This window comes from Coturnix japonica, chromosome 1 (assembly GCF_001577835.2).
Source record: "Coturnix japonica isolate 7356 chromosome 1, Coturnix japonica 2.1, whole genome shotgun sequence".
NCBI classification, from domain to species: domain Eukaryota; kingdom Metazoa; phylum Chordata; class Aves; order Galliformes; family Phasianidae; genus Coturnix; species Coturnix japonica.
In genome coordinates this window covers 138455995-138599460 of record NC_029516.1, presented here as the reverse complement: position 1 = coordinate 138599460, position 143466 = coordinate 138455995, and the positions used below count along the sequence as shown (strand labels likewise).

Here is a 143466-nt window from a genome sequence, read left to right as displayed (position 1 = left end):
TTGCATGAAACTGCAACTGCAGACTACTGTGATGTGGAGTTTGGAAGCTGTGGAAAAATTCAGTCATGAAACAAATGAAAAGCATAATTATGAAATAACAGCATAAACAGTGAATACTCATCCTTTGTCAGAATGAGTGCAAGTTAAATGTGAATGTGTTTACTTCCAAAGCAAAAAAAACAAAAAAGAAAAAACAAACCACATATAAAGCATGACAAAACATTTCCAAGTCTCATCAGCTCTGGTTCTTTAGCTGATGGTAAACATATGGAGGAAACTAAACTTCAAGGCAAATGAAATCTGAATTTTGAAAAGTTATGAAGTATAATATGTGTTTAAATAAAAATATTTCTAAAACCATAATTTTAGAGAAACTCAGGGGGTATTTCCAGCAATGGATTTTGAAGTGCTCACATTTCTGAAGGTATCCTGGCAATGGTCCCAGCTGGGCCACACACCGCTGTGCATGCCACAAGGTACTCACTGCAAGCCAGACAACTCTTACTTCCATCACTATACTCAGGGCTGCGCTGCTACAACATACACATCCAATTAACCCACTATTGTAAGAGATTATTCTTTTATACGATTGACTCAAAGCTTGCTGAAGGACACAGATCAACAAGTCCAAGCAAGACCTGGTCAAGGGTTGTGAAATCCTTTGTCTGAGGGATACAGATGGACAAGGCCAGGGGCAAGGAGAGAGAGAGAGAAGCTGCAGCTTAATGGTCAGGAAGCAGTCTTTCATGTGGGCTTATCTTGAGGAAGATGGCCATCTCAGGGTGCTGCACATGACTCTTACCCAAGCACCCAGGAATGTTACTTAGGCAGGAAAAAGGAGGATAAAAGAGCGATCGGCAACCATGAAGACAAGGTTTTTTGACATCACATTCCTCACGACCTGACACCTGCATGCTGAAGAAGATGCCTGAATGCTGAAGAACAAGTAAGGTTTCTGACATCAGATTCCTCACGAACAAGAAAGGTTTTCTAACATTAGATTCCTCACAACATGGTGCTTGTGTGCCTTTTTTCCATGCCATGAGCTGGGTGACAAGACATATTTCACCAGGACTCAGCAAGGACCAAGATCCTTGTAAGATTCTTATACATGCTTCACAAAAAGCAGAGAAATAGGTTCCCAGAACTCTTATATACAAAACAGTATCATCTTGGTATTCATTTCTTGTATTTGTACCTCAACTGGAAGCCATAGAAGAATCTTAACATTTTCCAAGGGAACTGGAAAATTCACTATCTTGTCTTCTGGGCCTGAGACAAGGCTGGAGGTATCTCTCATTCTAGAGAATTCTAGATTGGGAATCTCTCATTCTAGATAAGCAGCCATAATGGCTTGGGAGGTACATCACATTGGTCATCAAGAGCCCTTCCAAGTGCCAACACAGATGGGAAGAAGTGATACATTGCTCTTATTTCACAGCTAGACAAATGTCATTTCTTTTAATTGCTGCAATCTGGTAGGCTGCAGTTCTCTCCTAAGATTATTTCAGGCTCTTTAAACCAGAAATAACACACACAAAATAAGAATGAAATACGCAGTGGCATATGATGGGCCCCCAGGGCTGTGTGTTTTACACTGTGGATGCGGTTGTGTTACTGGAGTGCAGGGTAGCCCTAACCACATCACACGCGGCCTATGGACTCAGACTCACTGTCTGGAGCGATTACATTTCTCAGCATGGATGTAGCCCTGCAGTAGACAGGTTAATTCTCCATTTCTCTATTTTCTATTTTTCTATTAATGAATAGAACAGTGTTTTACAGAATCACAGGATCACAGAATATTTTGGGCTGGAAGGGACTCATGAGGATGATTGAGTCTAACATCTGAATCCAAACAGGGCAACATAGGACTTAAATCAGATATCTAAGAGAATTGTCTAAATGCTTCTTAAACACCAACAAGACTGAGGCTATGACCACTGTGCTTTTTTTTCTTAATATCCAGTTTGAACCTCCTCCAGTGAAGTTTTAAGCCATTTCCTCATGTCCTATTACAAAGAGATCAGCAACTCCTGTTGCACTCCCTCTATGATGAAGGCATTTTTCAGTACCACCATATCTACCACCATAATCTTCTTGATAATTTTACAAGGCACAAGTGTGATTACAGATTCATAGAATCCTTAGAGATGGAAGGGACCTCTGAAGGCCATTTGGTCCAGCTCCTCTGCAATGAACAGAGACATCCATAGCTAGATCAGGTTACCCAGGGTCTTATCCAGCCTGAAAGTCTCCAGGGCAAGTATCAACCACATCACTAGGCAACCTGTTCCAGTGCCTCACCACCCTCACTATAAAGGATTTTTTCCTTGTGTCTAAACCAACTTTACCATCTTTGAGCTTGAAGCCATTTCCCCCTGTGCTATAGCCACAGACTCTGCTAAAGAGTCTGTCCCCTTCTTTCTCTTTAGATACTTAAAGGCCATGATAAAATCACCTCAGAGCCTTCTCTTCTACAGGCTGAACAGCCCCAGCTCTCTCAGCCTGTTCTCGTAAATTGATTGACAGATCTATAGCTGAAAGGACCCTCTTGATTGCTCTTCATAAAAATTTGAATACTATTGTCAAGCTTCCAGTCAACTGAGACCTCTTCAGGTCAAACTGTTGATAAACAGCTGAAAGAGGTCTTACAATAACATTGGCCAACACTTTCAGTACCCTGGGAGGAATCTCACTGGGCCCAGTATCGCAGAATCACAGAACTGTAGGGGTTGGAGAGGATCTCTAGAAATCATTGAGTCCGATCTCCTGCTAAAGCAGGTTCCCTGCAGCAGATTGCACAGGTGGGTGTCCAGATGAGTTTAGAATATCCCCAGAGAAGGAGACTCCACAACCTCTCTGAGCAGCCTTTTCCAGTGCTCCACACTGACACTGAAGAAATTCTTCCTAGTTTTAGTCTGGAACTTTCTGTATTCCATTTTCTGCCCACTGCTCCTTGACGTATTGTTGCACACCTCTGAAAGAGTCTACCCCTGTTGATTTGACTCCTATCCTTTAGATATTAATGAACAGTTACGATATCCCCTCTTAGCCTTCTCCAGGCTGCAGATCCAGGTCATAGAATCACAGAATCGTAGGGGTTGGAAGGGACCTCCAGAGATCATCGAGTCCAAGCTCCCTGCCAAAGTAGGTTCCCTACACCAGGTCACACAGGTAGGTGTCCAGGCAGGTGTCTTGAATATCTCTAGAGGAGATGCCACAACCCCCCTGGGCAGCCTGTTCCAGTGCTTCATCACCCTCACCATAAAGAAGTTCTTGCCCACATTCACACGGAACTTCCTATAGGCCTAGTTTCTGGCTGTTTCCCCTTGTCCTGTCTTCACACACTGTTGAAAAGAGCCTGGCTTCACCACTTTGCTTATAGACCTGGATCGGGTCCCCTCTCAGTCTTCTTTTCTCAAGGCTAAACAGACCCAGTTCACTTAGCCTTTCTTCATAGGGAAGATGCTCCAGGCCCTTCACCATCTTTGTGGCCAAGACCAGGCATGCTGGCAACTGATAGGAGTAGCTTCTCCCACCAGAGGAAAGCGGTCTTAAGACAGGAGTTGGGAAGGTTCATTCATAGAGCTTTAAATGAGATGCGAAGGGGGTGGGGGTGTAACTGGGGTCACTGGAATGGAGCCTGTATGTAACATCCCAGTGCTTGTAGGAAAGTGATGTGCTAGTAAGATCCCAAAGTCTTGTGTCTTGGTGAAGGAGGAGGACGACTCACCTTTTTGTAGGAAGAACACAAGGGTTGGTGTGAGGTTGGTGGCTGTGGAAACACCTGAGTATGGTCATGAGGGTATTAGGGCTACTGCCACTCAAAAGGAGGCCCAGCTCAGGTGCTTTTACACTAATGCATGCAGCATGGGTAATAAACAGGAGGAGCTGGAGGCCATTGTGCAGTCAGAAAGCTATCATATAGTCACAGTCAGAAAGCTATCATATAGTCACCACCACAGAAATATGGTAGAATGACTCAAACAGATGGAGTGGTAGCTTCCTTACCACGTTCTCCATAGCTGCTCAGTTGAAGATTATTGCAGCCATCTATGAAGTCACTGACCTAAAGGTAGATTCAATCAAATCTAAAGAATCTTTATTGTTTTAGACTGTGGTACCCATAAAAAAATAACTCCATTGCTGTCAGAAAGAATACAGTTTTTCTTAAGGGTGAGACTAGAAGCCCAACATTTGTAATACTACTCCATTTTTTAATCCTTCAGAATAAAGTTTTAAATACATTATGAACCTCACAAGACAAACTGATTTATTAATACTGTAATATCAATTAACCAGGATAGCGTTCACTATTCTAAAACATGCAAAAGAATATTTAAAAAAAAAAAAAAAGCTAAGTTTTACCAAAACACAAACACCTCTAACCAGCTGTGTTTCTACAGTACGACTGTTTTTAATTGGATTTTATGCATTTTGTTTGCCTGTGTTTCAGGCATCACTGGGTTATGGCTATTGAATAGAAAATTAAGCACCCTTCTCTAAGACTGCTTCCACAGATGAATTATTTGAAAGGAGTGGAATATGCACTGAATTTAAAATAATGTAGAAATGACTGCATTCCTGAGGGGGTATCCACTTCACAGGATCTATAGATCTACACTGAGACAAGTACTTGAACAGCTGATTATATTCTAAATCTTCACTTTTCTAATCATGGCCATATGAAGAATTCCTGTTAACAACATATCATTTTAAGAGGCTCCTCACAAATTATGACAGTCAAGATAAAAACTGAGCTTTCTACATCTTTACTTTTTTCCTTACTTCATCTAATCTTATTTCACTTTTATGTTGAAAGTTAGTGGTGAAAGAGCTTTACTTTATCTACAGCTGCATTCTCACAGTTGAAGTTTTTGTTTTTGTTTCTTTCTGTTATGAGCACCTTTGACATTATAGTAGAGGTATTCAGAACCAAGGGTCTCCTCTTAAAAACCTGCTAATCAGTTTTCTAAAGGCTTGGATATTTTTCTTTCCTGTGAAAGAATTCTTATTTGAATGCTGCTAAATCATCTGAACTGAAAATAACTTACAAATTAGTTTTGCAGAGCAAAGTCTTTGCCTTTAGAGGAGACTGGATTGCTGCAGGTTACAAATATCTTTAGGAGAGCATTCAAATTATATCAATTGACATACTGTAAATATAGGGAACACTTCAGGTAGCACATGTATATTTTTTAGTAAAGAACTGTCTAACACAAGTTTGGGGCCATCCTGGTTATAATCATAAAGCAATTTTCTTAAGCAAGAAAGTGAAAACTTAAAAATTACTGTTTGTGATACATGTGATCTCTGTCTTGTTTTCACACAAATGAGTGCCAAAAGAACTCATACCTCTTTTGCACTGGTATTATCTTAAACAGAATAGTACATGACTTCTTTTTTTATGTTTTGTTAATGTTCTACTAACATGTTTCAAAGTTACTTATGATCCCATTTTAATATCTCCTAGAGGCAGACTGGCAGCTCAGTTCTCATATCATAATCATATAAGCTATTTGAATTGACTTCTAATATTAAACACCTCAGAGCTAGAAGGGACTACAGGTAGTTATTAGGCCATGCCTGGCCTTACACATAGATCAAGCATATCTAAGTTTTCTTGACATACATTGGTCTTAATTACTGAGCAAGCCATCAGCTTTAGGGATACAACTTCAACAGCATTCCACCAACTGTTCTCAAGTGCTGCTACTTAACTATATATTTTCTTTCTCATCTGCACCTAGTTGATTACTCCCGTACATAAATAATACACTACACTTGTTGCTATTCAGTTTCATCTTACTGTCTTCAAGATACTTACTCATTTTTTCGAATCTTGAATTCTATGGTCTTGTCATGCCTCCCATCTCTGTATCTAAAAATTGAGCAGGCTTACTCTTCAAACTGTTAAGAACAGAACTGAACACAAGAAGACAAAAGAAACATCTCTGTGAACCATGAGACACATTTGCCTTTTTGGCACAAGTCATTCATTTATGACTTGTAAAACATATTCCACCCTTCTGTACTCAGATTGTCAGTGCTTTATGTAGAGCATACATACCCAATTTTTTACATGAGAGAGCATTAAAAAAAAAACTACCAAAAAACTACCAAAGTGGAAATAAATGACATTTATGTCCCCAATCTTGCCTTCCTGTAAAAGGAAATCACATGGATTTAATAATTTTGTATTGGCTGCTACTGTCTTCCAGGTGCTATGAAATAACTTGTTTTGTCAGTCCTTCAGAAGAAATTAAGCTTGTGACTGAACTTCCTTGGCTGCAATAAAAAAGGAGTGGCCAGCAGGAAGATGGAGGTGATTGTCCTCCTCTTCTTGGCTCTTGTGAGGCCCCATCTGGAGTACTGCATCCAGGCCTGAAGCCCCCAGTACAGGAAGGACATGAGCTCTTGGAGCAGGTCCAGAGGAGGGCCGCTAAGATGATGGAGCACCTCTCCTATGAGAAAAGGTTGAGGGAACTGGGCTTGTTTAGATTGAAGGAGAATCTGGGAGATTTCTTTGCTCATTGAGGCCTTCCAATACTTGAATAGAGCATACAAACAGGAGGGGAAATGGCTTTTTACAAGTGTGGATAGTGGTAGAACAAGGGGGAATGTTTTAAAACTGAAACAGGGGAGGTTTAGGTTAGATATTAGGAGGGAGCTTTCACTCAGAGGGTGGTCATGTACTAAAACAGGTTGCCCAAGTAGGTTGTAGCTGCCCCATCCCTTGAAGCATTCAAGGTCTGGCTGAATGTCTAGTCTGGTCTAGTGGTTGGTGACCCTGCACATAGCAGGGGGGTTGAAACTAAATGATCGTTATGGTTCTTTTCAACACAGGACATTCTATGAAATTTTATGATTGTATGAAAAACTCAGTATTCCTCCCTCCTGGATTTGCCTTCATGAGCCTTTTAAGACATTTCCTGCCCATTTTTTCTCCTAAGTACAACATTTATACTTAATATTTCATCATGCAGTTCTTTAATTCCCCTATTAGGAAATTTATAAGCAGTTGCTCACCTGCAAAACTCTAATAACTAAATGGTTCCTCTTCCATTCAAAATTGAGGTTTTTCTTTTTGTCGCTGGTATTAACTGTAATACTCCATAATTGCAAGGACTAGGGCAAAAAAGTAACTGCAAAATTTGACCTTTTAAGTATCATCCAGCAACAGATTTTTCTCTCCACTGAACAGCAGACCAACTCACCCTTTCCTTCACCTTCCTTCTGTTAGAATTGTATTTCTAAATTGACTGATATATCTTGGCAGATGCATCTTGTTTGGAGCTTTGGCTTTTTAAAATTTTGTTCCTGCATGTTCATGTTATATTTATCACTTGCCCTCAGTAGCCTGACCTAATTCCAGCTTGATTTTTTCCCTTGTTTACAGTTCATACACAGTTCATGCTTTACTCCAGGTGATCTCTTACTGCTTTTTCTCTCTTTTCTCCACAGTATATACTTGTGGCTAGATATTATGTCATTATAATTCTTATTAAGGAACTAACTCTTTAGTAGCATTATTCTTTACATTAGATTACTGATTTGGTGAGTTTATTGAAATCTACCTTTTATTACTCAGTTGTTATTCCTCTTCCATGATTTTTTTTCCTTGCCCATTGTTAAGTTGACTTTGTGGTCTTAAGTTTTCACTCATTCCTTTCAACTGCCAAAGAATACATTATAATACATATGAAGAATAATCTCCCTGTTATTTGCTTTTCTTACTTCTTGAATCAGAAACACCTGCCCTGAAGAAATCCAAATCTGATAAATCTGCTGCACTTCTCTCCCAGCAGATATTCCTCATTATCTCATGTTCTCTTATACTGAATATAAAAAGTCTTGTAAAGCATCATATACCTGACAGTTCTTTTCTGTTTAAGACATGAACACTAGAAATAAGATGCAGCTTAAAACTACACAGAATCATTTCTTTCTTACAGAGCCCAATTTTGGGGGGGGGGGGGAAATTGATTATACCTAGCTGATATTTCAATAGGCACCAAAATTGACTTCAAGACAGCTTCAGTCACTGACAACACAACACAGAGCATATGATATCCTGTGAGTAAGAGCATTTTATGTACTGCTAATAGGGTATACTGCACTAAGAAATGAATATGTCAGTGAGCAAGACAGAACAGTCTATTTGCTAGCCCAGTCAGTCTGGGATTTGCCTGCAAGGTCTTAATGCTGGAAATTCAGTGAATCTGGAAATAAGCCAGGCTGCTGGCTGCTCATATATGTCCTGCTTAAGATCATGATAATGTGAATCAGTCATAAAGGGGAACACTAGAGAGACTGCTCAAGTAAAAGCAAGCTTTTCTGAACTCAGCTGGAACTTCCTCAGGAAGCAAAGAACATTTCTTAATGACAAAATCCCAAAATATATGGCTGAGTTATTATGCTGGCTTGAGTGTTGTAAGCAGAAAGAACATGAGGAGAAAAAAAAGAAAAAAGAAAAACAATATAAAAATAGAGTCATTCTAAAACTATAATCTTCTTTTTGATTTAAACAAGTTTTGTTTTATAGTGCATAAAAATATGTCATAGGAATAAAATAGTAATCTCCTAAGATTGTACCTGTCATGTACCAGCATCAGGCAAAATGTCTACAGCAGGATTAGATGCGGAAGTTCTCAATTCATTTCAAATAAACACTCTGCAAACATAATACAAATGGTAAAATGTAAAGCTTGCAAGCTGAAGATGGATTCTTAGCAGACTCCTTGCATGAAATGACATAAACATGATGTTGCATTGTATTTTCATAGGGTGTAAGAGTTTTAACAGCACAAATTTTAAATGATCGTATTGTAGGCTACCAAAAAGCCACAGACAAAGTGCCAATGCACAAAGTATTTCAAGGGAAGGCAGTAATACTTCTCAAGTAGAACAAAACAATGGACAGTAGATCTTGTAACAAACCTAAGAATAAACCATCAGATGATACCTAGGGCTCATGACAGTATTTTTGAATATCATCTTTCATTCTGAAGCGTTTGGGCATGCTGATATAAAAATGCTTTAAAATTTAACTTGTACATAAACATTATTTTGAATTCTGAGAGCATCTGCAAAGATCTGAAATTAATAGATATAAAAAGAACAAGCTGACCCATGTATCATAATCATGTTTTCCTTCCAAGAATTTAGATATGTTATATGAAGAATATTTTTAAATCATAACTACATTTAGGGGCTTAAGAGACAGCAATTACCCACACCAGGAAACACAAAAGCCTCAACTATATTCTTCAGAATAAATAAACCTGGGGTAGGAAAGAGAACAATGGTAAAAATGCAGTAGTTGAGCTAGTATTTTCCAGAAGTTACAAAAGCAGCTTAATGCTAACTAACAGGCATACACACCTGCCTTAGTTATGATGTATTAGCTTAGTGCTAAAATAATAGAAATCTCCAGACTAAAATGGCTCCATTCAGTAATGACCATCAAGAAATCTCTCCTTGGAGAAGCCACAAGGAATTTATAAGAATTTTAGTTGTTAGCCTATAACTAACTAAATTACCTAAAGATGTTTTCCTTCAGTATGGCTCTCCTTCTCTTAACTGCACTCATTCCTTACACGGTGCATTATTATTCAGTCACATCTTGCACTGTGGTGTTGGGACTGCAAATTCTGAAGTGTTAGGGTTGTAGGCACTTGGTATCTGACGTGAATTTCTGGTACTCTGAAGTTCTCTCTGCACAAGATTAGGGCTTATCAGAATGGTTTCTGGGGGATGGAATATTTATAAAGACTATTTTTACTGCATGTGTGAGAGGAGAAGAATGCAACAGGAGTGACTTACCTGGTCATATGTTACTGGAGTGAGGAAGGCTTTCTTGTCCTTTCAGAGTACCCACTTGTGCTACTATCAGAGGAATAAATGGTTGTAAAATTGTTGTCCTTACCTTAAATGGTTAAGAAGTCCTTCATTCTTGTTTATGAGCCCCCTCTTTTCTTTTTGTGACACAGAATAGCTACTGGTTAGACCTTTTAGTCTCTCTCTTGGAAGCAATTTTAATCATGAGCACAGAGTACTCCTTTATTTTGCGCTGTTATTAAAGGGCTACAAAAGTGATGAAAAGTGGTGTTATCAGCACAGTTTATGATTTGAGAAACCTGTAGCTTATCCAGTTCCTTGCTGTTTCTGTAAAGCTGTCCGAATTTCACCCTAGTTCTCAAGATTAGATTCTCTCATCTGCTGTAGTTTTCCAGCACTGATAAGAAAATATCGTATCTCCACCATGAGTCCTAAGCACATCATTAAACTTTCTTTTTGGACTTGTTAACACAATTAAATATGTTTGTTTTAAAGCAAGAGTAGGCAGATAAGAGCAACATATGGCCACCTACCTAGATAAGTAGCAAGCAGCTCTGGCTGGAAAGATGAAAGCAATACACAATAATCCACAGGGACACCAGCTAATCACAAGAAACAAAGAATACAAGTGGCCACATGAAACACAGTGGTAATCTGTCCCTTGAACAGATATGCCAAGAAACAAAGAACTGATTGAGACTTCTATATGCAGAACTAATGTATGTTACAAGTAAAAGGTTTAAAAGTTGTTTGATAAGCAAGAAACCAAATGAAACCCTGGGCAATTACAGATAGACAGTCTTCTCCCCAGCCTCTCCCACATAAGAACCCAAATAAATACCTTCCAGTGTTGAAGACTGATAAATGAGGTCTCTGTTGAAGACAGTGTCATTTACACATTCTTTATGTGAAGGTTGCAAACTTTCTCATCCCCTTCTCCATCTCCATGTAAAAAAGCTCCCTAAGATTTCCTTACAAGTTTCCAACATTTTCACTTAGTGTTGCACACAAAAAGAAAGTTTTCTATCACGTGGTAGTGCTAATGCACACAACCAAAGGAAGAACTGACAAACAACCACTGTTCCTTGAAGCAATTTCTCTAATAGAAAATAAATGCTTGATCTAAAATGAGCAATGTAGAAGTAATGCCAAAAATGAAGTAACTTTTGGCTCCAGACCTGCTGAGACTAACCAGAAAACTTCCATGAGCTTTGGCTTATATTCTAATTTATTTTCCAGTGATTCTGTAGAAAGTAAATCGCTGAACTGACATTTAGGAAATGGATTTGGTTTCCTGTTCATTACACAAATTACCTATAAGACACAGGATCAGTTCACAAAGCAATACTGTAAAATATAAAATGATTCATTTGAGTACATACATAGCAATAATGGAATACAACCATGGAGGATAGCAGTGGAATTGCTTTTAAGGGTTGACAGTGGAAAGGTGATTACTGGAAGACGGACATTTGTGATACAAAAAGGATGTGCATGAATTAGTGACAGTTACAGGCTGTCCAGAGAGGCTGTGGAGTCTCCTGTGGAGATATTTAAGACCCATCTGGACACCTACCTTTGCGACCTACTGTAGGGTACCTGCTTTAGCACGGAGGTTGGTCTCACTGATCTCTCGAAGTCCCTTCCAACCCTGAAATTCTGTGATTCTGTGTCAGCTGAGTTGTGAAAATAATTTAAAAAATGTTTTCCATACCATAAAAATTCCTTGAAGCTCTTGAACAGTCTATGAGATCAAGAAAAAAAGAAAAAGAAAAAGAAATAAAGAAAAAAAAAAGAAAAAATAAATAAAAAAAAAAATTAAAAAAAAAGAACAAACCCAACTTGTTTCTGTTTGAAAGTACCTACCAAGTAGAAGATAAAACAAAATAAAACAGAGTGTCTGGCCAAATTTAGACCTAAGGGGATGGGATGGTATATATCTTTTAGCTATCCTATCTTTAAATGGTTATTCAATGGAAAAACTTATCTAGTTGTTCTATGAGAGTTTAAAATATTTATTCTACACCTTCGAATTAGGGATTTAATGCAGGAATTATCTAATATACAGTACATTGGACCAGTTAATAAATGTTTCTTCTAGACTTGAAGCTGTGTGGATTTGTTTCTGTTGTATCTTATCCAACTTCAAAAGTCTGTGAAACAGGCAACATAATGTCATTTTTAGAAGTTATTGCTGGGCTGTTTGTTTTATAAATGAATGGATGGAAATTACATTCTCAGCATAAGGGATAACCCTTATGTGGACAGTACTTGCTTTAAATTTCTTCCTTCCTATGTTCTCTTTAGAGACTGCACATTCACACATCAAGGGAATGCTACATCCATGGCACAAGTCCTGTGTGTAATAAAGAAGTTAAATCCTATGATTATAACCCTTTTCCCAGACATGGTTAGAGGTGAATTAATGCAGCTGCCTACAGGTGTAGCTATGCAACAGGAAGGGGTTGCTAGAGTGCAAGCACAAACTGTGAACGCTTTGTCACCCACATTGCTTAACCCATTATCCTGGCTCTTCTTGGGACTACTCCAACTCTTTGACAAACCAGCCAGAGAGGGGGCTGGTGCCACAATGGGTATGTGCACCTCAATCTACACCTGGCACATTTTTAATTAGCTGTATATAATTATTGCCTTAGAAACTTATTTTGAGTGGGCTGAGCCTGTAGTTGAGATGAATCCCACACTATAAGCACACTCACAAATACAGACACAAATTTATTGAAACATGTGGACACAAACTGGAACAAATGAAATTCTATCTGAACAAAAGAACTCCACATTTTCCTGTGAAGACTGTTGAACACTGCAGAAGGTTTCCCTGAAAAGCAAGTGTCTGTCCTTGCAAGTATTCAGAACGCAACTGGACATGGTCCTGAGCAGCCTGCTCTACGTAGCCCTTCTTGAGAAGGTGTTTGGACAGAAGGTTTCCAGAGGTCCCTGTTGACCTCAACTATTCTGAGAAAATCAGTTTCTGGAGGTAATAAGGAAAAGAGAGGAAACGTCTAAAGCTATAGAGACATTGTTAACACAAAAGCCATTGGTGGTATTGAGAGTAAAATGCTTGTTCTTCCTTGGATCTCACAGTTATAAAGACTGAAACATCTAGATTTGCTGTGAGTAAAGGCAATAATGATCTCTGAGAGTACATTTAAAGGGTCTTTATGTAGGGTGGAAATTTTCTATCCAGGCTTTTAGTCCATCTAAGTAAAAACTGGCTGGGGGGCAAAATGCAAGCACACATGGGGATGCTCACATGCTTTTTGGCTGAGTCTAGACTTGAAGGTTACACAAAGGGGGCTCTTCTGGTGTTACAAACTGTAAAATCCTGTAAACTTCTCATAATCCTGTTTGCTGTTCATTACACTTCCTACATCTCATGTCCTTCCTTTTTTTACAGAAACAAACTTAACTCTTCTTTTGAAATCTCATTACCACAAGATGACTCCTTCCTGTGACAGCCAGGCCTTACTGGTTGATAAAAGAAAGAAGACAAGTTCTAAGGAAAAGCGGGGCTATTAAGCTTGAAGTTGCTTCTACGCAGACTAAATGTTCATTTAGCACGTGAACGTCAAGCTTCTCAGCTACTGCTCTGCCATCGGCTCTGTATGTGCCGATTGCTTGGATTTTTTGGCAGATACAAGATACAGTCTTGTAGGTGATGAAATGTATTGTGAACAAGAAGAAGCTGTGGGCTAGTACAGATAAAGCTGTAGCAAGCAAAAAAAGCTTTTAACAAATGCACTGGGCTGTGAAGAAAGGTTCATTTCAGCAGAAAGCTATTCTGGTTAATTCATGCAGTCATTTTGCTATTACTTTTTCATTCCAACTTGTAATAACAGAAAGGCTCAAGGTGTTTTTACTTTTTCAACTCTGACAAAAGATACTGAAAATAAACGCAACAAAAAATGGACTCCTTAAGAAGGGATCGTGGTAGCTGATGTTCTAAGAATTCCCTTTTATTAGCTCAAGTAAAGATATCTGCTGTAGAGAAGGAATTTATCTGAGATGTATTATGTGAGACATATGTGTGATCTGGAAAGGAAACAGAGGTTTACTCAAGCTGAAATGTTTTCTCAGGAAGGGACTGTCATGCGTAACAGCTAGTGTGTTTTTTCATCTAGCTTAAACCTTAGGTTGATGTCTTCCCTGTATACTGGGAATGAAATGTAAGGCTGGTAAAGGGATCGTGAAATCAAACAATACAAAACAATTTGGATTCTCAAAAGAATTATGTAGGAAATATAACACTTGATTCCTTCCAGCGTGACACAATTTATTGTTTATGAAGCTAAAAGCTGGTTCCAGGAGGAATAAGTGATGAATATACTTTCAACAGGCTAAGGATTATGCTCAGACTGTCTGAAACCCATAAAAAGTCAGAGGTCTTGAACTGTGCAAGGCAGTTTCTCAGAAAAGCTGTTAGAAAGAGAGAGTTGGCTGTACTGGGGAGATTTCACAGGGAGTAAAATGCCTACAGAATTTCTTATATATAGAAAATAAACTGTTTTCTACCAAGTGCCAGAGAAGTTAGGCCTATTAGCATACCAAAAAAAGCGAACTCTAAAACTAATACCAAAAACATCCTTTGTGTTACTTACATTCAAATTCATTATTATATAGACATCCAATTAACTCCACAAATAGCTGTTTCTCAGAGAATGAGAATGTTCTGCCTACAGTGTCCACAGATCGTATACACTGTCTTTGTTAATCAAAAATCAATAGGACCCTTGCATGCATGATTAAGCTCTCATGGCTTTACAACTTCAGTGGAGTGGCTGACAACCAATTTATGGTTCAGCGTTATGATGATGTGTACTGTGAAAAACTGAGAGATCTCATCTGTGGGCTTCAGGGCTTGACTTTTAGAAAATCCTTGCGTCAGGAAAAGATAGTGTTCAAAATACGATAACATCTAATTAGATATGTGTAGCGGAAATAAATTTCATATGCATAGAGATACTGAGGCAGTACATCTATTGGGTAGCAGTGAAGACATATAACGCTATCACTCTGTATCCATTAAAACCTTAGAGAGTAACATACTTCAGAATCTAACTGAAAGATTAATCTCTGCAATAAATCATCCTGAAGTTAATTATTTCTAAGTGACTTAAAAGATTTGTGCTGAAGTAGCAGTTTATAATTGCATTTCAAGAGATTCATTCTTTTATACAGTCTTTAAATATATATATGATCAGTTTTGTAGATCCACTAAAATGTTGTTCAGCGAAGGTTTGTAGATGTAATTAAAGGCTTGTAGGAATGGATGTGTGTCAGTTTGTCCACAGCACTCATATCCCCAAAAACAAGATTCCAGTCCATTTTTAACAGAGTAATCAGTTCAAGATTTGTTACAGTTCCTGTATTTTCCAGTACTGTGTATTTATTTGTTCCTGCAGAACGAATCTGGGGCAGGATAGCTTCCCATTTCAAAGAAGGTGGGTTTTGGCTTTTACTTTTCCAGGAAGTAACTCTTTAGGGTGAATACAAAAGTTTATTCTTGTTTTCTGGTTATTTCTGGTTATTCAGGGCTTGTTTGCTTTTCAGTACTTTTTATTGGGCAATTGTTGAGAGAGGTGAGGCAATCTCTCTTGAAAGAGAAATCTTCTCCTATTTTTAAGCATCCCAAGAAATAAAACATTCAATCAGCAGGACGGAGAGCCATCTTTTCAATTCATTGCAGGAGTTCAATATAGAACAAAGCTGAGATGGAGGATGCTCTTTGGAGAAGTCTTAGACTTGTGTCATTTAAATCAGGAGATAAAACCAGCTTGCAGTGCATGAATCTGAGGCTGAAAGTGCAAAACTTGAGGAACAGCCTACTTTTCTGTGCTCCTCCAGACATGTGCTAATGGACGTTCTGAGTCAGGATAGTAAATATACTTTCGATCTGATCCAATTCAGCTTCCCACTCCCAAGCTCCAGGTAACAGGGCAATATATAAAGGGCTCAGTGTAACTACACTGTGAGTTCTACAAGGAGAACACAAGGAACCAGGCTGGAGATGAAAATAGCAGAAGTCTAACTAGAGGCAGGGAATGACAGGGAATGACCAACTAGACAAGGGCTCTTTATCCTGGGAAAGCAGTGACTAAGGGAACAGTTTGACAAGGACAAAAAAGATCACAGAAGTGAGAAAATGAATGATAAATGGTTATGCTTCTCCTATACAGGAACTAGGATTATTCAAACAAAATCCTGTCACAGGCTAGACGAGAGGAAAAAAAAAAAAAAAAAGAGGTGAAGAACCTCTTCATTCTTGATTCTAGATGTTGGAAGTGTCAAAAGCTCGCAGCTGTTCAGAAAGTAATTACATGAAGTCATGGACTAGAAATCCACCAGGTGTTATTACATACGAAGACACTACTGGGAAAAAAAGTCAATCTTGGCTTAGATGAATCCTTCAACTGACCTGGGATGCCTGTTCTTTTCTAGAAGTCCCTCACTCCTCTGACTTTTCACTGCTTTTCCTCTGAACTGCATACATAATAGAACAGTTCACATCTAAAATTTCAGGGGGTAAAAAGGGCAGTAGGCCTTTCCCTGTCACAAAGCATTTAGAAGTTTCCTCTCAACTAGCAGGTTTCAGATATTTAAAAAAAAAAAAAAAAAAAAACACGAAAAAGTAGAGTCAGATGAAAAATTCAAAGGTTTCAGTGGCTGCTTTAGTGATTCAATAAAGCAAATCCGAGCACAATCCTCAACAACTTTGACCAGAGGCTAGGCACGGTCACGGTCCCTCTTGGTCCCATGACTCCTAATTAGGTCACTGCCAGCTCTGCTTATTCCTGCCTCAGACTGTGCTCAGCCTCTGTTGGGATCATACCTCACTTTGCTAAGCCCTCCAGAATGAGTGGGTAAAAGTTGCTCTGGGGTACAGTGCTATAACCTGCATTATTCAGCAGCAGGAAGGCCCAAGGGAGTTTGCTGAAGATGCTAGCCTCACTAATGCTGTCAAGAGTGAAGAGGAAAGCAATTAGGCTAACCCTAATCCTCCCCCAAAATCACTAGGTAGTAGATCCCTACAACAACAATTAAAGGAGAGGAAGCAGGACTGTGAGAGTGAAAATATCCCAGAAAGTCAAATTCTTTTCCAACACATACAGCAGCAATGTTCTGCTGAGATAAAGAGAAGTTCTCATTTCACTTTTCCGCTAGATGGTTATACTCTACAGAGGTTTACTAAGAAATCATCATGTTAGTATTCTTCCTGGTTATGCACCTGCATCTTATAATGAAAAAATGGATGATAATGTTTTTGCTGTACTATATTGTTCTATAACTGAGAACTAGGTTGTCTTTCATTTTAAGTATTTTCAAAAGATACAGATAATTACAGCTTTTACTAACAGCACTGAGGCAAATGTGAATTCTCTGTTGGGCTGTTAAGCCTCCTCTGAGCATGTTTAGTGTAGGAGCAAACATCAGAAGTACTCTAGTATTTTTTGTCAGTGCTTTCCTGCATAAGTTCTATTAAAATCATACATTATTTTGGTCTTTTGTGCACTAAGCGTAGTAAGAATAATTGTAATATTATGACTTACTGACTTATGACTCACTGATATTTCAAAGATCTAAATCAGAAATATCCACTAGCTTTTTATTCCTCATTTGCTTCTACTTGCACTTGGCCATAGCAATCTGCAGAGAATATACCTACAGGTGACTTAAAGTAAGTCACTCCTACTATTTTCATTCTTGTCTTACGGCACAATGTGACACAGCTTTTATGATAACTCCAAAAACCAAAGCTGGGACAGCAGCCAGATTGGTACAATAAAGAAAATATGGCAACTTTGATTAATAACTAAATGAAAATTGCATGCATTATGGAAATAAAAACACTGGGTCGTGTGTGATTTAAAAATTCATTTTCAGCTACTACACAAAGATGTTCTATGAAAAGTAACAAGAATAGATTCTAAGATTGTGGAACATTTTGAACTGGAAAAAAGGCAGCTGAAACAGAAAAGGGAGAACGGAAATCTTCAGCAACATATTGTCTCTAAAAGGAGATTTTTTTCTTTCCACATAAACACTTGAATAATTACTCTGCAGTTCTTCAATCTGGAAACTTGAAAGAAGCTCTTTAGCGTGGCTTTTGGAAGCATAGACAGCAAAAGCTCTTCAGGGTTTCAATTACATCTTTGAAACAGCTTTACAAATATAAACGTGCAGATTGTTCTAATATATGAAAACACCTCCATTTACCAGCTATTTGTCATACAAGGAATAAACTAGCAATGACAGCCCCCAGAATGTTTGAGACCAGAAAACAAAAAGAAAACAATCCTCGAAAGTGGGAAAAAAATGTGCTATCAGCAAGCTGCAGCTTTGCTGTGTGAGCTAATTATTCATGTAAAGACATTTTCTGAATGTGTCACTTCAGACACTAATGGTTTCTAATTCTACAAAGCCATTTGCCTGGAGAAGCAGCTGCTATCACTCTAACTTAGCAACAAACCCTGTACGTTCTCCATGGCTGCAGCTCACAAAGATATTTGGCTCTCACGTTCCACTCTTACAACTTTCAGGCTAATACTGTTACATTTCTTTCCTTTGAAAAATTCCCACCTGCTTCCAGCAAACATAAGGAATGTGACACACCATATCCATTTCCCATTGCTCCCTTCCTCAAAAGCAAATATAACCAATGACTCCTTGCTAGCAGAGCACCCAGCTCAACTTTCTTTGGGTAGGTAGGGCTGAGCTATTGAGTCTGCATTTCCCAATGAAGTGTCAATGTAAACATAAACACAGAAAGGAATATACCAATTCAGATTCTCTAGTAGGACAACAGAAAGGATATGCAAAACTTCTTTTCCAGTTGCCTCTCTCACAGAAACAGTGATCAGCCCCTTGGAAAACAGAGGCTGGACTGGTTGTGGGTATGCCTGTGGCTATACAAGCTCAGCACTTAGCTTTGAGAAGTACCACTCCCTCATATTCTTAATACATTTGAGGCTTCTTAGTCCTTCTGCACATCTTTACTGTCATAGCAAACATCAGTCACCAGTCATGACAGCAGTCAGGCATATTTTTCATTTGCTTCACATGTAGAGCATTTAACTATTACATTATAACCATATTAGGTTAATATCAGTTTGTTCTCCACATTCTGGTAGAACATTTTTAACAGCAACAGGCAGAACTTACAGCTGATATAAAAACTTATCTGACATTCAGGTCAGTTCAGTCCATGCTAAGCTTTGCAGCACCAGCACACCTCAGTGGTATCCATTTTTACAGTCTTGAGTACTTTAATTCTTCATAAGCGTATGGAGCTCAAGGAAATCATTGACAACTTCTGTTGTCACCCTTATTTAAACTCATCCTTACCTTCAAATCTATGCTTCAAAGTAAGTATGTATTCATATTTCCAAAACAGAGATTAAGCTGTCCTGAACCAGAATTCTGTATTTGAAAACTGTACACACATAGGGATACTTAATCCACTGCATTCTACCACTCCATTATTAAATTTATTTTTGTATAAGATATAACAAATATTCTTCAAAATAAACAGACTCCTAAAGTACTTTGTAAAGATCTGATATATTTGTGTTTACTCCTAAGGAAATTATTTGTTTTTAATGTAACTGAGAAGCATTATTATCACGGATAGCCAACATCAGGAACAACTGAGTTATTTGTTTGTTCTTTTAATTTGTAAGATGGAAACATACTTAGAATCAGTCACCTATTTTTTTCCAGTTAATAAGCATCTAATGTACCTCAGCTTAATCAAATTAGTATAACATCTTGCATCCAGGAATTTGCATATTTTAATAGTCTGGAATTTCTGACATGGAAGAAAGTGAGGAAGTTAGTACACTAATTGCTTGAGACACATGATATAATAAATGAGATATCAGTGGCATACAAGCTCTGCTGCAGTTTGTCGTGGGAATTCAGTCACCTATTACTCAAATGACTCCAGCCCAAACCAATGCACCTATATCTGATAGTACTGTAGATTTCACACCACCATACAGCTTTCCACAGGCAGAAATGCCTGGAAAGAATGAAATGGACTTAAGGAACAAGAGATAACTAGTTCTACAAAATAAACTTTCAATGATGAAAACCAGAGTATTGTGCTATCTTTTGGACTTTCAGCAAACGGTGCAAGCTATTTCTAAGTCTAGCTAAAAAGCAAATAGCTATTTAATATCCCAGTTCTTATTTTCATCTAGGTATCTTCTCATGCAACAGCCCAGATATTTGTTTCTTGCAAGGCAGCTTATGTTCTTTTTTTTTTTTTTTTTTTTTTTAGATGATGTATAATTAATATCTTTCCTAGTTAGAAAATGTTCATTTCTAGTTCATTTGTTTAAGAGAATATGGAAAACCAGCTTGACAGAAAACACAGAAAACTGTTTTAATTCATCCTAACTAGGCAAACAGTGTCAGTAAACAATGTCAGCATGTCACTGGGAAAAAAATAGTGTTCATGCAGCAAGAATAATACTTACACCTCAAGAAGCTACATTTGGAAATGAACAATATTTTGAGTGATTCAGGATCTTCTGCACTGTCAGATTTAATGTTGCTTCATATGCATATATATGACTTAGGCTTTAGAAGATCAGAGTCCCATTACTATTGATGTCTAATGTATGAGGAAATGTAAATTCTGTTGATGTGTAGAACAATATCACTGTATAGAACAATATCACTGCTAATTACTACTAGTTACTAAATGATTACATTTTAGTAATTAAAAATACACTCTGTTAGTATGAACTCTAGTGGATGCGAAACCAATGCAAGTCTTAGTGGGAGGTGAGTGAGGCTTCTCAGAATGAAAGGAAATGGTTGGAAGATAAAAATCATAGAATCACCAAGGTTGGAAAAGACCTAAAAGATCATCCAGTCCAACCATTCACCTATTACCAATAGCTCCCACTAAATCATGTCCCTCAACACAACATCCAATCACTCCCTGAACACTCCCAGGTTCCATGACTCCACCACCTCCCTGGGTAGTCCATTCCAGTGCCTGACGACCCCTTCTGAGAATTAATACTTCCTAATGTCCAGCCTAAATCCTCTGCTGCAGCTTGAAACCATTCCCTCTAGCCCTATCACTAATGACACAAGAGAAAAGGCCAATCCCCAGCTCTTCCTTCAGGAAGTTATAGAGAGCAATAAGGTCTCCCCTGAGCTAGCTCCATCATCTCCCTGTGGACCAGATTCCTCACAGCTCCATCCAGCCTGGCCTTGAATGCTTCCAAGGAAGAGGCATCCACATCTTCTCTGGTCAACCTGTTACATTGTCTTACCACTCTCACAGTAAAGAATCTCTTCCTGATATCTAGTCTAAAGCCACCCTTTTAAAGTTCATAGCCATTTCCCCTTGTCCTGTAGCAACATGCCCATGCTGTGGATCTCCCTCCACAGCAATCACATTGGTCTGTCATTCACTTGTCACCTAGCATCTACCATAAATGAAAATGCTGTTTAATTCCACTATTTCAAAGATGACTTATTTTTTTTTCATTTCTTTGGGAACAGCAGTGTTGATTGAATTGCAGGAAATTGCTCAAAATATAAGCTGTTACCTATTCTTTTTTCGTGAAGAAAGCAAACTGGCGAACCAAAAATATGTGAACAAATGAGACAGCAAAATGATGATTTTTTTCAGGAAAGGATGAGACTCTTCTGTTCGTTGTTTTGATCTTTGAAAATTAATAGATTTTATTTAGCCAGTGGGCTTTTAGTGTTTTGTTTTTGTGGGTTTTTTTGTTTTTTTTTTCTGCTATTTCCTCCAAATACCGTGGTATATGTATATTTGAAGCATATTTAATTTAACATTATTCTGAAGACTAACAAGAAACATATGCAACTTAGTTAAGTAGATTTACATCATAAGAATATGATGGCCTAAGTCCTACTTTGCATTCAAATTCCCTGATTTAGACAAATAGCCCTATTTTCTGCTGCAAACAAACTGCTAGCACTATTAACAAAATTCCTTGTTAAACTTTGTAGCTACACAGCTTCGTGAAAACAACCCTAAACTAAATTAATATTGAATGTTTATTATCTTCTGGCTATTATTAAATATGATATTTTGAAATATAATGTATAATTATTACAATACATTACAATGCTTTCTTTGTGTACCTTGTCCAATCTATCCCTATAGGCTACCTCATATAATGCAGTTTCATACAAATGTGTTTCACACTGTAATTATTTCACATTAAGGCAGAGAAATGGCACAGAATTTGACAGTGTGGGAAAAAGAAGCAAAACATCTATAATTGCATCAAGGATACTTTCAGTGTCTTTCCTACAGCATGATGGGAAACCACCCATGGATTAATCTAAAGAAAAAAAAAATAGAGCCCTAAATATGGTACAGCCATTTGAAAATTGAGACATAAAATCTTTTTTCATGCTGTGCTACAAGTAGGAGTTGTATCTAGATGTGAATGTAATATTATCTGAATTATACTACGCATGGCCCTGTAGTTCATCTGTGAGGGATGTAATGGACATTTATGATAAACATCATGTCCCATACCACAGAACCCTTCAGGTTAAGTCAAAGAGTGCTAAGACATAGTACAGCTTAAAATGCACCTACATAGGATTGTTACAATGATGATATAAAAATGCTCTAAGATTTTCCAGGCTCTAGGCCCTGAACTGGATCAGAAGTTGAAGTGCTCAAGCAGTTTCAAAGCAGTAATCCATGGGGTGAAACACCATTACCATATGAAGAGCTGATTGTTAGAAAAATGCTTAGAAGACCTCCTTATTGTAATTTGCCTTCAGATGCACCAGAATTACTTTGGATGATACCCACTGATAGTCAATACCTGAATATTTTAAGTCCTGTTCAGAAGTTAAATTTGCTCACATATTTGCTGGTTTGGATTTTTTTATCTGTGCTTACAGAATAATAGAATCACAAGGTTGGAAAGGACCTACAAGATCATCTAGTCCAACTGTCCTCCCTTTACCATACCTACAGAAAAAAAACCACTGTATCTCCTAGCTCCCTATCCACATGCCTCTTGAACACTGCCAGGGATGGCGACTCCACCACCTCCCTGGGCAAGCCATTTCATCTGTAGATTTAGATTTTCGTCATTTGTTGAATAGTAACTAAACAAACAGCCTACCTCAAAGTTTTCACTCACCAGTTAATAAAATTCTGGAAAGATCATAAATAACCCAATGTGGCCATTCTGTAGGACAGATGAGAGACTGCTAACACCACAGAACAGTGCACCTACATTCCACAGCCTTTCCAGTGACCAGTAAGCCAGTCTTATAACAAAAAAACATGCATTTTTAGACCCAAAGAGGTAGATGAGTTTGCATTTCCCTGATATTCAGAGTCATAGAACTGTTTAAGTTGGAGGGTACCCTTAAAGGTCATCCAGTCCTACTCCCTTGCAATGAACAGAATCACAGAATCACAGAATTGTAGGGGTTGGAAGGGACCTCTAGAGATCATCGAGTCCAACCCCCCTGCCAAAGCAGGCTCCCTACACCATGTCACACAGGTAGGCATCCAGATGGGTCTTGAATATCTCCAGAGAATGAGACTCCACAACTCCCCTGGGCAGCCTGTTCCAGTGCTCCATCACCCTCACTGTGAAGAAGTTCTTCCGCACATTCGTGCAGAACTTCCTATGCTGTACTTTCATCCCATTACCCCTAGTCCTATCCCCACGCACTACTGAAAAGAGACCAGCCTCGCCACTATGGCTGCCACACCTCAGGTATTTATAAACCTGGATCAAGTCCCCTCTCAGCCTTCTTTTCTCAAGGCTAAACAGACCCAGTTCCCTAAGTCTCTCCTCATAGGGGAGATGCTCCAGGCCCTTCACCATCTTTGTAGCCCTCCGCTGGACTCTTTCCAAGAGATCCCTGTCGTTTTTGTACTTGGGAGCCCAGAACTGGACACAATATTCCAGATGAGGCTTCACTTGGGCATAGTAGAGGGGGAGGATCACCTCCTTCGACCTGCTGGACACGCTCTTTTTAATACACCCCAGTATGCCATTGTCTTTTTTGGCTACAAGGGCACACTGCTGGCTCATGGTCAATCTGTCGTCCACCAGGAGAAGAACAAGAGTGAGGAGAGAGACACCTACAGCTCCGTCAGGTTGCTCAGACCTCAGTCCAGTCTGATCCTGAGTATCTCTAGGGACGGGGCATGCACCACTCTCTGTTCAACCTGTTCCAGAGTTCTTATTGTAAAAAACTTCTTACTTATCTCATGTCTAAAGACTCCACACCTTTTGTTAAGTGCATACCCTTGGATTCTGTAGTATTCCCAGAGTCTCGTATTACTGCTTTTAAAGGACAAACCTTCAGATATGCTTTATATTTTTTTCTGATGTATTTTAAAGTATAACCTGCAAACATAGTGTCTGAGCTCCTTTCCTCCCCCTTCAGCCAATTAGACACAGCGCTGGGGGTTCTGGCCTAGTGGTTTTGCAATTTACAAAGCAGTCATTTCATATTCCCTGAGCACACACTTACAGTAATTTCATTTTATTCCACAGGAGTTGTATTAGAGGGACTTTTCAGCTGTGTTATTAAAAAGGGGGAGAAAAGATGACAAAAAATTGTATCCTACCAGCTTGCTTGCTTCAGTGTGAAAAATAGAAAAGAAGGTATACTGAGTCCATGGCTCAGAAAAGAAATGGCAGATAATTATGAATGCAGAAGAAGAATGCTAGTTTGTCACACATCTTATTTGACACCTCCGTGTGGGAGTCAAGAAGGTGGGTAACACCAGCTGCACTGCCTTCTTTGTACAGGAACAAAACAGCACACCTTTAAAAAATTTCAAACAAACTTTAGAAAAGCACTGTCCTTCTGTTGGGGTTCAGCTACATATCTTATGTGCCTGCTAAGATCAGGAAGTAAGATCATTTCTGAAAGAAAACACAGATGGGCAGCAGACAGGATTGAATTACTCCGCTGCATGTTTATTTGCAAATGCTCATTCTTTGCAGCCAGATGCTGCTCCTACTTGCTTAGGACAAGAATACAGCTATAAGAGGAGCTTGGAAACCTGATTTTCCAAAAGATCCAATACTTAAATAGCCTCTGTCATTTTGATGCTTGAGACCGGAATGATGTCTAATGGGGTCAAGCTCCTTTCAGTAATAAAAATACAAGTGTCAGCTACAACTGGGGAAAGGCACCACACAGCTGATCTTGCAGTGACTGTAGAAGTCAGTAGAACATGGACATATAGGGGGAACTGCCTAGCTGGCATCTGAAATGTTGCAGGGGCAAGGCTGTCTTTTTGTCAGGCACACAGGCTCATGTCTTAAACCAAGTATTCAATGATGTAAGTTACTTGAATCTTCAGCTGCTTTGAGCTCTGCACTGTTGTTTTTTTTTAAAAAAAAAAAAAAATCAAGGATGCTGAGCACACTCACATCACTCAGCCTTGCAGACATGACAGTCAGTATTGCTATTGTGCACACAGCTGTCTTTATGCAGGCGTATAGTCTTTACTAAAATATTTGAATACAAAGTTGTGCCCGTTCCCCTTTTCCATAGCTCTGTTGCCCTAATATATACTGCAAGAAAAGCTCTTAATAAATAAAGGATTATTTAAATACCCTTAGGAAAAGGCTGCAGGCATCCCAGCTGTCTGCAAACAAACAGTGCTTTCTCTAACCTGAGCAACTACTGACAGTGATTTGTTTGTGATAGGACTGAATGACAGATACGAGCCTATTCTCCTTGCCTTTGGTGAAATACATTTAATGGATCATCTGCTGTTCTTAGTATTTCTTAAGATGCCTTTCTTTCTAAACTTTCTTTACAGAAATAAAGTGACAAAGGTGTATCTGGCTAGTGTCAGCATTTGAATGAATAAAAACTTATCGTAATCATCATCATATTAAAAAGATGCAAGACAGTCCAGGCTACCATCACTGTGTCTTAACAATAACAGGACTTCCCATCAGAGGAAGTGAGTTCTTCTGAAGGGATATAGTGGCAGATTTGTGGGAGTCTGATTTTTGTTGGACGAGGACTTTGAGCTCTGTAATCTTGTTCCTCCCCTGCTCCTGCATCTCAGCTCATACCTCTTATCTTCTTCCCTTATCCTTTTCCTACCCCTTCTCCTTCCTCATTCCCTCTCCTTTGTCTTCTCTTTTAGTTCCTCTCTCCATCTCTGAGTTTCACTTCCCTCTCTGGTACTTAGCTTCTGAGAAGACAAAAATATCATTCCAAGTTAAACTTCCAGAACTTACTTTATCTTTCTCCCAGGAACTCTGATTTTTTTCCCTAAGAAACCTGAGTAACCACCTGCATCCAATAAAAGACCTTGACAAGTGAAGAACAGACGTATGTTACTGCTTCTTCTGATCTAGGAATCTTTTTTGGCCCTATCAAAGAAGGCCCCTTTTGAGGTTGGACTCGATGATCCACGATGCATTCCTCCCAGCATGGCATATTCTACAGTTCTAGGACTCTGTTCATATAGCCCTGGTACTGTGGTAGGTTTCTCCATGCATGTAAGCCAAACAAACATTCAGAATACATTTCTACTAGTTCTTTTCCATAAGGAAAGATAAACCAGCAAAGTATAATAACTTGACATAGTGCACTTACAGCCTGGAAGGCCAGCATCAAAAGAGGAATGCACCCAGGGGGGTGACCAGCAGAAAGAGGGAGGTGATTGTACCCCTCTGCTCTGTGTGGCCCCATCTGGAGTACTGCATCCAGGCCTGAGGCCTATAGCACAAGAAAGACATAGAGATGTTAAAAGTGGGTGCAAAGGAGGGCTACTAAGATGATCAGAGGGCTGGAGCATCCCTCCCATAAAGACAGGCTGAGGGAGTTGAGCTTGTTTAGGTTGGAGGACAGAAAACTCCAGGGAGTTTTCTCATTGTGGCCTTCCAGTGCTTAAACGGAGCAAACAAAAGGGTAGCCAACTTCTTACATAAGCAGATATAAGAAAAAGGGAAACAGTTTTCAACTAAAAGAGGGAAAATTTAATGTCAGGTGGAAGTTTTTCAGAGTTACATGGGAACATGGTAACTTTTGGAAATGCTGGGGGGAATGGAGGAAGGACTGTCCTGCATTCTGCCTACTTCTGCTTGTGCAAAATCTTCATGATAGATATTCCACCTTGGGAAAAGCCTTTGGTGTTAGACAAGCACAAAAGGCAGCATGCAAATATTGCTGTTACTGATATTACTTTCACTGCTTGAAGGATTTAGTAAATGTGGGCAACCAAAGAAATAAGAGAGTCACTCTGACCTCGGGAAGACTTTCTTGCTTAATTTAAATGAAGTTATCCAGAACTTGATATTCTGTTGTAAAAAGAATGACTTTCTGATTTCAGTCAGGGACTCTTTTATTCCCATCTGCTGCTATAGAAATTAAGGTTAAAAGTAATCTCACATTCTCTAAGGATGTTAATTTAAAGCAGCATTCCTTCCTTTCATTTTCTCTAATCTAATCTTGCAATCGAAAATGTGAGAGGAAAAAATCAAAGCATTTAGGAAAGTACCAGGGGAAAAATGGTGAGGACAAATCTACTGCTTAAACTGAGGAAATTACAACCAAAACTTTAAAAAAAGACAACAGAGCCTTCCCTTAATCATAGAATGGCTCAGCTTAGAAAAGACCTTAAAAATCATCAAGTCCAACTATAACCTAACCATACTACCTTAACAACCCTCTTCTAAGGCACCCTTGGCATCATGCTTTTACCAGCAAATAACTCCTACACTGATTCCAGTTTCCACTCTAGTTCATGGAGTGGAAGCCCTGGTAAGAGCCAAGGAATGAGCCACATGTCTCATATTAGCACCCAAGCAATTTTTACAGGCGACTCTAAATAGAACATACAGGAAAATACATAAACAACAGATTTAGACATGTCAAAACACTGCTAGCAAAGACCTGAGAAAATACCCCTCTGGCATAGCCCACAGAATTCCTTGGACATGCAAAACAATATACAAGTTCAGATCAAATAGTCAGAACACAAAGTAACATTATGGTACTGAGTCCTGAACTTGTATAGTATTCCTATGGTGACAGCTTTCCTATTAGTACATTTTGTAAGCCTTCAAAAAAAATTAACTAACTTAAGTTTTAAAGGCAGCAACAGCAACACCAGTATTTATGTGGGCCTTCTGCCAGTCCGTATCCTTGCATTATGGAAGGATTAAAAAGGCTTTGGCTATGAAAATAATTAAGAAAATTATCTTGTATATACATGTAACAACATTATAACCAGATATTTTACATCTTTAGGGAAATTTTATAAAAGGATGGTGTGTTGGCATGTGATAAAAACACCCAGCAAGAAACAGATTCAAGAAAGGCTAAGCGCAGAGCTTTCTGATATGTGAGATGAGGACCAGGACAAAAGACTGCTGCCATAGAGTCCCCACCCCACATAACTTCAGTTAAGAAAATGTAATGCTGACTCAAAAAATAGAAAACAAGTTTTCTCTGTGTTATTAAGTCCAGTGAAACTTAAAATACAACCTCAAGGACAACTCTTCATAGAATGTCACAGAATTGCCTGGGTTGAAAAAGACGACAAATATCATCCATTTTCAACCCCCATGCTATGTGCAGGGTCACCAACCACCAGACCAGGCTGACCAGAGCCACATCCAACCTGGCCTTGAATGCCTCCAAGGATGGGGCATCCACAACCTCCTTGGGCAACCTGTTCCAGTGTGTCACCACCCTCCATGTGAAAAGCTTCCTCCTAATATCTAGCCCAAACCTCCCCTGTCTCAGTTTAAAACCATTCCTACTTGTTCTTTCACTACCCACTTTTGAAAATAGCCATGGGAGGAAAGTTTCCCTTTTTCCAGTCACCAAGAGCTTCACCAGGCAGCTGGGATTTTTCAAATATGATAAGAGAGTGGCTCAGGAATCACATCAGCCATCTCTTTCAGAACTCTAAGACAGATATCATCCAGCCCTATGGACTAGTACACACTCAATTTCATGAGAAGGACTCATTAACTCCACCATTACAGTGGGACAGAAACCATTCCCCACACCCTCACCTAGATGCTTAGGGTCCTGGCAGACACGGAAAGCCTGACCACTGATAAAGACTGACACAAAACACTCACTGAGTATGAGGAAGCCAGCTCCCCATTACCTTTCATCAGAAGGGCAACACTCTCCTTGGACTGTCTCCTCCCGCTTATGTACCTGGAGAACCCCTTCTTGTTATTGTTCACATACCTCACCAAGTTCAGGATTGGGAAAGCCAAGGCACAGATGGAGCTATCTCTACACACACTAACAACAGCCCTGTATTCCTCCCAGGCTACACAACCCTGTTTCCACTTTCTGTACATTTCCTTTTTTTCTCTCCGTTTAAACTGCAGGTCCTTGCGCAGCCATGATGCTCACCTGCGTTCCCTGCTCAAAAACTTCGGCTGGGGGATGGAGAGTCGCTGTGTTCTCAGAAGGGCGTCCTTAAGGAGCTGCTATCTCTGTTCTGTACCCATGCCCTTAAGGACTGTTTCCCAGGGGATCCCACCCAGCAGCTCCTTGAGCAGCCAGAACTTTGCTCTCCTAAAGCACAGGCCTAGCTCTTGCCAGGCCTGCATTCTTCAAGACCACAAACTCCACCAAGGCATGGTCACTACAGCCCAGACTGCCTGATCTTACTCTCAACAACATCCACATCCCCCAGTCCCTCCAGCTCCAGAGCCTCATACCTGTTATGTAAGGGCACCTGGGAAGGTGGGACAGCTGAGGGGCAGTCTGCTTGTTGCCCCATACAGGGACATGTTTCCATCCCTTGCTGTCTCTGAGGTCACCCTTTCCCACCTGACTGTGAGAGAGCAGATGATCCCCCGCTGCTTGAGGAGCATCTCCACCACACCCTTCCTGTAGGGATGGCAGAGTGCAACTCCACCAGTCAATCCCCTTCCCACAATCCCGGATGCTCCTCAGCCTTTCTTACTTCCTCCTTCAGCTCTACCACCAGGCCAAGCAGATCACCCATCTGCTCACACCGCACACAAGGTTTTAAGTTTGCCATCCCTTTCTGGTCCCTAAACTTTCTTCAAGATTACTTGAATAAAATATTATGAATACTAAGAAGCAATAAGAATCTTAGTGGAAGGTCTACAACTTGGCTTGTCAGCCAAATTTTCTTCCTTTAGGAAAATGAAAGAGTGTCAAATGCTTTCTCCCTAGTTATATAATTATGTAGAGACAGCTTACTAATCATTATTTTGCATACTAGTGGATGAGTGATAAATTTCCACTAACAGCGTAACAATAAATCTTTTAAAATAGTGCACATTTGTGTTTCTAAATTTCAAGTTACATCAAATGAATGTAAATGTAAAGTCCTAAATGTAAAACAGAGAAAATGCTTTTGCCAGATTTTCAAGTACATCCCAAAAAGACAGAGCCTTTTATTGGGATAAAAGGAGTTACAGATATCCAGAGCATCCCAGGATAGGATCCAGACAGCTGCTATTAAACTGCCATAAATATAAGCTGTCATGGAGAAGGAGAAAGCTGTCCCAGTCTGTATAAATCAAAAGCTATAAATTCCAAATGCTATGCTAATTGTATTGAGTAAATTCAATTAGAGAAGAAAAAAAGAACAAGAAGAAAGTAGTGGTCAGCATACGCAAGAACAAAATTATATAAGTTTATTAAGAACAATGAAAAATCATACTGGTTCGTTACTAGACAGAAATTAGATGGTTCTTAGTTCAAGAAAAATATAAATATTTTGTTCTGCATGTCTGTGGAAAAAAAATGAACAACTTCCCTTCCAAGACTAATCAAAGAAGATGAGCAACAACTAGTTTTTTTAATCAGGTCTTGTAATTTATAGCTGATGTTGCAATGAGCTTGACGCAGACCTCTCAGAAAGTCTCAGAGCCCTCAGAAATTTCCAAAGGACTGGAAAAACCCATCATCTCTTTGTAATTGAAGAGAGGCAAATCAGGTAATTTGGGAAGAGATATTAAATGTCTAAAGGACTAAAACCCAATTTTTCTATTGACAGACAGAAGAAGCACATTCTGTTTGGCCATTGGATCAGTTCTTCTGGCTCTAGCAGTTTACTACACTGCAACCCAGATCACAGAGCTGCCCTTATTGAAAAATTAATGAACCCTTTTCTGTTTGCTTGTTTAAGGTTTTCAGCTGTACCAGGTCCCAAAGGAGATTCACCACATGGTCACATTAAAACTGCTTACGGGGACATTTGCCTGTGAATCAAAGGGAAAGACAGGACAGAAAAAACCCATACTTAGATCACAGAAAGTTGCTGTAGAACTGTTTCCATATATACCCACCTACAGCATAAAATATCTCCAGTCTCTTTGCATCAGCAGAGGAGATATGATAGACCCTTTTATCAAGGCTAGTGACATTATTGGTCATAGCCATGCCAAAAGGAACTTGAAGGCTCTGGTGGATGGTAGTCTGGACATGCGTCAGCAATCATAGAATGGCCTGGCTTGAAAAGGACCACAGTGATCATCTAGTTTCAAACCTCCTGCCATGGGCAAGGTCACCAAACACTAAACAAGGCTGACCAGAGCCACATCCAGCCTGGCCTTGAATGCCTCCAGGGATGGGGCATCCACAACCTCCCTGGGCACCCGTTCCAGTGCGTCACCACCCTCTGAGTGAATGTACTTTTACAGCAAAGAAAGCCAAATGTACATCGGGCTGCACCCAAAGCAGCACAGTCAGCAGGTCAAGGGAAGTGATCCTGTCCCTCTGCTCTGTGCTGGTGAGTACTGTGTTCATATGCAGAGTTCTCAGTCTTCTGTGCCTCAGGAGAGACACAGAACTACTGAAGTGCATCCAGAGGAGGGCTACAAAAATGATCCCAGGGATGGAACACCTGCTATGAGGACAGGCTGAGAGAGCTGGGGCACTTCAGCCCCAAAGAGAAGAGAAGGCTCCAGGGAGACCTGAGAGAAGCCTTTCAGTATCTAAGGGAGTCTACAAGAAAGAAGGGGACAGACTCTTCAGCAGGGTCTGTGGTGACAGGACAAGGGTAAATGGTTTCAAACTAATAGAGGGGAGATCAAGACTGGATATAATGAAGATATTTTTTACAGTAAGGGTACTGGAACAAGTTGCCCAGAGAGGTGTTTGGATGTGCCCCATCCCTGAAGACGTTCAAGGCCAGGATGGACAGGGATCTGAGCAACCTGATGTAGCTGTAGATGTCCCTGTTCATTGTAGGGGAGTTGGACTAGATGACCTTTAAAAGTCCCTTCCAACTCAAAAGATTCTGTGACTCTACAGTATATAGAGTGGAACAATTTCTCAAGGACTGTGGTCTCTTTTTCCACTAGCACTATCTTGCATGAGATCAGATGGTTGTCTCAGCAGTGTCACTGATTTAAAGACTCTAGACTCTCTTTAGGGAAGTTCTGCATTGTGTGCTATGTCAAAAAGCAGACAAGGTGATCTGAAGGTTTCCTTCTTCCCTCAAACCCTAGGAGATAACAGGTTGAAATTCCTCCAATTTTTATTCTGGAAACAACCTGTAAAATTTCCCTTTACAAACAAAATATTAGTGTATTTGTATACTTACACTCTCCCTCTACCATTTCTAAGGAAATGTGGCTGTTTGGTCCAGATATCTGAGTGTTTACCCGCGTTTGGCATGGTAGAAAACAGCCCAAAGGGATAAACACACCAGTGGTTCCAGCAAAGCAGTTTTCCTAATAAAGCTATTTTTCTTACCTACAAAAGAAAAGGAGCATTCATGCAGTCTTATTATAGTTAATACAGCACATTTCATGGGTTATTCAGACTGCAAAATTTTAAGCAACTGTAAAGCTATTTTTAACTGTGTGTCTTTATCATCCATTTATCACCACAGCAGATAAGCTCTTAGGAAGCCTATTCCAAACTGCTAAATCTTTCCCATATTCCAAACAGATGATAATGTACTGACATTGATAGCAAACCCCAGAAATATGTGGTGCAGAAGTTTAACGGAGGAGAAGTGCCAAGTTGTGGCTGCTGGTCTGCACGGAGCTTACCAGAATACAAATGTGCCCTTTAACCAGCCTAGGTGCCAAACAGCAAGGCCATGTTGGCACAGGGACCATAAAGCCAACGCCGTCTGTGCAGCTTTCTGAAAGGGTGACTTCTCAAGCTCCCAGCCCTAGGAAGACGTTGGAATTTTACAAGGTGACAGAAATTAGGAATGCTTGTAAAAGGCTACAGATTTTGGAGGGGTTGAAACAATTCCGTAATTGAGATCCCTTTCTAAAATAAAGAAAGGGGAAAAAAAAAAAAAAAAAAAAGAAATTATAAAAAGAAAAAAAAAAGTCTTATTCCTGGAAGAGTTTCTGCCCTTTTAAAGGAAAAACCACTATGCTTGTAATATTCATAAACATCGTTGTATTATGAGGAGAGACCGTCACCCTGCTATTTGGAAAATCTGAGTCAAAAACAAACTACATCCAAGTCTAGGACAGTCAACGTAGTTATGCTGATATGCTCTGCCAAAGGACTGATTATTAAACGCTACTATGACCCTGAATTTCAACCACTAACTGAAAAATAGTCACAGCAGCAGCATGGTGGGTTACTGCAGTCAGCTCTGAAACTCAAAGGAGAGGTGACTCTCAACACAGCAGCACTGCATTCCTACTCCCTCCAAAACAAGAACAGGGAGAGGACTGGAGCAAGGGGCTTTTCCTTTGGTTTTTCACAGAATCACAGAATTATCAAGGCTGGAAAGGACCTAGAAGATCATCCAGTCCAACCATCACCAATACTTCCCAGCTACATCATATCCTTCAACACAACATCCAAATGTTTCTTGAACACTCCCATGGTCAGCAACTCCACCACCTCTCTGGGCAGTGCATTCCAGTACCTCACCACCCTTTCCAAGAAGTAATACTTCCTAATGTCCAGCCTGAATCTGCCCTGCTGCAACTTGAAACCATTGCCTCTAGTTCTATGACTGTCTACACGAGAGAAGAGGCCAACCCCCAGCTCACTACAACCTCCTTTCAGGAAGTTACAGAGAGCAATAAGGTCTTCCCTGAGCCTCCTCTTCTCCAGGCTGAACAATCCCAGCTCCTTCAGCCGCTCCTCATAAGGCCTGTGCTCCAGATCAGACCTGTGCTTTCAGATCAAGTCTCAGCCTACTTCTCAACAAACTAACCATTTAGTGGCTTCACTTCAAAATTACCAAGGAAAATAATGGATCAAATGCTCTTTATCAACATAAACATATCGTTTGGACTAGATAATAATGTCTTGAGCTCTTTGTGATATCAAGAAACTTCTTGAAAATGTCATGAGGCTGCAAGCACTTTGTGCAAGGATATTTCCTAACTCTTATTCCTGGCAAAGACAGATCTGTGTTAGAAACCTGACTCACAGTTGCTAGCAGCTTTGATGGAGGTACCGAATATTCCATACTATGTGCTAAATAATTCTTGGGAGCAAGAAATGTTTAACAGAGCTTAATTTTATTCCAGTTTCAACACAGCAGAGAGTGGAACCAGGAAGAAATGTGTTAATTTGACTGATTGTGATTTGGACTGTCTCAGTAGTCAGGCTGCGTATTTCTGACAGACTGCTGCAATGGTGGCATTAGTACTTCAGCAATCATAAACAAGAGTTTTGTTTACCAGCAGAGCCTTACATCAAACACAGTTAACTGCAAAGGGAAAAGCACGTGCAGCTCAGTTTTATGAAAAACAAAATTAGCAGTCAGGTTCATGAAGCTAAATGCCAGTGCTTTCTAAGTAAATAAAGCATTTCTTATATATATATATATATACTTCATTAAAAATTACACTGAAGATTTCCCAGAATAAAAGAGCTGAGTCAAAATCCAGCCTTTGCAAAACATTTCCCTGCACACTGCGATCCTTCGCTGCCCACTAAAGGGCAGCAGGAGCTCTAAGAGCTCTGTGTTTGTAACAAATTGTCTCCAGTGAAGGTACCAACAGATGGGTTCTGGACAGTCAGCCAGGAACGTCTGTTCTAACAGGACTCACAGCTGTCAGAGCCACACTCGAAAGCTCTGCAGTAATCTAGAGGCTGGATAAAGTTCTGAGCCATTCTAATGCACCCCTTTATTTAGTTGACTGGTCAGTGTCAGAAAAGTAAGCATGGACATTCACCTCCTCAATCTGCACTTGGACTACTGTGTCCCCCTTTGACAAAAGATTTTACATAGGCAGTGCCAAGCATTAATTATAGTAATTTGTTGTTAGCCTATTTTCCCAAGGGATAAAGGCTCATGCATTGTCTGTTTGGTTGAACATCAGCCCTCCTTAATAACTTCTGAGCTTATGGGTAATTTTAAATAAAATTGAAAGAACTAAGAAACTTCACAGATGTTGCATTCTTAGAAAATCCATAAATACTGAATAAAGGAAAGGAAAAAATGCATTTATTCACTGAGGGGAAAAAGATAGAATTCAACCCTCAGTATAGCAGATGCCAAAGAAGACGTCATCTTTTACCTATAAAAGTAAAACAAAAGGAGCGTGGCTAAATATCTGAAGTGGTGATACAAATGAAATGAGAACTAACTCTGTAGAAAGACAGGCACCAAGCTCTGTTCCATAACGAAACAACCTCCTTTCTTGTACTATTATGTGACAACAATGCTCTCAAACTCTATCAAGTCATCAGATGACTCGATCAAACTTCCTTCTTAGAATCATAGGATGGCCTGGGTTTTAACCCCCCTGCTATGTGCAGGGTCACCAACCACCAGACCAGGCTGCCCAGAGCCACATCCAGCCTGGCTTTGAATGCCAGGGATGGGACATTCACAACCTCTTTGGGCAACCTGTTCCAGTGTATCACCACCCTTTGTGTGAAAAAAATCCTCCTAATATCTAATGAATATAATATTTGTTTAAAACCATTCCCCTTTGTCATATCACTGTCCACTCTCATAAGCTATCATTCCCCCTCCTGTTCATAAGCTCCTTTAAAGCACTGGATGGCCACAATGGCCATCCTGGAGCCTTCTCTTCTCCAAGCTAAACAAGCCCAGTTCCCTCAATCTTTCCTAATAGGAGAGGTGCTCCAGCCCTCTGATCATCTTAGTGGCCCTCCTCTGGACCTGTTCCAAGTGTTGTGTGTCTTTCTTGTGTTGGGGGCCTTCTGTAAGTTCCTTTGTATTGTAACCATTCTACCCCAAAAAAGCTCTATTAAATATAGATGCTTCACACAAGTGGATCTGACTGGCAATTCATTACTCATCTGCAATGAATCTGATCACAGCACACTCCTCTGGGTTTGTAACAGTTTAGCGCAGTAGGACAGTGTAGTCAACACCATCACCCTTCTGTTCCATAGCAGTTTCTAAATGTGTTTCTCTCAGATCTTTCCTCAAGTATTAAAGATTCTTTAATTAAAGGATTATTATACCCAAATTAATTATTCTCTCGTTTCTTAAAAGGCATGGGCATTTTACATTAACATTTTGTGCTTTTCAAACTAAGCTATTTATTCAGCATGGTTCCCTGAGGATGGATTTATACTGACTGGTACCACAAGAATTCTCTGCAACACTTATAATGCTCTGTCTGAGCATTATACATTTCCATTTATTGTGCTATGGATGTTACTAGAAATCCCCATTCTTGGTTTGACGTTTGTTTTATTTATTAGCTACAAGCATTTGTTGAGTGGTTATGACGCTGTGAACAGAGTGCAAAGCCAACATCTTTACCAGAGTAAAAAGGACATCATGAATCACACAACCAAGTTAATATTTAAAGAACAACAATTTAATTTGGTATGTAACGTTTTCCTAGGAGGATCTTTATTTTCAATGCTATACATGTGAAAGTAAGAATGAGCAAGTGGTTTGCTATCTACATGTATAAAAATATAAACATCCTATCAAACATCCGCAGTCACCCTTCATGATACGCATCACTGAAAACCTTAAATTCTAATTAAAAGAACGACTGAGTTTAACAGCTCTTGTATTTATCTCCAAATACATCTATAATGAACAGCTGCAAACCACGTACGGGGCTCTAGCAGTGTGCCTTTAGATGTTGTCCTTCTGTAGAATAACGGGTTAAAGGAGCCATCGCATCCATCCATTCTCTGAGTGCTCACCAGAGGAGAGCATCCAAACTCAGGGACTTGGCCTGGGGCATTTTACCTTTGGAAAATGTAACTGAAATTAACCTTTAAGAAATAGAGTCTTCTGCAGCAAGTCATCAAATGACTATTGAATATGTGACACCGTCATTTCAAACCAAGATTTTAATGAGATATCTGTAAATGAACAGCCTCACTCTCTAATACTAATCACACTTAAAAGAGTTTTTAGCACAAACACAAAGATTATTTGTTTTAAATGATCCATTTATATTTTTACTATATCAACTTTTACTTAAATTTCTGAGAGTTCCTGGATCATCTGCCATCAAATGGGTCAGCACTCACTGATCAAACTACAGGCAATCTTTGTTAGAGATGCATTCAACCACCTGGAAGTTAAGGTATGATTCACATTCAAGCAAATATGTAATCGATTTCAGTTCTACACTAATGCTGATATTCATACTCTGTTTTCTTCCATAGAAACAGGTATAAGAAACCAATAGAACATCGCCATATTATGTACACAGCGTAATATGTAAATGCTCAGCTAGATATGAAGGTCTGTAGCACTAAAGTGATTAAAAAACTAAATGATTCGTGTAAAATGTTTACATACTGTATATATATATACATACTAAATCACCAGTTCAATTCTAAACCGTCCCTATCCATAGCTTCTATGATGGATTTTGTAAGCTACCAGATTCTTAAAAAAAGAAAGCTACCTAGAGAGAATCCAAACACTTTACTGGAATCTTATACAAAATCTTAAAAAACATACTTCAGAGTTACTGAACGGAAACTAGAAAAAGACAGTCAATATTCTTGAGAATGACATTGTAAAGACTAGTAGCTGTGATCAAGCTCCTTTCACTTGCGGTATAAATGTTATGCACAAAGAAATTGTCTCAGAGTAAGGCATAGGACAAACAGGTTTCATTCTGTCTTCAGGTGTATTGGCCTCTCACTCTATCTTATTGCTCATCTAACAAGACATGGACATTGCTCTCCACTTAAAAATACTCTGTTATACATCTATCTACAGCTGGACAATATCCAGAGCTTTCGCATGCGCATCATCACTTTAGTCACACTGATAAACAATCTTGCCAATTAACAAACTCATGGCTGTGCAAGTTATTTTCAGTTTTACGCAACTGCAGATGTACTCAGTGAATGACCAAGTGATGCGCATGGAGACCGAGTGCTGGAACTCAGTAAGTGGCTATAGCTCTTTTCAAAGGAACTAAAGCTTTAAAAAATAAAACCCTACTATGAAATTCTTTGGTTAGACATAAGTGCTAGCAGTATTTCTAAATTTGGGGTTAGAAAGATCAACTTGATTCAGTAGTTTCAAAACATGCAACTTCAGGCTTTACATGTTGAATTCTTCCAACAATTAGGATACATTTACGGTATTTTTCCATCACCATCTGAACAGACAACACAGGTTTCAAAATCAGGTTTTAAAGTGCTTTTGTACTCAAACCTTCAGGAATTTATTGGAAAGAACTGCTTGACCTTCCCAATTGTACAAGCCACTCTCAGACTGTAGGCTGCAAAGCAAGCTATGGCCATCTTATCCAAGAGACAAACAGACAGCATGAACACAACACAGCTTTACTTCCTGATGGGGTAATTTCCCCTGAAATACACTGGCATCGCCCAAGCTTTCATAAGGATGGGGCTTAATCCTTTCTAAGAATGAGCTGTGTTGCAGGAGAGGTTTTTGACTCTCAGCAGTCACTTCCCAGGTAATACTGACATGAAAAACAAGAGACTGTTTCTTAAAAATGTTGCTTCAGCATCAGTTCTGTTGGCTTCAAAATTTTACACCACTAAAATGACCAAACTCAAAGTAATAAGCAAGGTACTCTTGATTACACTTAAAAAAAAAAAAAAAAAAAAATCCATCTGCTTCCATTCAACATACATACACAATTTCACCCTGACAGGAAGCAGGCCCCACCTTCACTATGGCAGCCCCGCTGTTATCCCACCCCTGCCATTTGGAGGACGCTAAGGAAATATGCACTAATATTCTATGCATATTGTAGACTTCAAAAGAATCATAAGGACTTCATGCCACCCATGAAAGTTACAATGTACACAGCATTTTAAGCTTCCAAAGGACTGTCCCTTGATTCCACAGACACCACAGTTCAGTGGTTGGTTATCCCAAGAACGGCGCTCCACTGCAGCCTCACGCTCCTGCTGCTCAGGCCTCGGCCCAGCTCCACAGCCTGGGAAGTTCAGAGGCTGAGAGAGGGGTATGGGCATGGATGGATCTGGTCACAAAGACGCCCACTTCCTGCAAAATTATTCATCTCTAAAAGTTAAGTACCGAGCTGCAATGCCAGCGCCACAGGCAGCCATCACTGCCACACGGTTGTCCTTCAAAGGCTGGCATCGCCTTCAAGGGAGGGGCCACAAAACGGACTGCCAGAACCTGCCCAAAGAGGTAAAGCCTCAGTCTTAGTATGGGGACGGGAAAGAACACCTACTAGTTCAACATAAATCAACCAGAAAAAGAGTTCTTTGTCCCCTACGCCCCAACCTGACGGCACTGTGCGGAGAAGCAGGAGCTGGGCAAGCGACACCTTCCTAGCTCGGGTATTTATCCACACCCGTGACCTGTTCCCTCCCCGCTCCCAACACAGCTACCGGGGGGCCTGACGGGGGACGGGGCAGCCGGGCCGCGCCACGGCAGCCAAAACGGGCTGCGGCACGACGGCTCCCGCCCCCGGGGCCCTCCGGGGCTGCGCGCTGCGGTGAGGTGAGGCGGTGGGCGGCAGGGGAGCCCCGCGGGTGCGAGGGCCACGCAGCCCCTCGCTGCCGGGCGGGGCTCAGTCCCGGCAGAAGACGTACTCGGTGTAGCTGGTCCAGATCTTGTCGTCGGCGGGGCCGCCCTGCTCGGGGCCGAAGGCGCAGGTGCCGGTGGAGTTGCAAGCCACCATGTGGAAGCCAGCCTCGGAGAGCCGATCGAAGGCTTGCTCTAGATAGGTGAACTTGAGGTAGTAGCGGGAGGTGTACCTCTCCGGGGGCCTGTCCGGGTCCCTGCTCTCATTCAGGGTATCTCCGAAAACCTCCTTGGCCAGCGCGGTCTTGCCGCACACCATGATCCGTGCCACCCGGCGGAACTTGGCATCGGCCTGCGCCTCCCGCCCGATAGTGTAGGAGCCGCGGTAGCCGATGGTGATATAGCCCGAGCGCCGCCCGCCCGCCCCGTCCAGCGACTGCGAGGGCGTCAGCAGCGGTCCGCCCGAGGGGCTGCGGCTGGCGGTGGGCGACGGTGCGGACGCCGCCGCGGCGCCTCCTTCCGCGGGCTCTGCCTCCAGGCAGCCGAGCAGCGGCGGTTCGTCGGCGCACAGCGAGCCGTCGCGGTGCAGCACGGCGGGGCGGGCAGCTGTGGTGGTGGCCCGAGCCTGCGCCAGGCGGCGCGCCAGGTCGGGCAGCTGGAAGTACTCGGCCTCGCGCTGCAGACGGCTGCGCTCGGGGAAGTGCTCGGGCAGCACCAGCTGCTGGTCCCGCAGGTAATCCAGGATGTAGCGGAAGAGGAAGCCGTCACGGTCGATGAAGAAGCGGCCCTTGCTGTCCCGGGGCAGTTCGCTGGGCTGCTGCTGCGAGAACATGCGCCAGAGCAGCGAGTCCCGCACCGAGACCACGGTGCAGCGCCGCGTCACGTACACCTGCCCGCCCACGTTCAGCTCCACGATCTCGGGGAAGGCCGACCAACCGCCCGCCGCCGCCGCCGCCCCGCTCCCCGCCGCTGGCGACACTCCGCCGCCGTTGGGCAGCCCGCGGGCGCTGTCCGCCAGGGCCATGCCGAGGGATCCCGCCGCGGGCGGGGAGCCGCCGCCTCCCTCCCTCCTCCTCTTGCTGCTGCCGCCGGCAGGTGCCGCGGGGCCGCTGCCCGCCGGAGCCCCCGCCCCGTCGGTGCGTGGAGCCGGACGGCCGCGCTACGGACCGACCGTCTCCGTCGGGCTGCGAGCGGAGCGCCCCGGCGGCGGCGGGGCCGTGTTTATGTACGCGGCCGCAGCCGGCGGGAGGCGGGGGAGGCCGGCGGGAGGCAGAGCCGAGCGCGCGGGGAGGGGACGGCGGCGGCTCGGCACTGACGCAGGGTCCCCGGCCCCCGCCCCGTCCTGCCCTGCCCTGCCTCTCCCTGAGGCCGGGGCCGTGCGCTGCGGAGACGGCGAGAGGGACGTTCCGCTCCTTCTGCCCTCCGCCGCTGTTCGCGAGGAGCGTAGCGCCGAGAGCGGCAGTACGGGGACCCCGCAGTGGCACCCGTGTGTGTGTCGGGGGTACGGGTGTCACCGGGTGCCCTTACGGCTGAGGTTTGATTTGGAGTTGTTGGGTACGTTAGGAAATACGAGCATCTATTTAAAATGTAGCGGCACAGAGCGTTTAAATTATGTTTCAGGGTTGTGCTTGAATTTCATCTGTCTCTTTACGAGCGACAGCACCGAGCTGCCCCTGTGGTGTACTGGGTTTTTCTCCTTGACGCGTCCACGAGTGCCCACATGCCCGAGAGCAGCTGGAAGGACAGGAGGGAGAGCTTGCCAAGGAGCCTTATCTGGTCTGTTCTGCTACAAGCACCAAATCCGCTGAACAAGAAATCAGATGGTGCAGAGCCAGGGGTTAAAAGTACTTCGAGAATGGAGAAATGGAGGAGGAAGGAAAGGCAAGCTAGTTCTCAAAAAGCAAGGTAAGTTTGCTACAGAGAAGAGGAAGAAGATAGGGAGTTGAGAAATAAAGAGTTTTGCAGAGGGAACAGATGACAAGAACAGGGAGGTGAGGCAAGGGATGGGGTGAGCTTGAGTCACTCAGAAGCCACAAGAGTTCAGTTGGAAAGGACTAAGGATAAAGCAACAGAGAACACTGCATTTTCCAAATGGAAAAAACAGGCTGCCAGCACTCAGACCACCGTGTGGTCACTGCGTGTTTTCATTTGTGGGAGCAAAATGGCACAGTAGGTTAATCTGATATTTTGCTGACGTGCTGAAACTAATGACTTGGTTCATTCTTCCTTTTAAATGTCTTTGAGAGAGGAGTAGGATTGGGGCTAAAACTGTAGTCTAGGAAGATCTGAAGAAGTACAAGAAGCTCGAAAGAGTTTGGTTTCATATCCATTTGAATACACAAGTTTATCACTGTAGACAAAAACGAAAATAATGCCATTTATCTACTAGCACAGAGGGAATCTTTGTTTAATCTTATGCTATTTCAGAGTCAACTCACCAAACTAAAACACATGAAAATATCACATTGTGGTTTGCTGGTAGCAGCTTCATGGGGTTACTTGTGCCTCAGTTCCATAATGGGGTGTTTCCCCCCAGCATCACCCTGCTCCTGGCCATCCTTAGCAGGAAGCTGCTTTGGGAGCCTCCCACAGATGCATATTTTAAACTCAGCTTCCCTCGTGTGGGCTCTACTGAGAGCACTGTGATCAGCCTGTGCACCCAGGAGATGAGATCATGTAATGCTCGTGAGAGTAATTATTCACTGCACAATTTGCAGTGGAAGATTCAGTATGTGCCAGCAGCGCATCTTGCAGATGCTTCTGTGCAAAAAAAAATAGGATGTTTAATTCATCTGTTAATTAAGCAAGCTGAACATAGAATCATAGGAACAGGGAATGGCTTGGGTTGGATGGAACCTCAAAGCTCATCCAGTTCCAACCCCTGGCTGTGGGCACAGTTGCCACCCACCAGGTAAGTCTGCCCAGGGCTCCCAGCCTGCCATGGTTGTCTCTGAGACAGCCATCATTCTCTGGGCTGAAGGATGAACCCAGCACTGAAATACCAGTTTTGAAGCAACTGCTTCTCAGAACTATTATCTTCTCTGGGCATCTCCTGTGGCTTATGCAAGCGAGGATGCTTTGCCTGGCTGCAAGACTGTGGTTATTGTAACATGTAACAGTTGCTTCTTTTCTAATTTCACCAAATTTTAGGATAGCTTTTCTCCATTTCCCGTCTCTTTATACTTGGCTATATTTATCTCCAGTGAGGAGAACTGGACTTCATCCAGGGGTATTAAAATGGATGAGTATATCAACTATTTTCATGTGTGTGTCAGTCACTAGGTTGCATAATGCAGCCATAACCACCGTGTTTTATTCTCATTTTGTGTGGGAGACTCAGTGAGGCACTGGTACATGTAACGTTTAGGCGTGCCACAGAGCAACATGGCAGACATACGACCCCAGTAAAGGGAGCTTGTGAGATCCAGTGGACAGAACAAGCTTTTTGTTGGGAAATGTGAATTTCTTTCACTCTGTGGTATCATGATAATTCTGAGAATGAGTTGCTTCAGATAAGGCACTTGCAGCGTTTGCTGTTAGCTGTTGACTGGGACTAGCTGTGCTTTGGATGCGTGCTGTCCTACTGGTGGGATTCATCAGCTTTTCTTCTTTTGGCATTTTTGAATTTAGACTGTGTTGTTGTTCTTTTTCGGTGGGTGCTTTTGTTGTGTCAGTGCTTAAAAGAAGGTTTCCATCACGGCTGCCAGCGGCACCAGACTGGGAGGAAGAACGAGCCTGGATTTTGCAGTGTGGGTACGACAGCCGCAGCGTTAATCTTCAGATGCTCTCGAGCCGGAAGGGTTCCTTCTCAAACCGTAGAGGAAGGGCAGCACCTAGCGGGAGTGAACCATATTGCAGTTACCAAATGAAAAGGGCTCTAAGTGTTACTTACAAGACCCAAATACCTGATAAATAGAATCACAGAACCGTTTGAGCTGGAAGGGGCCTTTATAAACCGTAGATCAGTTCCCCTGCAATGAATAGGGATATCTGCAGCTGCGGCATTCTTCCTGCGACACTTTACAAAGCAAGAAGACATTTTATCCCTCTTCTGAACTAGAAGTAGTGGTTTGCAGTTATGTCTAATAGAACACGATTGAGTTGTTTTAGAGTTTATTGCTAAATTCAGAAAAATATTTAGCCTCCTGTATAAAAATAACAGAAGGACTACCGATTTGAACCTGTGGTTCAGCCATGCTCATTTAGAATCATAGAATTACCCAGGTTGGAAAAGACCTTGAAGATCATCAAGTCCAACCGCAGCCTAACCAGTACCCTAACTCTAAAAACCCTACACTAAATCATATCCCTGAGCACCACATCCAAACGGTTCTTAAACACATCCAGGGATGGTGATTCAACCACCTCCCTGGGGAGCCTATTCCAGTACCTAACTACCCTTTCTGTAAAGAAGTTCTTCCTAATATCCGACCTAAACTTGCACTGGCGCAACTTGAGGCCATTTCCCCTCATCCTGTCACTTGTCACTAGTGAGAAGAGACCTGCCCCACTCTCACTGTAAGAACCTTTCAGATACTTTCAGGTATTTTAGCCTCAAGATGCAAGAAAAAGAATACATTAGTTAGCTGCAACTGCATGTTCTAAGAAGTCCATCTCCTATGAAAATGTTCGAGTGTGAATGACATTGAAGGAAGAATGAGAATAACTCAGGTTGAAAGAGACCTCAGGAGATGTTAAGTGTCAAAACACTCAGCTCCTGCCAGAGGGATATAGGACAGTTATGTCATTTTATAATGTGTAGCAGTGTGATATTTTACATGCACAGCATGCGCAAGTTTTCTCCTGTGCCAAATTACTCACGGTCTCTGTGGAGCAGTTCTAAGTCAGTGTTCTTTCTGTGAGACTTGGCTCTCAGAAATTAATTTTCGATATCTCTGTGAAATATTTCATTCACATGTACAAGCCTTCCCTTGACAATTTTACTTTCTGTGAATACATAGCATTCTGACCCAGATCCTACCACAGTACTGACTGGAAGACAGTCAGACATGAGTGGAAGCTACATCAGCCATCAGCGTGGATCACCAGCCTCACACTCTGTCCTAGAATCTGATTGCATGAGGATTCAATAGAAGAGTTTCTTCTAATAGGGAAAATGTAACTCATTATCTGTTTTTTTTTTTTTAACATGACTAATTAGGATATCAAAAACAACCTCTACACCCACTTACTACGAGCCTGCCTTCCTGTAGGGTCTGTCAGGCTTCAGAATAGCTTTTAGTGAGAAAAAGCACTTGCAGCAAGTGGTAAATGTAAGAGAGCAGGGTGCTGGCAGTCATCCTCATTACTGAAGGCCCCAGGGTAGGAACTGAAGTCAGGAGTCAAGACTCAGACAAGGTTGGGAGTGCTTCACACCCAGAAGGCAAATCTCGGAGGAAGCTATAATCAAAAGACAGTAGTGTTGGTTTGCAAAGGAGCCAGTTAAGAACTGACCCTAAGTCTGTTCCTCTGGGAAGCTGATCACAAGGGCAGTGTCATTCCTGGGCATGAAATCCAAGAGAAGATACTTATGAAGAAACTTATCAAAATTCAGAGGTTTGGCTTAAATCCCTTTCTTATCTATAAAACTGTTTTAACAGAGGAATTCAAAATGTGTTCTTGAAAGATAAGTAATTAGTAATAAAGATAGCAATGATAGTGTGTTTCAGACTTACCTGATCCCTTTGGCTGTGGTTATTGGTGTGTTTTTTTGGTAATCTAACTTTTCAAAATGGTACTTGTGGTCAGTGCACAATAAGGAATTCATCTGCTTTGGCTTTTTGCCACTATGTACCAAATGTAAACTGAAACAGTTCACTTGAACAGACTCAGGAAATAAACATTTCTCTTTGTTCTCTATGCATCTTTTCCTGTTGAAATTGATGTAAAATTCCTATTATATTTAATGGAAGAAGTGCTGGTACCTCACTTGGGTGCTTACAGCATCCATTAGAAAAGGAGGGGAAGAAAGCACCTAGGTAGGAGCCCACAGCAGGCACTCTGTATGTTGGTGACTGACAAATGCGCACGCTATTTTTTGCTCTACCTAAGCTTATGTCTTCGAATGCGGAACTGAGTGCGTTGGTGTCACACCCTGCTAGTTTCACAGCCCATGTAAACTAGTGAGCAATATTAAACTGGCAAGGAGGGAATGGCATGACAAAGCTTATTTAGCATGCTAATGTTCATTCAGGGTGTCTGCCCTGAAAGATGCTTTGAATGTGGCAGAGGTGGGCACAGCTTTTTCCTGGGCTCTGTGATTAAGCATCTGTCCACCAGACTTCATCTCCTCTGACACAGACTGAAATGAAATTAATGAAGTCTCATTAGAGACTTGGTGTTCACCTTCCTACCTGGAAGATGAAAGTCAGAATTTAAATGCATTAAAAAAAAAAAAAAAGACCCTTTATTGTTAGGATGCCCAGACTGGTTTCTGCCTCTTAGGCCTCAGAGTACTGCATGGTATGCAGCTACAAAAGGTTTTCACTGTTCCATGTGTCCTGGAAAATAGCCATTCACTGAGGATCTCACTGCTCTCTATAACTTCCTGAAAGGAGGTTGTAGTAAGCTGTGGATCAACCTCTTCTCTTGTGTCATTAGTGATAGAACCAGAGGGAATGCTTTCAAGCTACGGCAGGGGAGATTCAAGCTGGACATGAGGAAGTATTACTTCTCAGAAAGGGTGGTCAGGCACTGGAATGGACTGCCCAGGGAGGTGGCAGAGTCACCGACACTGGGGGATTCAAGGAACGACTGGATGTTGTGTTGAGGGACATGGTTTAGTGGGAGCTATTGAGAATAGGTGAACAGTTGGACTGGATGATCTTTTAGGTCTTTTCCAACCTTGGTGATTCTATGATTCTATGAAGTATGCATCACTTACGGCCATAACCAGTGTTCACGTCAGTGGGAACATCTGTGAGTGAAGACTCAGCAGACTCTCTTAGCTCCTTCAGGCAGTGTGTCTCAGTTGTGTGGCTGTGCCAGGAGGAGCTGATGCTTGCTCACAACCTCTCTGAATCACATGTAAACTAATGTAGTGAGAACGTCTCACTCACTTGAGAAGGAAGGTGGTTTGCTGCCTAACTGCTGAACGTCTCTTCCTAGCAAGTAAATTAGCAGGTCAGCATCGCTAGAACTATAGCTGAGCTTGCCAGAATATCCCATTCATGAAGTGCCAGCTCTCATCCTCAGCAGTGTTTCCAAGCTTCCTCTACCACTTGTGCTCCCAACTCCTTATGCACTGCAGAACCCAACCTGATTTTCAGTTTAGACTGAGTTTTGTTTATTGAAGCTGAGCTAGAAGATTGGAATCAACTTCATCAGGCACAGCTAATTGTTTCCCAGCTTCCTAATGCCCCGTGCTAATGAGGTGTTACTGCACAAAGTAAGGAAAAGCAGCTGTTTCTAACCTGTAAATTAAAGCTTCAGTTCATTTGGAAGTAAGACTGACTGACAAAGCTGCCTTCCTTCTGAGGGAACTTTATGTATTTTGCTTTGTAGTTGGAGATGCTAAATTGGGATTCATTTAGTGTGTCTAGGAAATTCTGAACGTGCTTTCCTGTTCCAAGTTTACATGGAAGAATCACCACTCTGTAGGGATTTCTTGTAAGATATTATCTATCTACAATATCTGTGATTTTCAGTCATGTTAGTAAGTTTAACTAACACCATATTGCTAAAAAATAACATATTGACAGAGCAAGTGTCAGATGGTTAGGGTATTTCAGAAATATATGGAATGACAAATCAGTGTTCAGATTTAATGAAGTTTTAAATGAGCAAGTATCTAAATTCTCAAACAAATTACATCCACTTAATTCCAACAGTCTGCAGACTCTGTAAGCCCTTGAAGAATACAGGTATTTGATTTTTAAGAAGCTTTCCTCTCTCTGTGTTGTTGAATCATGGAATATCCTGAGTTGGAAGAGACTCAAAAAGACAATCAAGTCCTGCTCCAGTATCTGGCTTATCAGATTATCCTGTTTTATCAAATAAAAAACATCCAACATCATTCATTGCTGACATGTCCATTAGAGGGACGTCCTGGACGCTGATAAGACCTGGACAACACCACACAAAGTTTACAAAGGTAAACTTTATGGTAATGTACCACATCTTGACTTCAAGTCAAAATATTTTTCCCTGAATGGCTTTGCCATGAATATCAACAGGAAAGGAACACAAGGAGACTGAGATTACAATGCAGCATAAACTTTATTGAGTCTAAAGAAGGAATCAAAGCAGTGCATAGTTTAAAGCTGCTACAAAGGCAGCTGAAAAACAGATTGGCAATCAGCTGGCAAACTTTGCCACAATGGGATGCATGTCTTCCTCCCTCACATGGTGAGAGGAAGAAGCAGGGCCATCTCAACTTGCTTCAGGATGAACCCAAGGCACAGAACAGCAGGAGACAACAAGGACTTGTGATGATGAGAAGAAAGCAGGAGAAGATGACGTCTGCTGGCTGTGTTTCCAGACAGCAGAAGCTGGCAACCTGGCATCCCTCTCTGCTTTGCAGGAGGGCAGGAGGGTGCTCAGCCCATCTGGAAACATTGGCCAGCAGCTCCATCCTCAGTCTAGCATCAGGCTTTGGGCATCCTGGGCAATGGGCTCAAGGGATTCCACCTCATCCTTAGCAGGGCAGGCATCTCCTGCTAGAGAAGCGGCTGCCCAGGCCAGAGAGGCCAAAGCCACCAGAGGAGATGGGCACTCCCTCCTCACTCAGGATGCTGCCAACAGCAGCAGAGGTGCAGGATCCCACAGCGGTGTTCTGGGGGAAGGAGCTGAGGATGGGTCCTGGCAGGGTCACCACCACGGGAGAGGGCTGGATCACCACGCGGGAGTCCTGGCACTGGCGCACACAGGGCTCGTTGCAGCTGTTGGCCAGGGGGGTCGGGCCACAGGGACGGCACAGATCGTAGCAGGACATGGCTGTGGGATGGAGGTGGACCTGGAGAGAGGACAGGAAAAACATAGGCAGTGTGAGCAGCAGCCTGGTGGCCTGCTCACCAAGAGAGGAGGTATGGGGTTGGGGAACAGGGAGATGCACCTGCAGAGTCAGCCCAAGGCCTTCTCCCACCTCCCCAGACACTGGCAAGCAGAACAGAGCTGGTGGGAGCACCATCAAGGAGCAAGGCTCACACCAAGTTTGGAACAGAGGCAAAGACTCAGTGGAGGTCAGAAGAGCAAGAGGAGAAGCAAAGAAAGAGAAGAGTGAGGAGAAATCCACTGCAGCTTACCTTGTTCACCAAGGAGGAGAAGGCAAGAGAAGTGGATGAGGGAGCATGGAGCTGGACTGGCTTTTATATTGGTCAGAACTGCCCCAGGTCCAGAGGCACCCTTTGTACATACATTATATGTAACAACAAGCTCATTTTGCATGCAAATCACCACAATTAAAGAAATCGGTGTCTTTTTTTTTTTTTTTTTTTTTCCTGTTCCCTGTAATGCTCCTTTTTCATTTCTGTGTTTAGGACATGCTTGGTCTACCACTGAGTCTCCTTTCAAGTGACAGGATTAGAGGCCAAAACATTTCCTGGAGACATGACACGTCAGTATGAGCAGATGATGCAGCCAATGATGAGCACTGTGTAACCTTGGGAGGGAACAGCAGCCTCCTGCCCTCTGGGGCCTTGCTTCAATACTTGTATTTATGGTTGGGACAGGTCTCCTCCTAACCCTGAAGCTTCACCTGTACTTCCACATGGGAGGGATGGTATCATCAATCATACTCCTAGTGCTATAACAAAATTTTAGGTTATAGAATGACTTAGTTTGGAAGGCACCTTTAAATATCATCTATTCCAACCCCCTTCCATGAGCTGGGACGTATTCCAGTAGATCTGGTTATTCATAAGCCATCTAACCTTACTTTGAACATTCCCAATGCTGGGGCATCCACAACTTCTCTGCACAACCTGTTCTAGTGTCTAGTAAAATCTTCAGACCCCTTTTGCATACCTGCAATCTGTTTGCAAAATAAAGATCGCTCTGACTTTTGAATACAAATCTGGGGACTCAGGTAGTAAAACTCAGAAATTGCCTTTCCTGTATCTGCTGCGAGACATCTGCAGAAATATATGCCATAAAGTTTTTCTAGCTTGAAAAGGGTTACAGCCATGCAAAGGGACCTGTTTGTTTTCACCTTTTAATTTTTCATGTGTGTTGCTTATATGTGCCTTTTGCCAAACTGCCATCCTGAAATAATTGAATGCTCTCATGGTTATTGTTTATGTTTTTTAATACAAAATCTTGATTGTGTGAGAACCAATTCCCTTAAATAAAATCTTTCCAAATAAAATAGGACAAGTATATATATATATATTAATCTCTGTGAAGTTAAATCACATAGAAAGAGTCTGGGAATGTAGAATGGATCTCAGTGAAGGGGAAGTTTATCTGAGAGGCTGAAGATAAGCATAAATCCTGCAGTCAAAGTGACAAAGAAGCTTCCAGAATAAGAAAAGATCTCTTTGTAAGTCAAAACATTCTGTGACTGGCAGTCCAAAAAGTAAAAAGAAAGCATGTAAATTGCCGAGCATAAAGCTTGTTATGGGGGGAAAGGAGAAAGGAAAAAAATGAAACATAGCTAAGAAAAAGCAAAATAAATACAGAGGGGATGAATAGCATTTCTTTCTAGATTTCATGAGCCCTGGACTGCATATTGTCAGTGTTTTAGAGTTATAGTAGTTATGCAGCCTTTTCTTTAATACTGTGTATAGGTTATAAATGTGGTTGTTCAGACCTAATATATATTGGAATGACTTTAAAGGGTAAAATATTCACCAATAACCTGTGCATGAGATCTCTCTTCTTGATCTCTCCGTCTTTGTCCTCATGTCAAGGCTGATGTGGCTGTCCCCTCAACTTGTAATTAAAAAAAGGTGATGTTTGGGTCACTGCCTTTTGACAACAGTAGAATTACTAATAAGTTATGTTTTGTTTACTTTTTCCACATGTTTTACCTTTTTGTTTTTACTGTACTGGTGCATTTTTTCCATCAGCCAAAGCAAATATATTTCTTTTGTATTTTGTTTATTTTTTTTCACTATGCAATGGGGAAAAAAAATGTTTCAGAAGCCACAGGAGGTGCTTACATACAGCCCTAAGTAATCTGTAAGTACAAGAGGGCAGATTATGGACATTGCTAAATTAAGTATGCATCACACATCCAAAAGAGGGGTCAGGGCTGGAGGAACAGAGGATTGGAGTGAGAACGGTCTTGTGTTTGCTATGCAAAGGAAAAATACCAGTAACTGCATTTAGGCATAGTAACCATAACTCATAGGAGCTCTTAAGAAGTGAACTGGATACATTCAAGTGATACCTTTAGTGTTCAGGTTGGGAAGTTTCAAGGCAATCTTATATATACCTTCTATAGGGATGGATATGCTATAAAATTGATTGCATGGCCTCAGCCTTTGTTGTTGTTTTTTCTGCTTACCAGAATTCTTTCCTTTAGCACAACTCCCCTTTTTCTATCTGCTGACCATCATACATCTGAGAATCATGTTTGTCTGCCAAAACACTCTTCCGTTCCACTCCCATTCTATCAGCTGCACTCGGTGCTATAAGCTAAACTGTTTGAATTTGTACCAAGAGAGGGAGGGAGCACATCACCAGGCACTCAGGTCTGCTGGCATTTCTCTAACATTCTGAAGAGTTTCCAAGCTTAAAAAAAAGAATTATAGAAGGCAGTGGTAGTGCAGGGCTCAGGTTCATGCGCTTGAGTGGCTTACGATCTAGGACCCTATCAGGGACAGATGAATGGGCTCACAGAGAAGCATTAGCACACAATTGAGTAGATAAGCTGTAGGCAGCTTGACTTGCCAAGCAAGGATGATCCTGATTCAAAGCAAAGTATGAACAGGCTGTAATGCCACACTGCGTGTCAAGTGTTCTGACTAATGAGAAAAGCTCTTTCTTTAGAATCTAGCACAAAGAAGAGCTGTTCTAAAATTCAGAAAGAAAATGTTTCCTGGTGGAATCTACATACAAACATAAACATGAAAGTTGATATTTTGACCCCTCAGGGGTCAACTCAGGGGCAAAATTTCCTGAGGTTTCAGCCAGGATTTGCTCCTCAGGAATCCTAGACCATGGAGATAAGAGTCTGAGGAATGGAAAGCTTCCTTAGGGTTCAGGAAGAGGTGGTTAGATTGCATCTAGCCAAAATCAACACGCAAATTCATGGGCCTCAGTAAGATGCACCCATAAGTGCCGAGGGAGCTGGCAGAGTGGATTGCTGAACAACTCTCTTTCAACTTTAAAAGGTCTTGGTGAATGGGAGAGGTGCTTGAAGACTGAAGGGTAGCATAGGAAATTCCATAAGAACATGTGGAAAAACTACTTTATGGTAAAGGTTACAGAGCACTGGAACAGGCTGCCCACAGGTTGCCCAGAGAGGTTGTGGAGTCTCCTTCTATTGTGCAGCCTACTGTAGGGCATCTGCTATGCGGGGTTGGACTCAATGATCACTTAAGATCCCTTCCAGTAGTTGCAGTTATGTGATTCTGTGATTTCTCCCACAGTATGGACCACATGCATCCTATGTATTTATTTATTTCATCAAAGCATTTCTGAGGTGAAGGTGTGAAAAGTCAGTTTTCTCAAACAGTACGTTGGCTTTCCTTCAGATTGTACTTGTGCGTCGTTGTCAGAGAAAATCACAATCACTTTTGTGCTTCCTGAAGACTTTCCCAACTAACTTGTTAAAACACAAACTCCAGTGAAATTATCTAATAGCATCTCATCTAAACCTCCAGTTCATAAAACCCCTGCACAGTGTCTTCAGCACTGATTTTAGAGGGATCACATAACTGCCCTTCACTGGTCCTATCTGTAGTGACCAGGTTAATATTGATGACCTGTATCCCTTGCTAGCCTCATCTGCCATCTCATTAGTCACTATTAGTTTGTGCCAGTGGCATACCATTGTAGAACTATGAATACTGCAGTAGTTTATATTATCACCTTAAAATATCAACTCTGTGAGCACATTTCTAATATTCACCAAGGTCAAGTAAGATTCCAGCTATTATCAGTCTGCCATTGCCCATAATATCTTTAATTAAGGACAGCATTGTTAACGTAAAGCCTTAATCTGGTGAGATGCTGATTGCCTGCATTTTCACTAAATTGCTAATGAAACTCTGAAGGAACCAGCCAAAGATAACAGCATCAAAGGATGTGATTAAGCTGTGAAACAAGTGGCAAGATGGCTTGTTTATTTTTTTGAAACTGTGACAGCACATTAATTACAGCTTATTTTATTCCCGTCTGTTTTGCAAAGTTGACAGTTGCCTTTATTTCCTTTTAATTATTAAATTTCACTTTTTAATTAATTTGCAGTAAATGCGCTATCGTGGTAAATGCCAACTTTAACTGCCCATAGTGCCCTGATGGAAGCGAGACCCGTGCCCTGGGGAGCAGCAGGTGGCAGTGCTGTCTCTGATCGCAGCTTTCGGCTCTGTATTGCCGCAGCTGAAGGAAGCCATTTCGTGAGCCGTGCGTTCTTCAAGCAGAGGCGCTTTTGTTTACGGGCGGTGGTGGGAAATTACCCTCCTGATTCTGAATAGCATCATTCTCTGAGTGAAATAACTCCCAGTCTTATTTATAGTGTTTGCTCCAGCATATGTAGCAAGGAGTGTGACTCTTGATTACTTGTGTTTGTAACCCAAGATTTATCTATCTGATGAACTGTGTATACTTACTGATGCTGTTGGCAGCGCTTGCTGAGAGAAGAAATCACCATCTGTTTCTAGAGCTTAAAAAAAAATGTTACCGCTGTTATGCAAGTAAAAACTTGTTCTTGAAATTGTTCCAGAATCACTTGGTTAATTAGCAGTCACCTTTATTCCAACTCTTTTCTCAGCAGTCTGTACAGCAGCAGTCTTGTGGATAAGAATCACAGAATTACAGAATCACAGAATCACAGAATTATCAAGGTTGGAAAAGACCTAGAAGATCATCCAGTCCAACCATACTTCCCAGCTAAACCATATCCCTCAACACAACATCCAAACGTTTCTTGGACACTCCCATGGTCGGTGACTCCACCACCTCCCTGGGTAGTGCATTCCAATGCCTGACTACCCTTTCCAAGAAGTAATACTTCCTAATACTTGTGTGCCCCGGTGGCGCAAGTGGTAGGAATGCCGCCTTGCAACATCAGCAACATCAGGGCCCAGGGTTCGAATCCCCCCTGTGGTGCAAGTGGTAGAAGTGCCGCTCAGCAGCACAGAGGCTCGAATCCCAGGAGTTGGACTCGATGATCTCTAAGGTCCCTTCCAACCCACACGAGACTAGTACTATTACTATTACTAATGTCCAGCCTGAATCTCCCCTGGTGCAGCTTAAAACCATTCCCTCTAGTTCTATCACTAAGAACAAACAGTGTGAATGCAGTAACGCCTCACCAAGTGACTAGAAGGCTGCCAGGAAGGCAGCAGTCAGGATGCTTGCCTTGCCTTGCCTTCTCCAGCTCCACAAGCTCCGCACGCAGCCTGTGCCTTTGAGGCCAAGTGGCAGTGGCTACCTCATATCCACTCTACTTACATCTTGAGGGCCAGTTGTCTTGCAGAGAGAGCTAACAGAAGTGCTTCGATGCAGCACCAAAGCAACAGGAAAATTAAGCAGTGTAAATAAGAGTGGGGTCAAATCCAGAGCTTCCCCCCATCTTCCCTTTTCTATTTTGCTACAAGCAAAGTGTGAAATGGAGGAGGAAGGGAGCAGGGATATGATGACAGCAGCTACCTTTGCTTGTTCTAGAACTTATCCAGATTATTGCAAACACGTGGTGAAAAGGAGTGACAATACCAAGTCTCTATGATGGTTGTGATGAGGTTCATCAATCAAGCAGTTATTGTTTTTTTTCTTTTTTTCTTTTTCTGTTTTTGTTTTGTTTTGTTTTTCCTGTTTTTTGAGCTGTATTTTGAATAGCCATGACAAATGCAAATGCAGTAAAAACAAGAAATGTCTGAGTAGCCTGGGCTGTAACTCTGTTATCCTGAGGGGCCTTGCATAAAGGTTGAAGTGGGCCTCTGGAGTTCGAGGGAAATAAGACAGAAAGCTGATCTAAAAACGGGGAGAAAAAGTGAAATATTTGTGTGTTTGAAAGGGTGAGATATGAGTCACTGAGGTCAACTGTTCCAAGACCAGATAAACCTAGATACCTACACAGACACCAAAGCATTTCTATAATCTTTATTATTTAAATACACATTTGGTTTTGTCTTTAGTTTGGACTCCTTAAGTGAGACATCTGTGTTCCTGATGGGTATTATATTTGACACTGAGTCACCAAAATAAAGAAAATCCCTGACATTAAACATTGAGAAGGCAAAACTGTAAACAAGAAACACTTGGCATTTACCTGTCAGATTGATTTTGAAATTTATTCATGTAATTAAGGGTGTCTGGTGAGCTGCAATTTTCAGAAGAGGTTTGGATGTGAGGTGGTATTTTGGTAAATCAGCAGAGGAAGTTGTTCCTCTGGTAAGGGAAGGCAGAAGTGCAGAAAGGAAACCGAAAGCTATAGTGTCAACATCAAGACAGAGGGTAGAGTGCTGGTACGTGGTCCTGCTTTGGGCGCACAAAAAGGATGGAATGCATCCAGCAATGAGGGTAAAGAAAGTATCAGCATCAGCACAGATCAGTGTTAATTGAATGACAAGAAATTAATTAACTCCCTCCACATCCCTCTGCACATAGGCATAGAGGAGTTGCAGGCCCCTGCTCAGGGCTTTCTGTTAGCATTTTGTTCATTCCTACTCCGTGTATCAGGTTTCCTCATCCTTCCCATAGAATTAGCCATACGCCTTTTGTCAGTCAGGCAGTCACAGCCATGTATCAGTGCTGAATCCGGATCACAGTGGGTTTAAAACTGTGACTGACAGCAGAATCTCAGAGCAAAAAGAAGCCTGAAGCACAACAGGGAGAAACATGAGGGTCCCCCATCAGGTGGAGGAGCTGATTATTCTGTTCTCACACACAAACAGAAAGAAGATGTTAATGTTAAGGGGCAGAATGAGGGCCAAGGGAAAAAATAACTGGTGGTACATGTCACAAGAGGTTGTCAGCACAGCCTTCTGCCGACTTAGTTCACAGAGGCAGTGAAGTCTTTTGAAGTTTCCTTTCCCTCCTCTAATCAGTCCCATTAGAACAAGTAGATCTGAGCTTCAAAGGTAGTGGGGCTTGTCAGAGAAGAAAGCTGCCCGCTCCACAAACTGAGGATGGCAGCTTTGTGTCCCAGGGTGGGATCTCCCACATGAGGCTGTGGCATCGGCATGGTGGGCATGATTATACAGCAAGTGCTGCGCTCAGATCTCTTTGAAGGGCTTACACGCACTCCCTAATTATTGATCTTCTCCACTTGACAGGACTTTCAAAGAGTTGAAAAGGTGCTCAGTAGAGCATACTTCTTAGCTTGATCCCTCACCTGTAAAGTCTAGATGAATCCACAGACCTGTTGCATTTGAACTGTTTTCTCTAGATCTTTAGCTGAATATTAAAGTAATGGGAATATTTTCATATGAAAAGCCTTTGCAATTTTGTTATTGTTGTTAGATTCTTCCTGCAAACCTTTTCCCAGAACATCAGTGCTTTAAGGATATAGGTGAGATATGATGTTTAGTTTGTTCACCTCACTAGATAGCGTTATTAATTATGGCACTTATTGACTCTGAGGAAACAGAAGTTCAGGTGAATTTCAGTATTTTTGCAAAGCCAATTCATTAACTTTGCAATGCGTCATTTCTAAAAATTTACCAAAAAAAAAGCCTGAAAAAAAGCCTAAATATAGAATGTTTCTTTGCTTCATTTTTAACACCAGTTTTATACTTTCTTAATTTGAATATATCACATCTATCCATTTCACTTTTTTCTGATATATTAATGAATTTGTTTATCTCAGTGTATGACTTTCACAGGTCATGACCCTACTTTCAGTATTTGCAACTGAATTTCCATCCTGCTTGAGCAACTATTTGTGAGTGTTGCAATCCCTTTGCAGTCACAATCATTAGCTTGAGAATCATCTCTAAAATACGACTTACTCTCATGGCCTTATTTTCATGGAGCATTTAGAGACTAGCTATGCTAATCCAGGAGGACTTTCAGAATACAAAGCACATCATGAACAGTGTCTGTAGACATTATGCTCACAGATGTTCCTCTAGTCTTCAAGAAAATATTAGTCAAATACAAGTGGTAGAATCAAAGAAAATCCCAAGTTGGAAGGGACCTGTGAGGATCATTGAGTCCAGTTCCTGGCTCAACCCAAAAATAAGACTGAGATCATTGTCCAGATGCTTCTTGAGCTCTGACAGCTCAGTGCTGTGACCAGTGCCCTGGAAAGCCTGTTCCTGACCACCCTCAAAGAAGAACCTTTTCCTAATATCCAACCTGATATCAGGTTGGAAGTTGACCCTGTTCTTGTTAAAGCCATTATTTCAAGTAGTATCAAGTTCAATTTAGAGGTCAATTTAGGCAGGATGGGTGAACTCTATAAATCTCGAAATCAGAAAAATGAATCTCAACTTCCAAACCACCTCTTCACCAAGGTGTGACAAGATACCTTGGGCTAATTCTGGCAGACATCAGCATAGCTGACTACAATGAAGGGAATTCAACACTATTCTTATGTTTGCTATTTTAATGTTTGAGTACCTGATACGCTTCTTGTTCTAAAACTTTTTTTTTCTTTTTTTTTCCCCACAACAAACAAGAATCCATAGGAAGGTTAAGAAGACTTGTGGTTGCTCATATGCTCTTCTTCTTCGTTTTCCATGTCTAATTTGGGAGTGTCATTACTGTGACTTTGCCTGCATGTATAATAATTGTGTTTACAAGATAAATGGATAAAAACAAGTGTGTCATCCTGTGCCATGCTTTTTCAGTTTAAGGAAGGTCTTTCTGATCTCCACCCTCCCCTGTGTAGTCACTGCTCGTGTGGCTTTTTCATCATGTTTAATTTTAACTTAGGACATTCCAGCAGAAGCTCAGTCAAGTATTGCTCTAGCTGGAGAGCATCATTTCCTGTAAGAGCCCTTGCCATGTGCATACACAGAGCTACACTGAGAACAGATACGTGACTGATTCACATTTAGCCTTCAAGGTAACATAAACTCTGGGAGTGTAAGGCTTCATACATGTTTTCCTTTGGCAATCTGTAGGAATGAGATGTTAAGATTTTCAGTATTATGTCTTTTAGATATTTGTAAATAATTTATACTTCCCAGGATGGGTTCACTCTTGATTCATATTCATACAGTTCTCTCAACACTGTCCAGAGTCTTGAAGAATGTTTTACTTTTAAAGCTGTCACCATCTGAAATCATACAGTCAATTGAGAAAGCTTTACTGTAATAGTTTATCTTATCATTATAAAAGTGAAGCAAATGTGAAGCCTGAGGATAAAGAAACAGTAAAGTTAAAACAGTAAGGATCCCAAGTATATTCTTCTTATGTTTTTTAATCTCTTAGCTTGAAACTGTTTTGAGGTTGGAGTCTGTGCTAGGGGTGTCTGTGGATGAAACCCACAGCAAAAAAGGCTGCACCCCTAGTGATTCCTTCCTGACGGTGTAGCTGATCTCACGTGCAGAATGCTTAACCTGTGAGTTACTCTGTCCTGTTCAGCCAGATTCTGTCTGGGATGAGCCAGCTTGCTCCAGTCCTGCAGGAGAAACCCAGTGTCCTTCAGCCCACGTTCTTGCACTCTTCCTTGGCAGAGCACTGGTGCCTTGCTGTTGCAGTGCTAATGGAGCAGGCTGCAAAGCAGTCTTTTCATCTCTGTGGGATCCTTTTCTGGCAGCTTAAGGCGGGGACAACCTGCAGCCCACAGATCTGCTCTAATGAACACGACGGAGCAGCTTGCTGCAGGGAGGTCAGCTGTTTCAACAAGTCATACTGGGTAAAAACCTTGTGCTACCCAGATGAAATCAACACTACCGGAGCAGCCAGCTGGAAGAGGCACAGTGAAGAAGCTCATAAATGCCTGTTCTGAAGGGAAGAACTGTTGATCTTTCCTGTCCTTCCTATGTAGTCTGTTATGAGAAGCCTCTTAGAGTACAAAAACAGCAGAGATGTGTGGGCAGGATCTGGGTTCACTGCCCATCAGACTCAGAGATTGTGTGGATGAATACAGTGAAATTTTGAAGCCTATCTTTCCAAGTCTACAAGGATTTCATGAGAGCTGGCCATATCTTTGGCACAGTGCAGAAGCAGGTTTTCCAATTCTACTTCTACCTTCATTCCTGCACCTTCTTTTTCTCAAATGTCCTAGAAACTTCACACCTCATCTGCCCTGTGAGAGCAGGAATTGAGGGAAGATGGACATGAACCAGCAACGTGCCCTCACGGCCCAGAAAGCCAACCATACTCGGGGCTGCATCCAAAGCAGCACAGTCAGCAAGTCAAAGGAGGTGATCCTGCCCCTCTACTCTGTGCTGTTGAGGCCTCACCTGGAGTACTGCATCCAGATGTGATTTCCTCAGTATAAGAGAGACATAGACATGTTGGAGCAGATCCAGAAGAGGGCTGCGAAAATGACCCCGGAGATGGAAAGCTTCCCCTACAAAGACAGAGTGAGATGGGGCTGTTCAGCCTGGAGAATGGAAGGCCCCAGGGAGAACTGAGAGTTGCCTTTCAGTATCTAAAGGGGGGCAATAAGAAAAAAGGGACAGACCCTTTAGCAGGGTCTGTGGTGATAGGACAAGGGGAAATAGTTTCATATTAAAAGAGGGGAGATTTAGACTGGATATAGTGAAGGAGTTTTTTACAATAAGGCTGGTGAAGCACTGGAACAAGTGCGGGAACACAGAGTGGAGGTGGTGGGTGCCCTGTCTCTGAAGACATTCAAGGTCAGGCTGGATGGAGCTCTGAGCAACCTGATGGAGTTGTAAGTGGTCCAGTTCATTGCAGAAGAGTTGGACTAAATTACCTTTAAGGGTCCATTCCTTCTCAAACAATTCTGTTATTCTGTGAAAGAATTTTGCTTGGGATTTTTTGTTTGGCTTGGGGTTTTTCTTCTCAGCCACATCTCAAGATCATTCATGAACACAGTCAGTTCTTGTGTTGCATCAAGCTCCCAGGAGGAGAAGTCTCTTGCACGGTCAGCTTCTTCCTGCTTCTGAAAGATACAAGTAAAGTATCACTTCTGACCAGAAATGATGTCACTAACAGAATGAAGGAGGACAGAAGACAAATAGCAGGCTCATCAGTCCTAGGTTACCGCACACACAACTGAGAAAGCAAGACGCTGCTCCAGATGAACCTGTCCCCTACATAAGAAGGATCTGTTGCCACCATTGCCAAACAGTTCCTTCTCCAGATGTGCCAGACTTCTGACCCAGCTCCATATTTTGAGTTGCTCTAGAGGATAAGAAATTAGCAAAACAAATGCCACCAGCATTAGTAGGCAAAAAACAACCATTTGATTCTGGCTCTGGGAGACACGTAGGGCAGCCAGCCTCACCCATGTGCATAGTAACCACAAACTTCATGCAAAGTGCAGTGGGGGTGTAGGCTTGCTCTGGACTGGGTACTGCAGTGTCTGATGCATGGACTCAGATGTGAACGATCCAAATTGTTTATTACAAGTTCTCACATCACTTATATACCTTCACAAGTTTTCTTTTTCTAGCTTTTCCATTCGCCCCTACATGTCAACAGAACATTCCACAAACACTTATTCAACCGTTTATGTGGGCTCTTATCCAATCAGAGCTGTGAGTTGTTCTTTCTTCTTCTAGAGTGTCCTTGGTTCTCATGCTGTTTATCTTGCTTCACAGCTGCTCTGTACAGTCCTTGTATTCCCACAGAGTACCGATTTTGTCTCTGCTGCAGATGCTCACGGAGCAACCTGGTTACACCTCCATCAAAGAACTCAGAGGCTGTTACCTCATACACCAGTGCACCAGCTCCTTATAAAACACTGGGAGTCTGGAGCAGTTGCCCTTTAGATTAGGGAGGGTCTGTTGAGCAGAGGGGCATCTCCCATCTCAGCCAGATATGAGAAGCTCACACAAGTTCATCCTTCCCAAACAGCAGTGGTTTATTCAACTTCAAAACATCACAAGCAAAGTCAGTTGTTGATGTAAAGCACATTTCCAGTGTCAGGGAAAAGGTGACCTTGGGGGAATCCGTGAAGCTTGGAGAACGGAAACATGTAAGGGCTTGGGGTCTCTTTCTTCCTCTTCTGTAAGTTTTCTTTCACTTCCCCACAAACATTTGATCTTTCAGCATCCTAAGAGATGGGACGTTTTATTTCCATATAGTCACATCTCTTTTTCTTTCCCCTGCTCCTTCATCCTCCCCCAAACCAGCATCCACTTTCCCTAACTGACTCTGACTACAGATATGCCTCCCAAATTTCCAGGGACTGCGGGGAAATATGCCTGGGCCTTATCAGCACAGGAGGAAACAGTGCACTACATGGCTATGTTGTGTTTAGAAGATGGAGAGTCTTACTGCTTACTATAGTGAGGTGAGACACCAGGAAGCAGGAGGTTCGCAGCATCAGCCACCCTGTTCTTCATAATGAGCCCGCCCTTTGTCAGCAGCAGCAGCCACAGCAGAGGAACATGGAAGCAGAAGGCAGGGGTGGGTAGATCAGGCTTAAAAAACCCTTTTTAATTCACAGGCTGCTTAGCCATCAAGCTGCCCATTCAGAGTTACCACTCAAGGCAACTGACTGCTTTTCTTTTGCTGTAAAACTAAAACAGCCTTGCATTGCCCCATGTGCCATTAGTTGGACAGTATGACTCGTGCCCCGCTGCGGTTCCGTAGGTGCCTTAGGGTGGACCACAACATTTCAGTGTTGCTTCATCTGCAACTCAGCTGATAAGTTTCTCTTTTGATTATTTTTCCTCAACATTTAGTGAAATACCAAACCAAGCAAATCAAAAAGCAAAAGCGTATCCCAGAGGAATCATAGAATCATCATCATGGAATCATAGAATGGCTTGGGTTGAAAGGGACCTCAAGGATCATCAAGCTCCAACCCCCCTAATGCAGGCAGGGCCACACTAGACCAGGGGCTGCCCGGGGCCCCATCCAACCTGGCCTTGAACACCTCCAGGAATGGAGCATCCACAGCTTCTCTTGGCAGCCTGTTCCAGTACCTAACCTCTCTCTGTGTGAAGAACTTCCCACTGATATCTAACCTAAGTATTGCTCCCTTCAACTTAAACCATTTCCCCCTGTCCTGCCATTATCTACCCTTTCAAAGAGTTGACTCCCCTCCTGTTTGTAGGCTTCCTTTAGGTACTAGAAGGCTGCAGTGAGGTCACTCTGCAGCCTTCTCTTCTCCAGGCTGAACAAGACCAGCTCCTGTCTAGGTAGGGGAGGTGCTCCAGCCTTCTGATCATCTTTGTGACCCTCCTCTGGCCTCTCCATCAGAGTCTTTGGTTACTGTAGTGTCCTGAAAGAGACCACAAGATGCTGAAAGACAGAAAGACAAGTGCACATCCTGGGATGCCTGAGCTACCTCTGGGACCTCGATGAGAGCACATTGCCTGAGCAGATGATGCTGTTTAGCATAAAAAAATATAGAAAAAAAAAAGACACGACAGCCCTGCAGGATGAGCAATACATCAGCAACAAGGATTCTGCTTGTTAGTGATTTGAGCTCTGTTCATGCAGCAACATGAACATGCAGCAACATGTGTTCAAATCCTTTCAGAGGGTCTATGTTTATGAAAGTCTAAGTGGATAGGAGTTGAGGGAGCAGTGAAAGCTGGAGGAATAACTCTTCACACACACAGCATCTCCCAGTACCTGTTACAGGTACTTCCATGGCTGCTGACAGATAAATGATTAACTCCCATAAAATTAGGTGGATTTCTCATCCAAAGCCTATTTCTGTTTGCAGCAATAGTGTTTTATCATTCGTTCTGTTTTTGCTGTGTGTACTTTAGGTGTTATCTTAACACAGACAGAAGTTTTTTTAAGGTGTCTGGGACGCTTCCCTAGGGGGTTAAAAATCCCTGAGCAATAACTTAAATGCAGAGAAGGTCTTACATCTCGTAATTAATGCTTCCCCCTGGACTGCCACCGCAGGCTTGCTGTTAATGGGCATGTTCTTAAATGACCAGGAAGGCCTCTTAACTGGGCTCCTTCCTATGTAGCATGCAGCAGTTTAGCACAGTGACTTAAGCCTTGTTTGCGCTACTAGAATTTTTAATTGAATTCGCCATGTCCCTCCATGCACTCACACTGGTTTCTTCTAATAAACCCTGAATTTATGTCAGTCAGGCTGTATCACCTCCCTAAATGACACAAGTCCTGCAATAATATCTGGTTGCATTTTCACCACTCAAATAGACATCACTGATCTTTGATTAAAAGAGCAGCGTGTGATATAGACTGCCCCACAGTCATCAACAAAGAAAAGTTGTTGCTAAGTCCACACATACAACAAAAGCCCATGGAATCTACATCTAGTGCTGTTGTTACTCAGAGTTTCTATTTTGGGTGCTCCAGTGTGGAGCCAGAGGTTGAACATGATCCTTCGGATCCCTATCAGCTTAGGATATTCTATGATTCTGAGATTGTATTGACTTGCGGAATCAAACTCTATAATCCAGAGATGGGTTATAAAGCAGGTATGTTTATTCCAGCGTTGTGCAGTGCTGGGTGCAAGGGAGATTGCTCCTTCTAACTTGCACACCGTAAAGAGAAAAGTGTGTTACATATATAGGTTAAGCTAATACATAATCAATAGTCTCCTCCTCAGTTTGATTACATATTCATTACATTACCTATGGCCCCGTTCCCCGCGACCCCATTCCCTCATTCCCCCTGACCCCATTCCCCGTGACCCTTGCCGATGTTTTGGGGTGAAAGTCTTCTTCTGTTTTCTTCTTGGTGTTATCTGCTGTTATTGTTCTCCCATGTCGGCATCATCTTGCCCGGGGGGGGGGATCTAATCCTTCTTGTCAGAGGTCTCCGGACAGTTTCTTCTTATCTTAATTGCCTCTCTTCTTCTTGGCTTTCATTTTGACTAAGTGTCGCAATCCCCTTTCCCTGCTACTGTTTTAATTACAGTTACCTTTCTTGGTTTTCTGTAAGTTCACGCCCTTTTCCCTTCTTATAGCAAAGTTTACCGTTATTGTTGGTTACCTACCTCATTTTGAGGCTTTGCTCACCTCTCAATTCCCGTCCCTTTTCTTAATCTAGCAGGCGTATTCACCTGCTAGATCTAAGGTCTCAAAAATAGGCTCCCTCTCTCACTTTTGTCTCAGCTCATCTCTCCAAACTCTTGTATTCCCTCCAGTACTTGGTACATGACACAAAGACATCTTATACAACACAAGTAAAACACACCAAGAGTTAGCAACAGGTATCACGGCTAAGAAAAGCTGTTTAGTCAACACTAAATGTGCAACTATAAGTTTTATCCCATGAATCCAGAGAAAACTATCCCCATCGTTGTGTATCCCTGCCTACTCCAGTGTTCAAACTGCAACTTTGGATAAACGATATCTCCTTTGGATTGTCCATAACGCATTCTGCAGCAGCATCCTCAATTCTTGTTCTAAGGTTACAAATTTCATACAGCTGGTACCCCCCTTATTTCTTGGAGTTCGTGAACTCAATTTGGCCTGTTGCTGCTGGAAGGGCCCTTCTCGCCATGAGGCCCACTTGTGCCTGTTCTGGTACTGGACTGACTTTTGTAGTGTGGTTTGCTCAATATATTCGTTCTCCTATACCAAATTCCATAAAATACTAAAGCATAATAATTGTCCATTTGGGCAAGCACCCATCGTCAACTGCTCTCTCCTTTCCTAAATATTAATTGGACTCCTTTCCTTTAGAAATATTTACAGTTTGACTTTGCTCAAGAGATTTTTATAGATTTACCGCTGGAAGTGAAGCCCTCTCCAACTGCGATGTTCGCCACCCTGTCTATCCATTCTTATTCTGTTTCCTGTACAGTGTTACATTCTGATTCTTTTACACATATAAACAACCACTTGGTAGATTTAAATCAGGCTGTTTTCCTTGTGTGTAGCAATCCATTGCTCTTTTCAGATGGTATAGTGAGCGTGTGGCACATATTAGCGCATCGTCCATACGAGGTCATGATTACAAAGCTACTGACGGATGCATGTGTATTTTCAAGTCCGAAAAGGAGTCCCACAGCTGTGGTTGTGCCTCGTTACGTCAGTAGCAATTCTGCCATGTCCTGCCTTACAGTCCCTCCTGTCGTCAAAAACTGCAGAGCTTCTGGTAAACAGCCAGGTCTTCTGCAATCTGTCTCACAGGTGTTCCGTTCAGGTCGTCTGACTGGCTGAATGTGCACTCAAGTTGAAATTTGAAACGCATCAATGGCTAATAGCGGATATCTCCGGGTGTCTGCCATAGAGAAAGACCTGTTGACCAATATTCAGTCACTCTAATTCTACATCACCCCCTGCTCTACCCAGAGATGGCCTGGTATTTCAGGAACTTTGGGTGAGAAGCCAATGACTAATGTCCCCCCTTTTGCCCTCAAAAGTAATACACTGATAGATATTAAAACGTGTATCCTTTTGGCCGCAGTGTAATTTAGGCTCTTGAATATTGAGCCATAGTGCAGCCAATGCCCCACACCCTGGCCATTCCTTACTCACTCAAGCGTTGGAGGTTTACCATCAGCTTACTTGTGTATCAAATTGGTCAGCACCTCTGTTCATTCCTTGAACGTAAGGAGTCTTGGCAGTGTTGCAGCTCATTGGCTTACAGATGGCTCTTTCTTGCAGTCCTTAGGTTCAAAGTCACATGCGTAATTACGAGTTATTGGTGCTTTCTGGAAAACCGAAAGCTCCAGCAACTCTTCAGTCTGTTCTACAACAGTCTTTTGTCGTGTGCAAGTCCAATGCTCCAGTTTAAAGTGTCCACCCTAGGCATGGTAGGATCCCAGTCTCAGCTCACAAGGTACCCGGTTTCTCAAAAATATTATAGCTGTTCCACATACCGTGGTAACAATGTCCTAGAACTGATCCTCTCTCCCTTTATTAGGGCTTCTATCAAAGGCAAATAACCTAGCCTTAGCAAACCAGGCAGAGGAGAACATCCTCAAATCTCAGAAGGTAAACTCCACCTAGTCATTCTTAACTTTGGTTTCGATAAAGTCATGGCTTTTCATTAGAGTGTACCATTTAACAGATTCCATAACTTGTCCCCATGTCTTCTACCAAACATCGAACAATTAGCAGAAAATGGAAATGGACGTTTTGTACTTGGGAGTTCTCCATTCAATAGTAATTCAAGACTCAAAAATATCTATTATTCTTTATCCTTCTCACACATATCCGAAAGGCATCACTTTACCTCTGAAGGGTGAGCTCTGCTTTTAACTAATGTTTGGCCTGAGTGCCCACAAGCCTAATGTGTCTTATTTGAGATTTGCTGGTGGCTCTGGGCTATATATTACTTGTTCACATTTGGTTATGAGCACCAGACAGGACTTACAATTCTTATATCAGCCATATCGTTTGACTTACTCCAAGTTTACTTAAATGTCTTGGCCGTGAACCTGAAGATCACAAAAGCCTGATTCCTACTTGGTTTGCTTAGCTATATTTAATAACTCCAAAAACAGTAAGGCCTTTTCTTGTTGGGCAGTAGCATCCTTACTATGTTACAAAAACATCTATGGGTATAAGCAAGCCCCATATCCATTCAAAAATGAACTACTCTTATTTGCTTCTTTACTGCAGTTCATCGGTAATTCTGCTAGGGTTAACTTCCAAGTTCTCATGTCAGTTCTGCAATCAGAACAATTCCTTCTCACTCACTTGGTCGGATTTCTCTACCATTCCCATGCAATTTTGCACACTGCTTCATTCCCGGCGGGGCGCGCCCTCCTGGGTCTTCAAGCTCCATACCCCCCTCCTCGGGGGATCTTTCTGGGTCCATGCCCTACTCTAAGCAACCACAACAGTAAACAGCTGTATATTTTCAGTTCCTGAACATCTTCTGATTCCATCAGGTGTTGTTGTTCTTCTCTTATTGTATCAGCCTCCTCTTCCAGACCTGACACCGTCTTTTATCTTTGCTTCCTCAACCTGTGTCCTTCCCAAACTTTCTCACTTTCCAAACTAATCATTACATTCAACTCTCCTCCCAAAAACGTCATCCATGCTGCCAATTTCAGATTCCCAGATCTCTGCACCGAATCCTATTCTCACTTCCAGTGCTGTCTCTCCCCCTTCCCTTGCTTTACAGCAGCATGCTCGACCTGGCTCCCTTTCCACTTTGGAGCAAGTTCGAGTTGCAAGCGGAACGGTGCGGGGGTTGTCTCATATCCAGCCCAGATAAACTCACTTTCTCTTTAACTCCTTTTCTCTGTACACTAGTCCCATATTTGTTCCCTCATGTTACACTCCACGTACCCTCAACAATACCCGTATGACATTAACAACTCACTTTCTATACCACAAAACAGTCTTGTCCCATTCTTAAAACCCACAAATAAGCAACACAGTTTGCAGTTTCCATAAACAGCCCCTACTACTTATACTTTCTCCTTAGCAATCCCATATCGTTCAGTCTTATAAAACCTTCGCCACAGAGCCAGCACTGACGACCCACTGTCCCTCCACCTCTTCCAGCGCCAGAAACAGCAGTATCAATAAAGCGTTGTGATAACTCATTCCACACACACACCCGCTAAGTTCGTCCCTGTCCTCTATCTATACAGAACACCATGATTACAAATTAATCAGGATGTTTTTCTTTTCGGCTCCATGGTTCTCTGGTCCACGATATCTCGCCAAATGTGCCAGTATATACATGACCGCACTGGGTACGCGCAGGGACCTCTTTGCTCGTGATTTTTCCATCGAACTTTAATATAAACCACTGTATATCTTTATAATGAAAACCGACTTCTGAACAAAGAGCATGTATGAATAACCACATACTCTTACAACAACAGTAAATTTAATGAATACAAATAAACAGTATTAAAACAAAGACCAAAACAAGTATTGGAGACAAACTTCGCTCGTCCGTCCGCCGTCTCCTCGCGGAAGGACGGAACCGCGGTCGGACCCCACTCTTCCCCGCAGCTGTGCTGCGTCTCCCACGACCAACTCACCCTTACGACCAATCAAGCACAATTACAATATACATCATTTTTAAGCTTAACAAAGATGTAAGAACACCGCTAGTTGTTGCACTTAGGTCAACCTAATAAACTAGCGCTGTAACGCATAACCAATATGCCAGATTACCTCAAATCACCCTGTACCAGAGAGAGCACAACATCTGCCCAATATCAATCACCTAATGTGAGCAATAGCTCTTTACCTAGCCTAAAACGACTTTACTGGCCCTTGTAGGCACTCCTAGGCTCTCCTAAACCCAGCCGCCAACCTAACTAACCTGTGAGCTCACTCCCTAGGGGACACGCCCGACTCCATGCCTGCGTAGACGTCTCCTCACGACTTACGGTCCCCCATTTACATACCTGGTCCGCCGACTATGATGTTCATGATGCCTCCTGCAGTGATCAGTGAGGGAGGGGAGTCTTGTCCGAAATCTCGGCGCGCCAAAGCCGTCCCCTCTCAGCCGGTCTGCACGGCCTGAACAGAGAGGTCCCAATCTGGTCGCCATAATTGACTTGCGGAATCAAACTCTATAATCCAAGATGTTACTAAAGCACGTATGTTTATTCCACGTTTCGGCAAGCGCCGGTGCAAGGGGATAGCTCTCAAACTTGCACACCGTCAAAGAAAAAGTGTGTTACATATATAGGTTAAGCTAAAATAATCAATAGTCCCCCTCAAGTATTGATACTATTCATTCATACCTATGGCCCCGTCCACGCGACCCCATTCCCTGTACCCTGCCGGTTTTGGGGTGAAATTCTTCTTCTGTTTTCTTCTGGTGGTTATCCTGCTGCTTATGTTCTCCCATTGTCGGCAATCATCTTTCCCGGGGGGGGGATCTAATCTCTGTCAGAGTCCCGGACAGTTCTTCTTATCGTATGCCCTCTCTCATGCTTTATTTTGACTAAGTCTCAATTCCCTTTCCCTGCACTTTAATTACAGTTACCCTTTGTCTGATTCCTGTGAGTATTTCCCCTTTCCCTTTCTATAGCAAAGTGTTACCTTACCACCATTTTGAGGCTTTGCTCACTCTTCAGTATGACTTAAAATCTGCAGAGGGTCCACAGAAATTTCATGCATATTCATTGTCTTCTCACACAAGTATAGTTTAGGTCCCCTCACACTACTCCATAAATAGTGTCAAACACACTTGCCTAATCATTTGATACATTCTCTATCTTCAAGTAGGCTTTTGCTTATTAGTGGAGTGATTTGAGCCCTGCTCATGATCTGTCTGCCTCTAACAAGAACCTACGTGGACTGGAACCACTGTCTGAAAATGCATGCAAATGAATTAGCATATACAAACTTAGACTGATTGTGTGGACACGTCTTCAGAAGTAACACCACTAATTTAGGAAGAAGAACGATGCATTGTGAATCTGGTTCACTGGCTTACTTCCAGCAACCTTTACCAGAATATGGCTGGGAACTTCCAAGATTTGCTGTGAGGAGACTGAAAAAAAAAGGAAAAAAAAAAAGCAGAAACAACAGTGTTGTAACTTGCCTGAGATTTAATTGCAATTGTCACTAGTTGCACAAGTATGGAAATAAGAGAACTGCTATAGACTGGAAATTTCCAGAATTACATGTTTCCTGATGCAGTCGCTGCCCATTGCTCGTGCTGTGAGTTGTTGCTGTGCTGGCAGGCTGCCTGCTACAGTGAGTGCAGGAACGAGGGCTGGGCAAAAGGAAGCCCAGAGAGTGTAATGATAGAGGGGCAGAATTACAGGATCCCAAAAGTTATGGTGGTATGGCTGTTAGGTTCTAGATCAGTTCATCTATACCAGGTGAGATTCTGCGTCTTAACAAAGTTCTCACTTCTTTGCTGTACTTAGAATATCTCTATAGAACGGGTACTACTCAGGCCCTGGTCCTGCAATTGCAAGGGGTCTGCAGATCATTAAGAACAGCGGAAGTTCTGTAAGCAGACACATTGGCACCTGTCTCCCATTTTCTTTTGTTAGTGCAGCTCATGAATGATTTCACATCTTAAACACTGGCACAGAGGACAGGAAGCCTGGCCTGTGTATAATGTCATTTTCTATATATATTTCTTTTGGACAAAAGGAGCGTATTATTGAGGCCAGATTCTGTGATCGTTTGCAAGTATACAGCTTGCAGGTGCGGGCAGAGTTTAGCCTAAAATAACCGGAGGCAAAAGGAAGAAAAAAACAGCTTAATCGTGTGATGTCAGCAGGAGATAATGTGCCTGTGGGGCACTGGTTTTCTAAACCCAATTTCTGTAATCAACAGAGCTCATTACTGTACCTGTGCACAATGTCACAAACAGCATTTTGATGAACACATTTTGTCTTTGCGCCATGCTTGCTAGCTAACAATTTTTTTTTGTGCCCAAATTGCTGAACCATGAGTACTGTGTCAAGGAAGAGACAAATAGCAGATTCCCTTTGTTGGGAGCAGGCAGTCTGTGCCAAGCTCTCAGTCAGTCATTTTCAACCTTCTTCCATTTAAACCCCTGCAAATTCTCCTGTGGAGGTACAGGACTTTGTATAGATGCCTTTTCCCCCTGCAGCGATAGCCATACTGCTTCCCTTTCCCTTTGAGACTGCTGACTTAGAGGTCTACTACTTTCAACTTACAGGTCCCATTTTTGAAAATTAGTCTCTCAAGCAATTTAACTCTGTTCATTCACATCTTCACTTCTTCTTTAAAACAAACAAACAAACAAACAAACACTCTCCTTCTCATAATACCTCTGTTCAGTCCCTAAAAATACTGATGTTATTATTGCAATGTACCAGATAATTCATACATCAGGGTAGGAAGTGGCCCTGTGTCTAGATCAGCCAGCAGCACGTGACAGCAAATTGCATTGCAAAGCACACCACAAGTTCCGGCTCTCTTGAAATCACCTTTGTGCCTTGGCATGGGACAAAATCCAGTTGGGCCTCTGCACTTCTTTCCCATAAAAGGAGTTTCTAAGTGTTGGGGAGCAATAAAATACTGGAAGCTGGAAGCTGTTGAGAAAATAAAATACTGGAAGCTGGAAGCTTTAAGACTCGGTGAGTTAATGGCAGAGGATCATCATAGAATCATCATCATAGAATCACAAGGTTGGAAAGGACCTATAAGATCAGCTAGTCCAACCGTCCTCCCTTTACCATACCTACAGGAAACCCCTAAACCATGTCTCCTAGGATGAGGTCCTACAGGCTGGCATTGCACTATTCTTCCAGAGGCTGAAAGGGTTATGAGCCTTTTATGCTCCACTCTGACTGTGAGTTTTAGTGATTACAGTAATAAATTAGTACACTCTGGAGTTATGTTGTGGCACAGCTTTCTCATATTTTTCATCTGTTCAGCTGTATTCACAGTTCCCTCTGCTGGAGTTGTCGGGGGAAGTGCAAAAGGTCCCAAGTTGATAGGAAAATTCCCAAATATAATTAGTAGCATCAACGGACCAAGGAGATGCTGAAAATTCACTTCAGTCTCACTCTTTCTCAAAGAAGGAGAAGGAATATGAGACACAGAATGGGACTATAAATGAAATCTCAAAAGTAAAGGAAAAAGATGACTGAAAGAGGACAGACTTGAGGGTTTGAATATCTTTTATTTAATACATTATTTTATGATGGTCAAATACTAGTGGGGTGCCCAGATTGGTTGTGGAGCATCCATCCTTGGAGATCTTCAAAACCCTACTGGCCATAGCCCTGAACATCCTGCTCTGGTTGGTTCCAAGGAAGGTGTTACAGCAGATGGCCTCCAGAGGTCCCTGCTGAGTGATTGTGTGGCTCTGCCATTTTGGTATCTCTTTCTATTTTCCAAGAAGGAAGAGTGAACTGGGAGAACAAAAGAGAAAAGCAAATCTTTCCTTTCTTGTCCCACAGCATTAATTCCTGTTAACCTTTCTAACTGTTGCCAACCTTGTCAACATGAGCAATCTCATTAGCTCAGTAGATTTTTATGGTCCAATATCAAGGCCAAATATAATTTTTCAGCAAATCTGCTCTACTTCTGAGGTTTCCCTAGGTCTGGAAATGAAGGGGTACAGAAAAAGCACCGAGGTACCAACAGGTTCTGTTTCCTCATAGGGTCAGGATTTAGCCAAAGTGCACATCTCAATCAGGAACTAGGAAAAGCTGCTGAGATGTTCTGTGTAGACATAGGCTATGCACGCATAAGTGAGGATACTGTGGTATACCCACAGAGAAGTATGTGTGGGAAGAAGTTTAGCAGCCATGCTGAACAGCTGCTCACATTTACAAGAAAGATAGGACCACAGTTTTAAATGGAGTCCACACATGATGCACATTAGCCAGTAATGTCTGTGGGGTTGCCTGGATTCCAAAATGAGTCTGCTGAGCTTGATAGCTGGGACAGGGAGAGGGACAGGTGCAACCCAGAACAGGGCTATTCCTTTCCACTCAAATCAGTGTTAAAGTTCATTCATGGATCTATGCTTTTCTCTGTCTGAGAGTACTCAGGAGTTGGAGAAAGCTTTACAAAAGCATTTGGGGTTGAACTCAAAAGGCTGATTCTCCTCTAAGTAAGTTTTTGGTACTCAAGTGCAAGACTGCAACTCTGAAAAGATTTGCTACTTTGTTCCCTAATCCAGGAGGTACCCCAATTTGTATGACTTTTCCCTCATCCCCTTGCACCCAAATGTAAGGCACTTGAATCAATATATAGTAATGAAATATCACATCTGTCTGTTGACATATGATACGTGAATGTGACTGGTAAAGTCCTATTGCACATGTGCCAACAGTTTATAGCAGTTAGTCAGAGAAAAGTTGAAAATGAAGAAAAAGGAACATTTCCAAGCAGAGGAGGAAATGGGTGGGACAAAATGAACGAGAGAACAGGCTTAGTCTGCCTCCCCCCACTGAAAACATGCATATATAAGTAGTGAAGGAGGGATTTCCTTTGCTCCCTGGCTGTCATTCATTCTCTGCTTCTCCTTGGGACCACACAGCATCCCTCCAAGATGTGGGCAAAGGTACTGTCTTGTTTCTTTGTGCTGTAAGATGAACTTTTCTGTTCAAGTGTTTGTATGCTCACTTGTACATGTATCAGCAGCTGTGCATCATGCTGTGGGATACATGATTCACCTGCTTTAAGGGTCCTACTTTCCTTGAGGTGGTCTTAATGTTTTTGTGCAGAGCTTACTGAGAACCCAGCTGAAATAACCCCAGAATCAAAGGTCACCCAATCCAACTCTTCTGAAGAGAAAAGGGAAACCTACAGCTCCATCAGGTTGCTGTCGCATGGGGACGGACACTTCAGCAGGGTCTGTGGTGATAGGAAGAGGGGAAATGGTTTCAAACTAAAAGAGGGGAGATTTAGACTGGATATAAGAAGGTTTTTGTTTTTGTTTTTGTTTTTGTTTTTACAATAAGGGCACTGGAACGGGTTGCCCATAGAGGTGATGGATGCCCCATCCCTGGAGACATTCAAGGTCAGGCTGGATGGGGTTCTGAGCAACCCAATGGAGCTGTAGGTGTCTCCGTTCATTGCAGGGGAGTTGGACCAGACAATTCTTTGATTCTGTGATCTTGCTTTGGAGAAAAGTTGGAACTGTAGTATCTGGTGTTCAATGGAAGCAGGCAGGTGCAAGATAGGACTGCCAGCTCCCATCTCCCACTGAAACCCAAGCTCAGCAAAACTTGGGATAGGGGTTCTGCTTCTCAGGGAGGTTAAATCGTGCTGCCACGAGAATTAGTGGCTGCGCTGGCTTGAACTGCCACGTTCCTGCTGATTTCAGTTGCAATTAAAAGGTGCTATGGAAAGCCAGGTAGCTTTGGTTTGTGTTGTGTTTCTTTATATGTATATGCAATACACATATATGCATCTTGCAAAGTTACATCATCTGCAGTACTCAGGGACTTACGGAGGAAACAGCAGAAATAGAGAACAGATAAAGACAACAAAGAAAGTGAAACCAATATATAAATAACGGCACAGCATTTCTGGGAATAAAAAAGGGAAGAATTCAGATTTTGCTGATGCAATTCATGTAAGCAGGGACAGGATGACAAAAATGGACAGGAACCCTAGACTGAAAGACAAGAGCGAGAAGGACATCTAATATTTTTTCCTCTCTCAGACGATTACAGGAAATTTTGCCAATGTGATTCATGGTTTGAATACAAACCACCTGACAGATGTGGTCATTCAGAGAAGCAAGCGAATGATTCTGGATACCCTTGGAGTAGGACTTCTGGGTACCAGCACTGAGGTCTGCCAGAAAGTCAAACAGTACAGCCAGGTAAGGGGTTTGGTATTCATAGCATACACTTAGGTTTACCTATAAAAAGCAATGGAAAATATAGGCTGTAAGGGAACACTTCGCAATGGTAGTGAAATTCTTTTGGAGATGGAAATAGAGACATAGTATTCTTCCCATGGGAGATAGGGAAGCTATATTGCTGGAGCTACTTCTACCTCTGGATGGGCAAAGGTCTGTGTAACAGACCGTGTGCTAAGACTGCCAGCCACAAGTAGAACACAGTTAATTACAAATCCCTTCCTTTCACCTATGAGATTTCATTAAAAGCATCAGCATAGCAAACATTACTTAGCACTGGGCTTTCCAGCATGAAGTATGGTTTCATGGATGAAGAATTAGTATCAGATTATTTCCAGTCCATGAAACATAACTGCTATCTGAGGTATATTGGTCATGTTTCTCTTCCAGTCCTGTTCTGCTTACATTAAAGGAATACTCAACCTCAAGGAGAACCTATCCAACAGAGGCTCACATCAGTGAGGGGTTGTTCAGCTTTCTGTTTTACATGGCTAGCTGCACTCAGGCTACAGAACATTCTGTGCCAATAAGGTTCCTTGCACAGATATCCCCATTTCCAGTCTGTGCTAGCTAGGCCTTTTTATTTAATTTCATAAAGAGCTCTTTGCTCGCTAAAAGACCTGCACATCAAAAGGACAGGAACAGTGCCATTTAGAGCATGGGTTTACTACCATCAGGAGGCCATATTTCATTTACCCACAGTCTACTAAAACACTGAAAAACATAACCTTTACCTGGATATCTTCTCCAACAAAATTATAACAACTGAGGAAATGCCAATGAGCAGTGAGGAAGGATGCCAATGGATGGTGGTTTTGGGAAGGTATTGAATGGTTAGGTCCATCATGTTGGCCTTCCCTTTGATCTGTTTGGGTGGAAAAGGCCCTTTACAGGAGTCAACAGTAAACAGAGTTTATTTTCACACTTTGCAATAGAACCATATTTTTACTATGAAAGGAAACAATTGCATCTTAAGTAGGTAGGATTTGATCTCAGTGCAGATTTATTTTTGGGTTCAGGATTTTGAATTAATTGATGTCAATTTGTTCCAGATCTACAACTCAGATATATCCAGCACCATCTGGGGCCACTTGGATTTCCGACTGCCTCCTCTGTATGCAGCTTTTGTGAATGGAGTGGCTGTAAGGGATGCTCTTTTACTTGCTCTTAAATCACACTAATTGATTCCATTTTCACTCCAAAGAACAGAATGCTCCTAAAAACTTACTTTTTTTTCTTGTTCCTGAAGCCTCCTACAAAACTTCATTACTCTGTTCTCCTGATGTGCTTCAGCTTTCTTCCTAATTTAGACCAGGCTGAAAGTATAATAAATATCGGCATCCCTTAGCTTTAATCTGAGACTTGGGACTGATTTTGTAGGTCAGAACTCTACAGCTTCTTGCAGCTTGGCTACAGCAACTGCATAACAAAGAGATGTTCTAGCTCTCATGGATTTCATCAGATTTTGCTCCAGCTGGCTAACTATAGTTGCAGGAAAACACAGGTACAGACATATACAAATATGCATACATAAATGCTCACAACTGGCATCAGGATTCTTCAAGGCAGGATCTGTGTTTTCCTCTGTCTGTCCAGAAGGCATTCCTCAACATCCTGACCTGGAGTTTGACAGAAGTGTGTATGTCCAGCATTACAGGGCAAGATCTGAGTGCAGGGGAGCACTGACAGCTTTCCAGCTCACACATCTCTGAAGGAAGACACAAGTGAATAGACGTGAAGATTCTGATTTTGAAGTGTTATTAAAAATACTGTTCCTGATGCTCTCTGTTCATTGGGACTTCTGGGAATACCTAAAGCTGGGCTCCTGGCACGAGAAAGAGAAGGCATCACCAGATACTCATAGGGGCTAAGCAGCTCTTCCCAGTTTTAAGACCGTAGCTTTCTTGGGCTTTGGCCGCTGGAGTTTTAAGGATGTAAGCCCTAATACCAGGAGCAGGGAAAAAGTCATTTCATTGTGCTTATATACTGTTATGAAGGAAGCGAAAACTCACCATTGGACCTAGAACTGCTGTTTTTATTATACCATGTAATTAAAGCAGCAAAAAGCCCATTGTAGAAATAATCATTGCCAAACTGATTTTAGACCAGTGCGAGTAGAGTTACAATTACACTTCACTGAGACAACCTTTATATTGCATTTACATGTCACGTTGAGTCATGATGGGAGCAAAGGACTTAGAAGAAATATCTTTTAAATTTTGCTTTCTTAGATTTTAAGGAAAACCTAGTTCTTCAGCCTTTTTTACACCAGATACAGTATTTCCATTTGACTCAGCCAATCTTGCCCAGCGTTAAATTCTGATGACAAATCATGGCTTCTCTTTTTGTTAGGTGCACTCAATGGATTTTGATGACACATGGCATCCTGCCACGCACCCATCTGGGGCCGTGCTCCCTGCTGTGATGGCTCTCACTGAGGCCTTTCCTCAGAAGAAAAAAATCTCAGGTCTTGACCTGCTTTTAGCTTTCAATGTGGGAATTGAGGTGCAAGGCAGGTTGTTACGCTTTTCCAGCGAAGCCAGGAATATTCCCAAAAGGTATGTAAAAATACTTCTAGTAGAAAGTTGAGTGGAAGTGCTAATGTATTTAATCAAATGCCAGTTGAAATACAAATGGCACAGATAATTGTATTTTCTGTTATTTGTCCAGCAATTTAGGAAAACTTCAAATGAATCTTAAAACGTAAATATGTTTACATTACTCTTTGCTGCCCGGCAAATAGATTTCTTTTTGAAAGCATCTATGAGCTTACAAGAAAAGTGTTGATTACCTTTCTATTAACTATCAGCAGCAAAAGGGCAACACTGAACAGCACAGGTCTCAAGCTCTTGAGGACAAGGACAACCACACCTCCCTTGCTTGTGCTCAGCACGATGGAATAAATTGTACTCGGCTCATAGCAGAGCCAAAGGAGACAGGGTGCATTTAGGGGGAATATTCATGAAGCACAGGATGGACTAGATTTCTTCTTGCTGTCTTGCGCATTTTCCTTCTACTGGTTTTGCAAAACTTGTTCAGGATAACAAAAAATGCATCCTCCAGTAAGTATAATTTTCAGACAAGTAAAAACTGTAGCACTTTAGCCATCACTGTCTTCTGCATGCCTTGAACAATGAGCAATTCTAGATTTTCATTTACTTTCTGGGGAGGCCTCTGTTAAAACAGATGTGATAGCAGTTTAACTTGTTCCTGGATAAAAGCAACAATTTCTGCCATTAGGACTACAGGTGAAATCTGGATGCATGTTTCTTACAGTCCAATCCATAGCAGTAAAGGGAAATTGATTCTTGAGTGTATTGTGAATCAGTTGAACTGGGTGATCCTGTGGTTTTTTTCCAACCTTGGTGATTCTATGATTCTATGAATCCAAGTAACTTTCTGAACTATAGTAATGATCTTGTTTTTTCAGGTTTCACCCACCAACAGTAGTTGGTACAATGGGGAGTGCAGCAGCTTGCGCAAAACTGCTTGCTCTTAACCAGATGAAATGCAAAAACACCTTGGCTATTGCTGCTTCCTACGCAGGTGCCCCACTGGCTAATGCAGCGACTCAAACGAAGCCCCTCCACATTGGCAATGCTGCTAAGCATGGCCTGGAAGCAGCTTGCTTAGCATCACTGGGTCTTCAAGGAAACAATCATATCTTGGACATGGAGTCAGGGATAGGTGCCTTTTATACAGATTACAACCCACAGACCCTGCCAACCTTGCAGTCCTATCCCTGGCTGTTGGACCAGCAAGATGTGGCCATCAAACGCTTTCCTGCTCATCTTGGAACGCACTGGGTGGCTGATGCAGCGTCTTCTGCAAGGAGGAAGCTTGTCAAGAATAGTGACGACTTGCTTCTCCTTGATAAAATTGAGAAAGTTATTATAAAAGTCCCAGAGGTCAAATATGTGAACAGACCCAGCCCTAACTCAGAACACGAAGCTCGGCACTCCTTCCAGTTTGTTGCCTGCTCTGCTTTGCTGGATGGCAGCATGTCCGTCCAGTCCTTTGCCAGTGAGAAGATTAACCGGCCAGCCTTACAGGAGCTCCTCTGCAAAACACAGCTGGAACACCCTTCTGATAACAAACCCAGCTTCGAGAGTCTTTATTGTGAAGTGACTGTTGTGCTTCAGGATGGCAACACAGTAAGCGACCGCTGCAACACGTTCTATGGACACTGGAGGAAACCTCTGACAAAGCAGGACTTGGAGAAAAAATTTCAATCCAATGCCTCTGCAGTCCTCCCTGCAGAAGCCATAGAAGGTATTATAGAGACTGTGTACAATCTGGAAAACATAGAAGACTGTTCTGTATTAAACATGCTTTTGTCAGGACAGTCAGCTAGAGCACTTCCAGAGAAGCTGCACGTTGACCATTCCAACCCGTAACGCAAATGGAATTCAGGAAAAGCTCTTATTTAATGATGAAAGCACCAAGTAAAAAATTTAGAGATAGCATGCACAGTTCAGTCAGAAGGGCTGAAGATTAATTTAGCTCTCTGTATATGATTATACTGCTAAAGGTAGAGCAATGCCAGCATGCTGCACAACAAATAATTGTTCCTCTTTCTGACAATAAAAGCCTGCATGTTCTGCTTCCACTTCATCACTTCATAAAGGAATACAAATTCATGGAAATGCTACTGTGAGAAACACCACTATGAGGACAGAAAATAGAAGCCTTTACATAAGCATTGCTGTACATTTAGCTATACAGCCTTCTTGAAGAGGCCACTTGCTATGCCAGAGCTTTGATGTTTGTGCTAAAAGAAATACAGCAAGCACAGTAGTTGCACTTGACGCTCCAAAAGACATCAGGCTTCACTATGGAGACTGGCATTCTGGCACCAGCTTGTAGAGCAAGAGGGACAACCCTATGCTCCTAGTCCTAAAAGCATTATTTCCCAGCCCCATCTTCTTGCTGCTTCATAGTATGGGTTTAGTACTGCCATATTCCCACTTCAATTACAAGGCACTGGCTTAAGAAGAAATTCAGCCCCACTTTCCCCATCAGCAGCCAAAGAGATGACCACACACTTTTGAGGAAATGTGTGCTTAGGCCGTGAGGTATTTAGGTAGGCAAGAAACACTTTATGATGAGCTAAGATATGATAGTCTGATTGCATAATGCAATTTGCATAAATGCAAATGTAGTTCTATTAAAAGATATACTACACTCTCATGAATGGTTGAAAGTTAAACAAAACAGCACATTAATTACAACAGACTGATCGAAACACATCTTGAGACCACCTAGTGTCCATAGGAACAGTCACCTCACCTGGACAAGCAAATCTGTTCCCTCAACTCCTTCCACTTGTCTTAAAATGTGTAAAATGCACCTACAAAAACTTAAATTACAAAATAAAATTAATTTTAGTAAATGAACCCCAAACTGTTTCATTTCTTAGAACAAAAGTTGTCTGTTTTCCACCTGCAAAGTATTAATTTGTACTTAAGTCTCTGACTCTTGGTTTACATAGTTTATCAACAACTATTTTTCTTTTCTTTATCCCTTTTGATTAGAAAGTAAGCCTGAATTACTGGTCAATGCCGAAAATATACTTTGAGACAGACAGGCATTTCCAGCCATGTCACCTGTAATTATACCTGGGTAATCTCAAATGTAAGTTACTGATAATGAGTAGTGCTGTGATTATACCCCACTGGATGAGGAAGGTGCCTACATTACCCTACATAACTGAATACATTTGGATTCATAAAGATAAAATAATAAACACACTCCCAATGCATGTTTTCCAAGTTAAAGGTAAAACAAACAGGATAAATCTGGCAGTAACTATTTGATAAATTACAGGTTAAGAAAAAACAAACAAACAACACAAAACAAACAAACAAACAAAAACACACCAAGAACTATGAAGTGTGATAGCTGCATTATTTTATTAATACCATCAAAAGTAGCTAAAATGTTTATGCTTTGCTAAATTGATTTTCTCACGGAAGTCTGCATGATACCCATCAGGCAAGTTTCAGGACTTCCTTTACCATTGTTCCAATTCCATCAAAGATCTCATGCAGAGGAGCCTTGCACATGAAAGCACAGGTAGTAACTATTTTATTGGCTTTATCCACGTGGGATTCACTGACATCTTTGCAAATGTGCTTACATCCAAGCTCTGTTATAGCAGATGCAGTTTCAGCATCAGGAAATCTGTAAATAAAAGAAGATTGCAATAACCATAAAAAGAGATGATACAGCCATAAAGTTATGCCAATGTTAACTTGAATGAGAGAACAACAAGAATATTTAAGTGGTTTTACAACTGACGATGACATGGGACTAAAACAGACTTCCACTGTCAGATCATCTCCATTCCCCACAGCAACTGATCCAATATCTTTGAAAACAGCTGAAATTCACAGTCACAGCATGCCACAAGGTACAGTTCTGTTTAACAGTCCTTTGGTGTGTTTATAATGTGTTATCAAGTGCAGCAATAACTGATTCACAGTATTTTCTGAGATGCTAAATGAACTTGCGGTCACATTAGACCTTTTCCAGCACCACCATATAAAGTCTTCCTCTGGGATTCCGCAGTGAGTTTGATTTTCTGGAGACAAGGCAGGAACAGGGAGAAAAAGGCAATCTCCAACCATCACTGCTGATAACATTTCTGAGTGCAATTTCTTATCAGGAGTTGGCAGTCTTTAAAGCGGCACCAACTTCTGCCATGGTTCTCACTTGCTTCTCTTAAACTGCCACCAGAAAAAACTTCACTGAAAATCCCCAAGCAGACAAAATCCCACAGACACAGTTTAAGTGGCCATTCCAATTATCATATTTTTTTAATGCCACCTGGACAGATCTATTCTTCACTTTGTAAGGTGAATCACAGTCTTCAGAAGTATTCGAGTGAGATAAAGGATTTGCTTTCTTAATATGAACTACAATCTATCGCTCAATTACCACGAATGCAGCAAAGGTGAAGAAGAAAAAATATCCCTCTGTTCTGCCACTTTCAGAGCTGACAAACAATACTTGCGGCAACTCATTAGCACCCACATTGAACAATAAAGTCTGTGCACAAACCTGAGCCTTCAGTGGCTTATGGACAGATGGTTTAAGCAAGAGATAGTGTTCTATTTTTCACACTTTAATTGTAACGTGGATGTTGCTATCATAGGGAAAATCACAAACCAATGTATTTCTGAATTCAGGGATGAACTGCCCCAACTCTGTAATGCATAAGAAGTGCATCTGCCCTAAGAGTACTGTATCAACAATTGCTATGCTAGTGAACGTTTGAAATGAGCAAAATGCCACTAAGAAATAATTACCAAAGAGTTATAGACTCCAGAGGCCTCAGCCCTTTACACAGAAGACTGGCCACTTTCTAATCTTAATTTCCACACAAATGATCAGGGGGTTGGAGCACCTCCCCTATGACGACAGGCTGAGGGAGTTGGGCTTGTTCAGCCTGGAGAAAAGAAGGCTGCGGGGTGACCTCATTGCAGCTTTTCAATACCTGAAGGGAATCTACACCCAGGAGGGGAGTAAACTCTTCGAAATAGCAGGCTGACAATAGCAGGACTAGGGGAAATGGATCCAAGTTGAAGGAGGGAAGATTTAGGTTGGATGTTAGGGGGAAGTTCTTTACTAGGAGAGTGCTTAGGCCCTGGAACAGGCTGCCCAAGGAGGTTGTGGATGCCCCGTCCTTGGAGGTGTTCAGGCCAGGTTGGACGGGGCCCTGGACAATCTGATCTAGTAAATGTGTATGTTTGGTGGCCCTGCCAGGCAGGGGGGTTGGAACTACATGATCCTTGAGGTCCCTTCCAACCCGGGTCATTCTGTGATTCTGTGATTCTGTAATTAATTCCATGCATTTCCTTCTTACCTTCCATCTACGTTTTTATCTTGGCCAACTGTGACCTCACAACCAGGAAAGACTTTAGCTGCCAGGACTGGTGATATACAGCACAACCCAATGGGCTTTTTAGCACTGTGGAAAGCTCGGAGAGTGGAGTTCACATGCTCATTGACAGTGCAATTCTTGCCATCTACAGCCCAGGAACACAGGTTCTTTGCCACGCCAAATCCACCTTGAAACAAACAAACAAATGCCCAAATCCAAGTCACTGCTAAAAGCCATTAAATTCAACACCAGAAGGATTTCTCCTTTTTACAATGTTATCAAAGCATACATAGGACTTTCAGGTTCCCATACTAAAAGCTCTTGGGTGTATGAAATGTATTAGGTTTATAATTTTAGAAGTTTAGCTGCAGATTTTTTTATACCACGTACTTTCCACGGGCCAGAAAACTTCATTTTTCTGCAGTGAGAAACAGAGAAACTGCACAGATTCATTTGCTAGACAATGGAAGAACTGCACCATCCACTACACACCCCTCAATGACCAAGAGAGGAGGGATCAGAGGAAAGACCAACACTGGCTTGTTGTTGGCAAGCACCAAACGTAGAATTAATACAAACAGTGGTTTGCCCCTCCACGGTAATTTAATTCACAAGGTTTAGCTTGGAACTTGCAGGAGAGCCTTCCCACCTCTAGAATAAAACAAGGTTAACACAGTAAGACAAAAAAGATCATTCATAAAAAGGTATTTGTAATGTATGATATTCTGAAACACGACTCTTGCGAATGATTATTTCCAGTTAAAAATAATGTTTCTGGAAGGTGGTTATAACAAACCATTACTTGCATTTAGTCATCATTTAACTGTACAGATTATATTTTGCATCACAAATTTGCTAGATTGCAGCACAATTTTCTAGATTTAGAGCTATTAGAATAATCACAGGTTATTACAAAGAGTAACCATCCATTATATTTGATTCCTTATGCATAACATGCACAGCATCAACTTTCCTACAATAAACAAACACAATTGTTTTGTTGTGGTTTTTTTTTTCCAGAAGAATTTCAAACATAAAGCAGTTTTGCATTTTTAATATTTGTGCTTTCCCCCCAAACCCTTTGTCCTCTTCTGAACGTTATCTGGAATCTCTGAAGTGAGGTTTTAATTTTCACACTTAATAGCGCTTATCTGCCTGTAACAGTTATTGCTCGAACTCCCCAACTCCCCTGAGCCTAGATTATAATAGAGCATGAAATTAATGTGGAAAATATTTGCTAGCCTCTATTCCCAGCTCTCTACTCTTGATATCACCAATCCATTATAACCGGGGAAGTGACTTCCCAGCGCAATCCATGTGCTCCCTCTGCCGGCCTCACTACAGAAGGCAGTTTAACTACTTGAGTCAGAACTTAGGCACAGTTGTGAAGACAGCGTTTAACAAAGTTACAGATAATCTGGAAAGTGATTTTGAGCAAGTCAGTTTCCTCATTATGCTTTAGTTTCTTCATTCCTTACTTAACCAGTTCCATTCAGCGTTCCCATCTTCAAGTAGGTACCAAAGCCTTGACAAGTTTCAGAAATACGGAATAGTGTGATATATAAAGAACACTGTGGCATTTTAAATTAATGAACTGGATCACAGAATCATAGAATATGCTGAGCTGGAAGATCAGATAAGGATCAAGTCCATCTCCAAGATGACTTTGTCAGCCCATGAGAACTTGATAACATTTTTTCTCATCCTCAGAAGTACAAAGACAAAACCCACATACCTCTCAAATTCAAGAGAATGATTTATTAAATCGTGAATTTAATTCACTCTAAGTTCTTTGCAATTGAAGAATCACAGATTATTTTATTGTAAAAACACTTACCAGGGAAAATAACTGCATCAAACTCACTGACTTTCAGCTCAGCCAAATCCTGGATGTTTCCCCTTGCCAGCCTGGCACTTTCAACTAACACATTTCTCTTCTCATCTGCTGGACTTCCTTTTAGGTGATTGACAACATCTCTTTGCTCAATATTAGGGGCAAATATCTTCACCTGGAACAATGAAATGAAGCAATCCTGAGTGTGTAAACTGTACTCTTAACACTGGGACAACAAATGTCACTTAATGAAATTATCTTGAATTTCAAAAGCCTCTTATGGTGAGTACATTTCACAGGATGGATCTGTTGCATTAAATAAATGAAGGCTCAGATCATGTATCAGCGAGGATAAACCAAGCTGTTCTCCCCATCCTATTCCTAAAGCTTTTTCATAGGGAGTGCACTCTTTGGCCAACATTACTCATTTTGGTGGGGCTTGCAGGTAACCTAAAGAACAAGGAGAACACTGTGATTGGTACCACTGCAAGACTGGATGCATGGCAGAGTTTACTGGAAGGCTGCTCCTAGCTCTTATGGATCAGAGTGCTAAAGCAGATGTAAGAAGAAAATTTAGTACAGAAAGATGCAAACTTTACAAGCATTTCTAACACAGACATGACTCACCCTTCCTGGCAGCAGGAAGTAAACAAAGCACAGAAGGACATAAATTGGTTAGGTACCAAATGTGAAACCCTCCTCAGAAACACAGAGGAAGGCCGACATGGGCTGTTCTCACATGTGTTCTGATCCTTGCTTTGCAGACATCTCAGTGTTGCTGCTGTAGTCAATTTCAGGGAGGTGAAGTTGTGCTGAACAGGGGGCTCTGTGTGCTCGCAGCGGCAGACCCCTGGCCATGGCTGCTCGCAGACAGACAGCCACCCCTTGCTGTCACGAGAAACCGCAGACAGGTCCACCGCACCGCGCTACATCCTGCTCTCAACTTCTCAGAGGGATCTGAGCTACCTAAAAGGTATCAAATGCCATCCGAAAGCGGAACCCCGACCTGGGGACGGCCACGGACCACCCCCAGCTCCCCGCCAAGGAGGGCCCTCCGGGGCACCGCTCGCCCGCAGCCGCCTGAGGTGGAAAGGGCCGCGCCGGGGGGCGATCGCGCTCCTACCTCAGCGCCGCCGCGGCTGAGGTGCACCAGCGCGGCCGAGGCCTCGTGAATCTCGCTGCCGTCAAAGACGCCGCAGCCGGCCAGCACCACAGCCACCCGCTTGCCCATGGCGGCCGCAGAGGCAGAGGGCGGCATCCAACCACAAGGCGGCAGCAGTGCCCAACGCTGCAGACCAAAAGGAGGTTGGGGAGAGGGGGAAGGGCTGCGGCACTGCGAGGCTGGGCAGCGCCGCCTCCGAGGAAGGGCGGAGCCGTGGAAGGGTTCCTCTCACTGCGAGTCGCCGGTGCGCCTGCACTGCCCCGTCCGCCATTTTGTGGTGCCGGGTCAGTCCTACCTCAGAGTGCGGGTCTTGTACGTTACGCTCGCCTTGCCAGTACTTGAAGGGAGCGTAAAACAGGAGGGACAACGGCTGTTTACAAGGGAGGATAGTTACAGGACAAGGGGGAATGGTTTTAAACCGAGACAGGGGAAGTTTAGGTTAAATGTTAGGAGGAAGTTTTTTATGAAGAAGGTGGTGACACACTGGAACAGGTTGCCCAAGGAGGCTGTGGATGCCCCATCCCTGGAGGCATTCAAGGCCAGGCTGGATGTGGCTCTGGGCAGCCTAGTCATTGGTTGGCAACCCAAGGGGTTGAACTAGATTGAGGTCCTTTTCAACCCAGGCCATTCTATGATTCTGTGATATGATTCTACCTCCTCTGCCTACAAGACATAGCTGGGGTAGGGTTTATATGTCAGTAGGACTTATGGGAAGCCTAGGTGTTATTCAGCTTTCAAAGAAGCAGTCTTAGCTGTGTTTCAGGTTTCACTTCTGGCCTGCTTACACAGAGGAGCAGCCTCTCAGCTGAAGCAGAGAACATGCATCCTGTAGATTTTTGTACCCGTTGTTCCAACATCTGCATTTCCCCTGGTTGCCTAAAAGTAGCTCTGCTTCCTGGACGACCTGAAGAAGGCTCAGTGGAGCCCTAGCTCTGCATCATAATATCATAATATCATTAAGGTGGGAAAAGACCTCTGAGATCACAAAATCTAACCTCAGCCTGTCCCCACCATGCCCGCTCATTGTGTCCATCGTTTCTTGAACCCCTCCAGGGACAGTAACTTCACCTCCTCCCTGTACCTTTTCATTGCTTGGTCACTCTTTCATAATAAAAATCTTTTCTTATACCCAACCTGAACTTTCCCTGGTGCAAATTGAGGCCATTCCCTCTATCCTATCATTAGTTAGATAGGAGAAGAGATCGACTCACCACTACCTCTTTTCAGGTATTTAAAGAGCACAGTAAGGTCTCCTCTGAGCCTCTTCTTCTGCAGACTGAACAATTCTAGTTCCCTCAGTTTCTCCTCAAGAATTGTGAGCCTTCACAGCTTCACTACCCAACATTCATGAGTTTTCTCTGGCCTAGGTCCACATCAGCAAATAGCAATGAAAGCATTTCACAAACAGTTCACCTCTTAAGCTAGCCCTTTTCAAGGTGTGAAAACACCATGATGAGGGAAAAAAGCTTCTGGTATTGCCCTGCCTGCACTAATGGGTCCTAATGATTCTGCCCAGCCTCAGCTGGGGCTTCGCCATACCCCATGGGCATCCAGAGGTGAACTGAGCTGTGCTGCAGTGTATGTTTGTGTTTTTTTCTGATATTATGGTGTCCTGATTCTGTCCTCCTTTTCAAATCAGCACTGCTTCTGCTGCTCCCTGACGCCTGGAGATGTAGAACGAGCAATGACATTTGGTGCCTGATTTTAAGTAAACATACATTTAATTGGAATGGAAAAGAGGATTCACTGCTCTGCTGCCATCAGTTTAGTTCAGATTTAGGGTGCCAGGGCCTGGCAAATGTTGATGATGTTCGCAACTAAACTAGCTGTTCCAAACTGCAGCAGGGTTTGCTTTCCTATTTCTCACGCTGATTCTCATAGGCAGAGACAACAGAATAATGATTTATAATAGGAAAACAGAGTTCTCTTGCTTTAGGAAAATATTTATCTTTCAATAATTCAAAGAAAACAATCTAGTAAATTAAAAAAACACAGGAATCCAAGCAAGTCCAGAAGAAGATATTTGTCGTTAATGTCAGTTTTTCCCTGGAGACCAAGACAGAGATCAGCTCTGTGAGTTGACAAAGGGCACGTTGATATGTTTTTAAATATTTAACTAGGCAGCTGCTGACTCAAAGTTCTGGCATGTGAGCTTTTTAAGCTCAAGTGTATTTATTCAGAAATTCATTAATAATTTACTTTCTGTTTTAAAGCATGGCTCACAACATAACCCAGCTTATATGACAAGAAAAAAAACAGTACCGTAATGTGAAAGTTTCCTGTTGGGTGCAATGAAGTGAAATACAAAAATGCTAAAACGAAAACAAAACAGAAAACAAAAATGAAACACACACACACATACACACACAAACAAACCCCAACAACAACACTCAATAGGCTTTACCCTCTTTGTCATCTGACCCAGCACTTCCAGCAACCAACTGCAGTGCTTGAATGGATACTTACCAGTCTGAACTGCAAACATGCAGAACTCACAACTAAGAACTGGTTTGTATCGTATTTCTAGTTTGGTTACTGAGCATTTCTGGCACCTTTGTTATGGCACTTCACTTCTCTGCATTCTGATTTCACAAAAGGGATAAATTATACTTATTTCATGAAGCACTACAAGAGTTGCACATCAAAATGTACTGGGAACTACTGCTATATTCCACACTAATGCATGTTTTTGAACAGGACTGGCACCTTGAATGACATTTAAGCTAGGAAACAAGTAGTTGCATATTTTATTTTATAAACAACAGAAAGGGCATCATTATAAGGCAGACAAAATACACGAGATGACAATGAAATATGGAAATCTATGTGTGTACAGCTAATATGTATGTGTGTATTAAATTAATACATAGTGCTGAACTACACACATATAAAAGGCACCTTGAGGGCCAAACAGATGTTTAGGGGCCAGGAGCATCTCTCTGATGAGGAAAGACTAAGGGAAAGACCGAGGGAGGCTCTGATCAATGCTTATAAATATCTTAAGTATGGGAGATAAGTGTACAGTGCCAGGCTTTTTCCAGTGGAGCCCAGCAATACAGCAATGGGCCGTGGGCACAAGCTGGAACATAATTAGTTCTGTGCCAACATGAGGAAAATCTTTATGGTGAGGGCGACAGTGCTCTGTGACAAGCTGCCAGAAAGGCTGTGGAGTCTCCTTCTATGGAGATATTCCAGACCCACCTGGACGCTTTCCTGTGTAACCTACTGCAGGGAACCCACTTTAGCAGGGAGTTGGACTCGATGAGCTGCAGAGCTCCCTTCCAACCCCTATGTTGTGTGGAGACCCATCAGCACCACGCCCGCTGGCACATAATGCAGCCTCGCTTTTTGAAGGACGAATCAAGACACGTTTTTCCAAAGCACGAGGAGGGAAAACAACGTCACCCCTGCGGCGTTACGCCGTTCCCCCGCACCCTACACCTAGCAGAGCCGCGGCCAGCTGCGATCTGCAGCGCGTTTCTCCACGGACGCTCCCCACACTTGGCCGAGGCCGGTCGGGCAGCCCCGGGCCGCGTGGGCGGGCGCAGGGGCGGCCCCCTCCCGCCCAACTTCCCTCGGCCCCGCCGCCGCCTCAGTAGGCCCCAGCGCCCCTGGCACGGCACGGAGCCCCGCGGTCCGTCATGAGCGGCGCCGGCTGCCACCGATGGCTGCTACTGCTGCTGCTGGCGGCGGCCTGCAGGCCGTGCTTCTCGGGCGTGCCTCACGCCCCGCAGCGGCGCTGGCCAGTGCCTTACAGGTGAATGACGCTGGGTAAGCAGGGGGGGAAGGCGCCCGTCCCTGCCCCTATACCCGCGTTGACGCAGCAGCTGCGGCGCGTGACGGGCGGGGCGGGGGCCGGGGCTGAGGCGGGGCTGGGACTGAGGGAAGGAGGGAGAGCGGCTCTTATGCATTGCTGTGTGTTTGTGGGTTTTCACTAAATTACGGAAAGCTATGCAGGGATTCGCGTTTTTTAAAAATAGCAGGCTTACCTGTTTTGTCACTAGTGCTGCTCTTGGTGCGCTGAGCTCACAAGTGAGAGAACTGGTATCACAGATTAGCCGGAGAGCTGCCTTTTACCTTCCTCTGTCCGCGTGAATGAGAGCTCCTGCTTCAAAGGTGCTCGTTTAATTCCTGATTTAATAAAATATTGTGAGAAGATCAGGCTGCGTTGGCTTGGCTTGCTGTCAAAATTCACATTTATGATAAGGACTTTATTTCATTCCGTTTATTGCTTCTGCATCTCACTTACCTCTAGAAGGCCAGTGCTGCTGGTGGAAGCAGGGGGCTGTGTGTTACTGAATTAACCTGAAGGTAATGGATGGGGCTTTGGATATAGCAGGAAAATGGTGCCCCTCAAGGAGGAAGGCTACAATTTTGTATTTTGCAGGGGTTTGCTGTTTGTAGAGGGAGATGTTACACAGTTTAACTGCGGTCTAATACATATGCATCATTGAAGGGCTTAGGTTGGAAGGAGCCTTAAAGATCACCTAGTTTCAATAGCATGCTGTTGGCTGGGCTGCTTCCCACCAGATGAGGCTGCGTGGGCCCCCATCCAACCTGGCCTTGAATGCCTTTAGGGATAGGGTACCCACCAGCAATCTGACCAACCTGTTCCAGTGCCTTACCACCCTCTCAGTAAAACTTCTACTGAATATTTGAGGGTCTGAAAGCTTGAGTATAATTCCTAGCAATTACATTCACATCAGGTGGTGCCTAAGGAGATGATCTTACAGTCAGGAGTCTTCCACGTTTTCCAGTAAGCTCTGTACTTGCAAGATTTGGTCTCAGGATGGTCAGAAATACAGTATAAGCCTTTCAGTCTGACACTCAAAAATGCAGTGGGAGAAGATTAAAAGGTATTTTAGAAATAGGACTTAACTGTATGGCTGGCATAAGTCTGTTTTCTGGGTGCATGTTTATTTTCCAGCTTTCACCTTCCTAACAGGAATATAGTTACCTTTCTGTAGGTGAGGTCAGTAAGTGAATCTGAAGGAGATGGGGAAAGGAAGACTTGTCAGTCTTGTGTGTGCCTCAGCAGTGTTACAGACTTGTGCTCTCCAAGCATTATAGCATCTGTATCGCAGTCTAGCTTTGGGAGGTGCCACACAACTTAGGCCTCCAACGTAGGCTCTTAGGTAGTTACAGGGGTGAAGCTCTGCTTATTGTCTGTGCTTCTCTTTCTCAACACAGGCGCTTTGATTTCCGTCCAAAAACTGATCCTTACTGCAAGGCTCGTTACACTTTCTGTCCCACTGGCTCTGCTATTCCAGTTATTAAAGAAGAAGATACTATTGAAGTGTATCGATTACAAGCTCCAGTATGGGAATTTAAATATGGGGATCTACTTGGACATTTGGTAAGGTGATGTTTTTGTTTAGCAAAGCTATAGCAGCAGATTCAGACAAATTTAACTGCCGAGGTCAACAGTGTGAGCTGTAAGGTTGGGATCTTGTATAGAAGAGTGTTGGAGCGCAAAAAGTAAGCTACCTGCAGGAAAGATATCTGAAAAGCAGTAAGTTTCCAGAAAAAGTTACAGAATTCATTTCAGCTTACGAAAAGAGCATGACCAGCATTGTCAGTGGGTTTGAGTGTGTTCCACTACTAAGCTGCACACTGGGAGTATTTAATATACGTGCATGATTACAATTTGATTTTCTTTTCTGCAGTAGCATTGCACTTTCTTGGATATTATAATTACTATGGAATTCAAGTCTACATGGAGTCATGCAAATATGATAGAATCTTAACTTCAACAATATTTATATCTAACTAGTGTAAATAAGCTTCAGAGTTTGATCCCTAATGACTAATGAAATATTAATGAACATAAAGCAACAACATCAAAACAAAGCACAGATCCAAAAATAGAGATAGCCTCAAATGTCTTTACCTTACTTGTTAAACTGAGTCTGAATTTATGAATTCACTGTACAGCTTTAAAAATAAATTTCTCAGTTGTTTTGTGGCTTTCATTGCTAAGATGTGTTGTTGGTAATGCAGTTTTGCTGCTTATTTCTTTAATTCCTTTGTGAGATAAGCATCAAAAGTAAATGTGGGTTTTGATGTGAGCTCCCACTGGGTGTCTGCCTTCAAATAACGGAATGCACGATGGATAGATAAACAAGCACTGAGACAGCTTGACTCCATTTTAGAAGTATGTGTGTGATACCATCTTGAATATTGTGCATCAAACACTGTTGAAAACGGAAGTAGGAACCACTCCCACTTTTCCCACCCTGCTACTCAGCAGCTCCCAAGTACCTGATCTGGTGTGTAGGTCAAGCTGCTGGAAGTTTTATAGAATTATTTTTCTTTCTGTTAAAGTTCTTGTTCTTTTCCAGAAAATTATGCATGATGCTGTGGGCTTCAGGAGCAGTTTAACTGGTAAAAACTACACAATGGAGTGGTATGAGCTATTCCAGCTTGGGAACTGCACTTTTCCACATCTTCGGCCTGGAATGGATGCACCATTCTGGTGTAACCAGGGAGCCGCTTGCTTTTATGAAGGAATAGATGATGCACACTGGAAGGAAAATGGAACTCTGGTTCTCATAACCAAAATATCAGGTATATTTCAGATGCTTTGAAGGGTTCTAATATTATAAAATGCAGTCAACTTTGTTTTCATGTAAATAAATGTCTTCTCATTTATGGTTATTTATAGTGTAAATGGCTGATGCTGCTGCTTTCAAACTGAAATGTTATCTCTGCCCTTCTTTTATGACAGAAGGGGATATTAGGCTGCTGCCTTTTGAACAGCACTGGAGTGTTGTTAAGTGGGTGTCATTGGAAGTTGCTGTGCAAAACCACTTAAGTATTCTCACTGTAAAAATAGAAAAATACAGAGAAGTCACGGAGTTTTCACATGCTGTCATCAAAGCGAAGCTCTCTCTTGTGAAGGAGCGGATGACTGCTGAGATTGGAAAAATTGGTGGAAAAATGTGCATTGCCAAGCATACAATTAAGGCATATTTAAGAATACTCATAGGTGTCAAAAATACTCATCTCAATTTCCATATTTCCCATTTTGTGTCATAAAAGCAATGCAAATGTCCCTAGTAAAAGGTCTTCTCTGTTATATGTTATAGAACAAAACCAGGATTTAGTCTGCTAAATTCGTGGATGATCACTGGAATAACTTCCTGGTATATGCTGAAAACTGAAATCCTAAAATGAAAAGGTCCATCTGGTTGATGACTGGTAGTACAGTGAATGAGTTGTGAACAAAGCAGTCAGGGGACTTGAATAAAACAACTTACTTCTGAAGGTGGTATAGTAGGTGGTTTAAGGCACTGTTCACTGTCCAGTCACAGCGGGCATAAGCTGGTGTGGTGCTTTGTCTTTGTTCCCTTTCACCTCCAGCAGCATGTTCTCCATGGTCTCTGCATTCTCTCACAGCTGCAGCAAAGAAATTCTAGGTGACTCTTTAAGCAGTGAAACAAGTGAAGCTGCTTGTCTGTGAGTTTGTGTCTTATGACTGAAGGCTTCAGTGCCTGATGTGCTTAGATTATTTTTTGTGAACACTAAGGTAAATAATTCATACATATGTGGAATTTGTTGTGCTCTTTGTCTATGTGGATTATTTAATACCTAAGTAAAGAGAGGCTCTGGTGCTTCTGGAGGTGTTGTTACTGTCCTAGGCTCTCTTGCTTCCCATGTCCACAAAGCTTATAGGAAGGTGGCATCTCTGAATTTGATTAGGAATCTGGAAGTTGCCATAGCAGAATCTGTGCAAATACAGGCAGACAGAATTATGACCTAAACTCACTTCCTTCAGAGAGCAAACAAAAAGCATCTCGCCTCGTGGGGGAGGACTTCAGTTCATGGAACAGGTGGACGCTCTCTCCTCTACGGAACCCTAATGGATTGTTGGTCAGCAATGTCAGAGGCCAAAAGGAAGCATTATAATTTTTTATTTTTTTATTTTTTTTTTAATGCTGTTGGCCAGGACAATATTACATAGGGTTATGCTGCTTTTGTGGATGTAGGGCAGGAATATCCAAAGTTTGAGTTTCTGACTGCCTGAGCATCTTCCAATAGATTATCAGGGAACCAGGCATGAACCTGTAATATTTTTGGTTAGCTAAAGTTGTTAAAGCCAGAACTTCCTGTTAAGTCCATCTTGGTCTTGTTAGGAGAGACAAATCCTGTTCAGTGACGTACATTGCAGAATGCCCCCTGGGAAGCTAATCTGGTAGTAATTAGAGAAGATAAAAGGGAGCTGCAAGCACAACTACAATGTACTATGTGCACTTCTTGATACAGATTCTAAACCAAGTAGTGGACAGCTAAACAGAATGATTGTCATATTCACTGTGAAGCCTGAAAGCTCTTAAGTATGAGGAGCAAGTTATGAAGGGGCAGCATGAGAAGACAGTGCAGAGCTGTCATTGCTCTGTGGTATTTGCTTGCCTGCATGCCTTCCCTTGGGATAAGTGTGACATGCATGCCTTCTGTAATGAAGAGTGGGTTTGGAAACAAGACCTATGCAGCCTGTGTTCAGGGTATGGGGCATGCAGCACTCTCCTTGGAGCTTAGGAAGACGTTACATTAAGTCAATGTGAGAGCCTGTTGTTGTGTGTAGGGCAGCATTAGTGACAATTACAAATCACTCATTAGCAGTTACCAAGCACAGTCGCACTGCAGTGACACTTTCAGCTCAAGAGACTGTGGCTCAGAACAGCCCCAGGATTGTGAGCTGTCACCTGACTGCCTTGTGATGTATTGCATAAAAAAAAATGTGGCTGTGTTTTGAATGTGAGGTGAGTCAAAGTGGATCTGAGTCAAAGACAGTTGTACCCAGTGCAGCAACTGAGGGAAGAGCTGAGCTGAAATGTGTGGCTAGGAATGTGGGGGAAAAAACACCTTGGACTTCACGTCTGTTTTGAGGAGGCACATTCATCACCCATAGGGTGCTAAGGCAGAGATGAACTGAGTTAGAGATGTTTTTCCCATTTCATTTGTGAAATGGCCCTTCAGCAGAACATTTCAACTACATATTCCAAATGTATGTACATATATACAACCTAAGTATTTAAATTTGCTGGTCTTCACATCCCACTCCTGTATTTTGGCTTAGTTTGACACTGCTGGCTGGGGAGGTGCAGTGTCTCAGTCAGAGGTTACTTAGCCTTCTTTTGTGGAGAAGCATGAAAAATTTAGCCCCAAATTGCAGAATTTAGTTACAATTTTAGGATGGGCAGAAAAATCTGTTGCTCTGGTGAATGCTGTCAGCATCTGTTGCGGCTAGTACTACCTGCTCTCTTTGTCTCCGTGGATAAAATGCAATGATGAGTGTCACATGTCTCCAAAGTTGGAAAGTTCTGGCATAGTAGCAAGGGATAGGTGTTTTGGTTTTGTGATTTTGTTGTGTTGGTGGTAGTATTCCACATCAGAACATCATGTCTGAAAGGTTCTTACAGTGAGAGTGGGGCAGGTCTCTTCTCACTAGTGACAAGTGACAGGACAAGGGGAAATGGCCTCAAGTTGCGCTAGGGCAAGTTTAGGTTGGATATTAGGAAGAACTTCTTCACAGAAAGGGTAGTTAGGTACTGGAATAGGCTCCCCAGGGAGGTGGTTGAATCGCCATCCCTGGTTGTGTTTAAGAGCCATTTGGATGTGGTACTTAGGGATATGATTTAGTGGAGGGGTGTTAGAGTTAGGGTACTGGTTAGGCTGCGGTTGGACTTGATGATCTTCAAGGTCTTTTCCAACCTGGGTAATTCTATGATTTTATGTAAAACAGTGGGAGTTAAAAGATACAATGTTCTGGTTCTGTGGTCTGCCTTTCTGGGGCATTTTGGGTTCTCGGAGGGAAGGGAAGGAGTGGCATTCCTGGAGGGCCTGGCATGCAGAGCTGGAGCTCCTTGTAGGACACCAGTGGCTCTCCCTCTCACTGACTTGAGATCTTTCATTTTACTGCAGAGAAAAACGTGTTTCTCCTGCCATCTACTAGCATAAGACTACTTGTCTACTACCTAACATACTGGACACTCTTTTCTCTCTCATTTTCTTGGATTTAGTAAATTACCATTCCTCCTAAGACCATTGCCAGTTCGTTTTGTTTTTTTTTTAGACCCGTCTACTATCTTCCTACCCTTCCCCTCTCTCCCTTTTGCCCTTTTCCAGAGCACACAGCCTGCCCAGGGCCAGCCGTGCCACAAAAGGTGGGGTAGTTGTTGCATATACGTATAGCCAGGTAAGAGCACTAGTGGAAATACCTGCCTAGTTCCTATACATCCCGGCTAATTTAATAGACAGTATGATATTTGGACTGGTTTCCAGGGGCTCTTCTCAGTTCCTTATGTGTGTTCGGGATGCCAGCTTAGGGAATGTGTTATCAGTCTCTCTGAATGCATTCTTTGTAGGAGTATTTTATGTTATGTGGAGGAGGCTTTTCCCAAAACCAGAGAATGTTGTATAGGAGGGAATATGGAGAGGTTTAGGAAAGAGTTTAAAAGCATGGGGAACCCTGCTGTCATGGGATTTTACTCTTGAACACCTCTGGGACCCTGTGAAGCTAAGCAAGTATCTGAGTGAGGGATGGTGCAGCTCAGTAAAATCTGAGGAGGAATGGCTTATTTGGGGCTTGGCTTGTGCTTACTACACTCTATATAGTACTATTCTGGAGAGAGAGTTTCCAAATTGAGATCCGAACCAAAGGGGGAAACCTCCAAGTCAAATCTGACCAATTGCAGGAAGCACTGGTATCAGTTTCAGTTGTCCCTGTGGAAGGCCAGAAAAGGAAATGGGTGTCCTTGCATCTGGAATGGAAAGAAGAAGTAAAGGAAGTAGAGAAAGATCCAGGCAAGGGGACCTCCTCAAAACCACCATCATTGAGAAAGGCAACTGAGAAAAGTAAGGAGGGAGTCACTGTTATCACTGTTCGTTGACCCCTTCAAATGACTGAAATCCAAGGCTCAAGAAAAGAGTTTATACAGCACCCGAATGAAACTATTGTCACCTGTTTACTTTGGTGTTGGGACAGTGGGGCCAATAGTGTGTCCCTAAATAGTAATGAAGCCCACTAACTAGGAAACATTGCCCAAGACTTAGCTATTGACAGAGGGATTAGTAGATATCTGGACAGAGTTGCCACCCTCTGGGAACAGATGTTATTAGCTGTGAAGGAAAGACGTTCCTGCAAAGACCATCTGAAGCCTGAGGTGAGAAAATGGAGTACTGTTGAGAAAGGCATCCAGTATTTGAGAGAAACAGCTGAGGTGCTAATGCTGTATGATCCCACGTTTGTTCCTGATGATCCATGCCAGGACCATGATTCTGAGAGAGTGAAGAGTATTCCTGAAATATTGCAGAAGCTCACAAGAACAGCACTGGAGTGGCATGCTGGTACACTGGTAGTAATGTTCAATAGATACAAGGACCTAAACAGAACACCCCCAATTTTTGAAATGATTATTACACTTCAAAACTTGGAACAAAAATTACCGCCATCCCATCCTTCCATTCTGTCCAAATGACAGGAATACTAGATAAAACAGAGAAGAAATAGGATGGCATGCTGGAGGAATTGTCCCTGGTGATTAATCGTGATGAAACAGTAGCGGTACTCAAAAAACTCAATGAAAATCAGGATGATCAAAAGAATCTGCTGAAGGAGCTGATCAAACTGATTAAAGTTTGTGTGCCCCGGTGGCGCAGTGGTTAAAGACGCCGCCTTGCAACACTGGGGCCCGGAGTTCGAATCCCCTGTGGCGCAAGTGGTAGAAGTGCCGCTCTGCTACACAGAGGCTTGAATTCCGGGGGCTGGACTCGATGATCTCTAAAGTCCCTTCCAACCCGCACGAAATTATGAAACTATGAAACTATGAAAAGTCTCAACTATCACAGACAAATGCCTCCCTGCTCGAGCAGATGACTGCAGTAAATCTATGTTGTGTGGTGCTCTGTGGAGCTACTTACGTGAGCATGAAGAGGACATGAAGAAGTGGCATGACGAACCCACTCCTGCAGAGAGTTAGAGAATTACAAAACATATCAACCACCACTGAAATTGTTCCCATTAGTGCAGGTAACCAATAAAGGGGCCCTCTCCTCAGTCAGGAGAGGATAATAGAGTGTATTGGACTGTGAGGATTCGATGGCCTGGCACATCAGAACCACAGGAATATAAGGCACTGGTGGACACAGGTACCCAGTGCACTGTGATGCCCTTGAGTTATAAAGGGACATAACTGATTTACATTGCTGGAGTGACTGGGGGCTCTCAGGAATTGTCTGTGTTGGAGGCAGAAATAAGCATCACTGGTAAAAACTGGCAGAAGCATCCTGTTGTGACTGGATGGGGGCTCCATGCATACTCCTGGGCGGAGTGGGCTTTTGGAGGATGCATGTTCCAAACTATAGCCTTATTGTAAGCCCCCTTTATCATGTGACACAGAAGAAGAATGATTTTACATGGGGCCCTGAGTAGCAGCAGGCTTTTGAACAGATTAAATAGGAGATAGCCCCATGCCGTGGCCCTGGGGCCAATACAGATGGGACAGAATGTAAAAAGAACATCCTCTTCGCTGCTGTTGGAGAGAAAGGTTCCACTTGGAGTTTGTGGCAGAGCCTCAGGAGAGACCTGAGGCCAACCCCTGGGATTTTGGAGCTGAGCATACAAGTGGTCCAAAGAGTGCTACACCCCAACTGAGAAGGAGATCTTAGCTGCATATGAGGGGGTTCGGGCTGCTTCAGAAGTAGTTGGTACTGAAACGCATCTCCTTTTGGCACCTCGACTGCCAGTGCTGAACTGGATATTTAAAAGAAAGGTCCCCTCCACCCATCATGCTACTGATGTCACACGGAGCAAGTTGACTGCACTGATTACACAACGAGCTCAGATGGGGTACCTCGGTCGTCCAGGAATCTTAGAAGTGATCATGGACTGGCCTGAAGGTAAAAAGTTAGGAGCATCACCAGGAGAAGAGGTGTCACGTGCTAAAGAGGCCCCGCCATACAATGAACTACCAGAAAATGAAATACGTCCTGTTCACTGATGGATTGTGTCATATTGTGGGGAAGCATCACAGATGGAAAGCTGCTGTGTGGAGCCCCACACGACAGGTTGCAGAGGCCACTGAAGGAAAAGGAGAATTGAGCCAATTTGCAGAGGTAAAGGCTGTCCAACTGTCCTTAGATGTTGCTGAACATAAGAGGTGGCCAGTGCTTCATCTTTATACTGACTCATGGATGATGGCAAATGCCTTATGGGGGTGGTTACAGCAGTGAGAGCAAAATAACTGGCAGCAGAGGGGTAAACCTATTTGGGCTGCTGAAAAGTGGAAAGACATTGCTGCCTGAATAAAGAATATGGTTGTAAAGGTGCGCCATGTGGATTCTCACGTGCCCAAGAGTCGTGCTATTGAAGAACAACAAAATAAGCATCAGGTAGATCAAGTTGCCAGAATTTACATGGTGCAGAACAAGGTGAACAAGGACTGGCAGAACGAGGGTGAATTATTTCTAGCTCGATGGGCCCATGAGACCTTGGGCCATCAAGGAAGAGACACAATATTTAAGTGGGCCAAAGACCAAGGAATGGACTTAACTATGGACACTATTGCACAGGTTATTCATGCCTGTGACACATGTGCCCCATGCTACCACCCAAAACACCATATTGGGTTTGGAGAAGCAAATCCTGTGGCAAATGGCACCCCAGAAATAATTGAGTCAGGTAATGGGACTCATTTCAGAAATTCACCTGTGGGTATTTGGGCCAAAGATCATGGCACTGAGTGGATTTATCATATCCCTTGTCATGCATCAGCTTCTGGTAAGACTGAATACTATTGAGTTGATGAAAACCATATTGAAAGCGATGGGTGGTGGAACATTTAAGCAGTGGGAGGAACATTTGGCAGAAGCCACCTGGTTGGTCAACACTAGTGGATCTGTCAGTCGTGATTGTCCTACCCAATCCAGCCTCCCACATGCTGTAGAGGGAGAAAAGGTCCCTGTAGTACATGTAAAAAACACATTGGGAAAAGTAGTTTGGGTCCTTCCAGCCTTTGGAAAGGGCAAACCTCTCCGTGGAACTGTTCTTGCCCAGGGACCTGGGTGCACTTGGTGGGTGATGCAGAAAGATGGGGATATTCAGTACATACTACATGGGAATTTGATACTGGGGGAGTGTAGTCAGTAATTCTATGTATTCTATGTATATAGGCCTGTGTGCGTAATGCATTATTGTTAATTTGTTTATATATCTGTATATGAATCACACAGATCACAGAATCACAGAATGACCCGGGTTGGAAGGGACCTCAAGGATCATGTAGTTCCAACTCCCCTGCCTAGCAGGGCCACCAAATATGATGTAGTGATGTAGAATAAGGGGTGGAATGTCATGGTTCTGTAATATTTGCTATTGGTATTCCACGTCATAACATCATGTGGAGCAAAGAAGAACTACACATCCCAGAGGACCCCATGGTCAGAGAGGGAAATCTGTCACACAACTGATGCTCTCTCTCTCTCTCACTGCCTGGCAGTGGGTATGGTGCGCTTCCAAGCCATGTGCCTTCAGTTTCAAAGTAGGATTCTCGGTCTTCAGAAACCTCTCTCTCTCTCTTATTTTACTTGACTTATTAACCTCAATTTTACTTAGATTGTATTATATTGTGTTGTCTTGCATTCCGATATCATTGTTAGTAAAATAAGTAAGTTTTCCTCCTTAGATTGTTGCCACTGCTCTGTTTGTTTCCTTCAGCCCAGCTCCCAGCTCCCTCCCCTTTTCTCTTTTTCCGTTCCCATTTTTGGCGTCAGGGGGCCCTCGGGCCTATGGCCCCTTGTCATGGACATAGATTAAGCTAGATAACTCTGTGACAATTTGGTAAATTACTGTTCATCCTCAGATCATTGTTTTTTGTTGTTGTTGTTTGTTTTGTTTTGTTTTTTATGACCCATCTACTATCTCCCTACCATTCCCCCTCTCCAAGGGCGCACAGCCTGCCCGGGGAGCTGGCCCCGCTGCAAAAGGTGGGGTTGTGTTTTTTTTTCCCTCTCTCTTTTGTCTCCTTCTGGGCTTGTGCCCCTGTCATGGACTCAGATCTAGAGATAACTCCATGACAGGGCAGAAAAAAAATGCCATTTGGGCAACTAACATTTACAGATAAGAAGTTTTCTGTAAAAGCGGAGTATGTGTTCTCCCTGCAACGCATGTCTGCTGGTAGGTAATGTAGTAGGTAAACTTTGGCAGAGAAGGGAGATGAGCAAAAACATTTTGAGCCATGAATTTGTTCCCTCGTCTCTGTAATACTTATTTCCATCTCTTACAGGAGCCATGTTTAATGAAATGGCGAAGTGGGTGAAGTACGACAATGAAACAGGCATTTACTATGAGACCTGGACTGTTCAAGCAAGTCCTGACAAAAAATCAGTTGTATGGTTTGACTCTTATGAATGCTCTAAATTCATACTGAGAACCTACCAGAAGCTGGCTGACCTGGGAGCAACGTTCAATAAGATCCAAACAAACTACACCAGCATAATTTTATTCAGTGGAGAACCTATTTATTTGGGAAACGAAACATCAATTTTTGGACCTCTAGGAAACAAGACTCTGGCAGCAGCTATAAGAGACTTCTACTATCCCTTCAAACCTCACAAGACAGTCAGAGAGTTTTTTGTGGATCTCTTCAAAATAATTGACCGTGTCATCCTGAATCATGAGTTTTACCTCTTTTACAACTTGGAATACTGGTTTTTACCTATGAAGTTCCCTTATCTCAAAGTAGTTTATGAAGAGGTTCCTTTGCCTGTTGGAAGCAAAACATCTTCTGGTGTTTAATTGCTGACAGCAGAAATATACTGTGCCTTTGCCAGAAAACGCCTAAGGATTTTGAAGCACTTCTCTGACGGTATTAGCACTGAAACATAAAGAGCTTTTAATTGAACTTGTTTTGGGTAAGTTTTGCTAGGCCACAGAAAAGAATCAGCCTTCTTACTTACAAGTTGTATAGCAATGATCTCTGACTGACAGCTCTGTACAGCTATAAACACCAGCTGCCTATGAGCAAGTGGAGGTGACTCCAGCACAGACCTGACCTACAGCGCTGGAGGCTGAGCAAAAGGTAGCTGCCACACATGGCAACAGCTGGCACTGGGCTGCCACTGGATGTGGGACACAAGCTGTACACAAGCTGTACACAAGCCCAGTGCAACCAATTCTGCTGTCTGCTGGGACTGGCTTGAATGCCTGCTTCCTTCAGTATGTGCCTTACACTGCATTTCTTTGGTTTGTATGATTTGGGCCTATGAGCTGGTCCACATTTCATGGAGAAGTTTGGTGGGAAGAGGCAGCAAATGCATTAGATGGCACATGAGGGGTATCTTGTCACCACTTTGCTTCCTTCACCTGTATTATCAGCAAAATACAGACATCTCTTCCCTGAATTTGTGTGACAGTTTTCTATCAGAGACAGAAGGCAAAGAGCTTGTGACAGTGCATAATTGAAGCCTTCCAGTAGTAGTGCCACACTGCCCTTGGAGTTTGGTTCCTGGCTGGGGCTGGAGTGGCAATTACTCTCCCTTTTTCAGAATGCCTGTGTTCCCTTTGTTTTGGCCAGTGAGCTGCTTATACACAGAAGTACACCTAAGGCAGCATAACCAGTTCCAACAGAGCACCACTTTTTTTTTTTTTTTTTTTGTAATTAATGCTTCTTGCAGAATGGGACAAAAGGATGCAGTACTCCAGACAGAGCCCCTCACAAGAGCCAAGTAGAGGGGGACAGTCACATCCTTCCGGCTGGCCACCTCTTTTATAATGCAGCCTTGAACACAGTTGGCCTTCTGGACTGCAAGCATACACTGCTGGCTCATGTTCAGCTTGTCATCCTCTAGGACCAAGTCCTTCTCTGCAGGGTTGCACTTCCCCAGTCTGTCCAGGTCCCTCTGGATGGCTTCCCTTCCTTCCAGTGTATCCACTGCACTGCTCAGCATGGTGGCATCTGCAAACTTGTTGAGGGTGCGCTCGATGCCATCATCTGTATCATTCATAAAAGATGTTGAAGAGCACCAATCCCAAGACCAACCTCTGAGGGACACTGCTTGTGATCTGTCTCCACCCAGACACAAAAACACCGTGTGCCCCGGTGGCGCAGTGGTTAAAGACGCCGCCTTGCAACACTGGGGCCCAGAGTTTGAATCCCCCCTGTGGCGCAAGTGGTAGAAGTGCCGCTCTGCTACACAGAGGCTCGAATCCCGGGGGCTGGACTCAATGATCTCTAAGGTCCCTTCCAACCCGCACGAAACTATGAAACCATTGATCACAACCCTTTGCCTGCATCCAGCAAACCAATTCCTAATCCATTGAACAGTCCATCCTCCAAATCCACACCTCTCCAGTTTAGAGAGAAGGATGTGGTGAGGGACCAGGTCAAAGGCTTTGCACAAGTCCAGATAGATGACATCCTTCACCTTTCCTCCATCCACTGATGCTGTTACTCTGTCACAGAAGGCCACCAGATCGGTCAGGTAAGATCTGCCCTTGTTGAAGCCATGCTGGCTGTCTCAGATCACCTCTTCATCTCATATGTGCCTTAACATGGTAACCAGGAGGATCTGCTGCATGATCTTCCCAGACACAGAGGTGAGCTTCACCAGCCTGTAGTTCCCTGGGTCTTCCTTTCTCCCTTTCTTATAAATGGGAGGAATGTTCCCCTTTTTCCAGTCACTGGGGATCTCACTTAACAGCCATGATTTTTCAGACATGATGGAGAGTGACTCAGCAACCACATCAGCTGTCTCTCAGCCCTTGGATATCATCTGGCCCCATGGACTTACTTTCAGTTTCATGGATGAGGTCTCAGATTGCACTGTTAGAATGGGACAGAATCTGTTCCTCTCACCTACGCCTGGGGCTTCAGGGGCCTGGCAGACATGGAAAGGAGCCTGACCACCCGCGAAGACTGAGGCAAAGCACTCATTGAGAACCTCAGCTTTTTCTATATGTGAGGAAGCCAGTTTCTCCATCCTCATTTATCAGAGGATGAACACTCCTTGGCCTGCCTCCTCCTGCCTATGTATCTTTAGGACCCCTTCTGGTTGTTTTTCACATCCCTCGCTGAGTTCAGCTCCATCTGTGCCTTGGCTTTCCCAATCTCATTTCTACATGTGTGGACATCTTTGTATTCTTCCCAGCCTTCACAGCCTTGCTTCCACTTCCTATATATATTTTTTTTTTTCCTCTCAGTTTAAGCTGCAGGTCCTTGCTCAGCCATGCCGGTTGCCTGCCTCCTTTGCTTGATTTCTGCTGGGGAATGGAGAGCTCTTGTGCTCTCAGACAGGTGCCCTTAAAGAGCTGACGGGTCTAGTTCTGTTCCTATGCGCTCAAGGACAGTTTCCCAGGAGATCCCATCCAGCAGTTCTGGAGCAGTTCCCTGATGAAAGTTCACTCTCCTGAAGTTCTGGGTCCCAACTCTAGTTTTTGCAAGGCCTGAAATCCTCCAGATCACAAACTCCACCAAGACTGGAATGCCTCTTATCTGAACCTCTCTAATGATCTCCTCTGCATTGGTAAGCACCAAATCCACTAAGGCTTCACTCAGGTTGGTCCGTCTATTTACCTGGACCGGGAAGTTGTCCTCAACAGACTCCTGGAACCTCCTGGATTGTCTGTCACCTGCCATGCCACTATCCCAGCAGATATCCAGGTGGTTGAAATCCCCCATCAGGACAAGAGCCCGCAAGCACAACACCTCCTGCAGCTGAAGCAAGAAGGCCTTGTCAACAGGCTCCCCCTGATCAGGTGGCCTGTAGCAGACCCCAACCACTAGATGCCCTTTACTGGACTGATCCTTGATTTTAACCCACAAGCTCTCAACCTGGTCATGGTTGTTCCTCAGACACAGCTCTTCACAATCTATCCACATCCTAACATAAAGGGCAACTCCTGCCCTTTCTATCCCTTCTGAAGAGCCTGTAGCCCTCAATCACAGTATGCCAGTCATGAGATTCATCCCACCACATTTCCATGGTAGCAACCAGATCATAATTTTCCACCAGTCCATCACTGTTAGCGAAGAGCAGGTCTAGCAGGGCACTACCCCGGTAGCCTCTTGTAACAGCTGCATAAGGAAGCTCTCTTCCAGGCACTCTACAAACCTCCTGGATTGCTTTCTCTGTGATGTATTTCATTCCCAGCATATATCAGAGAAGTTGAAGTGTCCTATGAGAACAAGTGCTAGTGATCGCACAGTTTCAGCAGGTTGCTCACAGAATGCCTTGTCCTTGTCTTCATCCTGATTAAGCGGTCTGTGACAGGTGTTACAGGTCACTTCAGACTCTGCTTAGTTCTACTCCCTGCTTTTATACACCTTGCATTTAAGAAAGAAAATACATAATCATTCTGTAACATGAAAACTTTTAAGTCTGCACTGTCCATGTCTCTGAGGGAAAAAGGGAACAGCCATCAAGTAGGTCTACAAGTTTTCCATCCCAGGTACTCTGTTGTGTTGACCGATTTCAGCTACAGCATTAGGAATTCAGACTTTATCCTCCTTATGTAGGCCATGGGGCCAAAGCCGTCCAGTTCTTGAGCATCTGGTGAGGAAATGCCACATTGACTGTCCTACAGAAGTGGAGGAACACACCCTGCAGTCTCCATTTCACAGCAGGAGAACTGAGTAATAACAGTAGCAGATGTAGTCAATTGGGAAATCTAATGAAAAGGAACAAATATATTCTAAGGTTAACTCTAGCTTCAATGTTCTATTAAAATAGTATTGAAACCATCTCCAAGCTTTTACATCACCTGTATTTTAGGAAAATTCTTTTGTTTTGTAGTCTGAACTATGAACACCGAAGTTCTGAGTCCCCTTAACATTAAAAAAATCCTCATTAACACAATGCTCCAGTTTCAGATTCAGCAGCAGCTTTTATTTTGACAACCCCACATGACCTTTGTGACAGACTGTGGTACTCCTGTTACATCATGGATTTTGTTGTTTGTTTCTTCCACCAGGTGTTGAGGACAAAGAATAGTACAAGATTTGCTTAAAAGGGTACTACTGCAGCTTTTCTTGAAGATATTTACAATGTAGACTTGCCTGGGACATCTGAGCCATTTAGTTGAGCTGAGAACACTAACTGGTTTGATATAAAAGTGCAGACTTTAATGGAAGGGGAGACAACTGCTTCTTCAACACTGAGTGTCACATCTATACATCTCTATCTATACACAGAAGGACCATTTGAAAGTTACGAAACGGAATAGAGACCTTCTCAGAAAAGGCCACTCTTGATGGGGAGAGCAGCTCAATTACAACTAAGTATAAAGCCTTCCTGCCATATTCTCCAGTTCAGACCTCTCTGTGAGAAGCAGAAGGCTGGAATTAAAAGATGAGAACTCCTGGAGTGAGGAGATGAAGGTATGTGGGATATCTGTCCTGCCTTTCTGTCACTGCACTACCACAACAGTGAGCAAAAGACCAAGTACGGCTTACCTTGCCAGTATGAGAACATGAGGAGTCAAGGTCCTAAGAGTTTCATTAGAAGAAGACATCACATGTTGACTTAGTGACAACATTCCCTCTTCCCCAACCTATTAGTGTTACTCCATCTTTACCACAGAGGTCATTCTGAGAGCGACAATATGAAAAACACTGAACTTTCTTTACTTCAGTTATCTAGATATATTGACACCTTTTATACAAATGAAAGCAAATTATAGCAGTACATTAATAAATTCTAATACAAAAATGTGTATTTCATAAAATGTGATTTTTAAATGACAAAGCTCTACAGAAACATACAACTCCCTATAAAGACATCCAGTCCACTGAGCAATGCTTGCTCAAAATATCATTATGAACTAAATATGCTCATAAGTATATTACTGTTGAACTATACATTTGGATAAAACATTACTGAATCAAGAAGTGAAAACCTACTCATTAACAGAGTTAGCTGTACAGCTCAAATGAGAAGCAGCCACCAGCTGAGCTCAGTACAGCTCCAGGCTGGAGAAGCTCTGCCTTGCAGGTGGCCAATCACACCTTCCAAGCATTCATCTGTCACATTAACAGTTTAGTGTTATCAGTCAACAGAAGAGAAAGTAACCTAACCATTGGCAGTAGGAAGTCACAAGACACATCCAGATCACAGGCAATATGTTGCCTACATTATTTAAGACTAGAACTTTCTTTAAAAAAAAAAAGAAATTCCAAATAATCAAAACATTTTCCCCTATTGCTCTACTTCACATAAGTTTACTGCTTTGAAGTTTTAAAATATGAAATGACTGAACTAGCTGAATTAAAAGTTATACAAAATGATTGTCTATCAAACATTTACTTTATACATAAACGTTTTTGAAACTGATTTACAGTGTACAATTAGTTTATGCAGCATAAGCAACCATTACAATATCATTTTTCCCTAAGATTGAAAGCAGCCAACAATGTCTAAGGTCTTGTTCAAAGGTCCTCAGTCATCAATCCTAATTTACCTCACCTCACACTGTTCACATCCATGTTGTCCCACTGAGTACCACAGGGTACATTTAATAAACTGTACATTATTCTGTCTAACAATATGCTGCAAAACTGGTTAATGTGCAAGAAAAGCTCATTAACTTCAATGCTTTTTTAAATACAACGTATCTACAGTTTTCCCCAGAATGCTTCCGCTTCCTGAGCTAGACATAAAATACCTTAAAACAGGTTTGGACATAAATCTGAGACCCCATAAGCAAACTACAATACAATGCCTAGAGGAAAAATAAAAGCAAACCCCTTCTGGTAGCTCTCACTACTATTTGTTTGCACTCTAAACACACTTTAGATAGAACTAATAATCTGCTAAATAAGGTAGCAAATTCAGTATTTTCATATTCTATCCTATATTGTTATATATTGATCCTGCTTTTTACGACTTTATATAAACAATGTATACATCTCACAGGCTACTAAATTCTCCCTATATTCTTAACCCTGTCATCTGGGTGACTGGATTTAGTCATGCTATAATCTGCAACAGAGCATGCAACTTGTGGGTCTTTTTTTTGGTTTTTAATAACAAATCCAATTGTATTCAATACTAGTTTCTAAATGAAAGAAGATCAGGATATTGAAGTTACTCTACAGTTACATTTTCATGTTTTAATTTTTATAGAAATAAGAAATTCCTAATTTATCAATTAAAAAGAATAAATCTAATCCATCATTGGACGCAAAAGGGTTTTAGAGGTATTCATGATTTCCATTTTAAATTATTTGAATTTCACAAATCAGTTCTGAATGAAATTCTACTAAACATTGCAGTGACTTAGAGTAATTAACTACAGTATTAATTAAGCTTATACAATAAATTGCAACATAGTAAGCTTAAGGTGCTATTTCATCTGCCCTAAAGTCTTTCACATTACCATGTGGGCATCATGTCTGGGAACCAGACTCTACCAAGATGCTTTGAAACTTCCCAGTGAATCTGCTCTAAGCTGTATTTCTGGTCAGGAATCAGAACTTCCTCCATAATAGAAAGCTGTGAGAGACGACCGCCACACATCTTCACAAACTCAACAAAGGCACTGCAAGAGACTTCACACTCTCCTAGGCCAACAGCTGACAAATACTTGCACCTCTCAGCGATACGGATCAGCTCCTCATCCAGCGGCCGTAATCCATTGGCGCACACGACCAATTCAACCAACCGAGGACACGTCATCCCAACGCGGCCAAGTACATCTTTGCTTACTGATCTTCCGAAGTAAAGGTGAGTAACAGGGGTTTCCTCTCTGAAGAATGGGTCAAATTCATCTTCATATAGGAAAAAATACATCACAATGTTGACTTTGGGGGAGTGTTTAACAAAAGCGTCCCAGCTTTGCTTTTTAATAGTGTGAAATTCAACCTGTCCAGGATTTTCACTCACAACATCTATGCGAAGGTGTTCTAACCTGACATGTTTTTCAGAAGACAAGGCAAGCAACAGCTCATCACTCAGCAGATGGTAGTTGAGCGCCAACTCACGTAAACCATGACACTGATCAGCCACGCAAAGGATTCCTTGGAAAGCAGAACATTACGGAACAGGTTACATAGGTAAATATAACAGTAATTGAATAAGAAACATAAGAATTCGTTTCTGCATATCAAAAAATTGCAAAGAACGTGTATTTCAAGCTAGAATCATTATGTAGTATCAAATCTTACTGGACTACCAGAACATGACCCTTTTGTCATGTGACCAATGCCCTGTGACTTCCTTGAGCACAGGAAGATATACATAGATTACACGTTATGTACTTTCCCTTGGGAGTATGTGGCAAACATAAGAATTACATACTTTTAACTGTCCCATCATGCCCTAAGTCCACCTATAAATGCAAGTTCATAAATTACAGAATCATACAATGGCTTGGGTTGGAAGGGACCTCAAGGACCATGAATCTCCAGCCCCCCTGCTGCAGGCAGGGCCACCAACCTCCACATTTAATATAGACCAGGATGTCTAGGGCCCCATCCAACCTGGCCTTGAACATCCCCAGGGATGGGGCATTCACAACCTCTCTGGGCAGCCTGTTCTGGCATCTCACTACTCTCAAAGAATCTCCCTCTGATATCTAACCTAAATCTTCCCCCCTCAACTTAAAACCATTTCCTCTTGCCCTGCCATGATCTACTCTTTCTAAGAGTTGACTCCCCTCCTGTTTATAGGCTCCCTTTAGGTACTGGAATACTGCAATGAGATCACTTCGTAGCCTTCTATTCTCCAGGGTGAACAAGACCAGCTCCCTCAACCTGTCTTCATAGGGAAGGTGCTCCAGCCCAATCATGTTCATGGCCCTCCTCTGGACCCTCTCCAACAGCTCTGTCTTGTATTGGGCGTGCCAGATCTGGACACAGTATGCCAGACATGGCCTCATAGGGGCAGAACAGAGAAAGACAATCACCTCCCTGTCCCTAATGTCCACCCTTCTCCTGATGGAGACCAGGATATCATTCGCTTTCTGTGCTGCAAGAGCACACTGCTGGCTCACGTTCAATTTTTTGTCCAACAAGACCCCCGGGTGCTTCTCTGCAGGGCTACTCTCAAGGACTGTTCCTTCCAGCCTGCATATATGCCTGGGATTTCTCCAGCCTAAATGCAAAACCTTGCACTTTGCTGTGTTAAACCTCAATAGATTCACCCACTCTGGAAGCAGTATTGCCCATGCCTACATCTGACCAAGCAGCCAGGAACAAAATCTGACTGCCACCCAAGGAACGTTCACAGGAATTATATCTCTTGGATAGCTACAAGTTACTACTAGAGCCTCTTCACAGACATCCCTATGGCTGTCCAAAAAGGTTAACTATACTGGAATACTCTCATACTCACTGCAGAAGTAGTACAAGGCAACAGTACCCTTTGAACTTCTGAAAGAGGTTACTTTCTTATCCAGAAAACACACTATTTTTTTACTAGCTCAGCACTCAATCTGAAAGACTCTCGCAGAGAGAAGCAGCAGGATGGACTGATTCACAATCAATTAATATTTTATTCGGTAACAGTTGCTGTAGCTACCACATTCAGTCTCCTTCTCAACCAACTCTATTTTTTTCAGGGGTTTACTAGATTTGACCAAATTGAAGGCATACACTAAAGGAAACAAAACAGTTGCTTACCAGCTGGAGACACATGAGGACAACTGCTCATTTTCAAGAGTTTGAGCGTGTCACTGTTGTTGGCCACTAGCACTTTGAGAGAAGGATCATCAACTGGCGTGTCATCTATCTTGATTGATGATAATGACTTGGAGTTTACAAAAACTACCGTCAGTGCTGAAGCAAAGTGAGCCTGAAAAAGAAAGTTTAAATGAAACACTGGCACCTGAAACAAATCTCAGTGGTTTTTAGCTGTATACATTTGTACATAATATCCTTTGACTTACAGTAGCTGCTAAAAAAAGTCATATGTCATATTTTAATCTGACATTACAACCAAAAACAGTATGCATTTTTCAGTATGGCAAAGTATAATAAGTTTTGTTATCAGATTAAGTATTTACCAAACCAGAATGCCTAACATAAAACAGAAAAACTGAGAAATTGACCCAGGACAATCCACTATGTAAACTTAAAGCTATAGAAAAAACACAACCAAAGAGAAAGCATAGAAACTCTAATTTAGAGAATAATTTAGAAGCAGTGCTCCTAAAGCAGCATCTCCTAGAGTAAAGATTCCCAAGAACAGTTTAAGTTAGGCAAGCTTGTACCGTTACGTGTACCCAAAGGCAAATGGTACTACTGGCTGGCAGAGCACACGGGGTAGGAATGAATCTATCCTAGAACGCTGACTGAAGTGGTTCACAGCCAAGAAACAGAAGTTCAATTATTTACGCTACTTAACCAGTAATTAACGTAGGTCCAGTGTTCAAGGTCCTGAGCCTTTCTGGGTAACAACTGAAACTCACCAGTAAAGAAAGAGCCCAGAATGCCTTCACTTGAAAAATCATGGAAAAAGGAGCAGATTTCTGCTACGATGGGAGTGAGTAACTAGCTAATAATCATAATTTCTAACAAGATTTACTGAAGAAGTAAAGACAATACATTTCCTTTGCATTATCTTAACTACTCCACAAAGGTACCTGTTGCATTGATTTCAGTACTATTTCTGGATTGTTCATGTAGCTTGGACTGAACATTTTATGTTCAGTTATGCAGAAAGTGTTATGCGGAAAGGCTTGCCAATGGTACTGTTCATTCTTATACAGCATGCTTTTTGTTACACTTAGAACAAGAATTAATAATTGCAAATTAACATAAACCAGCAACATCAGTTCATATAAATGAAAATTGAATGTTCAAATTGGAAGCATGAGGCTTTAGGCACCGCTCCCAAGTACACTGACAATACTCTGATTATGTATGTTACAGACTGAAAAGAAAAAGATGCTTATTGATATTTTCACTTTGTATTCAGAAGGTGCTGGTACTGAGTTTTATATTCTCTGGATTTAGAATGTAACCCCCTCTAAGAAGGATATTGAAAAGAAAAATCAAATGAACTAAAAAAAATAATTAAAAAAAATATCAGTTCACTTGAAGACAGGTAAACACCAAAAGGCAAATTTTTCTCAAGAGTTGATTTAGGATCATCCTGAATATATTTTTAGAAGGAACATGTGAGTCTATTGGTAATAAAAAGGAAGTCTAATTTAGAAGAACTGACACTTTGTAAGACTACATACAGCATGAATAGCCACAACTGATTCTTTAGCTTGTAAAACACGGCTCTAGGAAACAACATGGAAGAGCTGACATAGCATTCAGATTAAGAATAAAATATACAATAGCTGAATAGACAAAATATTGTTAAATACATTAAGACTGCATTGTTCACACTATGTTTAGGTTTCCTAATAGTCACGTCTCAAAGCTCACTGAAAGGAAAAAAAAGGTACAAAAATCAAATATCTGAAAAAAGTCTTTGAAAATTGAGGATTAGAAACACACATTCAAGAGAAGCACATGACACAGCTGTGATAACTGACAAGGATAATAATTGATAATCCTTCTCCAGCTAACCTTGCTTAAACCCTATATCCTGCTTCCTTTCCTGAGGTTGTCCCTACCTCTTCCTTGTCCTTGTTGCCAGCAGCAATGACATCATCCTTATACAGCTAACAGCTTAGTTGTAACTGGCTCTTGACATACATATGGACTAGATTCAAGAAGCTGATAGACATCCTAGAAACTCTTGCATAGAACAGCCCAGGTTATCACAATTGTTCCTCTGCTCCTCAACAACAGAATCCTTCTACTTCAATAGCAGGACTGCTTGTTTAGAAGTATACACAGAGGGGACCTGCTGGTTATTCTTTTTTATTTATTTTACTTCTAGGTAAGTGGCCTTTAGTGCAATCTGGTTTTGGGTAAGCAAGCTAGGTAAAAAAAAAAAAAAAAAAAAAAAAGACTGTCAGATTTCAGATATGATACATTTTCCCTCTGAATCTAGCACTTAACTGCGTGACATCAAGTACTAAAGATTTCCTTAAAGTGATATGAATTTAAAAAAAATATACTTATGAATGACTGTAATTGCTACAGCAAGTTCACACGGGTTAAACTCTACATCTTAGATTATAATCATCTCCTAATAAGTCCTCCAGCCTACAGACTTGCAGCATGTTGCCCAATATTACATTCAAGCTAAGACACTGGAATATGTAGAACAAGATCTGAACTAGCTTCTCATGTGATACACAAGGTAAGTGAAACTTCAGTTACCCATCTTTGTAGATCATCTCAGCCCTTCCTCTTAGTACAGCCCAAGTTGTTTTTTTTGTTTGTTTTTTTGTTTTGCCAAAAGCTCATTCTTACAACACAACCTTTCATAATACTCTATGAATCACTGCAATATTTTTCTTATTTTTCTACAGAAATTTACACGCATTCAAATACCTTCGGTAAATCCATGAAGCTTGGCCGGGCTGTTGAAATTAGTCCAAGAGTTTTCAGAGAGCAATTCACAAGCTGTGATAAAATATCACAAGCTGCTTCTGCAGATTCCTTGCTACTGTCCACCTTAAGACAAAAGAAAATGCACTGAATCAGAAAATACCGCATCAAAATACAACCATTAGTGAAATAATGCAACTCTGTTTTCCTTTTTTCCCTCCATTTTATTTTCTGTCAGATGATGGTAAGCAAGAATGCACTGGAATTTCACTAATGTTCTCTTTCATTTCATTCAGGTACCCTGGCTACCCAGTGATGCAACCAGGCAGGTTCTGAAGATCGCCAGAGAAGGAGACTCCACAACCTCTCTGGGCAGCTTCTTCCAGTGCCATGTCATCCGCAAATCAAAGCTGATCTCCCTTGTGTTCAGATGGAATCTCCTGCGTTCCAGTTCCTGCCTGCTGTCCCTCGTTCTGTCGCTGGGCATCACTAAAAAGAGCCTGGCTTCACCCACTTGATGACTCCCACCCACCCCTTAGATTTATGAATATCCGTAAGGTTACCCCTCCAGTTTTTTTTCACCAGGCTGAACAGCCCCAGGTCTCTCAGCATTTCCCCATAAGGAGATGCTTCAAGCCCCTCATTATCTTTGTGTCCCTCTGCTGGGCTCTGTAGAAATTCCGTCTTTCTTGAACTGTGGAGTCCAGAATAGACACAGTACTCCAGATTTTGCCTCACGAGAGCAAAGGGGGAAAATCACCCCCCTCAACCTGCCAGCCATTCTCCTTTTAATGTGCCCCAAAATACACTGGCCTTCTTGGTCACAAGGGCACACTGCTGGCTCATGTTCAACCTGTTGTCCACCACAATACTCAGGTCATTCTCTGCAGAGCTCCTCGCAGCAGTTCAGCCAGTACCTGTACAACTGTATGTGGTTATATGCAAGGCTTTACACTTGTCCTTGTTGAACTTTATAAGATTATTCTTTGCCCAACTCTCCAGTCAGTCCATGTCTTGCTGAATGGCAGCACAGCCTTCTGGTGTGTCAGCCACTCCTCCCAGCTTTGTATCACCAGCAGATTTGCTGAGGGTGCATTCTATCCCTTCATTCAAGTCACTAATGAATTTGCTGAACAAGACTGGATGCATTATCTATAACTGGGGAACACCACTAAGTTACAGGCATCCAATAGACTGCACCACTGATCACAACTCTCTGAAGTCTGTCAGTCAGCTTAGGCAAGGACGTTATTGAGAGACAGTGTCAAAAGTCCAAGTACACAACATCTACTGCATCTACGCAGCTGGTCATGACATCACAGTAAGCTACCAGATTGGCCAAGGGCAGTCTCTTGGTTAATCCACATTGACTATCTCCTGATTGTCATCCTTTCTTTCACTTGCTTGGAGACAGGACATCCAGAATAATGAACATGAAGCTGACTGGCCTGTAGTTTCCTAGGCCCTCCTTGCTCTTTTGAAGGCTGGAGTGACAATGGCTTTCCTCCAGCCCACAGGTACCTCTCCTGTTCTCCATGACCTTTCACGGATGACAGAGAGCAGCTCAGCTATCATTTCTGCCAGCACTCATGGGTACATCCCATGACTGGCTTATTCTGGAGAAGAGGAGGCATGGGGAGACCCTATCACACCCTACAGCTACCTGAAAGGAAACTGTGGTGAAGTGGGGGTCAGCCTCTTCTCCCAGGTAACTAGTGACAGGACAAGAGGGAATGGCCTGAAGTTGCACCAGTAGAAGTTCAGATTGGATATTTAGAAGAATTTCTTCTACAAATGTGTGGGTAGGCCCTAGAACAGGTTGCCTAGGAAAGCAGTTGTGTCACCAATGCTGGAAAGTACTTAAGAAACATGGCTTTGTGGGCAACATTGGTGGCAGGCAGGCACGTGACTAGATGCTCACAGACATCTTTTTCAACCTTAATGATTCTATGATGCTACAACATCCCTTGGATTTGCACATATCAAGTTTGCCTCGGTGATCTCTGAGCTGATCCTCAACCAAGTTTTCCTTTCCTTAGACTCCCTCTCTTACCCCCACGGTCAGGGATTCCCTAGGGGTAGTCGTAAGAGTTACTGAATGCCTTCTTCGCTTCAGTCATTACCGCTACCTTCTTGGTGTCCTGCATTACCAGGGCAATGACATCTCATTCAGAAGCATGCTGACATTTTTCCTAGCCCTCTTCTTGCTACTGATACTTAAAGAAACCTTTCTTGCTGTCCAATACACTGAATGTGAAAACCAAGTCTTCCAGACTGAGAACTGCCACATTCCCTTGTAATAACTTACAATCTTAATCACAGAGACCACATCATCATTATGTCAATTACTGATATTTACGGAATATTTCTCACGCTCTGATATTTAGTTTTGGTGGCTCATCTAATTATCTCAAATATCAGAGATAAAGAAGGAATAAAATTCAGCTTGCATTAATTTTTAGAAAGCTATTATTAAAAAGCCTATGAAGTACCCTACCTTAAAGCTTACATACTGCAGGTGATTGGAATGCCTCTTTATTATTTGCTTGATCAATTCAGGATGCGTAGCCCTCAAGTAAGATGTAGCCGGTTGATTCAGTTCAAACTCAAAACACCTCCAGAGATCAGGCATATGAAACACTTGGTTCCAGCTTCGGCAGACCTGTGATGCATGAGCACGGTCCAAAAGGGGCAAGTACTGAAATACCTGCAGGATAATGTCTTGGAGCAGGTTACCCCAGTCAGGACTCTGCACAACTGCGGCTTTGTCATCTACACTCTTGTGCCTCTTGGATTCTTTCCCAGCAGTCTCTTCAGATGAACTGTTGTTCGCCTCATTAGTCTTCCTTCCTCGTTTCATCCTACAAAGATAAGAATGAATGTTCCATGAATTGTGTAAATGTAACAAGAGTTCAAATAAACCTAATGTTTATAGAAAACCACAGACAGAAAGATGCATGTTTTCTGTAATGACGTTTTTCCAGAAAAAAAAAAATTCCAAAAATTTCAAAATTTCTTTTGCCACAGAAAGGAAATAAAACCATCAAGTAGCAATGAGTAACAGCAACCTAAAAATCTTATCACCACCAAAGCAGATAACTTCAGTGTTACTTCAATTATAATTACCACAGCGAATCCACATACAAAAACTCTCAGTATTTCACTTGTTTGAGATGCTCAGAACCTATCTTGTTCCACTGGTTTGCTGATTATTACTTTACTTTCCCATCAGTGTTCTTCCAATCAATACTGTGAACACTCATTCAGTACTCCCTGTTTACCAGACACAACTCTGTTTGAAGTTGAAGGAAGAAATTTCAATTTAAGGTTGTAAAAAAATTCTGAAAATGAATGTATTCGTATCTGCAGGTGCATCTGATCTGTTCATTTTTATTCCCAAGCACAATTATTCTTTCTTAAAGCAAAAGATGTTATTTTAGTATGTTTGGCTTAAATCAATACCCTTAAAAACATATGTCATCAAAAACATGTATGTTTTCATTTTTCCAACCAATTAGTAAACAGGGATTGTGAAAGATTGACAATAACAATCTGAGAGGCTCAGCACTCCCTCTGCCTGTCCACAGAACAGGAGATAAGAGGAATCAGCAAACTTTCTTCCAAACTGCATTGAATTCAGCAAGTCTGAATCCAAAAGTTACCAAATTCTCAGTTCCATGTACTTCTTCCCCAGTCACCTAATGATACATATGTTACATGTTAAAGATTAAAAAACAACAACAAAAAAAAAAACAAACAGCACTATGTACCTCTGAAATTCAGCATCAGGTTTTGATCAGTGTGTTCTTCTGCAGATGCCAGCTTAAATCTGAACTTAACACCCAGTCATTTATTTTTAAAAGCCTGAATGCAGTGTGTACCACATCCTAAAGGACTAAACATGACACCTCAAACTAAACATTATAACCCCTCATTTCAGGTCTCTAAAAAGCTAAGAGTCTCCAAGGGCAGGGTAGGCTCGATGTGTTTGATTACCTCTGCGCTCTCATGATTTCTGCACTTCACACAGTGAAATCATTCCAGTGTAGTGTGCAACCATAAGCATAAAATTATTACGTGTTGTGATTCACCAACATGCCATTCACTTTCACCACATCTCTCAACAGGATGAGGAGGAGAACTGGTGGGATGGAAGAGAGTTAAGGTACAAGAATTCATACACTGAGATAAGGACAGCTTAATAAGAGGGAAAGGAGAAGAAGGAAAGTAAGAAATAAGACATGTGATGCAAAACACAATTACTCACCACTAACTGACCTATGCCCAGCCATGCCCTAAGTAACAGCAGCACCCCCCCAGTTTATTGTTCTGCGTAGCAACCTAAAGCACGGAACTCCAAATGAAACTTAAAGGACGCCTGTCCAGTTCACTTATTACCTGGACTATTAACTTTCTACACTACAAACAGCAACCAAGTAAAAGTTTAGAAGTCTTTTAAATAGGAAAAACACCAAGAACATTTATCATCCAGCATGTCATGGATTGTTTTCCCAGAGTGGGCATCTCCTTGAGTACCTATGAAACACCTAAATAGCACCTCCTACTCACAAGATAATAGCAACCTGTCAGTTGGGGTCTGGAACTACAAAATGTTGCGCTCAAACCCAAACACACAGTTATGGAAGACTGATGAACAGCATTTTCCCAGTTCTCTAATCCCACCAACACTGGGGGCAATCACAAGATCACAGGAGAGCAAAAGTCTCCTCTCACTTTCTGAGAACAACTTACTGTGATCCACAGCTCATGGCTATAAATCCATGCCAAATATTGCTGCTGCAGCGGAACAAGCTCTCCTGAGAAAGACCTCTGTTGCTGAGCTGCTGTCTACAATTGCACAGACTGGCACGCAGGAAAACTGAACATAGCAACATATCATCTGCAACTAACAAAGATGAAGAAACTCTATTTTGCTACTGAAAATTGAATAGATCCAGTATCTAAGCAATTTGCTAATTAGGCTGGTAAACTCACAGAAGATCCATCATGCCAGTGTCCACAGGAAACACTAAGCACAGCACAAAAAGTGGTATCTGTGATAAGCTAGTCCAAAATGCAATACTTCTTCAAACATCACATTGAAGAGATACTCCAAACGACTATGTTCTAAAGAGCAATTACCATACACAAGTTATTCAGGTACTCAATTTGGGGCAGCACACTTCATGCCTTTAAACCTTTCCAAATCCATTTCTTGTTCACCTGTAAGAACTACAGAAGGTAAATATTAGACACAGCTCCCCACATCTTCTATTACAGATACCGCCTTATCTTCTGATGAGAAGCTAACACACATGCGTATGTTTTCTAGTCAGCACACTTCTTTGACTATAATCAATCTCTGGATCTACTCCCCCATCACATTTACAGGCCATTGTGCAGGTACAGGCCAGCCTGGATGAGGTCTAAGCAGTTAAAATACACTGGTTACAGTTCAAAACACACTCAAGAAGCTGCTGGGTACCACATGAAGTTTCCACATACGTCCAAAAAGAGACAACAGAGTCATTACTAGAACTGCACTGATGATCCAATTCAGGTTACAACCTTCGAAGAAGATATAATGCCATGCGCTTTAAGTTCATGGTTAATAAGAAGGGGATGGAAGGACATACTTCCAGACAACTTTTCTGTTACTGACATTTCAGATGCTCCTGTAACTCAAAGAATCACAGAACTGTTAGTGCTGGAAGGAATCTTTGAAGGTCAGCTATTCCAACTCCCCTGCAGATAACAGGGACACCTACAGCTTGATCACATTGCTCAGAGCCCCGTCCAGCCTGATCTTAGATGCCTCCAAAGACACTTTCAGGGCAAGTTGTTCCAGTGCATTTTTCTCTAATGTTGTATAAAATAAGCTTGTAAAGAAAGTAAATCTTCCTGCAAAATTACTGCAAGAACAGAAAATGAAACTGGCAGCTATGTTTCCTTTCATATATACATCCAGTAGGCCAAAGAGTTGGCTGAATTTAGTTCAAGGCCAAGAGAAAAAAAAACCAAGTTCAATAAGGAAAGTACTGATGCAAGATTCCCCATGGGCGTGTCTCTGTACACTAATTGCCGGTGCTAATTATCAGCATTTGTAAGAAGCTGTTTTTCATTCAGTGACCGTTTAACCCTTCCTTCAACATGTGAGCCATCACTCTTCCTTTCAGCTCACTCCCACGACATACACCTGACCTGTTTTCCCAAACTTCTGTTATAACTACCACAGATCTTATAACAAAGCTGTTGACAAAAGCAGGAAAACAAACACAAAGACAGGAAAACAACCAACTCTATCAAACTACAGAGGTGCAATATCCAGATGCACGACTCCTAGAGGTTCTCCAGACAAACTTCAACCCATCACATCAGCCTGTTTCCGAGTCTGGCAGCCACCGAAGGGCAGGAGCAGCATAGCACAAGCTCAGCGCGTCGGTAAAGTCGAGCAAGATACAGACAAAACACAGTGGTGGTTATTTAAAAAAAAAAAAAAAAAAAAAAAAAAAGCTGTGCACGGCTCCGGTTGTTTATCCCTGTGCCGAGGAGGCTGTGAGGCAGCCCCAGAAGTCGCGACACCCTCAGCACCCTGTGCTGCCGCCACTCCCACCGGTGCCTCAGGAGGGCCGGACCCCTCTCCCAGAGCCCCTCACCTGGCGGCTCCCTGCTGCGCCTTGCGTCAACCGGGGCTCGGGCCGCGCTGCCGCCTCCACTCCGGCCACATGAGCCCCTCCACCGCAGCCGACCCCGGCGCCTCCTTCGCCCGGTGACACGTCCCACTCGACTCGCCTCGTCCCAACGCTTCTCCTTGCTCCGCTCCCCCCTTTCCCTCTCTGTTTACTTCGCGGCAGCGGAAGCGACGCAAGCCCAACCAAAATGGCGGCGGCGCACTGCGTAGCGCCGCTCCTCCTCCCGCCCCCAGGCGCTGAGGGGCGGGGCTGCCCGTAACGGCCGCCCCTAACGGTCACCTGAAGCCGTTAGGTCGGTGGGTGTATGTGTTGTGGGGTGCTCTGCGGGCAGGAGTGGAGGAGGGAACCTCAATGAAGTTAGCGAGGGCAATGCTGAGGAGGAGCTGGGTCTCCCTGGACCCGAATCTATCCGTCATTTGAAAGCCCGATGTCAGGCTGGCCTTTGGGATTAATGTAGCGGAGAAAGCTGAGCTTTCTTGGCATAGAATGAAGGTCTTGGGGTACGGCCAAGGAGATAAAGTGATGTGAAGTGATAACAGCTCTCCTTGGTTGTGAATGTTTGTGTGTTTCCTCTGCAAATATGCTGCACTGCATACAGTGCATTATGCAGTCTTTTAAGTGGCTGAAATTTTTAAAGTTGAGATTGCCGAAACGTACAGAATTGTGGAATGGTTTTCCCTCAATCTTGATTTTCATCAGAAATGTCTTATAAATAGCTGGATGTGAGCCAGTGATCTCCCCCTCTTGCAATGCTGTTGACACAGAGTAGCAGTTCCTCAGTGATGTCTGAGATGTCAGTGTCTCTCAGTTCCTCATGAAACACCTCTCAAAAACATATCTGCAGCTTTGCTTATGTGCTTGAAGGCTGTTAAAAATAACCTTGATTGTCTGGTTTGTTTTTGTTACTTTTGATCTAGTTCCTTGAGATCATTGGTGAGAGAAAAATTACTTGTGTACAAACAGCAATGCTTTCCCATGAGAAATGATCATTTTAATATTGAAATTATATAATAGAATCATCACTTCTCTCAAACTCAAGATGTCCTAAGAGGTTTACTGTAGCTCAGCCATTATGATTCTGTCTGTATTTGTCTAAGTCTTGGAGTCTAGCCTTCAGCTTTTCAGGAAAACTGGGTTGAGAGTTGAGTTCTCTCTAGTGTTAATGAGCAACTCAGTTATGCTTGTAATAGCATGTAAGTAATGTGACTGCTGTGATAAAGTTCTGGTGTCTGCAGAAAAATGTCTTTTGAAAAGTGAGTGGAATATCTTGTGGAAAAATATATATATATATTTTAGGGGGGTCTGTATAGAAGAGTCAGGACAGGGCTGTAATTTCAGTGTTTTGAGGTAACATTTTATAACCCATAATACACTGTGTAGGTATGATGACATACTGAGGGAGATTTATTGCACTGCTTTGCAGTTTTATTTTACGTCCTGATTCTCAGAATTAAAAATAGTCTGCTTCAATTCCTGTGCCCTTACTTCCTTTTCTGTAATTGCTTGTGTTTGTTTTAGGCACACTCTGTGTAGGAGGAGAAGAGGACATGCAGAAGGAACTCTGTGCATCACACTAGCTGGTGGTGTAGCAGCCAGAGTCAGTGTGAACAGCAGTACAGCTCTGCATGGAGCCAATTCAGGCACAGGATATGGTGGAAAGCATTGCCAACTGTGCCTGTAGTATCTACTAGCAAAGCATGAGGATGGGGGAGTTTGCTAGGATTGAATAAAAGAAAACCTAAGAGCAGCTGATGGTGTGGGCATCTTCTGGCACCTGATGAGCACCTCAACGCTGGCTCTGGGCAAAACTATGTCTATAAAGCTCTTGGACTCTGAGGTAGCTAGAGCTTAGACAGGTGGCAGCAGGTAGAGAAAGACCCAAGTTAATGAAGACAGCATTTGCAGGTCTCTGGGCTGATCTGTGGAAGAGCTGTGAGGCATTCTGGGAACATCGCTGGTGATTGTGGCTGAGAAGTGCTGTGAGCAGAAATGGGCTATAAAGCAACTTCTGAAAGGGTGCCTCACCCGGCTCTGAATACTGAATTGTATGTAGTAGAGCTGGGCCTGACCTAGGATTTTCAATCTGCCAATCTCAACCATTTTGTGAAGTTTTTGCCTTTCTGGTTGGAGAGTCCCTCAAAGCAGAGGTTTGAAGCAGCCATCACTATCATCATGCAAAAATGAGCAGCAGTGCACAGACCCCCTTGCATAAGAGTTAAGAACAATCTCTGAAAACATCCTGACTTCTTACAGGAGGTCTTACCACATCAGGCTGAGGTGGTACATGTATGCTTCTTGCTATTTCAGCTGACAGACTGCCTATAGGAACTGAAAAAGCCTACAGTGATATGGCAACAGTGAGGTCTTGGCTACAGGTACTGTAGCTTTTACAACCAAAAGTCTTTTTTTGTTTTGATTTTTTGGCTGTATTCAAGTAGTTCTGAAACAGTTAGGCATTAGCTGTGCTCCAGCCTAAAAAGCCTGGCTCTTAGGACAGATTGTCTTGAGGGAGAAAACACGGCATGTGCAGTACAACTGGGGGATCAGGCCCAGCCAGCATGGTTTCATGAAGGGCAGGTCCTACTTGTCCAACCTGATCTCCTTCTATGATCGAGTGACCCACCTGGTGGATGATGAAAAGGCTGTTGATGTGGTCTAGCTTAACATCAGCAAAGCCTTTGACACTGTCTCCCACAGCATTTTCCTGGAGTAGCTGCAGTCCATGGCTTGGAAAGGTACACTGGGTAAGGAGCCGGCTGGAGGACTGGGCCCAGAGAGTGGTGGTGAATGGAGTTAAATCCATCTGGCAACTGGTCACGAGTGGTGTTCCCCAGGGGTCAATGCTGGGGCCTGTCCTCTTCAGTATCTTTATTGATGACCTGGATGATGGCACAGACTGTACCCTCAGTAAGTTTTAAGATGACACCAAGTTGGCAGAAAGTGTCGCTTTGCCTGGGGATAGCGAGGTCCTACAGAGGGCTCTGGACAGGCTGGATAGCTGGGCTGAATCCAATGGGATGCAGTTCAACAAGACCCAATGCTGGGTCCTGCACTTTGACCACAACAACCCCCAGCAATGCTACAGGCTTGGGGCAGAGTGGCTGGAAGACTGTATAGAGGAAACATCTGGGGACTTTGGTTGATGCTTGGCTAGATATGATCTAGCAGTGTGCCCAGGTGGCCAGGAAGGCCAATGGCATCCTGAATTGTATCAGAAATAGTGTTGCCAAGGGGAACAGGGAGGTATTCATCCTCTGTACTCAGCCCTGGTGAGGCTGCACCTCAAATACTGTGTTCAGTTTTTGGCCCCTCACCACAGGAAAGGCATTGAGGTCATGGAACATGTCCAGAGAAGGGCAATGAAGCTGTGAGGGGTCTGGAGCACAGGCCTTGTGAGTAGCGGCTGAAGGAGCTGGGATTGTTCAGACTGGAGAAGAGGAGGCTCAGGGGAGACCTTATCGCTCTCTACAACTTCCTGAAGGGAGGTTGTGGTGGAATGGGGGTTAGCCTCTTCTCTCGTGATAGGACTGCAGGGAATGGCCTCAAGTTGTGCCAGGAGAGATTCAGGCTGGATGTTAGGAAATACTACTTTTCTTTCAGAGTGGTCAGGCACTGCAATGGGCTGCCCAGGGAGGTGGTGGAGTCATCAACCCTGGAGGTGTTCAAGGAACGTTGAGACGTTGTGCTGAGGGACATGGTTTAGTGAGAACTGTTGGCGACAGGTGGATGATTGGACTGGGTGATCTTGTAGGTCTTTTCCAACCTTGGTGATTCTATGACTATGATTTGTGTCTGGCTAGGAAAAAAAAATGTGGAGGTGAAATTATTGGAGTTGTAAGAGATTTAAATAAGAATTAAGTAGACCAAATCCACCTATTGTGAGAGTACTGCCTGACGTTTGCAAGAAGGACATGGGTAGCCCATTACAATTTAATGAAGATATAGGTTGTGGAAAATATGCAGAGACTTGTGGGATGTGGCTGGCACACCTGGTCTGAGTTATTCATGAACACCTTATTCCTCAATAGACTGCTGAAAAATACAGGAAACACACACTTGTTTTTCATTGATACCAAATGTTTTCTAGTAATGGATATCATTAGAGAAGCTTCCCTTTCTATTTCTGTATTTCCCTACAGGAAAGGTTTTCTAGGAGGCAGGAAGCACTTACACTGCTAGAATACAGCAACAGGGACTGACAAAATATGTACGCAGTATCTGTCACACACAAAGAAAAGCCAAATAGAAGAGGAGATGAAACTCACACTTTTTTAAGAAGGAGCCAGCTGCAGGTGAAATGGTCCTTAAAACAGAAGGTCTCAACCTAAGTCTTGCACACAGGACATTCTGATGCTACTCATGGGCACAGAAAAATAAGTAGACAGAACTAAGGATGAGTTAATCAAGATGAAGCATTGCCTGCAGCAGGTTGATTTCTTGGTATTGTTGCCTGTAGTGCAGTAAGAGCTGTGGTGAATTGCTGTAAAAGGTTCCCCAGAACTCTATGTCTGGATATTTCTGTTGCTAGAGTCTATAGTGATTCTTTCTGGCTGGATAGCTTGAATGGCTTCTTCATCAGGAAAAGCTGTATCACTTTTCTATGTTTTGTAGGATTACATAATAAAATTTTCATCTTTGATGCAGTAAATCTCAGCCTTGCTTTGGGCAAGAGTTCAGTACAGATGGGCTGAGTATGGTGAGCCATGCCAGTGACAACACAGATGGGAGTTGAGCATTTCCATGGCATGGCCCATAGATCACAAGCTGAGAACAGTACTTGAGGTTTCTGGAAAAGGATGGTGGCAGGTCGGGCTGACCTGACATGCTGCCAGTTAGAGGAGCTTTGTGTTTTACAGCAATTTTCTGTCCCGTGGGTCTCCTTGAAAAGCAGTTTAGCTGTCTCTGACTGGAGTTGAGAAGTTAATAAGATTAGCAAGACAGCAGTTGTGAAATTAAAATATCAAATGGGTTTGTTGCTAAAAGAAGGCTGGCATTTGTGTTAGGATCAAATGCCTTGGTAGCTAGGCAGTGAAAGAGGGTACCTTGACTCCTGCATGGACATACTAATGCAAGTTGCTGGTGTTGATGCTCCTTGACAAAGTCCACTGAGAAAACCTGTCTCTGAGCAAGTACTTTTAAAGGGCTGTCATTCAGGTTCATCAGTCAAGTTTCTAAGCCTGGTAGGATTTACTAGAATGACATATTACTGCAGGTGGACTGTACTCTGCCCATCACAGTGAGACAACTGAATCTACAGGCATCCAGGCATGGTACGTTTCCCCATAATCATAGAATCATAGAATTGCTCAGGTTGGAAAAGACCTCAAAGATCATCAAGTCCAACTGCAGCCTAACCATAGTACCCTAACTGTAACAACCTTCTGCTAAATAATATCCCTGAGCACCACGTCCAAACGGCTCTTAAACGCATCCAGGGATGTTACTCAACAACCTCCCTGGGGAGCTTATTCCAGTGTTTAACTACCCTTTCTGTAAAGAAGTGTTTCCTAACGTCCAACCTAAATCTACCTTGGCACAACTTGAGGCCATTTCCCCTCATCCTGTCACCAGTGAGACTTGCCCTGCTCTCACTATAAGCACCGTTCAGGTACTGGAAGAGAGCAATGAGGTCTCCCCTCAGCCTCCTTTTCCCCAGACTAAAAGCCCCAGCTCCCTCAGCCTCTCCTCATAGGGCTGATTTTCCAAGTCCTTCACAAGCCTCATTGCCCTTCTCTGGACCTGCTCCAGTACCCCCATGCCCTTTTTGTACTGAGGTGCCCAAAACTGAGCACATTTCTCGAGGTGAGGCATCACCAATGCCATGTACAGGGGCAGGATTAATTCCCTAGTCCTGCTCACCACACCATTCTTGATACAAGCCAGGATGCCATTGGCCTTCTTGGCCACCTGTGCACACTGCTGGCATATTCATATTCAGCAGACTGTCCATCAGCACACCAAGGTCCCTTTCCATCAGGCAGCTTTCCAGCCACACCTCCCCAAGCCTGTAGGGTTGCCTGGGGTTGTTGTGACCAAAATGCAGGACCCAACTCTTGGACCTACTGAAACTCATGCTGTTAACCCTGGCCCATTGATCCAGTCTATCCAGATATCTCAGTCATGCCTTTCTTCTCTCTGGCAGATCAACACTCCCTCCCAACTTGGTGTCATCTGCAAACTTACTGAGGGTAACTTTGATCTCTGGACTCTCATCAAGATCATCAGTGAAGATGTTAAACAGAAGCGGCCCCTGCACTGAGCCCTGGGGGACAATGCTCATGACCGCCAACTGGATTCAACTCCATTGACCACAACTCTTTGGGGCTGGCCATCCAGCCAGTGCTTCACCCAGTGGAGTGTATGCCCATCCAGGCCATGGGCAGCCAGCTTCTACATGAGAATGTTATGGAGGACAGTGTCAAAGGCCTTACTGAAGTCCGGGTAGACCACATCAACAGCCTTACTCTCGTCCACTAAGCGAGTCACCTCAACATAGAATGAAATCAGGTTTGTCAGACAGGATCTACCATTCATAAACCTACAATGACTAGGCCTGATCCCCTGGCTGACCTCTAATTGGTCCAAAATGCTTCCTGAGATTATTCGTTCCATAACCTTCCCAGACACTTAGGTGAGACTGATAGGCCTGTAGGATCATCTTTCTGGTCCTTTTTGAAGATGAGCATCACATTCACCAGACTCCAATCCACTGGGATACCCCTGGTCAGCCAAGACTGACGAAAAATGATGGAGAGTGGTTTGGCAACCACATCCGCCAACTCCCTCAGCACTCTAGGCTGCAGTCCATCCAGCCCCATGGACCTGTAAGCATCCAGCTTTCAGAGCAGGTCCAGAACCATCTCGTCATGGATCATGCAGGGCTTATTCTGTTGCCACTCCCCATCTGCCAGCATAGGGGACTGTGTTCCCAGGGAGTAACAAGTCTTACTAGTAGACTGAGGCAAAGAAAGCAATAAGTACCTCAGCCTTATCCTGATCCTTGATAACTAAGTTGCCCTCAGCAACCAACAAGGGATGGAGATTCTTCCTAGCCTTCCTCTTGCTGTTGTTGTGTTTATGGAGCAGCTGACTGAGCAGAAAGATGACTGGTGCTTGTTCATGCAAGTAGCTACAGAGCTAGAGGCCAAGCTACAAGCAGGTAGTTGCATGAGGGGTTCATGCAAAATGGAGGCAGTTTGGTGCAGGGGCACAGCCCTGACTGACTCCTCTGATGGAACAGTAATGGGTTGCAGGTATAGCTCGGGGTGCAGGGGCCTCCACCATTGCTGCCCCAGCTGGATGGGGCTCTCACAGGCTGGTTTGCTCCTCAGCCACCTGTAGGTCTTTAGGAGCAGACCTGAGTTGGTGATGTCACTGATGCCAGGACAAACAGTGCGTTAGCTATTGGAACTCTGAATAAGTGACTCACAAATGCTACATCTGTCATACCAATTTTGTCCTCCTTGTAGAGGAGGTGTTTATTGTCCACTTTTACTTATGGCTAACTCATGGGGTCTGTGTAGAAAAAGAAAATACAATACTTCAAGTTCCACTTATAGGGTTTTCCAAACCCTAAAGAAACATTTGCATCCAAAGTACTCAAAGTACTCCTAAGACTTGTGCTCCAGACACCTCATCAGCTCTGTTGCCCTTCTCTGGACATGCTCCAAGGCCTCAATGTCTTTCCTGTACTGAGGGGCTCAAAACCGAACACAGTACTCGAGGTGTGGCCTTACCAGTGCTGAGTACAGGGGGATGATCACCTCCATGCTGACTACAGGACCAGTACTATCTCAGGTGCCTCCTGAATCCCAGCAGGCTGTAAGGAGCATGACTGTCAGACCTCGTTGGTGACTGGTTAATTGTGTTGTGTTAACTTTTACTTTAATTGGTATGTGCTGAGTAAGTAGATACACCCATGAACGTTTAGGCTGTTAAATGAATGATGTGTAAGCCAAACTGTGGATTCACCTCGGATGAAGCAGACAGGGTGGTGCAAGCAAGAACTGGGTGCTTCCACTGCATGGGTTGTGGAACAACAGCTGACAGAAAAGCATGTGAAACTGCTGGGAAGGTACAAAGCCACCTTACTGTGTGCTGAGCTGATTAGTGGCCTGCACTGACATCTGGCTATAATCAGCAGCTGAGATTGGCGCAGGGAGAAGAGGTGGTGACGTCAGTGTCTCGCACTGCGTAGGAGAGGAGTGTCCAGTGGTGTAGGTGTGAGCATGGGAGATGAGCTCTGCCCGAGAGTCTGAGCCTCACACCTGACTGTGCTGTGTACCTGTGAGAAGGAATCAGAGGGACAGCTGTGTTGAGCAAAAATATTCCAACACTGCCTGTTCCTCACTCAGTCCTCTGTATACAAAGAACGTGGCACATTGTTTGTCATTCCTTTTTGCTGTAATATCATTTTCTTAAATTAATTCTAATGTTATTCTAAAATGAAAGGCTGAAAATCTCAAAAATTGAATTCAAGTGGAACTGCTGTACTAGACTTGGAAATTTTCTGAAAATGCTCAACTTGTCTACTCTGTAATATTTGCTGCAATTCAGGGCTGCAAGGACCTGTACCAAGAACTTATGCAGCAATCACATGGCCTGACAGATCCTCACACCCTGTAGGTTGGTGCAGTGTCCACTAAAAACACTGACTGAGAATAGACTGGGAGGAGCCAGCAGCCCTTTTAATCCCTAACAGATAATAAAAAGGCAGGATAATAATAGGTTGCACCACATTCAATTTTGGTACTTTTTCCTCATCTCATGTCTCTTTCATCAAAGGAACCTAGAGCCACTGGGACCAAGCGAAGGAAGATGAGGAAAGGTGGAGCAAACATCTAAGCCAATATTGTGTTGTTTTTAAATTGGGGAGGTGAAAATTCCTTCCCTGGGTAGAGCAAATAACTGGGTCTTCTCACAGCAGGCTCCTCTGACTGTATAGCATAATCTTAAATTCACCTTACCCTTCTGTACCTCTTGAAGAACTGGCAGCTCTGCAAAGAACAAGGCTAGCTCAGCTTTCTCTCTTCTGGAGGGTTAACCAAGCACAAAGGCCCTGAATTTCTGGTTCTGTCTTCTGTTTCCTGCCAGTACTCTGGGCTACTACTTTTTGTGCTGCCACTTCATGGCAGAGAGTAGAGAATAATGGAGGCATCTTAGGAAGGAAGGAGAGGCAGTGAGAGGAAGAGCTGAAATATCCACTGTTGTTAACCTCACTGGGTTACAGGAAGAGGCACCTAAAATGGAAATAGTTACCAGAAAGCAATAGAAGAACAAAAAGGGCTTGTCTGTGGTGGATGAGGACAGAAATAAGGACCTGAGAGTCCTAGTGAAGAGCAGGAAAGCAATGATAAGAGAGGAAAAGTTTAATCTGAACAGTATGGCAGGGAGTTGTAATAAATACACTTCCACCTTCTGTCCTTTATATTCCTGTCATAGAATTACCCAGGTTGGAAAAGACATTGAAGATCATCAAGTCCAACCGCAGCCTAACCAGTACCCTAACTCTAAAAACCCTACACTAAATCATATCCCTAAGTACCACAAACGGCTCTTAAACACAACCAGGGATGGTGACTCAACCACCTCCCTAGAGAGCCTATTCCAGTGCTTAACAACCCCTTCTGTAAAGAAGCTTTTCCTGATACCCAACCTAAACAGCCTGGCACAACTTGAGGCCATTTCCCTTTGTCCTGTCACCTGTCACCAGTGAGAAGAGACCAGCCCTGATCTTTCAGATATTGGATGAGAGTAATAAGGTCTCCCCTCAGCCTCTATACCTGTTCTGCAGGGGCAGCTGGGAAGGCAGAGGAATCTCTGGGAGGGTGCACCTGCATCACTGAGCAGGGGCCTTTTGCCACTGCCCCACACCCCCTGATTGAAATTTCCTCCATGAGAAATGGTAGGATTAAGCCTTCTTAAATTACTGATTCAGCAAGGAGTTCCACTCATTTTGCTGCCCCACACAGTCCTATGTTCCTACTTTGTACAGCTAACCCATGCTAGAGATGTCACAGACAGGAAAGTAAGTTGGTCTCTCTCCTTGGGCTGGCACTGAGCTGCTTTGAGCTTAAAGGACTTCAGTCCTGGACTTCACTCAGAGGGATGACTTTCCTGTGATTCATCACCAGTTTTCTCCCACCACCTCATCTCCCCAAATTTATCACAAACACCCTTATCCTAATGATCAGACTCGTATCTGTACAGCATAGGAAGTTCCGCACAAATGTGCGGAAGAACTTCTTTACAGTGAGGGTGACGGAGCACTGGAACAGGCTGCCCAGGGAGGTGGTGGAGTCTCCTTCTCTGGAGATATTTAAGACCCGCCTGGACGCCTACCTGTGTGACGTGTTATAGGGAGCCTGCTTTGGCAGGGGGGTTGGACTCGATGATCTCTAGAGGTCCCTTCCAGCCCCTACAATTCTGTGATTCTGTGATTCTGTGATTCTTCATTGTTCCTAGGCGGTTGAGAGGACAGGGGGCCTACTTTAACAGGAACACTGCCTGCCTGCTGGCTCTCCTCTGTTTGCAAGGAGGCAGGGAGTGATGTGCTCCATGTGAAGCCTCGGCTGGCTGCCAAGATCTCGGGGCCCAAGGGTTTGTCACCACCAATCTCCCTCTCGCATTCTCTAATGCTCCTCAGCCTCTCCACCTCTTTCTTCAGGTCAACCACAAGGCTGAGTAAGTCATTGAGCTGGTCGTATCTTACACAAGTGCTGTCTCCCTCACCTAGCACTGCAAAGGCCAGGCTCTGGTACTCACTGCAGCCAGATCCCTGTGGACTGGGATCTCAGTCTGGGTCTCCACAATTTTCGTGGCAGCAGCCTTCTGCCGTGGCAAACCGGCAGACTCACCAGCACTATTCAAGTAGCCTTAATGGAGTGTGACTGATCAGCTCTGCCCTGCTGCTGGTAGTGCCGGCAGCGCCCTTGCTCCATTACCAGGCCCTTAACAGGTGCCTCCACACTTATCACTCGGTTCACAGTGAGAGCAACCCTGCTTACTGTGTTGTCCCATGAATGGGCAGCTTAGGGTTTCTCTGCGTTTGAACTGCCTGTGTGATTCACACACCAAACCTCCTCCTCTCTGTCCCTGGTGGGCTGCCCTCCTGGAGGCTTTTCCAAGGCAAGGGTGTGTGGATGCAGAGCCGTTGCCCACACAACACCCACGCCACATCACTCACATCAGTCACGTCAGACATGTAGCCGCTCTTGTGAGAGCCGCCAGGCTGCTCTGTGATCTCAGGGTTCCCCGGATGAAGGAACCAACTGAAATTCCCCTGTACCTCACGGTCAGTTGCTGCGGTTCTGGCTGGGACAGCTCCGAAGCAGCGAACCTCAGGAATCACTTGTTTGATATCACTGGTATGACCCATCCAAATTTATTGCAAGACCTCTGAAACAACAGTTATATTAAATCTGATAACCCCAAAGTACACTTCTTGTGTTACAAGGAGTCCTTAAGAACTTCATTCTGCATCTCTCAGCCTTCATCTACCAATCTGAAATGACTGAGGCTGTTCAACAGGTGTTCATTGGTTGTAGACAGAGGAGTATCAAATAATGAGTAGTCAATGTATGTCTTCAAGTAAAGACACTCGGTCTTCCTAAGGTCCATGGTGGTTCTCTGAAAATATCTGGCAATATTTAAAAAAACTATTATACCTCAGGGCACAAAGTGTATCTTTCACATCTCAGAAAGTGTTTTCACACAAGACTATAGAAAAGGCTAGCGATGTATTTACAAAAAAAAAACAAAAAACAAACCAAAACAAAAAACAAACAAACAAAAAAAAAACCCAAAAAACCCAAAAAAAACCAAAGTCAGTAAGACATTACCAGCCAACAGAACCACAAAGTCAGAAGAACACTTCAAACACATCGACCTTTTATATTTTTCATATCCCCTCACTCTACCAAAAAAATCTGCCTGGTGCTGAAGGCTGGGATGTCCAGGCTCCAAAACACTGTTTCTATTTCAGACTGCAGAGGTGGTTCTAATGACTTCACCTAACTGTACATCTGAGTTATCCAGGTGGCAACTCTCTTACACTGAGATGGAACAAACTATATCCTAGAAGTGCCCGGTCTTTTTAGAAGAATATTCCAAAGTAAATATGAGGAAAAAATCCCTCATTTTAGAAAACGGTTCTGAAAATTAAGACTTACACGTTTGTTAGACTTTCACTGTATAAAAATGTACAGTGGCTTTATTGACATGTACATTCCATTATGTTTACAGCTGCGAGATATGAGGCACACTCAGTATTGCACTTCATTAAAATTTCAGGCTCAAACATAACCCAGAAGTTTAAATGAAACTGCTGTTGTAACTTAATTCTTATACAGGACAAACATTGATACCTTTATATACAGCGTGATACTTGTTACATTTATGCCTTCCTAACACATTTTTTTTTTTTTTAATAACAGTCTAGGAAATAAACCAGAATATTCTTCTTTCCCATCCCCACTTGTGATGCGTTACAATTGTACAAGATTACAAAAAGTCAGTATACAATAATCAATATTTTTTTCTTTCTCCTGAAAGCCAGCATCATTCATAGTCCACAGACACACAGATCCTTTAATAGCAACTATTTATTTGTAAATGTTTCCTAGCCGATGACTGTAATGGCCACATGCAAACACCTCACAAGTTTTGATGTCTTGGTTCAAAAAAAAAAAAAGTCAATTTCTCACAGCAAGAATTATGTACATAGTTTTGGCATCCTTCTTGCACTGCAAATTGTTCCTTTTACCTGGGTTATGGAATGGTCCCATCCTCATCCCAAGTGGACTTTATTTTTAGGACATTAGAGGGATGAGGGCACCTATTATGCTCTGGTTTAAAAAAAAAATAAAAAAATAAAAAAAAAAGGTCTAAAAAGTGTGAGCATTTCTGCAAACCCCACAACCCAGAGCAAATTCTTCACCGGTAGGTGGATGGACAACATGAAGTGGACATTCAGTTCCTTCAAGTTGTTTACCTTTGGGACCTACAGTGAATATAAGTAAGAGGGAAAAAAGAAAGGGCAGGTCAGTGCTTGCAGACTCAACAGAAACAAACATAAGATCTTCAGAAACATACTAAGTGAAAGTAATATAGAATCACAATGTCACCAAGGCTGAAAAAGACCTCCAAAATCATCTAGTCCAGCCATCCACCTACTACCAATACTGTGGACTATACATTATTTATATCAAGATGAATATACCTTAGACTTTATTATTGATTCCTTACAATTAATAAGATAGAAAGGCTCTTTTGCACAAATTCAAGCAAGAAGTCTAAAGGCTTAATATGTAAAGAGAAATACAGCCATTCAATTAGATGAAGAACTATTAGCTTTCTACAGGTTATGTCACACAGTGCACACATAGCTAAAGGAAAAAGACCAAATTGCTATGTAATTAAAAGAAACAGAAAAGGCAAAAAGTTTACAGGAAGAAGTAACTGAAATAAATTTCAGCAAATCAATAATTGCAAAGTCTAAAAGTGAAATCAGTGAATATGAGCAGGAGTCGTACTCTGCAATCAAAAGTAATGTTAAAGTGACATCTCATTTCTTTTCTGTTTACTTCTTTTATGTAGGTATCTTAATGAAAAATGCCACTTGTTTTTAACAGCAAGAAACACAGCACAGTCTGATGAGATCAGCATTACATCAACAGCATGTGAAGTTAGGAACTAAGGCACTGGCAGAAGTTAGCACATGGCAGGCATCTAAGTCTAGACATGTTTTAATAGTGGTGTTACATTCTTCAATATAGATGTAACACATTGTGTAATATCTGGAGCCTGGATTGGTGTGGGTGAATTGAAATGTCCTTCTGTAACAAGTAAAAACGTATCTAATATTTAAATGTCAGTGTGATGACACTGCCTGCATTACTGCCAGGGAACAAAACAAAAACCCCACACCACAAAAAACCAAAAAGCTCAGATGCATGAAGGCATCCATAGAGGAAACACATTCCAGCATTATTGCACTTAGAGAATTTAACATTTGTATGACCAACCCTGTGATATTCCTACAAATTATCAGCAAGGAGAGAAAAGAACATTCGTTAGAACTAATTGCTTATCTCAGAATCTAGTTAGGTTAATCTGCTTTGTAAAAATACTACCTGCAGGACAGTGTGGGAGTTCTTCTTTAGGGATGCTTGTCATTCTTTGGAAATCATCATGGCAAGCATTGCAAAAATGTGTTGTCCCAAAACAGAAAAAAACAGCAACTGAACAGCAGTAGCGGCATTTGTACTCTAGGAAATCTGTACCGTGTTTGGGACACATCTAAATAGAAAGAAGACAGACACTGTTAAATGAAATAGCAATGCTGTAACAATCCAACCAATACATTTCTACATCTTGTAGTATCTATGTCATACAATACATGTAATTGTGAATGAACAGTCAATAATCATATGGCTCAGGTACTCTTTGGAATTAGATAATAGGACCAATACAAGCTCTTTGCTTACCTGAGCCCTTGAAACATCAGAGCATGCACCACAGATAAGCTCTCTCGGATCATAGTCATCTCCTTGTCCAGCCTCAGCATCACACCGAGCTTCACCACCAAAATATGCCTAAATTTGATATGGGAACAATAGGACATTAAACAACAGACAACTGTTATTTTAACTAAACCAACCTTATTGGGAAAATGAAGGCCATTATCGCTGTGCCCACTATCTTGAATAGCTGTAATTCTATACATATTTTTGAGGCACTCAGATAACAATTCTAAATCTCAGGATACAAGATCAAAAACCACGCAATACACTCTGTTCTATGCAAGTGATTGCAATGGATGGGTTTTGAAACAGCATTTGGATGCTATGTAAACAGAATGGAGACAGGAGACAGCAGAAATACCTTCTAACAGGACAGCTTTCTATCAGCTGAAGGGCTCATGTGGGATCCCTTATCATCAGAATGTTGCTACTTTCTACAAATCCACTGTGATTTCTCATGTTATTCTAGCAAGACCACATCAAGCACTAAAATGCACCAGGCAAGACTGTCAGCACTGAACTCCTTCATATACTGAAGTAGTTTCACATGGAGCAGTGAAATCAGGAGAAGATGAACACAGTTATCCCATTCATTACCATCTTATTTGCTAATAAATAGAATTCTAAATAGATGTTTTACTCTCATCTTTCCCTGCTTTTTGCTGTGATTAGGGCTGTATGACTGTCAAAGGTTAGGGAAAGTGATCTCAAGGCAGGTATGAGGAAGCAAAAATGTAAGCAGCCCACCTTCCCCCAAATGCTGCAAATTAAAAATAAAAGGGACATTCCCAGTGGACGTAAGTTAGGGAACTAGGTAGAAATTCCGGGTGTGAAGGAAGGAAAAGAGTCACTTTGAGTAAGTGGTAACCTTCATACCTTTTTGCACTTGTAGCAAACATAATAAGCGTATCTGTTCATGGCAAAGCCAGCTGGGTCATTGTAAAATCTAACACCTGGTGTCGTGATGGCCTCACTCTTGTGCAGTCCTTCATACTCCAATCTCATCAGTGCTTTTCTCCTTACATCTTCATAAAGTTCTTTGATTGGATCAAGCAAGTCCTTTAAAACTGTATGATTGATTTTGTTCTGAAAATGAAAAAAAACAATGATTAAACAGTGTTGCATCTTTATTGCAACAGCTGTAATAATTTACATTGTGGTCAAACACAAATAGCATAATGGATGTGCCCTGCTAGGCAGGGGGGTTGGAACTACATGATCCTTGAGGTCCCTTCCAACCCGGGTAATTCTGTGATTCTGTGATGTCATAAGCACTCAGTGGATGCTTTAAAAAAACAACAACAAAAGTCTGTGTTTCATTTGCTATTGCAATGTTTTATATGGCCTTGTGTTATATGAAATCAGCAGCCCTTACAACAGACTGTAACAAACACAAAGGGATGGTAAAGGGTATGTGACATATTCACCCTGTCATGGGAATATAATGATTTTACATTTTCTTTAATTTTGCTCCTTTTCATTACTCAGCAAATAGGAATAATGCCTTTTAGTCTTCTGTACTAAGAATTAATCATAAGCTATTGCTATAAATTACCAAACACAACACAAAGAAACACTGCCTGACAGTGCACAAATTTAACATTCCTGGGGCTTTAAGATGCTTCCCAGCAGCTACTCTCTCTCTCTCTCTCTCCACTTTTGCTTATAGCAATTATGATTTTGCAGAGTAGCAGACATGCTATATGTCTGCCATATGAGTATATGCTCATTTACCTAAGTAAGTGATATATATATATTCTTCAGCTCTGTCCTGTCACTGAAAAGCTTTGAAAGGGGTAAGTAAAATGGAGAATCCAGATTCCCTACTTGAGATAATCCGAATTAAGATTACTTCTTCCTTTTTTCCCCATAGCACCTAATCTGCAAATTTACAGACAGATGGTGCTAAGAATAAGGCAGCATTTAGATAATGTGCATTATGTTTACTTCCAAAGAATAACCTTAATTCAGGGAATAGTAGGGAAAGTAAAAATATTTGTCAGTGACAGCCTTTCTGTAGTGACATGAGAAATTAAGGAAATAAATAAAATATACTTATTTTATATTATAACAAGCAGTATATTATTAAAAATGGAAAGGAAAAAAAAGAGAGAGTGCATTAGGCAACTTGTTGGATCACTGCAGAAAACACATAGCTCATTTACCTTGCAAATAGGACAGGACATGAACCCAAAGGTTATCCTTGGCCCAAGCCATCTGTTCTCAAGTACTCGTTGACAGCATTGCAAATGGAAAACATGGCTGCAGTCCAACTTTAGAAAAAGAACAACACAGAAATTAACACTGACATTATGTTAACCACTAAAATATAAGAGTTCTTTTCTTTTAAGTGGCAACATACATGAAAGAAAATAAACATGCTTCAAATCCTGGAAGACCTCTGTTTTCTTCTTGAAGAAAAGAATGAATACTACGCACTAGTTAAAATCATAACACTTTCACTCCAAGACAGCCAGTGGGCATATGAAATATGCATGCTATATATTTGTTAATATCTTGTTTGTTTTCTTATTTACAAAATACCATATATTTTAAATAAACACAGAAAACTAAGTCGATACAACCTTCTTGTTTCAAATGTCAGTAATGCCAGAAAATAATGAAAGCATTTCAAGCCATTTATATCCTGTACCATTACCATGTTTATTCTGAAACTCTTGAGAATGTCATTTAAGGGACTTCATATTTCAACTTCTTCCACATTTAGTATTACAACCATAATATTCATTTTCTAAAAGTGGGAAAAAAAGATAAACCTGGATAGCTGGAGCTGCTGAAAGTGCTTCAGTAAAACAGACCATACACATGTCATCAGCATCTTGTTTAAGAGTTGTAGCGCTCTTATCACAACCATGCAGGCATGGTAAACAGTGCTCTTCGTTCTTAACACCGCCACATGGATGGCCACAGGGATGTGTCTTGCTGCAGGCAATTTTAGCATACTCCTGTGAAAAGTCAACAGTTGGTCATTTTTTCACCACCGAAGAACAGGTTCACATAGTTTTGACTTTTTTTTTTTGACATCTTTTTGAAAGATTACCAGTTCATGCAATTAACTGACATGAAAGAATGACAATTCATCTTGTCTACTTCTAGACCAAGTATTTGGGAAAACTGCACATTTTACATAAATGAAGTAGGACTGATACCTTGACGCTCCTATAAAGTATTATTCCTAAACAGCAATGACATAAAGAAACCATCATTTTTACATTTTATCATTTCAATTTGATATACAGATTTTTTTAATTGTTTTTTTTAGTACTCTGTATTTTAACGTTCCTTTCATGTAAACACTGCTTGCCCTGTATTAACAGCCTTTAAAACATCTGCAGATTTTGGTCCTTCAGGAAAGGATGGAGGTTTACTCAAAACAAGACCCTACAGTGTCTTTCTTCTATCTTATGCATCTCATAATGACCAATATTTATTAATACAGACCTGGCAATCTGTATCAGAACAAACACTTCCCACTGCTGATAATTCCGTTCCACTCCTACAACCACAGAAGCGACACGCTTCAGAACTGCTAGTGGTGGGTTTGCCTACATCCACAAAAAGAAACAAAAATGACTATCGCAATGAAATATAAGTGAACAATATTCAGACACAATCACAAGCCAGCCAGAAAAATAACTCCTATACATTGAAAATAGCTCATTTATACTTATAAGCAGAACTCAAGACCATTGCCCTAATTCTTTTTGGACAAATGCTCAGGTACAAGGCAAAAAATAATCAGGAAAAAATACATCTAATAAAAGTTGTGTTTTACCTGTCTGTTCTCTGAACTCCACCATAGCTTTCATAGTTTTAGAATCTGCTAATGCCATCAGCCAAAAAAGCTTGGTCCTACCACAACCTTCATGAAGATCAACTTTAATAGCTTCTTCTTCTTCTTTGAATACCTGTTAGATTAACCAAACAGATAATAAATAGCATTTCTATGTTATTCTTGTTATATTCTCTTTGGATTTTGATCAGATGTTTTAAAGATTCTGTCAGGTTTGTCTACTGCAAGCTATTTTTAATTTATATACTCCTTAAGTTGAAGTTGTACATAGTAGGAAGAAGTTTTGTGGTTTAAAAAGTAAAAATTGTGAAAATTAACACTCCAGATAACATGACTGGGAAGCAATAGAGCAGCAATGCTAAAAAAAGAGCTGCACAACATTTTTCTTATTCAAAACCTACGGAGACTGTAGTTCATAACTAATATTCATCTCCAGTAGACCACAGTACTAAAAGCAAAAGACAACATTAGAAATACATTCACATAACCACGTCAGTAATTTAGGAGTAGCACTAATAATTATAGTCACTATGTATAATATTATGCACTACATAATGAGTGATATATATCAACACATCACTTGCAGTGAATGTTTTTAGCTAAAAGTCAAGAAAATTCTTTTTAAATCAATAAGTCACAAGAGATCCTTGTTAGACTTCATGAGTCTCTTTCTCTTTTCTTCAAGTTTAAAAGGTAGTTCTGTTTTTATTCACTTCACCTGTAATGCAATAAAAAGTTAGAACTCCCCTGGGTATAGATGTGTAAACTCAATCTTTGTCTTTAATTTATACTGGAATCAGAAAACAAAAACTGTAAGTGCTTCACACAGATTTTGCATAAGCAGGTCACAGTAACTCCTTTCTTGATAGGAAAAACAGATAAGAAATACGTATAACAAAAACAGAAGTCGGACAAAGAAAAGGAAGCTGAGAGAAAACAGGCAATAGGGAACATGACAGAATTTAAGATTTAAATGGAAAGGCTTGACATGAAAGATGTAAAGGTAAAGATGGTAAATAAAGATTAAAAGTTTAAACATGCTTTTAGAGGTGAATAGGAATATCTAATAAGTAGCTGTTTTGGACAGATTAAAGGAGAGATGTGAGGACTTCTATGAGATAAGAACTTACTTTTATGAACTGTAATCTGTACAGGCTATATAGGAGAAATCAGAAAAATAAATGAGACTAGACTGTGTTGTGACAGGACGGAAGAACAGACGCATAAAATCATCTTCTTAAGATGACAAAAAAGGAAAATTTAAAATGGGACTGTAGCAATCCATGCTAAAAAATAGTATGTAACAGATGTACAAGGAACTTCCGGGCTGAATGTACTTTGCAGATGCTGAGGCACCAAGGAAAACAGTGACCTGATATTTACATCATCACTCTGGACTAGCCTGATCCCAGCTAGCAGGTGAAGTGCACTAGGTATATCCCTGGATCTTGTTTGTCTGTTTCACTTGGAAGGAATCCAGCTCAAGCTCTCAAATGGCTTCTTTATCAAATCAAAGCATGGCAAGGAGGGATGACTGTATCTGCTTCAAAAACACATTCCTGATTCTAAGTAAAATAGTATCATAGATACTCTCTAGCAAGGAGATTAGTAATGGTGTCCACTGAATTAGTTTTATTAACTACGTCTGTTATTTTAGCCTCTGTACAAATATTCTCCTCTTTTCCTATGACTACTTATAAACGACTACAAAAATTTAAAAGATAAATGCTATATCAAGAAAGAGGAAATGTTCAATAGTCTCAAAAGCAACAGCATATTTTGAATAAATTGCAACGAGAAAAAGAAATATTCCAAAAAAGAGTAAACATTCAGGTTTAGACATTATCAGGATGAAAGGGTAGTATGAAAGAACATTAATCAGTGAAGTACAGGGCAACCTGCAAAAACTCAGCTAGATAAATCAAAGAGAAAAGACATTTCATCCCTAAGAGAAAAAAAAAATAAAAACAACAAAAAACAGGAAGTTTTCAAGTTTTTGGATAATGGCAACATGAGGACTAGGGAAATACTGAAAAATAAGAGGTGACTGTTATAGGGAACCAGTGGGAAAATTTCCTGTCAAGTGATCTTCTGAACATCACAAAAATATCAACGCTTAAAAATGAAGGGGTTCACAAGCACTATAATGGAATAGTAATAGTAAAAGAGGTCTAGTTTAAAAGGAATAAAGAACCCAAGTATGCTTAAGAAAGGCTCTGCAGTTTCTAGAAGTTTCCTAAAACTGTTCCTAAACAACGTGAGAATGACAGAAAAAAGCTGAGGTAGCATAAGAATTAGAATGAGGGGATGCAACACTGTATTCGAATTTTCTTCTAAAGATAATGGACAATGGAATTTCACTAGAAGGGAACAGAAAACTAAATGAAAATGTATCTATTCCACCTTCAAAACAAAACAGCGTTTTCAGTTTTGGTTCTTGCTACTACCGCTTGCTTATGTATTAATGGGGGAAATGTACATAATGCGTGCTGTGCATACAACATGATGCCATGAATACCTGTCTCTGATGAGTTTTTGTTCGTCGATGGAGATGAAGGAATCGGTCACAATCTGTACACAAATTCCCACAGGCGTTACACAAAATGATGGCGGCAGTTTCACCATCATCATGGTTATCACACATTGGCTGAAAAAATTAAGAAACATCATTAAATGTTTTTCCCTTTATTAAATCCTTCCTTTCAGCATTTGTTTGTATCCTCCCGTAGTTCGTCCCCTTGGATTAGTAATGGATGATAAAGAGCTTCTTTAGACAACTAGTACTATCTTTAGAGTAATCAATATCTCAACAACTTCTTCTGCACAGAAGCCTCAGTTTACTACATAATTATTTCCAGTATTCTTCAACTTACATATTGTGTGATGTAGCACAAATGTATTCTACAACACATTTGGGACATTATTCTCAACTAGCCAGAGTTACACAGAAAAAAATTTACATGGGGCTATCGGCCTGTTAACAGAACTGTTCACAGATAAACAAAATATTTACCCTTAATTACTATGATATGGTATATTTAGATTGTTCAAAGACTTTATCAAAGCTGCAGGTGATCCACAACTTAGAGAACACGGCCAAAGCAACAGACTTCAAAATCCAGCACAGAATTAGCTTACTATATCAAGATATATTTAATTCAACATGGTTTTTATTTTACAGTTCGAAATATCTCTAAAAAAAAACTTTCAGAGACTTCAATTATGCAAATCTCTGAGTTTCCACTGTACTACAGAAATTGTGGTTTCCAAGATACTGCTCATGTAACACAGAATTCATTCAACAGCACTCCTGGGAGGGGAAACACACTTCACCTCAACATTTGAATATCCTGGTGTACTGGGGAACTGGGTATATTAGGGAATTTAAGGATGAGTTCCGCAACTTATATACCTGCTTGCCTGGGCCTTGGCCGCTCCTCTGACATATCTACTTGTTTAAATAAGCTCCAATTTCTGACTTTTTTTCGTTCTATCTACAAACTAGACCTCAGTTCTGTTTTTCTAATCCTCTGCTGTTTGTTCCTGCGGAACAACACAGGAAAACAGAGGCAATGAAACACTTCTACCAAAGTAAAGAGACAAAATGAGTTTAGTTTCATAAAGCCAGTCTTTGTTATAGAATCAACATTTTTAGTTCACCTATCTGACAAAAAATCTCTTCTGCGGACCAGTCATAAAATGGTTCCTTCTATGGTTAAACCATAATGTTGTGGGTGAAGAAGTGGTTGACAGGTCAGACACAAAGGGTTATAGTATGTGGGGTTATGTCAGGTTGGTGGCCAATCACTAGTAGAGCTCCACAGGGCTCCATTTTAGGACCAGCTGTCTTCATATTTTCATAAACAACTTGGGTACAGGGCTTGTGGGTATACTAAATATGTTTGCAGATGGCACTAAATCAAAGGGACCTCTTGACTCCCTTGAAGGCTGAAAGGCCTTGCCTTGACAATCTCGACAAATTGGAAGGCCGGGCAATCACCAACCACATGAAGCTCAACAAGAGCAAGTGCCAGATTATGCATCTGGAACAGGAAAACTCTGGATATATGTACAGACTGGAAAATGCGAAGCTGGAAAGTAGCCCAGCAGAAAGGGTCCTGAGGATTCTGGTAAATGACAAGCTGAATGTGAGCCAGCAGTGTGCCCAGGCAGCCCAAAGGGCCAGCTGTACCCTTGGGCGCAGCAGGCCCAGCGCTGGCACTGGGTGAGGGGAGGGCCTGTCCCAGTGTGCTCTGTGCTGTGCAGCCTGACCTCCAGTGTTGGGGGCAGGGCTGGGTGTCACAGTGTAAGAAGGACATAAAACTACTAGAAAGTGTCCAAAGGTCAAGTGTCTACGAAGACAGCAAAGAGTCTGGGGAAGAAGATGTATGGGGAGTGGCTGAAGTCCCTCGGTTTTCTCAGCGCAGAGAAGAAGAGCTGAGGCGAGGCCTCATGGTGGCTGCAGCTCCTCACAGGGTGCAGAGGAGCAGTATCAGGGCCTGAGGAAAAGGCATGGAGATGTGCCAGGGGAGGGGCAGGGTGGGTATCAGGGAAAGGTTCTTCTCCAGAGGGTGGTCTGGCACTGAACAGGTTCCCCCTAGGGCAGTGGTCATGGCAGTGAGCTGCCGGAGTTCAATAAGTGTTTGGACAGATATAAGGTTTGGATTTTGGTTGGTCCTGTGTGGAGCCAGGGGTTGGACTCAGTGACCCTTTTGTGTTCCTTCAACTTGGATACTTCTTAAAAAGCAACAAGATTTTCTACTTCTAAACCCATTTCATTAAATTATGAAGCTGTGTTTTTAGGTATGAAAACTAAAAAATTGTGGGAAGCCAACTTATAAAGATCAAAAATGTGTCTTTGCTCATGACTGCAGACTTTTTTGGTCTTCAAGTTTTCTCTCAGTTGAGCAATATTCGGTGCTGAACTGCAAAGGTCTACAGAAAAAAAAAGCCTTTTCTTAACCACCTCAGAAGCCTTTTGTGTCTGCTTCCTTCTCTCAGTAGAGTTTCAGTCCTTGCTGCTGCAGATCTACATCTCCTGTATTCTCTTTCTACCTATACTAAACTGCTCTTGAGGCTGATTTGCTCTTAAGCATACTTAGTTGCTAGCAGGAAGGCATGATGGCCTCTTGCCTCCCACAGGGATCCATCAAACCCAGACTCTTTATATAGAAAGATCTGCACCGTTACCTTGCTCTTTCCAGATTTGCTTAAAAAAAATATAAGCTTTTTACGACACTGAGAAATACAGACAAATTCAATTCATCCACTGTATTTCATGTTACAGTTGTACATCCTGAAGGTAAATGGTAGCTTTACTAAATTCATTTAGACTGCTTCTTTCTTTTGGGGTAATTGCTCTCTTTCTTAGATCTAGAAGATGAAGCTAAGTTGCAGAGATACAATTCTTGAGAAATATAAAAGAACTGTCTTTACAGTGTTATAAAAACCCATAAAGCAAAAAACTCTGATAGAAAGCATCGTATTACTTGAATTGTTCTATTCTCAAAAGTTCATCCTATTGGTGTTGGACAGGTTTTCATTCACCCTGAATACCGACAGAATTGCTACCTTATTACTTCTTTAAGTTAGAACTTTTGTTCTCTGAAGAGTATTTGTCTATGAAACTTAAATTGACTATAAATTGTCTGTAGTACTTCAAGTGTATATGTACTATTTCCATGGGGCTCAGCAGGAGGAACAAGGTTAGGACAAGTTCATCTTTCCCTATCACTTATTCTAAATTCTTTGACTACTAAATAAATAAAAAATAAACACAGAAACACATGATTTTCAGCCTCACCATCTGTTTCTGTTGTCCATCCTTTCCCATCCATCTTCCTGAGGACAGTCTATCAACATGATCCTGATCAAGTACACACAAGGATGCTAGGGCCAGCCATAACTATTGAAAAGCAAGGTAGGATTAAATATTATAGAAAAATTGAATTAAAAAATCTCAAATACAACAAATTTGAACTTTGACAGACAAGAATAACACAATTACTTTACTTGCAAACTGTATCATCATTACCTGAAGCCT

General features: G+C 42.3%; 7 protein-coding genes across 25 annotated transcripts in view; 2 read left to right on the top strand and 5 right to left on the bottom strand.

Moving 5' to 3' along the window:
• Positions 1-36598: 36598 nt before the first annotated feature.
• KCTD12 (potassium channel tetramerization domain containing 12) lies at positions 36599-41008 on the bottom strand. The gene has a single exon (XM_015851627.2). It carries the CDS (start codon positions 40773-40775, stop codon positions 39798-39800), a length of 978 nt encoding a protein of 325 aa, XP_015707113.1. The 5' UTR covers positions 40776-41008; the 3' UTR covers positions 36599-39797.
• A 136-nt stretch (positions 41009-41144) lies between these two features.
• ACOD1 (aconitate decarboxylase 1) lies at positions 41145-79521 on the top strand. Of its 2 annotated transcripts, none has more exons than XM_015851621.2 (5): positions 41145-41656; positions 73925-74086; positions 75178-75267; positions 76478-76683; positions 77556-79521. In XM_015851621.2, the coding sequence occupies exons 2-5, from the start codon at positions 74009-74011 to the stop codon at positions 78520-78522; spliced, it is 1341 nt and encodes a 446-aa protein (XP_015707107.1). In that variant the 5' UTR covers positions 41145-41656; positions 73925-74008; the 3' UTR covers positions 78523-79521. The 2 variants fall into 2 exon arrangements, with proteins under 2 accessions (XP_015707107.1, XP_015707106.1); XM_015851620.2 differs by lacking the exon at positions 41145-41656 and adding an exon at positions 70239-72817.
• Positions 47871-48997, bottom strand: LOC107308051 (feather keratin 1-like). The gene is made up of 2 exons (XM_015851624.2): positions 48994-48997; positions 47871-48704 (listed from the first exon to the last, which is right to left on the bottom strand). Exon 2 carries the CDS (start codon positions 48681-48683, stop codon positions 48387-48389), a length of 297 nt encoding a protein of 98 aa, XP_015707110.1. The 5' UTR covers positions 48684-48704; positions 48994-48997; the 3' UTR covers positions 47871-48386.
• A 492-nt stretch (positions 79522-80013) lies between the features above and the next one.
• On the bottom strand, positions 80014-85282 carry LOC107308050 (glutamine amidotransferase-like class 1 domain-containing protein 3A, mitochondrial). Its single transcript, XM_015851623.1, has 4 exons — positions 84968-85282; positions 83848-84019; positions 81993-82197; positions 80014-80308 (listed from the first exon to the last, which is right to left on the bottom strand). Exons 1-4 carry the CDS (start codon positions 85100-85102, stop codon positions 80116-80118), a joined length of 705 nt encoding a protein of 234 aa, XP_015707109.1. The 5' UTR covers positions 85103-85282; the 3' UTR covers positions 80014-80115.
• A 3276-nt stretch (positions 85283-88558) lies between these two features.
• CLN5 (CLN5 intracellular trafficking protein) lies at positions 88559-101407 on the top strand. Its single transcript, XM_015851622.2, has 4 exons — positions 88559-88763; positions 90197-90362; positions 91348-91573; positions 100291-101407. The coding sequence occupies exons 1-4, from the start codon at positions 88648-88650 to the stop codon at positions 100800-100802; spliced, it is 1020 nt and encodes a 339-aa protein (XP_015707108.1). The 5' UTR covers positions 88559-88647; the 3' UTR covers positions 100803-101407.
• Positions 101408-104863: 3456 nt separating this feature from the next.
• On the bottom strand, positions 104864-119312 carry FBXL3 (F-box and leucine rich repeat protein 3). Its single transcript, XM_015851625.2, has 5 exons — positions 119052-119312; positions 114893-115256; positions 112399-112521; positions 109621-109792; positions 104864-108018 (listed from the first exon to the last, which is right to left on the bottom strand). The coding sequence occupies exons 2-5, from the start codon at positions 115253-115255 to the stop codon at positions 107375-107377; spliced, it is 1302 nt and encodes a 433-aa protein (XP_015707111.1). The 5' UTR covers position 115256; positions 119052-119312; the 3' UTR covers positions 104864-107374.
• An 11958-nt stretch (positions 119313-131270) lies between these two features.
• The window catches only part of MYCBP2 (MYC binding protein 2), a 184243-nt gene continuing 172047 nt past the window's right edge, over positions 131271-143466 (bottom strand). For all 18 annotated transcript variants that reach the window (XM_032442048.1, XM_032442049.1, XM_032442050.1 and 15 more), the window contains 10 exons: positions 143227-143328; positions 139942-140070; positions 137406-137538; positions 137072-137175; positions 136387-136575; positions 135775-135882; positions 134486-134695; positions 133574-133681; positions 133220-133385; positions 131271-132087 (listed from right to left, as the gene is read on the bottom strand). In XM_032442048.1, the coding sequence (XP_032297939.1) occupies positions 131972-132087; positions 133220-133385; positions 133574-133681; positions 134486-134695; positions 135775-135882; positions 136387-136575; positions 137072-137175; positions 137406-137538; positions 139942-140070; positions 143227-143328 (1365 nt within the window). In that variant the 3' untranslated portion in view covers positions 131271-131971. The remainder of the gene's footprint in view (positions 132088-133219; positions 133386-133573; positions 133682-134485; positions 134696-135774; positions 135883-136386; positions 136576-137071; positions 137176-137405; positions 137539-139941; positions 140071-143226; positions 143329-143466) is intronic.

What these genes read in the sequence shown, in the direction of transcription:
- CLN5 (XM_015851622.2), top strand. Translation starts at nt 88,648, where the DNA reads ATGAGCGGCGCCGGCTGCCACCGATGGCTGCTACTGCTGCTGCTGGCG. An exon ending in GGGATCTACTTGGACATTTG is followed by an intron (nt 90,363 to 91,347) that starts GTAAGGTGATGT and finishes GTTCTTTTCCAG; the next exon opens with AAAATTATGCATGATGCTGT. An exon ending in TCTCATAACCAAAATATCAG is followed by an intron (nt 91,574 to 100,290) that starts GTATATTTCAGA and finishes CATCTCTTACAG; the next exon opens with GAGCCATGTTTAATGAAATG.
- LOC107308050 (XM_015851623.1), bottom strand. Translation starts at nt 85,102, where the DNA reads ATGCCGCCCTCTGCCTCTGCGGCCGCCATGGGCAAGCGGGTGGCTGTG. An exon ending in TCAGCCGCGGCGGCGCTGAG is followed by an intron (nt 84,020 to 84,967) that starts GTAGGAGCGCGA and finishes TCATTGTTCCAG; the next exon opens with GTGAAGATATTTGCCCCTAA. An exon ending in TGATGCAGTTATTTTCCCTG is followed by an intron (nt 82,198 to 83,847) that starts GTAAGTGTTTTT and finishes GTTTGTTTCAAG; the next exon opens with GTGGATTTGGCGTGGCAAAG.
- FBXL3 (XM_015851625.2), bottom strand. Translation starts at nt 115,255, where the DNA reads ATGAAACGAGGAAGGAAGACTAATGAGGCGAACAACAGTTCATCTGAA. An exon ending in TGCAGTATGTAAGCTTTAAG is followed by an intron (nt 112,522 to 114,892) that starts GTAGGGTACTTC and finishes TTTTGTCTTAAG; the next exon opens with GTGGACAGTAGCAAGGAATC. An exon ending in TCCTCATGTGTCTCCAGCTG is followed by an intron (nt 108,019 to 109,620) that starts GTAAGCAACTGT and finishes CTGCTTTCCAAG; the next exon opens with GAATCCTTTGCGTGGCTGAT.
- KCTD12 (XM_015851627.2), bottom strand. Translation starts at nt 40,775, where the DNA reads ATGGCCCTGGCGGACAGCGCCCGCGGGCTGCCCAACGGCGGCGGAGTG.
- LOC107308051 (XM_015851624.2), bottom strand. Translation starts at nt 48,683, where the DNA reads ATGTCCTGCTACGATCTGTGCCGTCCCTGTGGCCCGACCCCCCTGGCC.
- ACOD1 (XM_015851620.2), top strand. An exon ending in CTTTTGTGAATGGAGTGGCT is followed by an intron (nt 75,268 to 76,477) that starts GTAAGGGATGCT and finishes TCTTTTTGTTAG; the next exon opens with GTGCACTCAATGGATTTTGA. An exon ending in GCCAGGAATATTCCCAAAAG is followed by an intron (nt 76,684 to 77,555) that starts GTATGTAAAAAT and finishes TTGTTTTTTCAG; the next exon opens with GTTTCACCCACCAACAGTAG.